Source organism: Crocodylus siamensis, chromosome 3 (assembly GCF_052110815.1).
Source record: "Crocodylus siamensis isolate JL-2025a chromosome 3, ASM5211081v1, whole genome shotgun sequence".
Taxonomy (NCBI): Eukaryota; Metazoa; Chordata; order Crocodylia; family Crocodylidae; genus Crocodylus; species Crocodylus siamensis.
Genome location: NC_143397.1, coordinates 216,637,328 through 216,781,506, shown reverse-complemented (window position 1 = coordinate 216,781,506; position 144,179 = coordinate 216,637,328). Strand labels below are relative to the sequence as shown.

Sequence of the window (144,179 nt, the reverse complement as noted above, 5' to 3'; positions counted from 1 at the left end):
TGCCATTTTTTGATACTTGTAGATACAGATACTAGAAATCAGTGCATTAAAGTAATCTGCCAAAACGCACATGTAGATTCTGACCAGGAGCAAATTGCTTCCAGGCAGCCTGGGGAGCAGGGGAACACAGGAGGAGGGAAAGCTGTCTCTGGCTGCCAGGCAGCTGCCTCCCAGCATAGGGAGATCAGGACTGTCCCAATCTCCACATGGCTGGGAGGCAGCTGCCTGGTGAACCCTGTGTCACGCTCCTGCCTAGGCTGACTGGAAGCAATTCGCTTCTGGTCAGAGTCTACATTTGTGCTTTGGCAGATTAGCTTAATGCACTGATTTCTAGTATCTGTATCTATAGGTACTAGAAAACAGTGCATTAAATTAACCTACTGCACAGTAATTGTTGCACACATCTAGACAGTGACACTTTACTGTGGTGACCTATCCTGATCTCCACATGGCTGTGAAGCAGCTGCCCAGCAGCTGGGACAGCTCTCCCTCCTCCTGTGTTTCCCTGGGATAGCTCTCCTTGCCCTGCAGAGATTGGGATGGGTTCTGATCTGTGTGGAGCTGGCAGGCAGTTGCCTGCTGAGCCAGGAGAGGTCCCTCTGCCCCCCCCAGGGTTCAAGGATGCTCCAAACCCCCTCACCTGGCAGGGACCTGTCCACAACAGCTCCTCCCCACTTGCAGTTCCTAGAGCTGGGACAGCTGGGGGCTGACACCCTGGGAAGCCTGGAGATCCCCCAGGCTGCTGCACTGGGACAGAGCAGGGCAGGGGCAACCCTGAATTTGCCTGCTCCTGTTGTGCTCAATTTGCTCCTGATGCAGGTGTATGTATGGACATGTGCCCAAGTGCACTTTAATAAGCCTGAATTTTCTGTGTAGAAAATTCAGGTGCATTAATTACATGTGTAGACACTCCTACTAAGTGCAATAAAATCCGTGAAGTAAACTCAAAAATACAGAAGTCCTATAGGCAAGTGACGTAAGTATTGGTGTAACTTGCGTCAGTGGTAAGAAGGAAAAATGACAAGAACCCTGTAAAATGGGAGTAGTTTTACTCATCTTTAAAAAAGTATGAGCATTTGTAGGGTTGAAACCAGAAGTGAATTTTAAATTGATCTCTTTTTAAGAAGCTCCTATAATTGAGCCATAAAAACTTTTTAATATCTCTAAAATGTGCTTCCAAATATGGTAGTATCATAAACATAGATGAATGCTTATTCATGCTGGACCTTTAGTAGTAGACTTACAAGTTACTGTCAAGTGATTTGTTTTCATAAAATGTCTCATTTTTCATACATAATTTAGACAGTTCCAGCCACAAGCATTATCATGACCTTAAAAAAATATTTTTTGCCATATATGGAATTTTGTCTTATTCTGGCAAAACTCCCCCGCAAAAGAACTGAAGTGCCTCAAACACCCCACTAATGGTACAGTAAATTACATTTTCTCATTTGGAACATTGTAATAGATTTCTCCACAGAGTGATTTATCATGCAACAATTAGGAACCCTAGGGAATTAGATGACCATTTTAAATTTTATCAGCTTGTTTCAATAAACTGTTAATGTGACCCTAATGTTTGGGAAGCACTTTAATATAATCAGATTTCAGTTGTTCAATCTACTGACATTAATGGCTACCTCATTAATCATAGGATTCTCACTGAGACCTCAGAGGCTGTGCTAAGTTCAGTGGACCAATTCTTACAATAATAAAAACAACAGGCAATTTTCAACAGGGAAAAATTCTCACTTTAACTGCAAAATGTTGTTTTTCTTATCCTCCAGGATTTGACAAGGTCATTTAATAATTCCCTAAAGCTTGGAAAATCAGCATTTGTATTTAATTCAGCTTTATTCTTAAATTGGACAACTAAATAAGGTACAGTGAGAAGAATTCTCCTTTTTTGCAATAAATAAATGTAGGATTGTCTGATAAATTTCAAAATATGAGGAACATCATGCAATGGCATGTGTAGGAATGCATATCCTTAGCATTAAGGCTCATGACAGCCACCTTGTGAATCCAGAGACAGTGATATTTCTTTAAAAAAGAGCCATAGTGTTCTACAATGATGGTTCTAAGCAGTATCACTTACAACATGGATGTCCCAGTGGTAGGCCATGGGGTTAGCACATGACCCATAGGCTCCCTTCTGGCCTTTGCTCCTTCCATTGCACCTGCTACTACGGTAGTCAGAGCCTCTGGGCTCTCCCTCTCTTCCACATTCTTCTTCTGGCCCTGCTGCCTGCATAGTCGGGGGAGTATGTGTGTAGGTGTGTGTGTCAGGGGGGTGTACCCAGGTGGGTTGCTCCCACAATGTGTGCAGCCCTTGCAACAGATAGGCCAGGGTGGGCAGTCTTTCATTGCCCAGAAGCTGGACAGCTTTTCCTTACAGTAATAATTCTGTGCTGTTTAAGCTTTCCCTACAGAATACTTCACTAGTTTTTGTCTCAAGACTGGAAATAAGGTTCCAATTACATCCATTTCAATATAGCTTGTTGTCTTTTATTCTTAAATGCTGAATTAATTTAACAGAAAGTAATATGATTAACACTATAGTCTACATAACAAATATTCTTAGACGGATTGATAGAATATTGCTGTCATGTACTTGAAAGAGCAAGCAGATTCATATTTATTAACTTCTCTTTCAAGGCCCAGTGAAATGTCGTATTTATTTCTTTATAAAAACCTTAGTCCCACAAATCCATTCATGATATATAGCTGGAAACACAAATTTATTTCATTCCAATACAAATTTGAACAGAGGATAAGTATGCCTTGAAGTATTAGGTATATCCCTTTGCTGTGAAAAAGTATCAGCTACTCGAGTGTTTCCTTACTCTTAAGAAAGCAGTTAAAGAGTATGGGTAGAGAATGCTCAGTATTATTATAGTGTCTCTTAAGAAAACAAAGCACTAGCAAACACCACTAAAATCTTATTAGCAATAAAAATAGGTATACTAGAAGGAAAATGTTCCACCATATCTTCACTTCCTATTGCACAGATTACTGCAGTCAGTGGAAGACCCTTCTGTTACTGAATCATTCTTTGAACCATGATGGATAGAACAATGGACTGAACTGCTGTTGTCCTTGATTGATAACAGTTTTGCCTAATAACTTTTCTTTAAGGAAATTGAACAACTGCTGGTTACCAATGGGAACTAATACATTATTTGGATATGCCCAACAACATTTAAGAAGTTCTTTTTAAAAGTTGGTTTTTAGTAGGTTTTGGTTTCTGTATCAACACTACAATGTAAATTATGTACTCACAATTTATAAATTATTCATATTACTGTCAGTCTTGGTTAATTCCTACTTAGTTTATTTGTACAGTTAGTATATCATTCCAAAATATTACAATGGCAAATAATCTAAGAGAATGCATATAATACTGCTGTATTAAATGGAATGTGGGATTTCAGTAGATTAGTTTGAAAAAGGTAGTTAAAAAGCACATTAACAAGAACAGTATACATTTTTCTTTTGTTCAGTAATGTAGATAACAATGAACAATAAATGAAAGCTCAGCTTCTACTTTATAGATTCATAGATGCTAGGGTCGGAAGGGACCTCAATAGATCATCGAGTCCGACCCCCCTGCATAATAATGTGACAATACCAAATGAAGGATCTAATCTTGGCATTAGTTAAGGCAGGGGTTGTCAACTAGGGGTATGCATACCCCTAGGGGTACTTGGAAGGGTCCTAGGTGGTACATGCGAGTAGGCAGGGATGGAGTACTAGCATGCACTACCCTGTGAGTAGGGTGGCAGGGAGGGTGAGTGCAGTGGTGCCCTTCTGTGGGCTGCACAGGTGCTGCCTGGCCAGCCAGATGTGGGGGAGGGGGGTCAGAGCTTGCATGCGGCAGCTGCTGCCACCATCTACCACCCCACACTGCCGCCCACTGCTCCGTGCCACTTTCCCAAGGCCAGTTGCAAATGCCACTCCTCGGGCTGCTGACTGGTGGTGTTTGATTGGCCAGCTGTGAGGCCCGTCAGCAGCCCATGGAACCACATGTGGGAAAGCAGGGTGTGGCAATGTGGGCATGGGGAGGGGCAGTGGGTGGCAGTGTGGGCTACCATGTGCAAGCCCCCCCTGCCCGCTCTGCATCTGACCACTGCCACCAGAAGGGGTACATTTCTTATAAAAGTTTGAAAACCCTGAGTTAATGTATGAAAAATAGAATTTAATCATGTGGTTGGGGTGGCAAGAAGGGAATATTTTAGCAATATTTTGGTTGGACTTGAAGGCAGCAAAATGAGGCCCCATATAGAATGGTCATTCCTTGTACCAAGTTTGAGAAAAGAATAAAGTCGTATAAAGTTTGCCTTTTAGAACAGCAAAAATTGTCATACAACTCTTTCTGGGGTACCATGAATAGAAGACTGTTTACAATATTGTCCAACATAGAATATATATGAGACAGGTCCTTTTTTTGAGCAACTTACAATCTAGACCAGAGGTCAGCGACCCGTGGCACGCATGGCAAGTATGGCATGCAAGGCCATTTTGCTCGGCACGTCACCGCCAGTCCAGGCTCTAAGCAGCTGCTGCCAGCCACGGAGCCCAGGCTGCTCCCAGCAGGTGGCTGGGAGGCTGCAAGCCCTGCTGCAAGCGTACCGGGCTCTGTGGGCTGGCTGCAGCTGGAAGACTGCAAACAGCTGCTCCGGGCTCCGGCAAGTCAGCACACCAGCACCTTCCAAGGTAGACACTGGGATTGTTTCGGCACTCCAGCCAAAAAACATTGCCTACCCCGACCTAGACTAAAGACCAGGTTGGCAAACTGTGTGCCTGTGTATGCCTACCTGAGGATGTAGAAATTCACAGTATTTAAAATTCAGAATTAAAGAAATGTACATATTAAGTGCATTTTAGAAGGGTAGCATTTAAATTTAACATAGGTAAAGATGAATCAGGCATCTGAAAGATGGATGCAAAGGTGGTTTTTACATGCCACATAGAAATAGAGGCACACAGAATAGGTATGAAGTTCTGTGTGAGAGAAGGAAAAGAAGAGTTAGAAAAGGATAAAGCGATTTGAGAACTAGGAGAGGCTAAGGACAGCTGTAAAAGCTTTGGTGAGACTGTAGCATTTTAATTTTGGCTACAATGCTTAGTGTTTTTTTAAAAGCCTCAGTTTCTTTAGCAACTTTAAGTATGACTTTACTGTGGGTCCAACACAGAAACAGTGTGATATATGGCTTTAGCATAATACGTGACATTTTTAGTACTGTGTTATCTTCAGTGATCCATCACAGAATAATATGTCAGATTATCCATTGGAGTCCTGGTCTTTTTGCTTCAGGTGATTTTATTTATAGTTTGTGCAGGTGCAGATGAAGCAGTGAATCCAGGCTGGCGTATGAAGAGCAGAACAAACAAAGCACATTCTTTATGGGAAAGTGCTCTCAGTTAGAGAGGGAACTGTCAGCAATGGCTCTAAGATTTAAAATATCATCACTTAGTCCAAAATTGATCCAAATCCATGTAACCTCAGAACATATTGCATGGCCTGTGTTTTTCCTCTGATGTTGTTTGGTGTTTATGTATTTTAGTTGTTTATTTTTGGTTTCAGGTAAGATGTAGATTGTGGTTTTTATTTGTGATCTTATTATATAATTTTAGCAAACAGTAGTATTTCTCATGTCCTCATCTTCATTGTTATGACTGTCTTTATCTTTGTCATTCTTTCCTTCCTTCATCCTTCCAATGTACTATAGGCTAAAATAATTGGACTAGAATCCAGAGAGCAGAGACAAAATCCAGAATTGAACATTTCTGACCTCTGACAAATTTAGAAACAGGATCTAGATTTAAATTTTGTGGTGTGGTCCCTCAGCAAGCAGGCATGAAGATTGGGGAAGGGGGCAAGTGGCCCAGGTGTAAAGTAGAGAACTGCCCCACAATGAGTAATAGGATACCATGCTAGTAGTCTCTTTGTGCTGAAGAAGGAAGAATAAGATAGAAAAGAAAGGAAAGAAAAGGAAACTGGAAAAAGTGAGATTTACATTGAAAGGGCAATGAAGACCCTAAGGGTTAAGGATCTAGTCACCTTTGTTGCACCAGGTATTTATGTAGTTTAATGTGAATAATGTGCAAAAATCCCCTGTGCATTGAGAGAAGAATGGATTCCTTAATGTTTCCATGAGGAATACTTTGAAACCTTCATAAAACATTCATATTCGATAGAGAGGAAAGCCTGCTTTAATAAAACATGTTTACCACTATTATACTGTGCAGCAGTTGGTATTTTATCTATTCAAGTACCATGTACTGCATACTTGCATTGCTGCTGCATTTTATAAGACTGAGATCACCTTGCACTGGATGACTAGTTTGTTTATTTAACAGCAAAAATCCATCTTTCAGCATACTCAAAGTGAAGTATTTTCTCTACATAACTATGGATTTAAAATTATGTTAAAAGACCAGATTCTATTTTCTTCCTCCTGGATAATTCATCTGAACAGACTTGAGAGAGCAGATGTTTGTACCAATGTTTCCAGCTTCAAAACAAGTATTATTTAACATTTATACTGCAGTAGGGAATAGAGGCTACAAGTAGATTGAACTCCATTGTACAAGGCAGTGTACAAACATACAAGAAATGATATTCCCTGTTCCAAAGGAGTTCAAAACTATGATGGAAGACATTTGGCTTGTATTTATTCCCTTCAGCTTCAAGGTGACAGAGGAAATGCATGGTGCCACCTCAATAGATGCTACTATTCAGAAAGATTTGGTGCCATGCATATAACTTACCTGTGTACCAAAAGAGGAATTGGTAGGGACAGTCACTCAAGGAAGCGCAAGAACTTCTGCTCTACCTAAACCTTACTATGTCCTGGTGTGAATTTTACCTTGTTTGTATCAGCATACCCATTTCTAAATGTATGTGTATTTACTGTAAATTCAATATTACTTATCCAAAATTACCTTATTAATATACACACTGATTTTCAAGTGCTATTTTCAATTAAGTTGTGTAGGTATAAGACTGCTATCTCCAGTATGCTGTATACCTTTTGATAGCTTTTGGCATTTTAACATCCTTGAAAGTAAAAGTAGCATGCACTTAATGCTCACATATCATGAGTAAAATCTGCCACACTTCTTGAGGAAATGTTAAAATGTTCAACATCCGTGTTCTCAACAAGTAAATAACACATTATATGGCTACATTATGACCAGATTATATCTATTAGTTACTGCTGTGCACCATGTAAATCTCCAGATTCCCCTGGGAAATGAGAAAATCATTTCAGACTTCAATAACTAACAATCAGTTATTGCTCTGGGCAATAATAAAGCTGAATGCAATTACCTAAAGTGAAGTTAGCAGTGTAACAAATGAAATACAGATTTCTTCCTCTCCTAAAATAAATGTAGCATCTCCTCATCACACACTACTGCATAGCATAATAGGGTCTTCTAAACAGTGTATTGTCTGAACAGCCTATTTGAGATTTGAAATATATGTGATTAAAACTTATAAAAGTTACTTTTTATGACATCACTTGCATGATTAGTGCTGGGAAAGGACTAACGGCTATGAAACTGCAAAAGTAAAACACTCATTCTGAGAAAATAGATTTTAAAATACCATACTCTGCACTCAGTAGCATTTCTATTTAGTTAGCAAAGGCAATTACATGAAAAGGGACTACAGAAGATTTCTGTTCATACAAGACAGTTTGATCAGGAGTTCCTCAAAACAGGTGCAATTTTGCTGATGAAATGCTTAAACTACCATATTTATTCCATCCACCTTTGGTTTATTAAAACTATTTGTTCTACTTCCATTACAATGTACATTTGTTAGGAGCAAAAAAAAAAAATAGAATTTAATTGTTTTTAAAAGTAATTGCCTCTTATGGTATATATCTTCAAATGCATTTGCACTTATTTACATTTAGAAGTAAAATAAAATGCTTATACATGTTGTAGGATCAGAACTTTAATACATCACCCTGGAATGGGTGATTTCTATAATGGGTATGAAGAAAATCGATAATATAGAAAGGAATTTCCTTAAAAAACATCCATGACTCAGAATCATGCTCCTTTACCTATATGATTTTGTACCTTGGTACTTAGTATCAAGTATTAATTTTCTATCCTGAATTTGTTTCTAATTAATTATCTGCATGCATTTTCTCTTTGTCACAACAGAATTCAATTATCTTGAAATAGATTTCCCAGTAGAAAGTTAATCCTAACTCCTCATGTTTTAAGAAACCAATTTTTATTTATAATACAGTTTGGGTTTGAGCAGAGAATGATCCAGAAAATGAGGATTGTTCTAGTTTTCACATTTGGTATTGAAAAATAGCTTTCCCTTAGGGATTCATGTGGGGTTTTTTTTGTTTGTTTTTTTTGGGGGGGGAGGGGGGGCTGTAATTCTTAAGATAATTTATGTTGTTAGTTCCTCTACAGCTCTTTGGAAATTGATTACTCTTTCCATAGTATGTGTTAAGTGTTATTGTTTTGTTGCTTACTAATATTGAATTGTACAGAACTCATTTTTACAGTCCTTTAAGCAGGGAACATCTTTTTCCTTGTGTGTCTATATGTTGCCAAATCTAATGGGCCCTGTAGCATTAATACCAATACTAATTTTAAGAGTATCATGCTGTTTATGACCAAATCCTTATGATCTTCATTTCAGTGGAGATTTTAGTTGAATAAAGGCAAAGAAGCTTTCAGAAGCTGCCCCTCATTGAGTCACTGGATTTTACAAATAAATGAAAATGAAAAGATGTGCCATTGTTTGTGCTTACTAACCCTTGGAATTGCCCCGTAAGGTAATTCTATCAGCTATTCAGAATATTTTGATATAGGTTTCCTTTTCATGTTGTTAGTCAATGTTGCTATTCAGAAATAAAATCCATGCAGCCATTAAAACAATACAATAGCATGAAAACCCACAATGTGCAGCAGTTGGGTAAAAGCATTATGCTGAAAAACTACATAATTACAGTGCAGTATTTTTGCAGTTAAATGGAGCAGCGCGTGAAAATTGTTTGTGAGGTTTGCAAAGCTTCTGCCAGTTGTCAGTGTATTTTTATTCCAGTTTTGCAAAACAAGAATGAAAATAGGAATTCTATCTACTGCTCCTGGCCTGAGATTAAGGCCCAATCCTGAAAACATTTGCACTTAATTTTCAGATGAGGTAAATGAAGTTCATAGAGGCTCAGGCTTAAATCTTCAAAAGTACTGGGGCAAGTCATTTCAACTGAAACTGACGACCAGGACTTGGCTTGGAAACACCATGCTCTAGTAAATGGCTGTTAAACAAAAGGACCTACTTTTTACTTGTGAATCTGATACTCAGTTAACTGATTTTTTAGCACTTTTGCCAGCATTGGAATTGAGGGAATTTAATCTAGTAATACTCAGTAACTAATTACCACCATACTATACCAATAGAGCATACTTCAAACAAATTTAGGCACGAATAGCTAAGTCACATTACTGTACATCCAGATATACTAATGTGCATTAGCATGGCATGTGTTAATGGATACTGTGACAAAGGCACTTTCCAGGCCCAGTATTAGTATGGCCCCACCCTTGTCTCTGGGCAAACTGCCTGCCTTGTTCTCCTGCCAAACCTTGTTGATAAATGACTGTGATGTTAAATAGGCAGGAGGCTGCCCTTTGTGTGCCCAGATGACTGTGGGTGATAAGTACACATTTCTACCATCCCTACACACGTCCCATGCCTTGCTGATGTCTCATAGTGTGTTCTCAAAGCTGGGTCAAACTGGACACATAATTGTGTCTCTCTCACACTGCCTTGTCAGGCCACACACAAACCACCCCACTCTCACTGGGGCCTCTTGCACTCTGCTGGCTCTCACCCAGTCTCTTGCATACTGCCTATCCAGGCCACACTTACTCCACCCTACTTGAAGAGATCCTCAGGCTTTTTTATCCACCCCTCGGTCAGGCTTGGCGTGGTCTTTTGGGCCTTTCCCACGACCCTCACCCGAATGGGACTGAGTGATCACTCAACTACAGGCCTACTTCACCCCTGGCCCCTCACCAGACAACTACGCTCCTTTCACGGGCCACAACTCCTCCCCTTACACTAGCCCCCTGGCAGCTCCCTGCTCCAGCCCTTAAAGTGACAGACACCCAAAAGGGTGTTCTGTCACAAATACACACTGTGTTAATACACATTAGTGCATTGGCATGTGCGCTAGTGTAGCTTTGCTATTCGTGCCTAAATTTAATGTGCCTTAATGTGCATTAGCATGTCCACATGTAGATGCATGCCTAAATCACCTTCATGATTTAGGATGGCATCCAAGCCTGCCTTACATCCCTATGAGAGCTAGATGACCACTCTGAGTATAGACCCAAAGATATTACTGACCTTATACACTTCATTCTCACACATAACAACTTGACTTTCAATAACTAACACTTCCTTTAGGCCATGGGCACAGCTGTTGGCACCAAAATGGCCTCAGAGTATGCCAAACTTTTTATGAGCTACCTCAAGTACTGCACTATCAAACCCTTGCTATACTTAGGTTTATATCAATGACATCTTCATCATTTGGACTGAAGACCTGCAATCCCTGATTGAGTTCCATCAGAAATTCAACAATTATCACCTCTCCATCCGAATATCTCTTAAATACTCCAACATCAACATCTTCTTTTTAGACACAATGATCAGTATCTAGAATGGTAAAATACAGGCCAGGTTATACAAGAAACCCACAGACCAACATACATATCTGTACAGAACCAGCAATCACCCTAAACACACCAAGAAAGCTGTGATATACAGCTAAGCCCTCAGATACCACTGAATTTGCACTAAGGAGAACACCCAGGATCACAAATCTTAAGAAGGCTTTCACTCAACAAAGACACTCCTCCAGAGAGATAGATCACACATTTGAAAGAGCCACCTGGATACCATGTGAAGAATTGCTGCAGTACAGAAGGAAAACCCCCACGAATTGCACACCACTGGTTATGACATATTACCCTCTCCTTGAACCTAAATGGAAAATCCTCAAAGAATTGCAACCCATACTAGAAGACAAAATTCTTAAAGAGATCTTCCCAGAACCACCCATCCTAACCTTTAAACAAGCACTGAACCTTGCTAACCTCATCACCAGAAGCAAACTTCCTACAGCCCAAAACACACCAAAAGGATCCAGACCATGCCATGACAAGAAATATAAAACCTGCCCACATATCTCCACCACCCCCACAATAATTACAACCCACAGCAGAACCATCAGCATTCCTGGATCTTACAACTGCAGCTCCAGAAATGTCATATATCTCATCCAATGCAACAGATGCTCTGATGGAAAATATGTAGGAGAGACCAAACAAAAACTTCACACAAGAATGAATGCACACTGGAAATCTATTAAAGACAAAAATACCCAATTTACTGGTGGGGGCACATTTCTCATAAGAAAAATGCTCTCTCTCCAATCTCTCAGTTCTAATCCTTTTCTAATAGAAAAGTGGGCAGTACACAATAGGATGCAGTACAAAAAGGATAAGTGCAGAGTGCTGCACCTAGGGCACAAAAATATCCAGCACACCTACTGGCTGGGAAGTGACCCTCTCAGCAACACAGAAGTAGAAAGGGATCACAGAGTCATAGGAGACTCCAAGATGAACATGAGTTGTCGGTGTGAAGAAATCTAACCGCACTTTACCAGGAGATGCATGACAAACAGAGCCAAGGAGGTGCTACTTCCTCTCTATGCAGCATTGGTCAGACCACAGTTGGAATACTGTGTCCCGTTTGGGGCACTGTACTTCAAGAAGGATGTTGATAGACTCAAAAGGGTCCAGAGGATGGCCACTCATATGGTTAGAGGGTTACAGGACAAGCCCTATGAGGAGAGACTGAGAGACCTGGACCTCTTCAGCCTCCACAAGAGAAGGCTGAGAGATGATCTTGTGGTCATCTACAAATTTATTACGGGGATGCAGCAAGGGATGCTCTGTTCACCAGGGTGCCTCTTGGGGTAAGAAGAAACAATGGTCACAAACTGACGGGGAGGGGGCCGCAGGAAGACGAGGAGACACCACCCGAGCAAGACAGGTGACAAATGCTAGGAGTGTCCAAGTAAGAAACGGGTCTAGACAGACTCCCAAATCATGGGGTGGCACATGCAGCTAGGCAAGGCCTTAAATGCCTATATACCAATGCTCGTAGTATGGGGAACAAATAGGAGGAACTCGCCCTCAGAATAGCCAGTTCAGACCCAGACATAATAGGGCTTACAGAAACGTGGTGGGATTCATCCCATGACTGGGCAGTTAGCATTAGGGGCTATAGGCTTTACAGGCAGGATAGAGAAGGAAGGAAAGGCAGGGGTGTGGCGCTCTGTGACAACGAGCAATACACATTCTCTGCCAGCAGAATGGGGTCAGAGGAGGGGCAAGCTGAGGTTCTCTGGATCAAGATACAAGGGGGCTGTGGGGAGAGGGATCTAATGGTGGGGGTCTACTACAGACCCCCCAACCAAGGGGAGGAGCTGGACTGGGAATTTTCGGGCCAGCTTGCAGAGGCACTTAAGGCAAGGGATGTAGTTGTCATGGATGATTTAACTTACCCGGACATCTGCTGGGAGGAACAGTCAGCCAGGTCGGACCGTTCCAGGAGGTTCCTGGCTGAGATACAGGACCTCCACTTAATTCAGGAGGTGCACAGTCCCACCAGAGGAAATGCCCTGTTGGACCTGGTCCTGGACACAGGCAATGACCTGGTAAGGGGACTCCAGGTTCTTGACCACCTGGGCGATAGCGATCATCGCTTGCTGGAATTCACCATCCAGCGCAGGGTGTCAAGGACCTGCAGCAAGGTGGTAGCCCTAGACTTCAAGAGGGCCAACTTCAATGAGTTGAGAAGGCGCTGGGGTTCTTAAGAGCAGGGGAACTCAGTGCTCTTCCTTTAAGGAGACAATACGCAGGGCCCAAGGGGTGACCATCCCAACAAAAAGCAAGAGGGGCAGGAGTGCCCAAAAGCCCCCCTGGCTCACCAAGGGTGTCCGGGAATGCCTGATTGCCAAAAAGGTGGCGTACACCCGGTGGAAGGGGGTGCTATTTCCGAAGAGGAGTATACCTCCTCTGCTCGGGCCTGTAGGGGGGCTGTCAGGAAAGCTAAGGCGGACATAAGAGCTAAGACTAGCGTCCAAGATCAAAGATAATAAAAAATCCTTTTGCAAATATATAGGGAGGATGAAGAAAGCACTGTGAAATGTGGGGCCCCTGCAAGATTCTCTGGGCAATCTGGTGGTTGCGCCAGAGGAGAAAGCAGACTACTTTAACCAATTCTTCACCTCTGTTTTCTTGGGCATGGACTGGGACATGTGATGCAAGACAGACTTGAGGGGAATGCCTCCAGGCCTCAGGTTGGGGAGGACTGGGTTAGAGAGCTTCTGGAGGGGCTGGATGTGTTCAAATCAGCGGGTCCAGATGCTCTCTACCCCAGGGTGTTGTGGGATCTAGCAGGGGTTATTGCAGGACCTTTGGCATGGCTTTACGAGCACTCATGGTGCTCGGGCCAGGTGCCAGATGATTGGAAGATAGCCAACGTGGTCCCCATCTTTAAAAAAGGGAGGAGGGAGGACCTGGGCAACTATAGGCCCATCAGTCTTACCTGAATCCTAGGGAAACTCTTTGAGAAGATCATCGAGGAGCACATCTGTGATGGGCCGGCTTCAGGGATGATGCTCAAGGGCAACCAGCACGATTTCATTAGGGGCAGGTCATGTCAGACCAACCTGATTGCCTTTGATGATCAGGTCACAAAAGCATTGGATGCAGGTGTCGCCGTGGATGTAGTCTTTCTGGACTTCAGCAAGGCCTTTGACACCATCTCCAACCCCATCCTCATTAAAAAACTAGGTGACTGTGGTATTGATGCCTACACAGTCAGATGGATTGTAGATTGGCTGAGGGGTTGTACTCGGAGGGTGGTGATCGATGGGTCATATTCAACCTGGGGAGAAGTGGGCAGCGGAGTCCCCCAGGGCTTGGTCCTTGGGCCCGCGCTGTTCAATCTCTTTATCAGCGATTTGGACGACAGGATGAAAAATGACCTGTTTAAATTCACTGATGATACCAAAATTTGGGGTGAGGTGAGCATGCTAGTAGGGAGGGAAAGACTGCAGCAAGACCTGGACAGGTTACAGGGGTGGGCTAACAAAAACAGGATGCGTTTCAATACTGACAAGTGCAGGGTGCTGCACTTGGGCAGTAGTAACCAGCAGCACCCTTATAAGATGGGAAACTCCCTTCTTAAGAGCACGGAGGCAGAATGGGATCTTGGAGTCATTATTGACTCCAAGATGAACATGGGCCGACAATGCAAGGTCACGGTTGGCAGGGCTAACCGCACCTTGTCGTGCATCCACAGGTGTATCTCAAGTAGGGCCAAGGAGGTGATCCTCCCCCTCTATTCAACACTGGTCAGGCCACAGCTGGAGTACTGCGTCCAGTTCTGTGTGCCTCACTTCAGGAGAGATGTGGACAACTTCGAGAGGGTCCAGAGGAGGATCACCCACATGATCCGGGGACAACAGGTCAGACCCTACAATCAGAGCCTGCAGGACCTGGACCTGTTCATCCTTCAGAAGCGAAGGCTGAGGGGGGACCTGAAGGGTTTGGGAGAGACCTTATTTCCCCTAGCACCCCCTGGCATAACAAGGAATGATGGCCATAAGTTGTTGGAGAGTAGGTTTAGATTAGAAATCCGTAAGAACTACTTTACAGTCAGGGCGGCTAGGATCTGGAACCAACTTCCAAGGGAAGTGGTGCTGGCTCCTACCCTGGGGGTCTTTAAAAGGAGGCTTGATGCCTACCTGGTTGGAGTCATTTGAGCCCAGTTTTTCTTCTGCCCAGGCAGGGGGTCAGACTTTAAGATCTACAATGTCCCTTCAGACCCTACTTCTATGATTCTATGATTCTCCCCTATCTTGGGGGTCTTTAAGAGAAGGCTGGATAGGCATCTGTTTGAGGTCATCTGAAACCCAGTACTCTTTCCTGCCTAGGCAGGCGGTTGGACTCAATAATCTGTTGAGGTCCCTTCTGACCCTAGCATCTATGAATCGATGAATCCTAAAAGGGAATTTACAGAACATTTTTCATAGGCGAGCCAATGAACCTCATACCATCAACCTCCTGTATACAAAAAATCATAGACTAAATATAGACATTGGATTTATGACACATTATAACCTGCCTGACATCTGAGTCCTCAGGTACCTCTAGACTATTTACCTGCTACATTCATTGCCCTTCTTTCCTTCTCCACCTCGGCCTGTCTCTCACCACCTGACTCCTCAATTTACATCTTCACTGACTGCCTTTCTTGCATGCTTACCAGCATAGGTGATGCATAGTATGGGCACAGGGGGACACGTGCCCCAGGAGATTGGCCACCGACAAAGCTGCTGCTGGCTTCTGTGGGCAGTTGCCACCCCCCACTTCACCGCTGACATCGTTGCCAGCAGCTGTGTGTAGTCACTGACAGCACGGACAGTGGCTACGGGCGGACCTTGCTCACCACCCGCCACCCCTTCCCCCCCACTGCTGAGACCACTGTGGCCACCTGTGGGCAGTCCCCAACTGTGTTGGCCCTTCCTCAGTCCAATGATGGGTACTTAAATCTAAAAATCTTGCTAAGAAGATTTTTTCCAACTATTTGAGTTGGTCTAATAAAAGATATCAGATTTACCCAAGAACCTTGTCTTCCTAAATCACCTTATTGCACCTTAATGTAAACACACACAGTGATTCTAATTGTTGGGTAAGGTGGGGCCATTTAAGCAAAATTAAAATTTTATTTTCAGGTAGTTGAATGCAAACTTATACAGCTAGGAAGAAGGAATGTAGGCTATACAGAGGCTATACAGAGCAGGAAGCTATATTCTGGAAAGTGGTGAAACTTTGTCTCTTAAAAGGATTTAAAGATCATAATGGACAGTTTTTAACTATGTATTTGGCACTGATTAGATCAATACTGGAATATTTCATTTAGGATCTTGAAAAGAATTAGGAAGACAAGGATTTTGAAAAATTGGAGACTGAAAAAAAGAGCCGCAGTAATGATTTGCTGGCTGAAGAGAATGTCTTATCATGAGAGACTTGAAAAAGAGCTCAGTATGTTTATTAAAAAAGGAAGATTGAATGGTGTATACATCTCAAAGTAAAAATACTTTCACTAAGAGAAAATCCTTAGAAATAAAAGCCTCCTTAACCTGGCAGGAAACAGCATAACAAGAAACAATGGCTAGAAGCTGAAACCAGACAGATTCAAAAAAAAAACTGTGGGTGATTAACTGCTGGAACAACCTACCCAGAACAGCAATGAACTCTACATCTCTTGGTGTCGTCAGATCAAGACTGGATGATTTTCTGGAACATATGCTTCAATCAAACTCATGTTATTATACTATATAGGGGTATCTGAGTAAAATTGAATAATGGTTGGTATCCATATAGTCAGAGTAGATGATCTAATCATCCCTTCTAACTTTAAACTCTTTGGATCTGTGAAAGGTAGGCTGTGATGTACACATGTCTGTGACTAACTTCACTTTCTATGGAATCATTTGTCATGATCAATGAGGAAAAACTCTATATCATTAATTTGCCCAGCACCATCTTACCCTTTAATTGAATAAAGTTGTGATCTGTACATCATGTATGTGAAATATATATATAAAGCGCCTAAAATGCTCACATAAAACAAACTCTTTAAGTGGAAGATTTGCAGACTTAATCATAACATATCCACCTTAGCTCTTAACACCTTAGCACCTTAAAATAAATACTACTACTTTACTAGCATCTTGAACATAAATATAAAAACAAAAGCTTTTTGCAAAAACACAATAATGGCATACCTTGATTCACTTCAAAAGCAAATCTTTTTGCATATATAATTTCATCATAAAACAAGCTATATACTTTCCCGTTAAACATACAAATGGATTATAATATTTTAAATTGAGTCATCTTTTTTTCAAAAAAGTACCACTGTCAGTTGATTGGTTGAAGTCCCAGTCTTCTCATTATTATTAGGGCTGTGCGAAACACCATTGTTTCGTTTTGATGTCTGTTTTGCTGTTTCAAAGGGACAATGTTTTGTTTCATCATTTTGTTTCATTTTGAAACACTGTCCCATTTTGTTTTGTTGAAACTGTTTTGCCGTTTCGATGAGTTTCGACGTTTCGCCCACAGGCTGTAATGGGGAATCATGAAAATGCCTAACACTTTGTCATGTCTTACCTGGTTTAGATGAAAATTGCTGGGATGGTAGCCCCTTCTGAAGGCATGAAGCCTGCCAAGTTTCAAGAAGATTGGTGCAGAGGTTTCTGGGAAACTGTACCTCAAATTGTTCAAACCAAAAATCCTGACACTTGCTGGCAGCGGAGGCCTCCTCCCATTTGGTGTGCAGATCTGGGGGCTCACACTCCCAGGGGTTGTGAGCCCCCGGATCTGCACCCTGGATAAGAGGAGGCTCAGGCTGCTACTCCCATCTGGAACCAGCGCTGAGCGCAGGCTGTGCCCAGCATCAGACAAGACTGCTGCTGCCGCAGCCTGAGCCTCCTCTTATCCGGTGCAGATCCTGGGGCTTGCACTTCTGCAAAGAGTCTGGCATAGCCCAGCAGCCTTCCCTGGCATGCGAGCCACCAGATCTGTGCCCTGGATGAGAGGACACTCAGGCTGCTTCTCCCACCAGGGACTGGCACCGCTCGCTCACCTTCCTGCTCAGCTACCACCCCCTGCTTAGCCTGCAGCTGGCATCAACATCCCTGCTCAGCTTGTGGTTGGCTCCATCCCCCTGCGTGCTCCCACACTGGCTGCAGCCCCCCCGTGTGTCCCTCACTTGGCTGCAACCCTCCCATGCACCCCCTGCCCAGCTCCAGCCCCCCACATGCCCCTGCCCTGCCCCAGCCCCCCTGCAGCTTACCAGCAGCAGCAACCATGCTCCTGGCCCTGTGGCACAGCCCCTCTGCACAGCGGGGGGCAGCGTAGCTCAGCCCCAGCCACCAAGTATCCACCGTCTAGCTATGCCGCTTCTTTGCATGCGGGACCCAGGCCAGTGTGGCTGGCAGTCCCCAAGAGTGGTGATAGCCCAGAGCTACCTGAAAGTACACGGCCCCCGTAATGTGCTGTGCTGGGCCAAAGCAGCACACTGTGGTAGGAACTGTGCAGATACCTGGTGGCTGGGGCCGAGCCATGCTGTCCCCAACAAAGCCAAGAATGTGGCTGTTGTTGGTAAGCTGTGGGGGGGGGCTAGAGCTGGGTGGGGGGTGCATGGGGGGGCGGAGCTGCGTGGGGAACACATGGGGGGGCTGGAGTCAGGCGGGAGTGCATGTGAGGGCTGCAGTCGGGCAGGTAGCACATGGATGGAGGGGCTGGAGCTGGCCACAGACCAAAAGCAGGGGCTGGAGCCAGGCATAGGCTGAGCTGGGGGGCTGTAGCTGAGTGGGGAAGCAAGTGGTGGGCACTGATCCCTGATGGGAGAGGCAGCCTGAACCTCATCTCATCCAGGGCACAGCCAGGAAGGCTGCTGGGCTGTGCTGGACTCCTCCCAGGGGTGCAGGCCCCTGATCTGTGTGCTGGATGACAGGAGTCTGCTGCTGCTGGCTGGGACCAGCACTGGTTGCAGCCCATGCCAAGCATTGGGAAGATTGGTGCTGCTGTTGGCCCCAGCCAGAAGCGACAGCATGCTGTTATACCATGTGCAGATCCGGGGTCCCTCACCCCTGGGAGGGTTGTGGGGCTGTGCCAGACTCCTCCCAGGGGCAGATCTGCATGCTGGATGACAGGAGGCTGCTGCTGCTGCCTTGGGCCAGTGGCAGCACCAATCTTCCTGGCGTTGGGCACAGGCTGTGCCCAGCGCTGGTCCCAGATGGCAACTGCAGCCTCCTATCATCTGGTATGCAGGTCAGGGTCCCATATCCCCAGAAGGAGTCTGGCCCACCACTGCAGTCCTCCTGGAAGGTGTGGGTGGGCCACTGATCTGTGCACCAGATGACAGGATGCTGTTGCTGCCAGCTGGGACCGGCGCTTGTTGCATCCTGTGCGGAGTGCTGGGAGAATTCATATATTATAGAGTTGGAAGGGACCCAATGGATCATTGTGTCCGATCCCCTGCCCCTGGCAGGAAAGAGGACCAAGGTCAGACGACCCCAGCCAGGTGATTGTCAAACCTCCTCTTGAAGATCTCCAAGTTAGGTGACAGCACCACCTCTCTTGGAAGCCCACTCCAGACTCTGTCCACCCTTATTGTAAAAAATGTCTTCCTAATGTCTAACCTAAATCTACTCTCTACTAGTTTGCACCCATTGTTCCTAGTTACTCCCTGAGGTGCTCTGGTAAACAGTGCATCCCCAATTCCCTGCTGTCCTCCCCTGATAAATTTATAGGCAGCCACAAGGTCACCCCCCAGCCATCTTTTGTATAGGCTGAAGAGATCCAGATCTCTCAACCTCTCCTTATAGGGTCTTTCACAGACACCATGAGTGACCCTCCTCTGAACCCTCTCCAGATTCTCCATGTCCCTCTTGAAGTGCGGCGCCCAAAACTGGACACAGTATTCCAACTGCAGCCTGACCAGCGCTGCATAGAGGGGGAGCATCACCTCCCTCAATCTGTTGGTCACGCATCTGCTAATACACAAGGTGTGATTGGCTTTGTTGATGGCCTCATTGCACTGCCAGCTCATGTTAATCTCTCTCAGCCGCTGAGCTGCTGAGGAGGACATCCCTCAACCTGTAGGTGCCCTGGGGCTAGGGCGAGCAGCTGGACTTTGGTCCCAAGCCTGTGTTCTGAATGTGTGTAGCTGTTCTGACTGAGCTAATGTATACCTGATCTAACTTAGTGCTGTGCATTAAGGTGAATTAAATTAGACTGGGCTGGCCAGGTTTGACCTGACCTTCTCAAACACATGTACAGATTAACACTTAGATCAACCTAACCCTAGTTAGGTTAATCTAAGTGTAATGTCTGCACATACCCTTTGTCTGCTAGATCAAATTCCTTACAGGCTATGATCAAACCTCCTTGAACGTCTCTTTGTTAAGATAAAGAGACTGGAGATCTGCTGAAAAACTAAATCTACAAAGGAAGTGAATTTAAGTCCCTAACTGCCACTTTAGGTACTAAAGTCCATCATTTAAGGACCAGACTTACAGCAGGGCATACAGGACAGTTTCTCCAGGCCCTGCCATACTTGATGCCCTGCATGTTGAAATAAATCCTTGTAAAAATATTTTTTTAAACTATGAAATAGGTGTCTTCTCCTGATCTCTTGTTCTGGGCTAGATCTGGGAGGGGTTTTTAGAATACCTATTGGCTATAATAAGAGATGGGGGAAGGTTCTCTTTCCTAATTTCTCTGTCTCTCTCTCAATTTGTGAGAAATGGCTGCTTACCTACAAGAGAGAGTTCATAACTGAAAATCCTGTCCTGTACCAAGGAGCTGAATTAAGTTTATGCAGACAATATCTACTGTGGCATTTTCATACTTTTCAGTTTGAATCTGCAACCTCAAAAATGTTCTTTTAACTTGCTTGTACTATTTGTGTGCAATATGGAGAGGTGTAGGTGTATGTGTCTATATATATCTAAAACAGGTACTTTATTTTTAACAATACCTTTTGAGTAAATATTTTGATTCATAAATCAAGTTAAAATAATGAATAATGACCCAGAACTATCCATGGGTCTCATTTAAAATTATGTTGTGATTAAATACTTCTCTACATTTGATGGAAATGTATTAGATGGCATGTTGATAGACATGACAGAAAACCTAGTGTTAGAGAGTGTGGGTGTAATGTCCTTAAGTATTCATTTTCTTGCTTTAAATAGGTGGGATAAAATCCTGGCCTTGAAGAAAATAGCGAAACTCAGAATGATTTCACTTCTGTTTTCCTTAAACGCAGTAGTAATGTGTTATTACTATGTTACTAGAAGCAAGGCAGTATACACTAATGCATTGAGAGAGGCATGAGCTTTCATAGGCTACTGCCCACTTCATCCATTATTATTCATAGCATCTGATGAAGTTAGCTATAGCATGAGAAAGTTCATGCTCCTCTGAATAAGTTAGTCTACAAAGTGTCACACTGGCTGGCTTCTACTGTGTGGCTAAATAGCAATCTTAACTGGCTTTTGAAACAATAAACCAAATTGATCTTGCACTAAATTACAGTTCATGGTTTTTTTCTTATATTGTACTGCTTTTCAAATAGTAATGCTGTACAAGTTACAACATACAAAATAAGTTCACTTTCTCCAAGTAAGTCATACATCACAGGCTCCATTTTTAAAGCCATCAGATATAAAAACCTTTTCATAAAGACTATACAATAACATTGTCTAGGCATCAGAATGATGTAAATTTATTCTTAATACAGCCTCATAATTCCAAAGATTATAATGGAGAAAAATCTTCCCAGTGTTTTTATTTTAAACCTCAAGGGGAAGCAGGAAATTGCATAATCTCAATCTAAGAACTGACTGCAGGTTTAGAGTCCAAACTCACTAGATAGAAACAAAACTTTCCTACCACATGCAAAGTTTGTTAATATATTATGACACCGAAAGGTTATGTAAATTCTATCACAAAATTACCACACATGCAACCACAGCATATGTCTACCTTTATATGGGCCAATATATGTTAAAGTCAATGGGAGCATTTCTGTTGACTCCAGTGAGCTTTGAAGAGGGTGATAAGACTGTAAAACCTTTGTTGAATACTTATAGATAAGTATTTAGTCAGTGTTGGCTTAAGAAGAAAAAAGGGAGATAAATGAAATGCATCTTCCAATGACATAAGCCTCATGAAGAATTAACTAGGATAAGCACTTATTCTAGTCGGTGCACTGAAGATCTGAACAATGCAGACAAAAATAATAATTAAAACATAGCTTCATGCTGATATGAAACTTTCAAGAGACTCAACTGTGTTAAGCTTATGATTTTTCTGTTTTGGAATTTGCGAGCATAATTATGTCCCAGAGGCAACAGGAGCTAGCGCTTGTCATTCCCGATTTCCCCCTCTGAAAGGAGATTAATTTCTTTACACAGAAATCCAAAAGTTGATGCCAGAGTAATAATAATAATAATGTAAACAAGTCTTTTATTCTTTTAATCTGGAATGCATAATTTAATGGCATAGTTGTATAAATAATGAAAATACAAATATACTTTAGACAATTAAGAGTAAACTGGGAAGTAACATCTAATGTGGAACTGACTGACTCTATGAACAAAATGAGACAGACAGCTGTGTGTATGCTAGCATTTAGAAAAAAATATACAAAGTATACCTATACAGATAAAGCGTGTGTGGGGGAGATGGATGCTGAGAGCCCTGGTAATGGAATATGGGGCCTTTCACCCCTAGATCACTGATTCGAATTGGCCCAGGTCAATAGCGACTGAAAGTCATTAACATCTGATGGCTCTTCAGTAGCCTGTGTGAAATGAGTTTTGTCCTAGTATGGCTCCTAACGGACAAGTGTTCATGTCATAGAAACACTGTCTATCATGACTGACACCCTGTTGGGACTCTTAGAAAGAAAGACTAAGAAATGAAAGAATGTGAAGTCCAAATGACTGTTATCCTCTGTATCACATTTTAAGGACTGTTCCAGGACTAGTGTAGAATAGAGAAGTTTGCTTTGTTATTGTAAATGCCACAGCTGTCCATCTTCCAGGCAGCCAGGGGCAATAGGTAGTGCTGGCTGCAGTCCTGGGGATTTCATGAGGTGTGGGGTGGGGTCTACTCTGCCACAAAGACAGCTTAGCATGCTGTGCCCCACTGCACACGTAGCATGGGCAGCGGTGGCTCCTGCCCTTCCAGCCATGTAGGCAACCCAGCTTCCCTCTGCTGCACGTGCAACACTCTGCTTCCCCTCCCCTCCTGCCATATGTGCTGCCCACTTGCAGTGTGGGCAGCTTAATTCCTGCCTGCCATGCACAGTAGTGTCAGCACAGGCACCTTGCCCTGCCATGTGTGTGCAAATTGGTCATCCTGGCCCCCTCCCACTATGCACCACCCTCCAGGAACGGAGATAGGAGGTAGAAGCTGGAGGAGGGCAGGGGAGCCCAAAGAACCTGGCTACTGCAGTAGGAGGAAGGGCAAGGAGGGGAGCAGTGGCAGCTGCCCAAGAACCCATGAGCTGCATGCTTGAGGGGCCCCCTTCAGGGCCTGCATGCGGCCCATAGGCTGCCAACTGTACCGCCCTCATTTGTGCTGTAGACATTCCAGGGATATAAGCTTCTGCCCCAAAAAACTTACTATCCAAGTGTGAGAAAAGGGATGGTTTTGGATGGATAGACAGACACAGGAGAGAGTACCGGAAAACAATCAAGTAGTATTTGTCAGTATGATAGGTTTCAGAATGGTTTCCAATGGGCCAACCATTATTAATGGTTTTGCAGGCATTATAAAAAAGAAAGTATCATGAAGTAGGTTGAATGAGGGCAATGAGGTAGTAAAGGAGAAAAAAAGTGTTTAAAAATGTAACAACTGAGAGACAGAGACTGGCATCATAGGTCAACTAGAAGGAAAAGCTGACATCTTGATACTTCATGACAGAAAGTAGGGAGGGTGGGAATAGGCATGGGCAATTATTTTGGCTGGAGGGGCACTCAGTGAATTTTGGTGTGCTCGTAACAGCCACAGCCATCTTTCTCCTGCACAACAGGAGCTGTAGCATGCCCATCCCCAACCTGGAACCGCATCCTGGCCCCGCCTTTAGCATTGATGACATAGATTCATAGATTCATAGATGCTAGGGTCGGAAGGGACCTCAATAGATCATCGAGTCCGACCCCCTGCATAAGCAGGAAAGAGTGCTGGGCCTACATTACCCCAGCTAGATACACATCCAACCTTCTCTTGAATACCCCCAGGGTAGGGGAGAGCACCACCTCCCTTGGGAGCCCGTTCCAGACCTTGGCCACTCGAACTGTGAAGAAGTTCCTCCTAATATCTAATCTAAATCTGCTCTCCTCCAGCTTGTGGCCATTATTTCTTGTAACCCCCGGGGGCGCCTTGGTGAATAAATACTCACCAATTCCCTTCTGTGCCCCCCTGACGAACTTATAGGCAGCCACCAGGTCGCCTCTCAACCTTCTCTTGCGGAGGCTGAAAAGGTCCAGTTTCTCTAATCTCTCCTCGTAGGGCCTGGCCTGCAGGCCCTCAACCATACGAGTGGCCCTTCTCTGGACCCTCTCCAGGTTATCCGCATCTTTCTTGAAGTGCGGCGCCCAGAATTGCACGCAGTACTCCAGCTGCGGTCTGACCAGCGCCCGATAGAGGGGAAGTATCACCTCCTTGGACTTATTTGTCATGCATCTGCTGATGCACGATAAAGTGCCATTGGCTTTTCTGATGGTTTCATCACACTGCCGACTCATGTTCATCTTGGAGTCTACTAGGACTCCAAGATCCCTTTCCACTTCTGTGCCACCCAGCAGGTCATTTCCTAGGCTGTAGGTGTGCTGGACATTTTTCCTCCCTAGATGCAGCACTTTGCATTTCTCCTTGTTGAACTGCATTCTGTTGTTTTCTGCCCACTTGTCTAACCTGTCCAGGTCTGCTTGCAGCTGTTCCCTGCCCTCCGGCGTGTCCACTTCGCTCCATAGCTTAGTGTCATCTGCAAACTTGGACAGAGTACATTTCACCCCCTCGTCCAAGTCGCTGATGAAGACATTAAAGAGTATTGGTCCAAGCACCGAGCCCTGCGGGACCCCACTGCCCACACTCGTCCAGGTCGAAACCGACCCATCCACCACAACTCTCTGGGTGCGACCCTCCAGCCAATTCTCCACCCACCGGACTGTGCAGTCATCCAAGTCACAGCCCCTTAACTTGTTCACCAGTATGGGGTGGGATACCGTGTCAAAGGCCTTCCTGAAGTCCAAGTATACGACATCCACCCCTCCTCCTGTGTCGAGGCGTTTTGTGACCTGGTCATAAAAAGAGACTAGATTGGTCAGGCACGATCTACCTGCCACGAACCCGTGCTGGTTTCCCCTCAGCATAATTTGTCCTGCCAGGCTCTCACAAATGTGAGCCTTGATGATTTTCTCAAAGATTTTGCCAAGGATGGAGGTGAGACTGACTGGCCTATAGTTACCCGGGTCCTCCTTCCTCCCCTTCTTGAAAATGGGAACCACATTGGCCCTTTTCCAGTCCTCCGGGACTTGACCCGTGCGCCACGAGCGTTCAAATATTCCCGCCAGTGGCTCTGCAATGATGTCGGCCAGTGCCTTCAGTACCCTCGGATGGAGCTCATCCGGGCCTGCCGACTTAAAGGCATCCAGTTCCTCCAAGTGACCCTGCACCACCTCAGGGTCCACGCATGGAAGTCTGGTGCCTTGCTGCTGCCTCCCTACACTCCCAGTGAGAGACTTGTCATGCCTCTCACTTAGGAACACTGAGGCGAAGAACTCGTTGAGGAGTTCAGCCTTGTCCCCTCTGTCCGTCACCAATTGTTTCTGCCCATTTAGCAGGGGTCCTATTCCTCCCTGGGCCTTCCTTTTACTCCCTATATATCTAAAAAACAATTTCTTATTGTCTTTTACTTGGGTTGCCATCCTCAGCTCCATGGTAGCTTTGGCCTGTCTAACTGCCTCCCTACAAGCACGAGCAGAAGAGGTATATTCCTCTTTGGTGATCTCTCCCTGTTTCCACTTTTTATGTGCTCCCCTTTTGGCCCTTAGTCTCCCCAGGATTTCTCTGGTCAGCCAGGGAAGCCTCCTGGCCCCTTTCCCTCTTTTACCTCGCACGGGGATCGTCTCGCTTTGTGCGAGAAGGATAGCTTCCTTAAGGCACAGCCACCCTTCTTGGGCTCCCATCGTTTCAAAACTACTACTCTGCAGTGCATCCTTCACTAATCGCCTGAGTTTGCTGAAATCAGCTTTCCTAAAGTCCAGCACGTTCACCCTACTGGTTACCTTACCCACTCGACGCCTTATGTTGAATTGTACTTTTAGGTGATCACTGTCCCCCAGATGGCTACCGATCTGTAGGTCCCCTACTATGTCATCCCCCGTTGCCAATACCAGATCCAGTAAGGCATTCCCCCTAGTGGGACCATGTACCTCCTGCGTCAGGTGGAGGTCCTGTACACAGGTTAGAAACCTGCGTGAGCGGTGGGACTTTGCTGTCTGTGTCTCCCAGCAGATGTCCGGGTAGTTTAGGTCCCCCATGACCACCGCCTCTTTAGCTTTTATGGTCTCTGAGAGTTGCCTCAGGAGCCCCAAATCTATTTCTTCCCCTTGATGTGGGGGTCTGTAGCAGACCCCTACCACCAAATCCTTTTCTCCTTGCCCCCCATGTAGCCTAACCCACAGTCCTTCTACTTCCTCATCCTTTGATTCTGTCTTGATGAGGGTTGATGTATATTGCTCCTTAACATAGAGCGCAACCCCTCCCCCCCTTTTCCCCACTCTGTCCTTTCTGTACAATCTATAGCCCTCAATATGTACCGCCCAGTCGTGGGATGGATCCCACCAGGTTTCCGTCAGCCCCACTAAGTCGTAGTCGTTTAGTGCAACCAGGAGCGCTAGTTCATCCTGCTTGTTCCCCATGCTCCTAGCATTAGTATATAGGCACTTGAGCCCTGTGACTGGTGCTTTTGCTACCCCCTCGCTCCAAGTCCTAAAGGGCTTTTTGTCCCTAACCTTCCCGTTCCTTACCTGTGCCGTATTGCTGTCCACCCCCTGCCTTTCACGTTCCCAAAGCTCTCTTTCTTCAGGCTGGGCTGTCCTTGTGGGTGCCACCTGGTTTGGTGGTCCACAGCCTCCCCCACCCTCATCTTCCCCTCCCCCCGACGAGCCTAGTTTAAAGCCCGCCGGAGAAGAAAACACACGCTTACCTTTGGGGGACAGGTGAAGCCCATCCCAGCTGAGCATGTCCCTCGTTGTAATGTGTGGGTCATTGTCCAGGAAGCCGAAGCCTGCCTCGAGACACCACTGCCGAAGCCGCCAGTTGGTCTCTCGGATGCAGTTCTCATGCCGTCTTCCACGTCCGTTCACTGGTAGGATGGAAGAGAATACCATCTGTGCACCAAATTCCCTCAGCACGCTGCCGAGAGCCTGGTAGTCCGCCATCAGGTGATCGGGGGTTCTCCTGGCCGCATCATTAGTACCCACATGGACAAGGACCATGGGGTAGTAATCGGTGGGCTTGATCCTGGCCTGGATTACCTCCGTCACATCCTGAATCTTAGCTCCAGGCAGGCAGTAGACCTCTCGTGCTGAAGGGTCCTGGCGACAAATGGGCCCTTCCATACCTCTCAGGATGGAATCGCCTATGACGAGCACGCGTCTCCTCCTCTTCTGGGTCCTCTCAGATCTCTTGATCTGTTTGGAATGTGAAGAATGTGGCGTTTCTTCCTGCCCAAGGGTTTCCTCCTCCCTTTCCATCTCCTGCAGAATCGCCAAGGCCTCGTACCTGTTCTCCAGTCGGACTGGAGAAGCTTGTACCTGCTCGCTGCGAGCCGCTCCGGTCCTGGCTGTGACCGTCTGCCACTCTGCCGTGGAGGTCCTTCCCTGGGCTGCTTCTTCCTTGGGTGCCTGGTCCTGCAGGGAAAGGAAATAACTGTCAATTTCCTCCTCCGCCTCCCTGATCCCCCTCAGCCTGCTAACCTCCTCCCGGAGCTCCCTCACCTGTGCCTCCAGAGCCCTAAGCCGGGCACCTGCCGGACAGGTGTGGGGGCTCCCAATCTCTGCCCCCCCCGGCCCTGCTGGGGATCCCCCGCAAGCCGGGAGGTAGGGGGACATCAGCTTCCCCATGGGCTCAGTCTGGGTGGAGGCCTCAGACCAGCCCCGGTTAGCCTTGTCCCCCTGGGCAGAGGCCCTAGCAGCACTCCTCGTAGACACCATTCTAAGCTGCTGTTTGTAGACCTGTGTGGTGTCTACGTCCTACCCGTACAGGAGTCCCACTCCTGGCCCTCCCGCCGGCGCGAACGCCTGCGCAAACGCCGGCGCGCTCTTACAGAGCGCGCCTGTTTGCGCGCTCTGTTCGCGCTGCGCGGCTCGGGAGCGCGGCTCCCTACCGGCTCAGCTATATGGGACCCGGAGGGCTTCCCCTCCGGATCCGGCTCAGCTGTGCCGAGGCCCTCCGCCCCACTTACCTTCGGGGGATCAGCTGCTGCTGCCCCCGCTGCCGATTCCTCTGCTGCTGCTGCTGCCGCCGCCGCCGCTGCCTCGGGTCAAAAGTTAGTTATGGGGCACACGTGCATGCGGGACACACGTGTGCCTAACTCCTCTCCTTCCCGCTGCTGCTTCCCGAGGCATATAGGTGCTGAAAGTAAGGGGCACAACTCCATTCTGCTCCTGGGTGCCATGTCCAGCCAGGCTGCAGCTGTGCACCCCACTGTAACCACTGCCTCCCCCTCTGCTGCCAGGTCTTGGCTCCAGCCAGACTGCAGCCTCACGCCCCACTGTTGGTACAGAAATCTGGGGGGCATGCATTGCCAATGGCCCACAGCTTATGTCACCAGCCACCTAGTGTGGTGGAAATAGCCCTGGGCAGGTGCCAGCGTCAGCTGTGGAAGTGCCTAGCAGTTTCCAGGTGGGTATAAGGGTGCCGCATCAATGCTAGGTGGAAATAGTCCTGTCCATCCACTCAGCACACTGGAAACAGCTTCATCCACCCATCTGACACCATGCAGAAGCTGGAGCCGCCAGTCACCCATGGGCCAGATCCTATGAGCTGGTGGCTGCTTGCCTGCAGGCTGAATACAATCAGTTGGTGGGCCATATCTGGCCCACAGGCTGTATTTTGCCCACCCCTGGAATAGGCCCTGAAAGACTTTAAAAGTGGAGACAAGTAGCTTATGTTTGATGTGATAAAGAAGCAGGAGCCAGTGGAGGACATGGTCAAAGTGATGGGCGGGGAAAATGATCTTTGCAAAAACATTTTGAATGGATACAAATGGAACAATGTTGCATCTGCCAAGACAAGAGAAAAAGGTGATGTAGTAAGTTAGATGTGGTAAGACAAGAATGTGGACAATAGTTCTAGCTGTGTGGATGGAGAGCATGACATATTATGCAGATTATCTGTGAGATTTAGACACAGAAAGTTGGTGGGGAGATGAGGAAAGTTGGAAAGGTAAGAGGAAAACCAGAAGAGGGCACAATCAGGAAAACCAAGAAAGGACAAGATTTTATCTGAGACATTATTTTAAGTACAAAAAGTATAGCATCAAACTGATGTGAGGGGTGTGGAGCTCAAAAAAAAGTATTCTTTGCCTTTCTATAGATCGGTGTAGGTATCAGCGGGGGCCACATTCTTCAGAACTGTTTGCATTTATAAGTGTATGTATGACAGCATTCATTGTGCAGTTGGCTCAGGATATACCTGCTCCAGCCAGTCGACTTGATATTTTACAAAATCCATAAGACCTGCCAACACCACCTTTCCCATGAGAAAAAAATTAAACCACATTTAGATATGTTTTACCATGACATTTGCCTGCTCTACAGATGGAGAAACCTGGACAAGATAAACAAGTAAGTGCTCCTTGAGAGAAGGACTCAGAGCTGCATAAGGAAAAAAACCAATGTTGACAGTGAAAAAAATCTCAATGGATAATGAAGGGTTCCTTCTGTCAGAGACATAACTCAGGTACAGTAAATTACAATAGGTTCTGAGGCTGCTGGGCATACAAATATAGATATACACACACACATAGTACGGAAATAAAAATGGGTGTCTCCAGCTGAAACAGGTCTGAAAGCAACTTAGGTACAAGTTCAGACAAGGACAAACTGCTCAGCATCTTTCTGGACAATTTAAATGCATGTAATGCACCCCCATACTTCAGACTGTCATACACGTTTATTTCTGCAGTATTTGTTTTGGTGCTTATACAATCAAATAAGCACGTGTAATGTATTTATTTGAATAATCTTTAAACCACACATACATACCGTATTTAAATGGCATGGCCATCCATTGGATGTAACTGATTCTCATTCAGTCCATCCGTTGTTCAAACAAAATATTTTTAGTTTAACTGCGCACGCAGAGTTCTTTCTTTCCAAGTCAAGGATATTAAAATATTAGTGGCACTTTGGAGCTGAAATTTTAAACATACAGAAATGAAGATTGTCAGAATAGTGTCTGCAGCAGACATAACTCAGCCACTCTGAACATGGAGTAAAAGGTAAAAGCTGTGTTCCAAGAAGTTGATTATTGTTGGTGTGAGGACTACAAACAGTAAGTTATATAAATGCTAGCTATTGCCACAGTGATAAATAAATAAAAGAACCAACATTTGAAATCGAGATTGGAAGTCTTTCTAAAAGATGTGTTGAAATACAACCGCCAGATATTCAATTTTCCCTAGAAATTACTAGGGAAAATGCAATGCTTTATATTATACAGGTCAGATTAGGTAATCACAATGCCTTTAAAAGCTATGAGAGATCCAGACAACACTGATCAATCAACTTTTATTACAGCCCATTTCCCACCTTGTTTTTATATGCTCTCCACCTGCAATGAAAGCTCTTTTGCCTGGAGGCTTTGCCTCCCTTCTCTGCAAAGGTAAAGAATGAAGCATAGGTTGGGTTGAGTGTTTGGGTTTTGGTTATGACCTGACGTTTAGTAGATGTGATCCAACTACAAAACAGTAGCTACTTGGGTTTTGGGGGCATGAACTCCTGTGGGTGCTATCTTTTATTAGATCAAGTGCTAGGTTGGGTTGAGCATCCCCGGTTTGTGCCACTGATATCTGGGTTTGTGGGGCAAGAATTTCTGTGGGTGATAAGATATTATTGCATCAACTGTTGGCAAGCCTACGTCCGGCCCAGCTAGTTTGGCAGGTGCGATCTAACCGCAGCGGGGACTCGGGGCAACAATTCCTCCGGGCATCTTTGTCATTGGGTCGCCCGCAGGGCGGGTTTAGAATCAGGTGAGCTTTTGGCCACGGTGCTAGTCTTCCTCATGTCTCATCCTCTCCCCAGCCCCGCTGGGGTCCCGCAGAAGACACCACTCACAAACGCTCCGCTCTGGACGCCCAGCGGCGGGGGCGGCTCCCCCTCTTAACCCTCTTGAGTGCGGCGGGTCCGGCCGAGCGTACAGTCGAACAGGCTGGCGGGAGGGAGGGGGCGGAACGAGGACAGGGCGGGGCGCGCACAGGAAGTCCGCCCCGCCCCGCCCCGCCGCGCGAGCCGGGAGGAGGCGGAGCTCGGCCGCTCAGCCCACAGGTACCGACGCGCTGGGTGGGGGGGGAGGGGCAGGCCCAGGCGTCCCGGCCGTTGCCGTGGTAACCGCGCGTTCCTAGCGGCCGCGCGCGCGCGCCCGCTCAGCTCTGGCCCCGCGCCGCCGGCCCCTGCGTGCGGAGCCGGGGCGCCGTGGGTCAGCCTTTTTCCCGCCTTTGCCTTCTGCTCATTGGCTGGCGGGCAGCGCCTGGCTTCGCGATTGGCCGGAGAGCGCTGCCAATCGAAGGGAAGTTAAAGCTCGCCCGAGTGCCCCCTCAAGAACCGGGCGGCTGGGGTGCTCGGGGTAGCGTCGTGGCGGCCATTTTAGTTGAGGGCAGAACCACCTCAGTTGTGCCCATTCGCTTCTCTCCCGGGTCCGGCTTGGTGAGACTCGGGGCGGGGGGGCAGAGCGGGCCGAGCCCGCCGTATTCGTGCAGCACAGCACGTGGTGTATCAGCTCCCGCTGGATTGGCTGGGGCTGCTTGGCCACGTCCACTCCAGGGCTTGCGTCCATACATGGGTGGGATGCGGACCTGCTGGTGTGGCAGCGCCCCCACTGCCATCCCCAGACACACTGCTCTCAAGTGCCCGCCCTCAGGCTGGCACCCTGTGCGGCCCTGCTTGCCGATGGCCATGCCATGGGCCTGGGCTCTGTGTGGGCACACGTGGCTCGGGTCCACCGTCCATGGACCCATCTTTCAGGGCCCTTGGCCTCTGGTTCAGGCTTTGCTGTGGATGCGAGTTGGCGAGTGACTACCATCTTTACAAGGCCCTTGCTTCACGTTACGTGTATTATCCAATTAACTGGTGAACCACCCAATACATTTAGACCGCTCACATGTGCAAAGTAATCATCACATGATAAAAATGACTGCAACCATAAAAAGCGCTAGCCAGCTATAAAGTTAATGCTTGAAAGTATGCTGGTTGTGTGTAATAGGGCCCTTAATACGGTTGTTCAAGGAGTGCAGAAGTGACTACTGTGGGGAGAAAACTGTCTTTCTTAAATAGGATGGTTTGACACGTTTTCTTTAGCTGAATGGCTTTGCCCCTCAGTCAAAGACACATGGAAGGCTCACTTGGTGGTTTGAGAAGCAAACTTTTCTTGGAGCAGTTAGTTCTGATCTTCAGTCAGAATTCACCCCTCTAGGACATGTCTTCTGCCTACAGAGACAGAACATCCCCCAGGTCAGTACTTTAAAATCTGATCACAGCAGAATTGGATAAAAAAGGCTGATAGTGGTGACTTATACTGGTGCAAATTATTTTACATTTGGAGGAAATGAACATTCACTGGTTTTATTTCGTTACTTGCAAAATAGCAAGTCCTTTTCTTTTTCATTTGAATTTATTGGCCTGAGTGTGTTCAACGGAAATAGAACAACACGAAATTAAATGTCAAAGTACTGGCACACAGTTAATTTTTTTCCTGCTACAAACAAAAAACTTCAAAAACATAATTCTTTTTAAAGGATACTGCAATTACATTTAAAAGGCTTACATTTTGAAAGTCAAGTGGATTCAGAGAGATTGTTTTTAGCTTAAAATTGAGAATGCCACTAGAAGTTGCATTACCTCCTGTGTTGGAAGTAAATTTTTAACTGGATATATACATTGTTATCCTTGTCTGCCTAAAACTAGATATATATTTTTCAACATTTTCATGATTCATAGCACTACTATTTATGACCTTTTGATTTCATGGTAGCATCTCAAGTGCCAGTTTGTGAATTTGGCCACCAGAATGCCTTTCTAAACTATTCTTAAAGTTAAGCTGGTAAATATTTTGGAAAGAAGTTAAAAGGATGATTATGATGGTGACTGTGGTGGACAACACGTATATCCCATTATGCCTCAAATAAAATATTATCATTATGGGCCATATAAAAAAAGGGAACGTTAATGGTTTCTGGATATGAAGTAGGAAGTGGAGGGTAATTGTTGGCAGGAAAGTTGTAGATCCCACTCACCCTGGCATAACTCCCCATATTAATGTAGTTATTTTATGGTTGCACCTGGTTTCTACAGTGAAACTCTAGAAATGTTTATCTTCTGGCACAACCATGGTCTGAAATGTTAATGGTCTGAAATTTTTGGGTATTCTTCTGTAAATACTTTTTCATTTACCTAAAGGTTCACTCTTTACTGAAGTGGGGGGAAAGCAATTACAGAGTATATGCAAGCTGATCGTTTTTTAAAATTAAAAATGATATGCTTTTCAAAGCTATGGCTATCCTCATTTCAAATTAAGTCTGCAATGATTAAATATTAAAATGATTTATGGTTTAAATTAATATAAAAACTTTTCAGGAGATTATTGCAACGATTAACATTTTTAATGTTTTAATACTTCTATAGTTTATCAATCACAGGCACAGTGAAACTGTTTTCAGTCCCCATGCTGATGATCTCGTATGTCATTGCAATATTATGCACAAACTATGTAAACATCATTGTGTTATTGGTAGAGGAGATAAAAAACCACAGTTCATGTTATTGCTCTTTAATAAGCAATTTTGGTATTGGAATATTTTTTTACACGTGAATGAGTGCTTCCTTCATCCCCTCCCCACCCCCAAATGCTGACAATGAGGCAGGAGCATTCCAGGAAAGAAATTAAGTGTAATTTGCCATTTAGAAAGGAACTTTGTTTCATGTGATGACAAACGTAGGTGGTCTGTGGCACAAGCTGAAAGAAGAAAAAGCCCTAGCGTGTGTTTTCCTAGGAAGGACTTACATGAATGCAGCCTAAAATTATCTGCAAACTGCCTATGATTATAAATACGTTTTTACTCTTTTTATTTGAATTATATTTGGGGTCATGAGAAAATGTCATGGCATCCCAGGTGCTTTTGTTTCACTAGCTGCACGTATTCCTACACTAGAATTCAGGGGATTGCCTAAACATTTACTCCAGGCACTCTTAAAATGGAGGATGTTAATTTCTTTGTTTTTCATTTCTACCACATTTCCTTAAGCTTTGGACTAGCAATTGGCATTAGTTTTATTTTATGTTTGAGTTCACTTATCTACCCATGTACTGAAGGCGGTTAAATACTATAGCTTTATATTGTATAGTGTATTGTATCCCAGAACTTTGCAGAGCTACATTCAAAACAATGTATGAAAATATAAAATGCATGAATAAATTATTGTTTGCTTGAGTGTCAAAACCGTGATTCGAAATGTACAACACAATGATCCCTTCTCCGGTGTGCTTGCAATCTAAAGCAGAAGGCAGCTATGGAATGAATTAATGAATGAATTAATATAAGTCCAATAACAGAGATAAAGAGGAATAAGAAGGCATAGTCAGAAGAGAGAAGATGTGATAAAATGAGATTAGAAAATAGATGAAGGACCACTGAATTGAATAGATAGGAAAAGACATTTCCAGATGGCAGAAGTTACAGTAGAGAAGGCACTTGCACAAAATGACAAGTTTAAGAAAAGAGTCGAGACAGATATTAGTGCTAGATGAATATAGAGAATAGTAGTGGGTGGGGGAGATCCTTGAGGTAAACTTCCTTGCTTCAGAGAGGAGTACATGGACCAGTGGCTTGAATCTGAAGCAAAGTAAGTTTAGATTACATGTCAGGAAAAACATCTTCACTGTTAGACTCCTGAGGCAGTGGAATAGACTGTCTAAGGAAGTTACGGGCTTGAGGTATTCCAGAAGAAGTTGGATGGCCACTGAGCAGGAGTGATCTAGGTGTAACTATGCCTGTGTTCTACCATGGGTATTTCCATTGTAGAAACTTTTGTGCTTTGCTGATTGCCCCTGCCCCTACTTTCTGCTATGTGTCAGGCTATTTTTAAGCCTCCCTCAGAAGCATTAGGTGTTGGCTTTAGTCCAGGCTGGGGACTTTGACTGGAGTGTGCCAGTGATCCTGCTGAGACCAAAGCCGGAGGTTCCTGGCTAAAGGGTCGTGCCCCTCCATTCAGGGTCAGACTAATTGGTGTATCTGGAGTCAGGAAGTAATTTTATCCCATGGTCAATTTGATATAGATTAGGGGGGAGGTTGCCTTGTTGTGTAGCAGGGGGTGTTGCCCTCTACCCAAGATCTCTTGAGCATATATTGACAACGTTTCATAGAAGGAGGACATTGGCCTCCATGGTTCCCCTTCTTTACCTGTGGCAGATTAGGGTGTTGGGTCTGTGTTGTGTTAGGGTTGATGGTGGTCTTAGGTGGAGTTTACATTATGAATTGTATAGGATGGTTTGGATAGGGGAGAACCTGCCCCAGGTTGGACTAATTGACCTCTGGAAATCTGTTCCAGCCCTGCTTCTCTATGATTGCACACCAGAAAGCCATTGTCATGCATATAGATTAGTTTGTTGTCACCTGTAAAGGGTGCTGTTTTTAGACTTAATGAATACCAGGCAAAAAGATTAAATGAAATTGCCACTGATTTTTTTTTACTTTTGGTCAATAAGTCAAATTCATCCTGGTAAAGGACCATTGAAGTCAATATAGCACTTTGCTCCCAAAAGAATAAAGCACTTTTTTTTACAGGTTAAACAATTCAATATGGAGTTATTTCAGTCTGTTTTGTTATAATGGAAAAGCTGGTCAGATCTGAGGAGGCAGAAAATTTCAGAGTTTTGTCCTCAGGATGTGCTATTTGCTATAAATGGCACCTGACATAGGATGGGATCTGATCCTAACAATTGCACTTCCTACCATGGCACTCCCATGTATGGCAGGATGTGTGATTTTGGGATCAGGGATTAGATCCCAGTGTAGCCATAACTACTTGTCCAGTGCAGGGGGAGCCTGGAATCCTGAGCTCCGCCTATACCAGCAGGTTGAAAGCTGGGTGCTCAAAACTTGCTTGAACCTGAACCAGTCCCAGGGCTGGGACTTTATTGGGGTCGTTCAAGTTCTGGCACCATCTCTGGGAACACTCCAGAGCTGGTTCCAGACTCTAACATGGTCCTGGGGTTTGTACTGACAACTAGCACCAACCCTGGGACTGTGCTGGGGATGATGGTTCACAGAAGTAGGGTCGGAAGGGACCTTGTAGATCTTCCAGTTCGACCCCCAGCCTGGGTGGGAGAAAAAACTGGACTCAAATGAGTCCATCCAGGTAGGCATCAAACCTCTTCTTAAAGACCCCCAGGGTAGGAGCTAGCACCACTTCCCTTGGAAGTTGGTTCCAGCTCCTAGCCGCCCTAACTGTTAAGTCGTTCTTGCGGATGTCTAATCTAAACCTACTCTCCAATAATTTGTGTCCATTATTCCTTGTTATGCCAGGGGGCGCTAGGGAAAACAGTGTCTCTCCCAAACCCTTCTGGTCCCCCCTAGTGAGTTTATAGGCAGTCACCAGGTCCCCCCTCAGCCTTCTCTTGTGAAAGCTGAACAGGTTTAGATCCCGCAGTCTTTCATTGTAGGGTCTGCCCTGTTGTCCCCGGATCATGCGGGTGGCCCACCTCTGGACCCTTTCAGTGTTGTCCACATCCCTCCTGAAGTGGGGCGCACAGAACTGGATGCAGACTGGTTCAAGACACTGGTCCAGTCTTGGGGCTGAGACAATCAGTGGTTGTCAATGCCAGTCCCAGGACCACACCAAAGCCTGTTCCAGGCCTGGTGTGATCCTTGGGCTGGGACTAACAAACACCTGGTTGTGAGTCCCAACCCTGGTACTACACTAGAGCCAGTTGCAGATTCCTGCAGTCCCAGGCTGGGACCGACAATCAGTTAATTTGGGATCCTAGCCCTGGTCCTAGATGCTTCAAGACATCCATGTGGTCCCAGGGCTAATAACAACAGTAAGGTGATTGTGTGTTCTAGCTATAGGATCGCACCAGAGCCGATCCCAGAATCCTACACAATCCTGAGACAGAGACCACCCCGCAGCCAGTTCCAGACTCCCATGTGGTCCTGGTGCTGGGACTGAGAATTATCAGATTGTTGGTCCCAACTCCAGGACTGTACCAGAGTCTTGAGTCAGCTCTGGTTAAACTGCTGCACGTTCAATTCAAGGTGTAATAGAAATGGGCTACAAAAATGTTACTTTTGTAACTGGTTTTCTATTTTATTGTGCCATTAATTCCTTGAATGTGTGGCACAGTTACTATTTTATGATATGAATAACAGGGTAATCATGTCTTAATTGTAATGTCTGCCAGGAAGGCCTGGTTGTGCTACCAGAAGTTAAGTTGGTCAACGTTTCCCAGGATAATATCTGTTTTCATTTGCTTATGCCTTTATTGAAAAGAAGAAGATGGACGAGATCCTTTTTTTTTTGGCTTAGCCACTGAAAAATAGAGCAAATTGGTAAAGTTTGTCTATTCAGTCATAATCTGCTATAATATATCCAAATGCCAAATGATACATATAGAATAAAGAATACATGGAATATTTACAAACTAGGAAACTATCCCAGAGTCTGGTGTATTCGCATGTCTCTAATATGTAAACTTTTGTTAGGCACTTGACTTTGTGCCACATGACATTCTGATTAAATAATTAACACTATTCAAAATCAACAGAGAATGCATGAAGTGGATTAAGGGAATTGACAGATTAAAAAAGTAGTTGATTCAATGGTGAATCACAACAAATGAGAGTATTCTTGGATTGGTTCTGCAGGGTTTGGTACAAGGTATGACTTTTTTGTCTTACTATTTTCATCAGATATAATATAAAATGCATGAAATTTGTGAATGATACAAAAACTGGTGGAATGGTATATCATACTGAAGACAGGAGAGTCACATGGAGCAGTCTGGAATGCTTGGTAAAGTGTTCCTGTTCATTAAAAATGTGCTTTAATACATCCAAATGCCAAAATATATATCTAAAACAAGGAATGCAGGAAACATCTACAAAGTGTGGGACTATATCCTGAAGAACTGTGACTGAAAGTACATTATGGGTCATAATCAGGGATCCTGGGTTTTTTTGTTTAAAAATCACAAACCCTCTGATAAAAACCACAATTTCTCTGATTTTTAAACCCAATCAAATCCATGTTTTTCTGTAATTAAAATGAAACACCTCTCTGTCTATCTGTATAGATAGATAGCTAGGTAGGTAGGTATGTATCAGCCCTGCTGGTGCCCCTCACTCTCCACCCACAGCTCCCTGCTTCCCCCAGCTCTGCTAGAAGGGGCTTCCAGCTGCCAGGACTATGAGGCCAGGGGCCGGGTCCACAGCCTCCTGTTCCCTGTGGCAGTACCCAAGCCCTGGCTGCCACCCATGGGAGGTGGAGGCTGCTGAGGCAGAGCGGATCACTGGTTGTAATACACAAGCAACGCACTGTGAGCTCCCAGTGTGATGCTGTGACAAAGCCCTAATGCAATAGTAAAGAGGCCAGGATGTGATTTTGCCTCTATATGTAGCATTAGTGAGAGTAATGTTTTTGGAATATTGCATACAGTTCTTGTGCCTACATTTTATATAGGGAGTTTAAAAATTGGGAAGGTGCAGAAAAGAGCCACAAGAATTATTCAAGGACTGGAGAAAATGCCTAACAGACAATTAAAGAGCTCCACCTGTAAAAAATCAGCAATTCTTAACTACAACAATATAGTGACGCAGCTAGGCACCTGGGGCACGGGGCAGTGACAGCTTCTGGTTGCTGCCATGCTACTGGCATATGCTATTTTTTTCTCCTTGCCTCAAGTCAACTGGGGAAGTTGTCTCGATTATCCCACCCTAGTTATGCCACTGTTCAACCAGGATGTCATGTGCCCTGAGGTGCCCTGGACTCTTTTAAGGGACTTGTGGGTTCCATACAATGTTAGCACTGTTAGGAATTCATAGTATGAAAAGTTTTCTGTCCTGTTATGTTCTTTGTGAGTTCTTTGCAGCAGAAGAATTGTTCTATTATTTTCATTAAAAAAAAAAGTCAAAGTTAAGAACTGGCATTTTCCAAGGGATGTCTTGAGCTTAATGAGGTTAAGAACCACTGATTTAGATTATGAGAAAGAAGATTGAATTGTACTATCTCACAAAAGAAAATACTGGATACTAGGTGCTCTTTTAGTGTAGCAGAGAAAGGCATAACAAGAATCAATGGCTGAAAGCTGAAACCAGATAAATGGAAACTGAAAATTTACAGAATTTCTCAGCAACAAGGGTAACTATCCACTGGAACGAACTGGTGTTGGAAATGGTGAATCTTTTAAATCAAAACTGGATGCTTTGGGAGGACATATGCTTTAGCCCAACCCAAATTATTGGGTTTTGGGTTTTTTGTAAACTTTTGTTAATATGTTTGTTTATTTTTGTTACAAGAAACTGTAGGCCAGATCATCAACTGGTATTAACTGGCTGATATCCATTGAAGCTAACAGAATAATGTGCATATTGACTGAGTATTCAGCTATGCTGATTTATGCCTACTAAGGATCTGCGTTGTAGAGGGGGGTGTTTTTGGCTAGGGATTGCACTTGGAATGATGTGGAGAATAGGAAGAGTTTGCTGGATAGGGAAATAGAATGAGATAGGAAGTAGGTGAAAGGGTGGAGAAGACCTTTCCAGAAGAGCATCGAAAGTAAGGAGTGGTTAGGAGGTGGTCAGCTGAAATCTTGCATGGGTTGGAGTGGATGGGATGAAAGGAGAACCAAGAATCTGTAGCACTTATGCAAATAGTGGGGGAAAGTCCTCTCAGAATTTAGGGTGAATATCAGAGAATAACAGCAGCAGGCGGTGGTCCCTTGGGGTGCTTGTGGCCTGCACAGATGCTACCGCCTGGCAGTGTGCAGTTCCGGCCAGAGATGCACGTGACAGCAAGGAGTGGAGCCAGGCTAGCCCGCCTCTATCACACAGGGCTCCTTGCAGCACTTTTTCTGGCACTTGCATGCCTCTGGAGGAAGCCCCACACAATGGGGCTGCCTTCTGGCTCCCTGCATAATGGAGCCGGCTTCCCCTTATCTCCTTGCTCCTTGCTGCAGCACCTGCGCCGGGCAGCAGGTCTCTGCGCCATGGCAGGGCATATGTGGGGGGCCCCCACATGCCTTTACCTTCTCTGGCACCCACACCCTGCTCACCTGAGCAACATGTTCTTATTGCTTCCCTGGGCACAGGCCCCATGCCTCCTGTCCTGCCCAGCTGCAGCTTCCTCCCTGTCCCTGCCAGTTCACCTACCTACTGCCCAGAGCAAGCGTTGCAGCAAGGAGATCATAGATTTCATAGACATTAGGGCTGGAAGGGACCTCAGAAGATCATCGAGTCCAGCCCTCTGCCCCATGGATAGGAAGTCAGCGGGGGTCATAGGAGCCCAGCAAGATAAACATCCAGATGTCTTTTGAAGGTGTTCAGAGCAGGTGCTTGAACCACCTCTGACGGCAATCTATTCCAAACCTTGGGGGCTCGGACACTAAAGAAGTTCTTCCTTATGTCCAGCCTGAAACAGTCATGGAGGAGTTTGTGACCATTCGACCTTGTCATCCCTTGAAGCACTCTGGTGAACAGACTTTCTCCCAGATCCTGGTAAGCAGCTCTGATAAACTTGTAGGTGGCCACCAGGGCAACCCTGAGCCTGCGCTTTTCCAGGCTGAAGAGTCCCATGGCTCTCAGCCTCTTTTCATAAGGTCTGCTCTCCTGACCGCCAATCATGTGTGTGGCTCTACTCTGTACCTTCTCAAACTTCTCCAGTTCCGTTTTGAATTGTGGAGCCCAAAACTGGATGCAGTACTCTAGCTGCGGCCTCACCAAGGCTGAGAACAATGGGAAAATGATGTCTTGGGATTTACTTGAGAAGCATCTGTGGATGCAAGCCAGTGTTTTGCTTGCTTTACTAGCAGCAGTATCACATTGCAGGCTTATGTTTATCTTGTGGTCAGTCATGACCCCCAAATACCTTTCATCTGTAGTGCTAGCCAGCGTACCACTGCCAAGCCTATAAGGATGCTGCAGGTGTTTCCTCCCAAGGTGGAGAACCTTGCATTTTTCAGTGTTTAAACACCATCAGGTTCTCGTTCGCCCATTTCCTGAGCCTGTCAAGGTCAGCCTGGATCACCCTCCTGTCCGTAGGTGTGGACGCTTTACCCCAGAGTTTGGTGATATTGGCAAACTTGGCCAGTCCACTTCTGATACCAATGTCCGCATCATTAATGATATAGTTAAATAGTATAGGTCCAAGGACAGAGCCTTGGGGGACCTCACTGGTTACAGGGCACCATGACGATTGACTTCCATCAACCACCACCCTCTGGGTCTGAGAACGGAGCCAATTCCCCAGCCAGTGGATCGTGGTGTGGCTGAAGCTGCAGTTAGCCAGTTTTACTAAGAGGTGATCATGGGATACCATATCAAAGGCTTTTTTTAAAGTCAAGGTATACAACATCAATCTCTTCTGCCTTGTCCAGGTGATAGGTCACCTGGCCGTAGAAGGAAAGGAGATTGGTCAAGCAAGACCTACCCACAACAAACCTGTGCTGGCTATCTCTCAGGATGTTGCCATTGGCCAGCCTGTTAAGAATGGCCTCTTTGATAATCTTTTCTAAGACCTTCCCTGGGATAGAGCTCAGGCTGATGGGCCTATAGTTTGCCAGATCCACCTTCCTCCCTTTCTTCAAGATATACACCACATTGGCCTTCTTCCAATCATCGGACACTTCACCAGAGCACCAGTTCTCAAAGATCTGTGCCAGGGGCTGAGCTATGATGCTCGCCCCTTGAGCACCCTGGGGTGTAAACTGTCAGGGCCGGCTGATTTGAAGGTGTCCAGCCTCTCAAGGTGATCCTTCATGCATTGATGGAGGATAAGGCTCTCCTTCACCCAGGCCTCCCTGTCTCATAATGGGCAGGGGCATCCCACAGGACTGGTGAAAGACTGATACAAAGTACCCGTTTAGCAAGTTGGCTTTTTCCTGGGCGTCATTGTCAGTTGTTCCATCTGGTTTAGCAGGGGTCCAGTGTTGCCTTTGCTTTTTCTCTGGCTCCCCACATGTCTAAAAAGGACTTTTTATTGTCCTTGATACTTGTAGCTAGTAGTCACAGCCTTGACTTCCCTGGTTCGCTCCCTACAGGTCTGGACCAGTGCAGTGTATTCCTCCTTGGAGGTGAATCCAGTCCTCCATCCTTTGTAGGTCTGTCTTTTTAGATGCAGGAGGTCCAGTAGTTCCCTGGAGAGCCAAGGGGCTGCTGTGCCCTTTTGCTGCCTTTCCTTCAAGATGGGATAGACTTTGCTTGCGCATCCAGGATTGCTTCCTTGAGGAGCACCACTTGTCCTGAACTCCCCTCCCCTTTGGGTTGTGGCCCTCTAGGGCCTCCCTGACAAGCCTCCTGAGCTTTCCTGAAGTCGAGGACTTCTGTATTGCTGACTGATTTGCCAGCTTTACAGCGGATGGTGAAGGTGATCAGCTCATGGTCACCGTCACCCAGCTTCCCTTTGATCATTAGGTCGCTGATTAAATCATCCCCGGTTGCCAGAACCAGGTCGAGCAGCGCTTTACCTCTTGTCAGCCCCTCAACTTCTTGTGTCAGATAGAGCTCATCCACGCACGAGAGAAAGCTTTTCGACTGCTTGGATTGGTCGAGCACTCTTCCTGCGAGATGTCTGGTAGTTGAAGTCTCCCATGACAGCCATGCACCAGGAGCATGTGGCCTTAGCCAATTCCCTGGCGAGGTGAGGGGGAGCTGCTAGATACCAGAAAAGCTGAGCAGGTCCCCTGGCAGCTGCAGCAGTGGCAGCAGAAGCAGCCCTGCTTGGAAGCTGCATAATGGCTGGGCCCTTCTGGCCAGGAGGGTGGGAGCAAAGCATGTGAGCTGGGTGTGGTACGGTTAATTGGTGGGTGCTCACAGGCCAAATGAAATTGCCTGGTCGGCCATATTTTGCCTACCCGTGATATAAGGAGTTTGGTTATTGTTTTGCATAGGCTGTTCAGCTGCAACATTATAACATTATAAATTATTCATTATAAATGAATCTTTCTGTAATTTGGAAGAGAAAAAATACAAAGTACACTCTCAGGCTATTGTACTTAATGTATTTTATCACCTTTACTGAGAAAGATAAGGCAGTGTCTAAAAGCTCTGTCTGATTGAGTAAACAATACATCAAACCAACTGGTCAGGAAAGAAGAGGCATACCTAGAACTGTTATAAAGACAAAACTTTATTTTATGTTGGGAGTATTTTTTAAAGTTTCCCATTAGGGTTACATAATATTAGTAACCTCTGTTAAAGTAATGGAGTGCAATACCTTAAAACAAAAGGGCCCAGTGCACTTGCTAATATCTCTTATGGCTTTAATAGGTCTGGAATGATTTACAAAGCAAATCTTCTGGACAGATTTTTCCAGTTCTGCATGTAAAGGGAGCCTGCTTGTCTTTATGTGTGTTTATATATGCCCATGTAAATTATGATCTAAATATGGGTACAATACTAAAACATAGCCATATATGCAGAGCAGAATAATGGAGTGAAGAATGCAAAGCACTTGCATTCTGCCATTTACTGTACACAGAAAATGTATATTGTATAGGCTGTGTTAAATTCTGTCTTGACCATAGAAGGACTGTATAGAAATTGCCCCATTTTCCCAAGGCATTTTCATGGATAAGGAACAGTATGAGAAAAGAGTTCATTGAATCCAGAGTTTTCAGCAAACCTACCAGTCTTGTTGAAAGCTCTGGCGCTTCGCTTCCACTATAATAAAATAGAGGGAGCTTATAAAAGATTCTGTGAATTGACCTGCTTGTACCAGTAAGCTCATTGCTTTACTTCAGGATTCTTCCAGAGCCTTGCAGATGGTGACTTTTGTCCTAGCACTTCAACCATATTCTTAGTATCTCATCAGTGACTTTTCCTCCCACTTGTTTTTTCCATTCTTCGTTGATTTGTCACAGTGCTTTGCCCTGGGTTCTTTGTCTCTGCTTCCCCTTACACCATTGCATATATTTGGCAGCCACTGCTACATGGTTGTGATTCACCAGTCTACTTCTTCATTCCTAACTTTTCCTATTCCAATGCTATTTATATCTCTGAGTGTCTCATTGACACCTGGATTTTTCCTTCTGAATTTTTACTCCACATCGCAAAACAGAACTCCTCTATGCTCCTCTATTACTCTCGTATGCCAGGATTCTCCCTGGCAAACTGTCACTGTTTGACTCTAACCTGACTTATTTTGCATCCTGTTGAAATGGCAGAATATAAAGCAGTCTTTGCAATACAAGGGGCTCAGCCCATGTAGCACGCTGGAAGTCAGGACCAAGACCTGGAAGTTAATATAATACTTCCTGGGAAGACAGTTGCTGGCATGTTCCCTTTTCTGTTTTATTTGTGATGAAGTATTGTCCGTGGCTTTTCCTTTTTTAGCTATAGCACTTTTACTGTTTTCCTATGCTGACATAAGTTTGTGTTAGAGATGCCTATCATTGCATGTTAATCCATATTTTCATTAACTTGGCCTATACAAAAGACCATCAATAGGGTACAAGCAAAGCAAAAGTCTGTGTGTAGAGTGGGGGAGAATATTACACACACACAAAATGAAAGCAGTTGTAATTAAACTCCCATGTAAAATTGATCCTGCTTTCGTTATACTTTTCAAGTTTGCTTAAAGGTAATAGGAATAGGGCACAATGGTGGTTGAAGAGAATAATATTACTAGAGAGACAGTAGCCCTGGAGAGATTTCTGATGTCAGTCCCATATTTCATATGCTTGTTTATTTGCTCTTATGCAGCCTGGCCTTAACTTCTTTTAGTGAATGCCCTAGTGTTCTTTGTTTTATGCAGAGACTACAAGGCTCTATTTCAGGCAGTATATTTTCCCCCTCTCATAAAACCTTATGGCAATGTTGAAGCACATGTTCTCTTTTGACTTCAGCCAAAGGCATGTGCTAACTCGTAATGCTTAGAGACAGGCACTCAGGAAATTAGAGTGAATGGAGTGGATTTTCACCCACCATTTTATTTCAGGCTATGACTTCTGTATAGATCCTCACATCCCTATAGCTACTGATTTAATGTGCTCTTTATAGAAAATCATGAACAAACATGATATTTTCATCTCTCACATTGCTCACTGTGGTTCTTTGCCTTTCCCCCACCCTGTGTCTGATTTCCTAGTTAAATGGTAAGCTCTCTGAAGCAGGGAATGTTCCTTTCTTCTACTTCTTACTTCTACTGAGCCATAAACTACATGGCCACCTCTGCTTTTTGACATATTGGAAACCAGGAGAGTTATCAGTGGTGCAATGTGTCCACAGTTCAAGGTAGCAATGCAAACTGAATTTACAGTTTTAACAATATCTAGACCGGGGTAGGCAACATTTTTTGGCCCAAAAAACCCACAATGCCTACCTTGGAAGGTGCCAGAGTGTCAGCATGCCAGAAAACAAAACAAGGGCAGGGGCTACATGGCAGGATGTCCTGCTTGTGCCCCTTGCCCCCCACCCAAAGCCCCTGTTCCCCAGCTTTGCTCATGCCCCCCACCCAAAACCCCTGCCCCCCAACTTGGGCTCAGTGGCTATCAGCAGCTACGCAGAACCTGGGCCAGTTGCAAACATGTGCTGCCTCTCTGCCCTGGCCCCGGCCTCAGCCCCGGCCTTGGCCCTGGCCCCAGCTGCCTCTGGGCTCTGGGGAGGCAGCAGATACCAGCAATGCTCCCTGCTGTGCTGCCCTCGCCACTGCTTCTGCAGAGCAGCGTTGGAACCCAGTGCGGCAGGGCATAGCAGGGAGCACAGAAAGCTGCCTGCTCCAAGCTCCCTGCTGCCCTGGCCACACTTCCGCTGCAGGCAGGGGCAGCAGCGAGGGGCACAACCCTGCGTTCTGCCCATGCTGCTCCAATGTGCACAGGGAAGTGTGACCTGGGCAGCGCGGAGCTTGCAGCAGCAGGTAGCTTCCCTGCATGGTCCCTCTGTACGCTGCTGCTCCAGGTCTCACATGCTGCACTCCTGGCCTTGCTGTCCTTTCATGGGCCCTCCGGACCACAGTGTGTGTGATCTGGAGTGGCAGTGCACAGGGGGGCCATGCAGGGAAGCTGCCTGCTGCTGCTAGATCTACACTGCCCAGGAAAATGGCCTCGTGTGCACGCAGAATTGGAACAGGATATAAGCAAAAGGCCTCCAAAAAACCACCTTTCTGCTGTTTGGGCAAATGCAGTTTAGATTGTAAAGCAGGGCTATCCAACTTCTGGATGGCAGGGGGCTGCACACCACATGGGTCACAGACCATGAGGTCCTCCCCACTGCCTGGCCCTCCCCTTGCATCCTTTAGCTGTGCGAGCAGTGCAAACAGCCTGACTGTCCTCCCATGATCTGCTGCTTGTGCAGTATAAGTTTCCCATCTCCTCCAGCCAATGTGTAGGTTCACCTCTTTTCTGGCCATGGATGCAGCACAGGCAACCTGACACCTCTATGGTTCTGTGGGCAGCCTGCTTCTCCCATGTGCACAGTGCCCTTCCACTATCCCCAGGAGTGGGGGCAAGAACCAGAAGCTGGAGAAAGGAAGTAGTGACTGGATGGGAGCCTGGGTTGCATGGTAGCCCCTCATGTGCCACCAGTTGTACAGCCCTGTTATACAGCACAAAATGGTAAAACTGCAGCACTAAACTGAGTCCAAGGAACTTTGATTATTATAAAAGAAACATATTGGCATTATTTTTTTGCTGGTTAGCAGAGCTTGTGTTTTAGTGGACCATTACCTAATGCAAAGGGTTCAGTGTAATTCTGTTTCAATTCAGTTATTCTGGAACTGTGACACTTGATTAGAGTATTCTCACTTTTTTGTTCCTGTGCTACCAAGGAGGCTTTCATGTGGTTCTCTACTTTTCTTTTTTGAAAGCTATTTCATTTCATAGGTTTTCTAGACCATTTCCGACAAGAGTAAGACTCAAGTCAATATATATGTAATCTACAAGACGTCCCACCCCCCTGGTTAGTTGGCTGTTTCAAGGTGTTTCTGAAATTTTTTATCTGGAGAATCAGAGTTATTGAAGGTAACTTAACTAGTCAGGGGTGTGTTCTTTGAACCCACAGATTAGGCTTTACTTCAGTGAAGTAAAGCCTATGATCCATGGGGCTACTTAAAAAACATAAGCATTCAGCTTCTTAAAATTGTTACAGGGCTGAACCTTAAAAGTACAGCCAGTCAAAAAGCCCAAGGCTGAATTGATTAAATCTTTACAGGTTAGTCTAAGCTGCGTAGATTGAATGATGAGTAGGTGAACAGACATTCACTTTTGATTCTGGAAATGCAGCCACATGCCTGTAATGGCCCAGGCCAGAAGCTGGGGGGTACTAGACTATGCTTCCCTGTTTGGCTGGGACAGACAGCTTGGGACAAGTCTAGCCTGCCCACCCTGTGAGGGTGAGGGCAAGGGCAAAGCATCTTGGAATGCTGGGGGCTGTGAGTTAACTTGAATCTGGAGGAGAACTGGAACAGAAGTTCAATAAACTGATTTATCCTAAATTAGGTAAATCTGATACTACATTCATCCATGTTTATATTAAACTAGTTCTGGCCATTTGGAAAGTGGTTTATGTGCCCTGAACTTCTGTTGTGTTTTAGATTTGAACCGATTTCCAATCACTTATATAGGTTTATGTGTAATTTCTGGCCCTAGCCCCTGTTATTTCATCTAGGAACTTAATCCAGGAAATTTGCAACTTTATTTCTCAAGATTGAGATATGCGTACCTGTTGCAGTTTTTCATCTATTAGGAAGGACTAACAAAAATTACCAAAACTGTATTCATTGAGAGCTACTTTTATCCTTTAACTAATATTTTTTAAGTTGATTCACTTTTCTCAGTGCCTAATTCATCATAGGGTAAAATAAAGCTATATAAAACTCCAATTTTTCATTCATAAATCAGTTTGTTTATTACTTATGGAGTTAGTTGCTTCAGAGACAGGGAAAAAAACCTCATTCATTCTGAATCCTGGATGGAATTGTGATCTTTTAGAACTTAAATCTGGACATGATAAAAATATAGTTAAGGCATACACAAAACTCTAGTTTTGGCCTATAATAGTCACATTATGGGGGAAAGTAGGAGAAAATCGGTATGTGTCACCTTTGTAAGCTATGAAGAGGGAAGGGTTAACGGTCGAAGTGAAACTTGTGCTTCTTAGGAACAAAGTAAAGTTGTTGATGCTATAAAATGAGATAGCATTGAAACGTGTGGTGTTCTATTTAATTCATGAACTGTAACATGATAAAGTACTTAGATAGATTGCCTGATTTTGAAATTTGAGGTCTATGACTTATAGCACCGTTATTCACATTTAAATTATTTTCTCATTCATCAAAGAAAATGAATGCTGAAGCTGAGCATGTTAAGGATCAGAGGGGGAATGAAAGTGCCTATATTCAGCTATACTGTAGACTGTTGTTGATCTCTTCAGTCAGTGAGACAGAACAATAATTGATTCTAGTCATTCCTCCTGACTCAATAAGCTTTTAACTTGCATGGTGAAAAGTGCATGCTTTATTTTCACGTTGTGCAAGAACGACAGTGGTTTTTCTCTTATCTAGTCTCAAATTGGCATGGTACACCTTTTATATTTGCTGTTAATTCTGCTCATGTGCATCAAATAAAGTACAGGAAATATGTTGCCTTCTAAAAATTACTAGAGTTAAATATTACATATAGCATCATTTATCATAATTTTCCTGTAGGGGACATAAAGATCAACCACATGGTTTTTGTGTTGTATAAGGAAGAAAACCATATTTCATAGATTTTAATGGAGAATTATAGAAGTTAAGGAAAATTTAAAATAAAGATCTTGAAAATAGCTGCTTACTTACATGATGGCTGCTTCCCTCCATTTGTAGGCATTCGTTCTTTATTTCAGCTCTGAGTGATGCTTTTCATCATTATGCAGATAGTTAATTGCCTCTCTAACCCAGGTGTTGATAAAGTTTTGTTTGTACTTTTTATATTGACCAAGCTGTCTGGTCATTAATGGGAGGCACTAAACTTTTGGCAGTATTTTGTCACTTTTTCTAGCAATGGAGAATAGAGATATCTCATTTTTTTCAATGCAGGCATGTAATATTTACAGTAAATTATTTCACTGAACAAAAATCCTGTAATCTAAAAATGCAGGCATTATATATGGGACAAGACAGCTGAGAACCCAGTAAGAGAGAGAACACTTTTGTTATTTTCTCTCTCAGACCAAACTTAGCCCTTGATCCAGTGAAATACTTAAATATGACTTTGTACAGATATTACAACTTGAAGTTTGGAAGGTTAGGTTGGGTTAAAAATTATCACTGATCTATGGTAAGTTGGGGTTGGGGGAGAGATGGATGGGATGGGGTTTGTGAAGGATCTTGAGGGGATTGGGGGGTTATTGGGGTGTGTGCCCATCTGGCCTCGAACATCTGGTCACATGCTGCTCTGGCCTGGATGTTTGGTGGTGTTTGCCTGTCCGTCCGAGGTCTTTCTGTCGAGTAGGGTTTTACCTCCGGTGTAGTCTTCCCCAATCTTGCCTGCCACGACTTTGAATCTTACTTCAGTGGAGGGTCTGACCACTGGGAGTCTCTTGACTGTGGCACATCTGTCTGGCAGTCTTCTGCGAGGCTCTACCTCCCCTCTACCTTGCCCTTACACCCAGCCGTGACGAGTCACAGATGTCCTTCTGGCCAGATCCCCGACTATTGAGCCTCTGAGTACGTTCTTGGCCTATGTGAAAACAGCCCGTAATATCCTACCTGTGCCCCAAAGCCGTCTTCTTTTACCTGAGGCCACCAACCACTTTGAGGCTCCAACAACGATCAGGCTCCACGAGCCTTATCTCTTCAACCCCTCCAACTGTGGGAAACATAAAATACAAATGAAAAATCGCTGGTACACTCTGAGGGGCCCAGATGCCTCTTTTCCCCGGCTTCCCCCCCGGCCTAGTCACCAATACCTACCCCAGATACTAGGGGTCTATGTTTGGCCCTACATGTGGCTGTGGTGGCCTGCGGGCTGCTTCCCCCTTCTTCTCACTTGTCACCCAGGCTTTGGTTTCGTTGGACCCGCTGTGGTCCACTGGCAGATGATTGCCCCCACGTCAGCTGCTGGGTTGTATCTGTGCCATCGAGGGCCGTGTTTCGCAGCTCCTCACGCTGCTCTTGCCTCCCCTCTCCCATGTGGTATGCCTCTTTGGCTCTCCCGGTGCCCTCAACGGTCCCACCCGTTCTGGTGTCTTGAAATGCAGTGGCCTCTCCAGCTCCCTTGCTGTGGCCACTGGCGTTGGGATCCTCCTGCTCCCCTCTGCGCTTTCATCCGGGTTCCCGGTCTTGGGGCGCCGCCTCTGGCTCTCGGCTTCTTTTGCCGCAGCCAGCCGCATCTGTCCCGCAGCATGCTCTGCCACGCCCTGCCCCGCTGGGAGAAGCAGCTTCGAGCTTTTTGTCCCTGCAGGGGCTTTTTGTCTTGCCAGTGCTCCCGCTGGTGTCAGTCTGCCCCCTTCTACCTTGCCGGTGGCCTGTTTTATTTCTGCCAGCTGGTGGTTGTGGCTGATGTCATTGGCCAGCTGCAACTGTATAAAGGCGCAGCTGATGAGCCACGCGGGTCCCTCCTCAGTCTCTGGCTTTGCCGCGGGTCCTGCTGTAGGTAAATATTTCCCTTTTTCTTTTCTTTTACTTTCACTTCCCTCCAAGGGTTCCTGACCCCGGGGTCCTTCCTTCTGTTTCTCTCTGTGACAGGGTCCACAAGGGGTGTGTCCAGGAAGGTTTGGCAGGATTGGGGATGCTAATGGGATCTGCAGCGGACAGCGGGGTTGATAGGATCGAAGTTCTTCAATCTCTTGGACCCCCTGCCCTGAGTTGAATATATTGCCCTGATCCCACCCACCCCTTCACCCACCACCCCTTATTTCATTGGCTCTTGGCACCAGTAAACACTGGCAAAATTGGCACCAGGAGCAAGTTGCAGGATCAAGAGGTCTAGTGGGCTCTGGGGAGACTGGCTGGGCTGTGTGGGGAGGTTCTCCATCTGGGAGTTGGGAAGGAGGCGGGAGGGCTAAAAATAGTCTGGTGCTGGGTGGGGGGTGGTGTAGGAGGAGTGCAGCCCCAGGGCTGAGGTCAGTGGCTGGCTTTCCCAGTCCTTCGGCTATGCTGGGAATATGTATGGAAGTTCAGTTAGTTTGGTCCTGCTGTAATTATTTAAGTCAGTTCACTTTCAAGGTACAGTTAATTTAGATTTGGTTGGCTGTTTTTTGACCAATCTGATCTTCCTGAAACTTCTGTATATTTCTCACTTAGATAGACCTCATTAGGTCGATCTCAGGTCTGCATATGGGTGAACTAAGTTAAATTGGTTGGCCATTTTTAACATGATCTAACCTCCCTCTAACCTCCCTGAACATCTGTATGTACCCTGTGTGTTTAATTTTAAGTACAAGGGCAATGACTGGTACTTACATTAAGTACATGTTTTTCTGGATCTAGGACTTAGTAGAAAATCTGTGGCATATGTCTAAGGGTTTAAGCAGACATTCATAGATTGTAAGGCCAGAAGGGACCTTGGAAAATCATTGGGTCCAGCCCCCTGCACCAAGCAGGAAGTAGAACTGGGGGTCAGGTGACCCCAGCAAGGTGACTATCTCGTCTCCTCTTGAAGATTTCCAGGGTAGGTGATTGTACCACCTCTGGAGGGAGCTTATTTCACAGTCTGGACACCATGACTGTGAAGAAGTTTTTACTAATGTTGAGCCTGAATCGATCTTCCAGGAGTTTGTGGCTATTACGCCTGGTTTTCCCCTCAGATGCCCTGGTGAACAGTTGGCCCTATCCTCCCAATTGTTTTCCTCCTGTTCCCTATGTACCAAAAGAAGGACTTTTTGTTGTCCTTGATTGCCATTGCTAATCTAAGTTCGGTCACTGCTTTAGCCTGGCTTATCTGTTCCCTGCAAATGTGCGCCGTCGTGGAATAGTCCTCCTTGGGGCCTGTTCCAAGCTTTCATTGTTTATAAGCCTCTTTCTTCTTTCTTAAGAGGACCACGGTTTCCCTGTTTAGCCAAGAGGACTTCCCAGCCCTTCTGTTACCTTTTCTCTGCATGGGAATGGACTTCCTTTGTGCTTCAAGGATTGTATCCTTAGGGAACAACCACTCTTTGTGCATACCTTTTGCCTTCGGTTCCTGGTCCCACAGCAGTTGCCCTACTAGTGACCTAAGCTTGTTGAAATTTGCATTTTTGAAGACCAAGACTTCAATTTGGCTATCCGACTTGTCTTCCTTATGTTGGACAGTGAACATTATGGTTTAATGGTCGCTGTCACCCAGACTTCCCTCTGTATTTAAGTCGGTCACCAGGTTGTCTCCTTTGGCCAGGACCAAGTCTAGCAGAGTGTCACCTCTGTTTGGCCCATGCATCTCCTGAATCAGGAAGGGCTCCTCAACACAGGTCAGGAAGGATCATGACCTTTCCAACTTGGCCCAGTGTTCCTCCTAAGAGATGTCTAGATAATTAAAATCACCCATGATGACCATGTCATGTGCACATACAACTTCAGTCAATTCTCAGGTGAACTCAAGATCAAGTTCCTCCCCCGATGTGGTGGTCTGTAGTATATAACTACATTTAGGTCTCTCTTGCTGTGCCTCCCCCCCCCCCCCCCCCCACAAACTTGAGCCAGAGGGTTTCAAGCTGTCCATTTTTGTTAATTTTGTATCATACAAAGTTTGTATCATTACAAAAAATAGAGCACTATGGGTAGGCACATGCACGGAGGTCCGTGGCTGGAGTGCAGCAAATTTGCCAAGAAGGCCATAGGGGGCTGCGGTTACCCTGTCTCCCCATTCCCCCTATCCAGGTCTCTGCTCCCTTTCCTGGCCCCCCTACAAGCAAACTAGGGCTTCTGTAGGGTGGTGAGCAGCTCTCATAGCTGATCCCAATTAATCTGATTGGCAAGACTGGAAAGGGTCTGGCCGTAGGGCACCCTTTCCACCCTTTGTTTGCTTCTGCCAATCGGTTGACTGGTGTGACTGGACAAGGTGCTTGTCACGGTGCGGGGCCCTAAGAGTGGCCGTGATCTTTTTAACGCTCCCTGCCGTGCCAAGTAGGTGATCCAGCACCCTAGTCTTGCCTGCCATGTCTTTGATGTTATATAATTTTATAATGGAGGCTGCCTTTTGTCCCCTTGGACACGGTGTGCTTGTTTATCCTGGGCTGTGTTCTATATGGACTGACTTGGTGCACCCCAGCCTTATGTGCTATGCGTGGCTCCAACCTCCCCTGTATCACGCCCCAAGCCTCGCAGATGTCCCGGACGTTATCTGATCGGTTTTCCTTTCCACGCCCTCACTGGCGCCCCCCTGGGCTTGTCACGCAGCAAGCACCCACTCGCTGGCGCCCCCGGGCTTGTCACGCAGCCAGCGCCTCCGGGCTGGGGTCAATGGCCCCTAAATGTTGTGCCCTCTCTGGGCTTCTTGCCTGTGCGCCCCCCCCCCGAGGCTCCTCACAATTGGGGCTCAGGTGGCCTTGGCCGTACCTGGCCCCCAGACCCCTTCTTAGGTCTATAATCCTCATCCTGCTCAGGCGGCCTCAGCCTTACCTGGCCCTTAATCCAAACTGTTGTGCCTTCTCTGGCACCTGACTGCTGTGCCCTCTCTGGCACCAGGAACCCCCACGCTGCTGGGGCGCTCCTGTGAGGCCTCCTCCAACCCCTTATATTCTCACCCGGTCCTCCGGTAGTATAAAACTACAAACAGAAAATTCAAGCCCCTGGGCTACAATATAAACTCTAAGCAACCTGGCTAACTAACTCTCATTCAACTCCCTAACAGGGCTTCCTCCACCTGGTATCCTTAACCCGAAGCTGCTCATGCCATCAGGCCTCCCTACTCTGCTCGCTCCCACAGAGCTCCTTCTTCCTCGGCTGCCAGAGGGGAACTGCCCAGTAGGCTTCAGCCTGGGCTGTTTATATACTCCAGGCCCTGCCCCCTCCTGGTCAGCTGACCCCTGTGGTTGCTCCAGCAACCAACACCTGTCCTTCTATAGGAGCAGGCACTTCAGTGCCCCTGCGACAGTGCTGTACACTGGGAGCCCAGACCACTTTCTGCTAGGCAGGCCTATCTCCTTCCACTCTCCTTCCACCTTGGAAGGGAGGGGGAGGGGGAGCAGGGGACCATGGGCTATTGGTGGTCAGGAATACCCATACATTAAATGCCTTGCTGTTTTAAACAGCAACTTTTTTTATCTAGATTTTGTCCACCATTTTTGGGCCAGATTGGCCATTATTTTAGTAGGACAAAAAGCCTGACTGTGTGTTCATAGGCTTTACGTCACATTAAAACAGTGGATAAAGCAAAACAAAAGTAGTATCTGTCTAAGCCCTGATGATGCTGAGCAGTAAAACCTTATTCAAATAAGGTAAAATTCTAAGCCATATGTATAAAAAAAGAGAGGTGTAAAGAATAAAAAGGAAAAAGAAGTGTGTTTGTAGGTTGCTTATGTTGTGTGGCTTCTGTGGAATTTTAATACATAAATCTACGCAGACTTTTCCCCTTTATACATGGAATAAAATATTACTGTTCATATGCAAATACCATGTAAACAGCATACGTTTTAGATACTAGATTTATTACATGAATTGATATGTGAAAGGAACTTTTCACAAAGCCTAACTCACCTATATGATACCGTTTAGACATGTAGGCTGCTTACAGACATTAAAACAAAACAAAACATGCTTTACTGGAAGAAGCAGCATGTTAGTTCAACCTGGTTCCACAGCATTTATATAGATTGGGCGCTTCAGCAGGCCTTTTTGATGCTTTTATCTAAATCTGATTCATCCTATCTTTATATAAAAAAATATGTAAATTTCACAAATCCTTGATCTGGGTTGGTGCTTGTAGATGCTGTTAAAATAGATAATAAATCATAATAATAATGAATAGCAATTTTTCTGTGTTGCATAAAGACCCCGAATTAGAAAACAATTTTCAGTTAAGCAGTGGTGCCCAACCTCTAGCCCATAGGGTTGTCATCTGGCCCCTAGGGCTCCCCAGGGATTCGACAGTTTGGTGGCCGGGGACTGGTGGCAGCATTAATTAATGCAACTTCCAGAGCTGTAGCAATTAACGCTGCCACTGCTGCCCTCCCACCAAATTTCTGGAACTTTTGGGAACTATATAGGTTGGATGACACAGCGTATGTTCTGGTGTCTGTTAGCGGTCTGTGGCCAGATCTAGCATGCAGAGTTTGGCTGGCATGTGGGAGACCAGAACTGGCATGTGGGGCTGGGCTGATGTGTAGGGTTGCTCGGAGGCCAGGTTGGAGAGCTGGATTGCACTCTGAGCACTGACCCCGTGTTAGATCTGGTCTACAGATAAGTCCTGTGCTACTCAGCTGGCCCATAGGGCTCTACAGTAATTAAGGGTCCCAATATTTAATTTTTTTTCATAACTTCATTTTAGAAATCTTTTCTTCAAACACAAATATCCGGTGTTGAAGAAAAGTTTATACAAATTCGTACAATTATATTTTGAACCTGCTTCTTCTTTCACACAGGTTTATGACAAGCTACACTTGATGTTGTAGGGAATGGGAAAGACCTGTTTGGTTTTGTATGTGTCATTGTTGTCTTTTTTTTTCCAGCAAATTTACATCATTTTGAACATTTTTACTTAAATCCTGTTAAAATTCTTCGCATTTTTCTCTATGAAGTAATCATTGCCCAAACAGATTTAGCACCTTATGAAAATGAATAAATGGTACTTATTGAAGAGTTGCAATCTTGGTTACTGAGATTGTTTCATGATATTTGAAGTGTGCTGAATTTTGAAGTCACTTGAGAGAATATATTGAATGGAATACTATGTAACGGGTGTCATATCTAATAAATACAATCAGAGCTTCTGTAGTGTGTGTCATTGGCACAATACTTCTGACAATTAATGGAATCTCTGCTTTGCCTAAAGCAGTGGTTCTCAGTCTTGGGGGAGACTTACAGTACCTCTCATCAGACTTAGGCACCTCTTGTAAAATGCGAGCTCAGAACTTTCGCTCACGTTTTGACTACCAAAAAATAATAGAGAAATACTTCTGTTGCATAGAACTCACAAAGATCACAGCAGGTCAGAATTCCTATTTGATATCTCTGGGTTTATCTTATGAATCACATATAGGTGCTTGCACACACCTAGCAGTGCTAATATTGTGCAGTATCCTGTGGCACTCTTAAAAGTATCTCATAACCTCCTGGTTGAGAATCACTGCCCTCAAGTGAAAAGGACTTATTATTTGAAAAGAGCTGGATATGAGTATTATTAGCCTTGCTGTTGTCATTGAATTCTTTCTTATTACTTCATACAGCTAATGGTACAAGAATTTGGTTTCCCAGTATAGGTGTATACATGTAGAGATGCATGTCTAAATTTTGAAGTTACAAGGTAGATAAAAGTGTCTTAATATTTACTTTGTTATATTGACTAGCTGCAGGAATTATTTTGGTCACAAATCATTAATTTCTTTTCTATGAAAGAATTGACTGCATTTAAATATTTAGTTATCTTTATAATTCAAAAATACTGTTTTAATATTTAAGCAACTTTTATCATTGAATCAAAACATACAATTTCAAATCTCATTTTCATGAAATTTTGTATGCTTGTATCTTGCAGTATAGTGACTTTATTATTGATATTAATCATTTACATAGCACCATAAATGTACAAGCACAGTTCTGTATGCTTTATAGTCCGTATGCTTCTTTTTTATTAATTTTTTTTAGTCATTTGCAGTATGTTTTTGTTGCATTCATGGAAGAAACTGTGTGATCTTCTAGATGGCCAAAATAATATTTTAAAATTCCCATGAATGATAAAAAGAATGTATGTTTCAAGAGTAGCAAGTCATGAGTTAAATCATCTCATGGTCAGATCTTGAGTTCAGTGTTTTCTATTTCAAAATAAAAAATATCTTATTGACAATAGTGATATGACAACTTACTTTATGTGTTGTTATTACTGATGGATAAAACAGAAGCAAAAAAGAGAGAATGTATCTTTTTATGGTGCAAGCCCTCATACAACATGACTGTGGTAAGAGAAAGATCAGAAAAAAACGAAAAGAAATTGAAAAAAACAATTAAGAAGCTTTTTCCTTTGAAAAACCAGATGTAAGCTAACAAACAAACAAAAAAACCCATTCTCTCCCATGATTTACTTTTGAAGCATTTTTTTTAGAAACTTGAGAGTTGACCATTGATTTCAAATGGTCTGAAAATAATTCTTAAATGTTAGGGTCATTTTTTCAACAGGGCATAAAAGAACAATAGTAGTGTTACACGTTCAAATTCCAGGGACCTGTAAAGTTTTCAGAGTATACACAATATGTTATGCAGAATTCAGGTTAAATGAAGAAACACAGAAAAAGGGTTCAATGCTATATCAGCTGACATAAGTGGGAGATGGAACTGATTCCTACTTTGTTCAATAAGGTTAAACTATGTGAATTATTTTAGGATGACCATTTCAGTTTTAAATGGAAATGAGAATATTTTCTTTTTAAAGTGTTTTGAGTCATAAAGGCTTCAAGCTTCTTTGTAGAAATCTGATGGTAACATTTGAAACCATTCCTACAGCAAGATTCATAAATAATAAATATTATCTCTTATTAATCCATATTTTAGTTTAACTCTGGCTCATAGCAAGTTACTTCCTCAGGGAATGAAGAATTCTTTACAAGGGAAGGTGATGAGCCACAGTCCCTTAGGAATTAAATTGTGAAAACAATCTTGGTTTTGTACATGCTAATATAGATCTGTTATTCCCTTTCCACATCTATCACAACACATTTTAAATTGTGGCTGATCTTTTATGCAAATAGCTGTCTTATTAGACATTGCGGCTGTATGTGCTAATGTCTCCATGGGTTTCTTGGGAGTTTGCTATCTAACCATCAAAGCGGTAGAAATGAATGATGATTACTGCATAGCTTTGAAGAACAAAGAAAAGTCGCATTATTTTAGAGGTTCTAGATGCCTGAGTCAGTGACAGTTTGAGCCATGCAGATGAACAGGAGTGTCTTGGTAGCTCATATTAAGTAGGCCAAAATGTGGTTTTAACTAAAGGGAAATAATTTTGTCTGCATACTCTGGTTGTGTTTTATTGCCAGTACTAAAACTGCAAGCATTTTTCACAGCTGATATTTTGTTACAAAACACAATTAGACGATTGAAATAGCAAAAAAATTAAAACTTGCTTTTTACAATAGAAGAAAGTAGGCCAAGAACTAGTTTTGCTACATAAAGTGTATATTTTCCATTTGGAAAGTTGTAACATTATTTTCATGTATAATTGCCATGGTATGAACATTAGTGGCAATCAGTTACCTTTCCTCCTACTTGGGCTAGGATTTTATAAACCATAGTAGTGTGAGACGGGGAAAAAAACCAAAACACAGCAAATAGATTCTTTTTTTCCTTAATATAATTCAGTTCAGTATAAGCCATGGATATCTAATGTAGCCATTCACGGACTTAAACAAGCAAAATGATTAAAAAGCTGCACTGATATTTATTTTAATCTAAACTAAGAGTTCAGCAACATTCACTTGTACAGTTCTGTTTTTCCTGAATACTTTTACATTTAATTTATCGTGAACACCTAGTCACTGATTTGTAAACACTGTAGTTCATTTTGCACCCCATGCTTCATGCCTTAAAACAGAGATGCCCAACTTCTGAGCATCTGGGGGCCTCAGGGCCCCAGCCCATGTTCTGTGCTGTATGATCTCTCTGGGTTCCCTTGAGCCCCCGGTGCTGTGGGCTACCTCAGCTAGAGGAGGGAGGGGCAGCCTGGAGAGTAGTGGGCTGAGTGGCACATGGTTCAGCAGTTTTCTCTGGATTTGTGTAGCTGTCTGCACATTGGAAGACAAGAAAGTCAGAACCACAACCCTGATGATTCCCAAACATGCACATGGATTTTAAGAATCCTCCTAGGATGCAAGGCCACCTGTGTGGTGTTCATTCATCTCATTACCAGCCCTGAGGTCCTGCAGCAGTGGGATGGCTGCAATAAGATGCAGTCAATTCCTGTTCCTGAAACCCCACAACTTTTCAGAGCCAGGCAAGTTAACATGGAATCCAGGAATTCCCCTCTCTTCTGCACTGGTGAGGTCACATCTGGACTACTGTATCCACTTTTGCCCCTCCCCCACCCAAAAAAAAGATACGGAAAAGTTGGAAAGAGTCCAGTGGAGGGCAGTGAAGATGGGTAGGGGATGGGGACACATGACTTCTGAGGAGAGGCTGAGGTAACTGGGTGTATTTAATTTGCAGAAGAGAAGACCAAGGAGGGATTTGATAATTGCTTTTAACTACCTGAAGGGGGGTTTCAAAGAGGATGGAGCTAGAAAGTTTCAGTGGTGACAGATGTGGCAGTGTTCTCAAGTTGCAGCAAGAGAGGTTTAAGTTAGATAGATTTAGTTGGGGATGGTCCTGCTTAGAATCATAGAATCATAGAATCAATGAGTCGAAGGGACCTAGACAGATCGTCCAGTCCTACCCCCTGCCATGGGCAGGAAGAAGCACTGGGGGTGTCAGGGGTCATAAGACCCCAGCCAGGTGCCTATCCAGTCTCCTCTTGAAGACTTCCAGGGAAGGTGAGAGCACCACCTCTCTGGGAAGCCCATTCCAGGCTCTGGCCACCCTTACAGTGAAGTAGTTCTTCCTAATATCTAACCTAAACCTATCCTCCCTCAGCTTGTGGCCATTGTTCCTGGTGACTCCAAGGGGGGCCCTGGTGAACAGACTGTCCTCGAGTCCCTGCTGGTGGCCCCTGATAAGGTTGTAGGCAGCCACAAGATCCCCCCTCAGTCTCCTCTTGCGGAGACTGAAGAGATTCAGGTCCCTCAGCCTCTCCTCACAGGGCTAGCCACGGAGGTCCCCAACCACACGAGTGGCCCTCCTCCAGACCCTCTCCAGGTTCTCCATGTCCCTCTTGAAGTGCAGCGCCCAGGACTGGACACAGTTCTCCAGCTGTGGCCTGACCAGCACTGGATAGAGAGGGAGCAAGACCTCTCTGGACCTGTTAGTGTCCCTTGTCCTGGGATGCAAAGGTACTTACCGGCAACTCCTGAGCCGGGGAATGGAGGACGGGAGGCGAAACCTGCGCGGCTCATCAGCCGCTTGTTTATTCAGCTGCAGCCAGCCGATGACACAAGTGCAGAGTGCCGGCCGGCACAAACAAAAATGGCGGCACGCCGTGGGAGCGAGAGAGAAGGAGGAGACGCTGCACCCGATGTCCTTGCCCCTCAGACAGGCAGGTGCACCCAAAGACTATTCATCTCTGGGCTACTAGATATAGGTGGGGGGAAGCCACCTCGTCTTCCTCCTTGCTCTCTAGAAAAATGATTTGGATCAGGGCACGAGGGAAGAAACACCCAGGACGGGTGTGAGAAGAGGCAGGGATGCCGCTTGAGCAATGTTGCCGGCGCGTCTGTCAGGAAGATCTGGGATCGCCCCTGTGATACCACAAAGGATATCCCAGGTGAAGTCAGCCCGAGGAGGAGAGACTACAGGGAAGCCCAGAGAGAGGTGCCTCCAGAGGGTATGCCACCGCTGGACTGTGCGGTGCCAGGGAATAGGCAAAGACTGAGTGCCTAAGCACGAAGCAGTTGGGGCTACAGTATGGCATGGGGGGGACAATTAAAAGGACGGTACACCCCAGTTTGTGTTGAGGTTTTTTTTTTGGTGTTTTATGTTAAGTTTGTCTTTTCCCTGGGTTTTAGGGGAGACCGGAGGGCATTAGCCCCGTAGTAGGCATAGCTTCGGTTAAAGGCGGGGAAGCTGGCATTCCATTCGAGTAATAGTCCGAAGAGTGAGACAACAAACAGCTTGGCAACACTGTAAGGAGGCGTGAGGCCGGGGTGTAGGGGTGGTGGAGCCCCGAGAGTGACCGGTGGGAGAACCCTGGGCCACGGGCACACACGATACCATCAAGTTGTGGCAGGCGGGAACGGGGTCAAGGAGTCGAGCAGAGAACATCCACTTGGGCAAATGCGGGAACACCAGCAAGGTACAACACCAATCACCCTGGGAAGACTGGCCCGAGAACAGCTAGTTGCGTCCCAGCGGCGACACCCCTGTTGATGCATGACAGGGTGCGGTTGGCTCTGCCTATTGCTTTGTCGCATTGGCGACTCATATTCATCCTGGAGTCAGTCATGACTCCAAGATCCCTCTCTGCCTCTGTGCTGCTGAAAGGGTCAGCCCCTAATCTATAACCATAATGCTGGTTCCCTCTCCCCAGGTGCAGCACTCTGCACTTGTCCTTGTTGAACCGCATCCTGTTCAAATCCGCCCACTTCTCTAACCTATCCAGGTCTGCCTGGATGCAGTCCCTGCCTGCCGGTGTATTCACTTTACCCCACTACTTGGTATCATCAGGAAACTTGAACAGGGTGCTCTCCACACCGTCGTCCAGGTTGCTAATGAAGATATTGAACAGCACCAGCCCAAGGACCGAGCCCTCGGGGACTCTGCTGCCCACACCCTCCCAGGTTGACATTGACCCATCCACCACCACCCTCTGGGTGCACCCCTGGAGCCATTTTGCCACCCATGTGACTGTGCTTTTGTTAATGCCGCAGTCCCTCAGCTTGCCCACCAGAATTGGGTGGGACACTGTGTCGAAGGCCTTCTGGAAGTCCAAGAAGATAACATCAACTTCCTCCTTCCCATCTAAGCTTTTTGTTACCTCATCATAGAAAGAGACCAGGTTAGCCAGGCAGGATCAGCCTGGCACAAACTGGTTACCGCTCAACATCACTTCCCCTGCAGGGCTCTCACAAATGTGGCCCTTGATCATTTTTTCAAAGACCTTCCCCAGGATAGAAGTGAGGCTGACTGGCCTGTAGTTGCCAGGCTCTTCCTTCCTCCCCTTCTTGAAAATAGGCACATGGCCCTTTTCCAGTCCTCAGGCACATCGGCCCTTTTCCAGTCCTCAGGGACTTGGCCCGAGCACTAGGAGTCCTCAAACAGCTGTGCCAATGCTTCGCAATAACACCAGCCAATTCCCTCAGCACCTGTGCCAATGCTTCGCAATAACACCAGCCAATTCCCTCAGCACCTGCTTAGATACATCTAAGCGCTCCAGGTAATCCTTAACTAGGTCTGGACTAACAGTCTGAACTAACACCCTGCTTTGAGCAGGGTGTTGGACTTAATGACTTACTGAGGTCCTTTCCAGCCTTAATTTTCTATGATTCTATGACACAAGTACTATCCCATGGTGGAGTTATATAGTGGGCTGCAGTGTACATATATATACTGACCAGGACTGGTTGGGGCACAAAGGTGCTACAGTGCAGGGGCTGTTTGCTTGCAAATCCCCGCACTGTAGAAACCATGTGCCTGAGCCAGTCCTTCTGCAGCACACTGAACCGAGGCGGAGCAGCCTCAAGCTGGCAGGCTGTCCCCCTAGCCCCCTAGCAGCCAGAGCTGTGCTGCCCTAGCTCAACGTGCTGTGGTTCCAGGCGCATGTGTATGCACTGTGCCTGGGAGCAATAAACTCCCCCATGAACTATGCCAGATTTTTTCAATTATGCTAATTGCACATGTAGGTGCACCCAAAGACTATTCATCTCTGGGCTACTAGATATAGGTGGGGGGAAGCCACCTCGTCTTCCTCCTTGCTCTCTAGAAAAATAATTTGGACTCTGAGGGACACAGGAAAATGAGAGAGAGCTTGTGGGGAGGCAGTGAACTCCCTCTTCTGTGTTAGTAGAGGGGCATTGGTGGATGGAAGGGCCATCTTGCAATTGTGGCTTCACTGGTAAAATCAAGCCCTGTACATTATGTGAACCTTTACATTGTCAGTGCTGTTGCTAACTTATGTGCGTGAATGTCCTGATAGCTCATGTAGCTTATATTCTTGGGCATGGTATAAAATGTTCTAACCAGCAATAATACCAGGCATGCACAAATGCACAGTTCTCTTAATGGCTTATTAAAGAAAAAGTGATATATTAAACGAATATTCAGCTGTATGAAATGTCATACTGGATTTCAGTGGGCTAGTTATAAATGATTATGCTGCATTTATTTTAGTTTGTGATTTAGAGTACTATACATTTTCTGATATTAGTACACCGAAGAGTAAAAAAAGGGTTATTTTGGAATTCATCCAATAGTATTTATAATATTGATGATTAATTTCAGTATCTTATTCTACTATTTATACCATTTGTTTGAAATTGTGTAACTGTTGCTTGTTAAAGAGTCTCTCTGATGTGCATAGAATGTATTGACTTGTTTAGCTAATTCATTTTTAAGATTAATCATTTTTTCCTTCCCTATTCACAGTGGTTTAGGACTCAAAAAGATGGGTAGAAAAGATGCCTCTGCTGCAAGAATTCCTGTTGAGCAATACCGGAAACAAATAGGTAAGTAATGCTGGAAGTGTTACCTTTTGGGTTTCACACTGTGTTTGAGTCCCAGCCCAATCAGCAAAGCTGTCCTTCATAGAAAAAAGCAGGCATGACCTTAAAAATAAGATCTATTTTATGTTTATAAGTGTCAGTAAAGTCTTAAAAAGAAATGGTTCTTTGATATTTTTTTAAAGGACAGACTTTCATTATTTTCCTATTTTTGCTTTAATCTGTATATGAATTTGTTTTTCTGACAGTTTTAAACAGTGATGTTGCACAGGCCCATTTGTTCTTTTATTAACTGAACATTTTTTAATAAAAGCAGTAACTATAACAATGTGTTTTTTCTCACATTTTTTTCTGTAACCACTCTTTTTGTGGAGAAATACAGAATGTTATGGAGCACACACAAAACTGTATATAATACAGATAGAGATACTTATTTGTGACAGGGGGCAGCTCCGTGGCCAGATCCCAAAGCGGCCTGCCCATCTGCCTAGGGCACTCTGCCCTGACTCACCTGCCACGACTTGGTTATTAATTTGATCTATTAAGTAGGAGGCTCCCCATTCCTTGCCCTGATGCCAGGGGGTGCTGTCTGCAGCTCTGAACCTCCCTTATACTGTGGTCCATGCCTCACAGATGGATATGATTACTTCCCCCAGCCTCAGGCTAGGACAAACTCAGTCCATAACTGGGCTCCATTCACTCTCACGCTCACTTTGCTTTCCACTCTCACGCTCACTTTGCTTTCCTCCTATGCAAGGGCGTCTCTTGCATACTGCCCATCCTGGGCCACACTCTACTGCCTTAGCTACTCTTGAGCAACTCCTCATGGGCTTTCAGGCCTAGCTACTCTCTCCCTGGTACCACCATGCAGCAGCTTCGGTTCCCGTGAGTTCCTGTGAGAGATGGTGCTCTCCCTTACCTTGGGGGGTCTTCAAGAAGAGAATGGACAAGCACCTGGCTGAGGTCACATGACCCCAGCACTTTTTCCTACCATGGGCAGGGGGTCAGAGTCGATGATCCATTGACATCCCTTCCAAGCACCTATGAATCTATGAATCTTCCCCTACTCTACGTGGCATAGCCTTAGACCAACACTGGGTTGCATTTGCCCCAAGCTCCACACCGGGCAACTGTACACCATGGCCCACCCTGGGGTCTCCTCATCATACTTACAACTAGCTACTCACAGGGCAGGTCCTTGTGCTGGTATTCAGGCTTACTCCCAGTTCAGCCCTACTCAGTGCGCTCCTGGGACTGTCCTTCAGGCCTACTCCCAGTTCAGTCCTACTCTGTGTGGGGCCTCACACCATGTCAATCAACTACCCCCTCTGGGGCCTTGGGGAGCTCATATCTCTGCTGGGCTTAGAGCATACCTGACCCCACTACTCCAGCAAATGAGCATACCTGGCCCCGCTACTCCCACAACTATCACAATTATCCACCAGATAGTGGGGGCCGGGGTTAAGGCGACCCTACCCACCTTTCACCAGGGAAGTTAATGGTCCTGGCATTTAGTTGAGACTGCCATTCCACAGACAGTCCCACCAGGCCTCCCTACCCTGGCAGGGTGTGCTGCCACACTATCCTTTGCGGCCTAAATTTAAATGCTTAACTTTTAACCAGTTTTTGAAAATTCTCTGGCTTAAGTCCATTTTATTATTTTCAAGCAAAAGTGCTTAAAATGGAATACATTAATCCATACTTAGTCACCTAGTTTTCCTACAGTTGCTAAGCACCAGAAACCTCTTTAAAAACAGTTTTATAATGTACATACTCATAGGAAAGAGTAAAGGTTATGTAGATGTTAACTTTGTCAGATCCTAATTTTTTAAATCCTTTAGTTAGCAACCTAAGTATTTTGAATTTATTTTTTTAAACACAGCAAACTCCATTCATAATTACTTTAGTTGACCATGGTGGAATGCTTTTATTTCTTTTGGGCAGATAATAGTGGAATTCTCTGTACTACGCAGTACTGAGAAGTCAATGAGGTAGGATTCCTAGCCTCATTTCACAAAAGCAGTGAAACTGTTTGGACTCACCTTTTCCAATAAATCTGCTTTTCCTTTATGAGGCACCTCCAGATTTCAGTGAAAGGCTTTGTCTGTCACTTAGGTTGTACAACAGTGCACTGATAATATAAAATTCTAGCTAGATACACTAACTGATAGAATTAAGTCCAACCCCTTTATCCAAATGGGAAAGAGGACTTCAGCTTCTCCAGATAAAAATTCCTTCTATACAGCTAAGTGAAGAGATATTGTAGCTCAGCATTTTGTCCTTCCCTCAGAATTCTGTCTCCGACTAACTGTCATAGGGCCCAGCATGTTTCCCCATTCTTTATGACTAATTCAAGGATCTGGCATTTTATAGATCCTCCACAGATAAAGGTAGGTTCAGAGATATTTAAGGACTGCTCAGGAAGAAGAGTCCTCATTTGTACAGGGCTTCTGCATGTTATTTTACCTGTTTAGGCATCTTCCAGCAGCCTCCAGTATCATGTGTAACAGTGTCCCTGCACTGAAAAATGGTGGCAGGCAGGGTGCTTTAAACCAAAGCTTGGTTTATGAGCTTTAGTTCAAAGCCCCCTGCCATCATTTTTCAGTGTGGGGATGCTGATACATGTGAGGCTTATGTGCTTTTAATTAGCATGGCTCACTAATTAAAGCACCTCCCCCATCACCCTGTCTCCTGAAGCATATCTATAAGTGCCGTATATTTTAGAAAATAATTCTTTGTTGGCAGGGGAACCAACTGTACAATAAAATGTATGTTAACTTACCCAAGTGGAACGTGGTGCTAATGTGGATGTACTGCTTCTGGTACCCAGGCTAGCTTGTTTAGAACTATATCAGGTATCCACCTGGCATTGCATGTAACAAAGAATTTGTTGTTACCAGCTGGAATGAACACAGAAATCTTTCTTCTTCTTTCTACTACATACTCATATTTCCATTACATTTCTTGATTTTTCAGTAGTGTTGAGAGTGGTGGTGTGGCCATTATGGTCTAGGAATTATGTGAATGGCAGGGATTTTTGTGGGTGATATCTTCTATCAGGCCAGCTGTATGGTTGGGATAAAGTTAGACAAGCTTTCAAAAAAAGCGTTAGACCTGGTGAAGAATGGCTTGCATTTAAAATCTTGTCTACCTTTATCCCAACCATGCAGTTGGTCCAATAAAAGTTATCACCAGAAAATCCAGATTTTTCAGATAATTTTGCTATATGGATGACTTAGCTGCCTAATTCTCCATGACTTAGCTTTAATTGGTACAAAATTAAGTTTCTATTGTAGAGCTTTTGAATTAGACCATTCAGCAAAGAAATTAAATTTTGTGTTTAAGTTGCCTTTGCAGCAGTGTTGCATTGTGAGAGGCATGGGCTCAGGTCCTCAGGTGTACTATGTTTTCTAGAACTATGATGCTTGGAGATTTTATGAATTGATTATCCTTATTTTCAAGAACCTCCCCTCCAATTAAATATAGGTAAACAAAGTTACATGTCTTTATACTACCTGCAGAGGGGACCAAATATATGAAAATCCTTTCAGCTGTGTCTTCCTCCTCTCCTGCTCCAGTCTTGGTGGCAGGGTCTTCCAGTAGGCTGCTGAGGGTTTCCTTTGTCCTTAGTATATGGTCCTTGGGAAGCAAGTAATGGGACCAGTACAGCAACAATGGCTAGAGGCTCTGTTTCTATAGTGTCTCCAACCATTTGCAGCCTATGCGAACAAACAAACCAAGGGTGGGACAAAGTAGGTATTACTGTTTTCATAATGGGATACTCACGCAGAGGGAGATTAATTGATATATCTAGTAGAGCCAGTAATCTTCGCAGTGTTATAACTCTGGACCACTCTCCCTTTCCAAGTATTTGATATGCATAGGTTCTCAAATGAAAGCATGATGGATACTTTGCTGTACAAGTGCCATTTACTGTCTTGCCTATTGAGTAGCACTGATAGTAATTCTCAGTTCATTACTTATGAGCCTTTCTGGTTGGCAGATATCCAGGTCAAAATTTTTTGGTGGATCTTTTCTCTTTTTTCTGAAAAGTGTGATTTTGTAGGGCCTGAGGATGTTGTTAAGTCAGGTCAGTTTCAACAATGTTTTGACAAAAACTTTCATATCAACTTGAAATAAAATTAGGTACTTGATTTCATTTTATTTTATTTTATTTTATTCCAAGTTTTCCATTTTCTTATCCTGTTGTGTCACATGTTGCCCTGAGTTGTCTTTGAATGTTTCTGATTGGCCAGTTGCTTCTCCTCCTTTGTGATTGAGGTTTTGTTTGCATTTGCTTGACACTATGCCTGCAAGCGGAGAGAACAGACGGCTTCTTCTTGCATCAGCAGCTTTCTGAGAGGATTCCCCCAGCATGGTAGATTACAGGTATTCTCTTTCTGTTTCAGCTGGCTGTCACCCATCTCTGCTGCCCACCATCAACCGTCTGTTTGCAGCATTTTTTTAGTGCAGCCGGCGCTGTAATATACAACAGACGGGCAAACTTTTCCACAGGGAATATGGAGAGGCATTTGCTTCTTAGAATGAATAACTGGCTTCCCCCGAATCCCACCTCAAGTGAGACAGAAACCTGTTGGAAAAACCTGCAACCATTGCTGGAGTGGGGGAGGGAAAAAGAGGACATTTCTGACAGGAATTTCTTATATTTGGTTCCCTTTGCAGTGGATGAATGGGTTGGAAGGAGATGTGTAAAGAAGTATCTTTATCTACATTTACTGAATTTTATTTTTTTCCTGCAAATGTAATGGCCTCTTTTGCATAGCATTTGCTGATTATTTCTGCTGCCATCTATGCTGCTTTGCTTATTTTGCTGCAGTTGAAATGAGGAAATATTAGTCCTTCCCTCTCTTCTCCCACACTTAATGTTGTACATCGTGGGTTTCCTCTCCTTCCCCCTCTACTTTCTTTGGTGGTAGGGTTACTCACTGAGGGCCTGTATTACCTCCTGTTAATTGATTGCGTAAACCTGGCAAACCTGCAGCGTCCAATTTTAATGATCCCTGAGTCACAACGTACAAATGTTACGAAAACAGTAACAGGTTTTTCTCCACATTTGATTCATTTACCGTTGTTTTTCATGTTCACAAAATAATTCCATACATAAGTTTCTTTATCCTTCTTCTCTTGTCTAGTTTGGCTTAAGTATTAGAAGTTGCAGTATAGGTTGGTAGTGTATATGCATGGGCTGTTTCTATGTATGCTAGGGAGGTATACTGCAAAGATTTTTGTACCATTTGGAACTGTCCCACAAACCATAGCAAAAGTCATGTCACTTTTTGAAACGGTTAGTTTGCTGCGTTTCTTTAATTTAATTCTTTCTTGAGACCAGCTTATTAGGTTACGACTCAACCCCCAACCTGCAGGGCAAATCCCCTTTTTGTCTGCTTTCACCTTCTGACTTCTCTGGCTTGGATAACCCTAGAGGAAGCTGAAACTCGCACTGGCAAACCTGATGGTCCTTGAAACACACAGATGTTCTCACTGTCCTCAGTGAAGAAATAGAAGTTATGGTTAAAAATAAATCTCATTTGCTATATTGGAAGACAGTGGTCTAAGTAATGCAGAAGTTGAAAATAAGTCATGACCAACTCCAGAACCATATCTGTTATGTTTCTAAGTGTGATGCCCTTTGCTGGTGCTGTGAGTATTTCCCTGCCCCCTGGGCTAGGCCCTTGACTTGCGTGGTACAACTTGATGCATCTGTAATTGAAAGGAGGGGTTCAGTGGTGTTCCTACCCTGGTCCGGAGATGGTAATACTCATGCAGTCAGTGTGGGTGGTCTTGGGGCTCCTCTCCTTCTGCACTCCAGTCCACTTGCCAACCATGAGTGCAGTTGTGTCACTGGTCCAACTCCTGGCTCGGTCTTTCTATAGCCTTCTGGTGGGCCTCAGCTCCATCGGTCACCATATGTGCTGCAGCCTTACAGGGGCTGCCTGCCACTTGCCCCAGATCTTTGGCCCTTTGCTGGACCTAGGTCTGCTGTGCTCACTGCAGGCAGTGCCCAACCCACAAATCCCTTACCAGGGAGCTTGGCATTGGGGAGTCCTGTCTAGCCCCCTTACGATGTCCCTGCTTGCTTCTGGCAGGACTGTGGCGTGGGGGAGGGGAGAAATCTGCGCTGCCAAGTCACATCCCAGCAAGCTTGGTGCCTTGCCTTTTAGCTCCCCCACTGCACATGGCTTCTACCAGGGTTTTTAAACCTCTCATGACAGCTGTCACAGCTGATTTCATTAGCCAGCTGCTGCCCAGTCTGATTGACAGCTGCTTGAAAAGCTGGTGCAGTGCCAGCTCGCGTGGCCTTCGTCCCTGCCTCTGTCTCCCTCCCAGGTAAGTTCCCTGTAGTGCTGGGGTCCTTGGGTCCCCCTTTAGGAGTGTCAGGGCCAGTTCCTGGCACTTCTGGTCCCTGAGAATGACCCCAGCCACCACACTAAGAAATTCAGAAGATGGGAGGTGGCCATGTATTTTTCCTAAAACAAAAGAAAGTGTTAAGCAATCTAGATTTGCCATAGTGGGTACCTGTTGTAACATATTTAGGTGCATGCAACACACAGACAGCATGGGCCTGCCCTGGTGTTATTAGATTTGGCTCCCAAGTTCCAATAGAGATAGAGAGCAGTAACAAATTGAACTGATAACAGCTAACAGCTGAAATAAAGTGGAAGATTAAGGAGAGACCCCTTTGTCCTTCCTTTGCCTCCTCAGTGAATGGGACCAGGTAGTAGCTCATATCTGTGGCCTCAAGTTGCCATCACAGGAACTCCTTTCTTTCTTTCTCCAGCCAGATGTGGAAACACTCCAGTGTTACAGTGACCTGCAGCACAGCTGAACCTGCACTCAGCTGACATCTGTGCTGCTACGGAAAGAAGGTCGGTCATCTATTTCAATGGTTTTCAACCCGTGGTCCGCAGACCCCTGGGGGTCTGCAGATATGTCTAAGGGGCCTGCAAAAGATGACTATGATCAATCAGAAATATGTGAATACCCACCATTACAATTCAAATGGGTCCACCCCTCCATTTGAAATTTCCAAAGGGGCTACATCTCCATTAAAAAATTTTCAGGGGTCTGCAAATGAAAAAAGGTTGAAAACCACTGATCTATTCCATTTCTGATCAGAGGTGCCACTCTTCCTCATAAAGCTCCTCTAAAATAAGAGGCATCTGTAGTGGGTTGTCCCTCCTTTAGCTCTACCCAGGAGCCAGCTTCCTCATAAAGTCCAGTCAGCTCTTAGTTCCAGTCCATTTATTTTACAGGGGGAACACTTGTCCCCACAACAAACAATGTAAGCAACAACATGTGCCACAGACACAGACAAATAACTGACGCAAATAAAACCTCTGATCTTTCCTCAGACCTCAGGAGAGAAGCCACCCAGGCTCAGTGCTTTCTTTCAGCATCCCAGCCTCCTTTCTCCCCCAGCTACACCCTCCCCCCCCCCCGAGACTTTTAACTTTCCCTAGGGCCAGTCAGTCATCCCTGTTAGCTGACCCAGGGCTCCTAGGCAGGCAGGTTCCTTTTTCTAACCCCCTGTAGCTCGTCTTCAGCCCCTGAGTCATGCCCCTTGTTACAGCATGGTTGTGTGAGTACATAGAATGGGGGCATCTGGAAAGAAAGACCATGTCTGCACTCCTCAACTGTGGTGCCAGACAGCACCAGGCATACTCTATACCTACCACCTCCAGATCAGGAAGTTGTGCATCTGCGTGGGGGAAAATAGTAGCACCTGGTGAGAGGCAGAATTTACTGATGTTTGCTAAAATTCTTCTGTGTGAGGTAGTGCACATAGAATGAGTGCACTATGTCTCTGTCTGGCACTGCCTGTCACCACTGCTGTTGATGTGATCACTGTTACAATGGTGGCATCTTGTTGCCTTGCCACCACAATGGTCTTAGATGATAGGTTTCCAGCAACACTTTAAGGAGTGTCAAGTGGTTCTGTCTTTTCCTCCACCTTGTTTTTATTCTTCTTTATCTTTCACAGTTGGATTTATTTATTTTTTCCAGGAATAGAGTCTGTCTAACTTCTCTGTCCTTCCTTCCCTGAATACTGAAATGAAAATTCAAATCAAAATGGCCATAGGGTATTTCCAAGTCAAGTAAAAAAAATAAGTGATTGATACATTTCTTCATGAAATTGTCAAAGATGTTGAAATGACAGATAATGGTTCTGTTCTGACACAAGCTTTTCTGGAATCTCAGTTTGACAGCAAATTGAAATGCCAGGATTTGTCTCAATTTGGGCTGAAGCAAAATTTCAAAAACACAATTTTTTTTACAAACTAACATTCCACTTTTCAGCCAGTTCTTGAGTACTACATTTCTAGCCGTCTAGGAAGGATAGATTTTAGGCATTCAGAGTAAAAGATGGTAGACTTCACAGTATTGAAAATCCTCCTGACTGACTTTCTGAAATCTTGACCTTTTTATTCCATGTTCAGTAGAAGCAGACATTGTATTCAGTGGGAAAAGGAGAAGGAGGTGGGGGAAAATAGACAGACTCAGACAAATGACAGCTACTGGCTTAATACTTGTATCTTCTGTATAGGTTGCTCTCTCTGAGAGGCTGCTTCTATGATTCTTCTGAGAGAAGTAGAGCCTTGTGGGTCAGAAGTCAATTTAGGCACTGTGTTACACTGTTTTCTTATGTGAAAAACTCACTCTTTAATTATCTAATAAGAGAGTGAATCTCATAGAAAACCCCCAATAAAAACACCTTTTCTTCTCCTGTTATGTGTAAGTGTTGGTAAATTGCAGAGGCCTTTCACCTCTGCTAAGATTCAGGCTTTAGAACTACATCTGATGGGTGCCACTGCCTTGCCCTTGTTCCTTTGTTTGGGAAGAATAATGGACAGTAAGTGATTTCTTTACAAAATGAAACTAAACACTGTGGTTTGTGATTGCTACTTTCATTTCAACTTTGTGCCAGTAGATATCATTTCTTCTTTCTCCTCGGAACCCTGAGTGAGAACTCCTGAGGAAAACACTACTATGAAGTGAAAGATAGAGTGGCCATAGTAATGTGATCCAAATTTTGTGGTGGTTAGTATTTTGTTAAATGTGACTTGGGGTCTGAAAATACAAGTTTCCTGAATAGTGATGATGGATATTAAGAATATTCAGAATGTGATTACTGCTTTTAAAAGATCAGAGCAATGAAAATAAGGTTTTTTATGCCTTTACTGAGCATAAAATGTTCTTCTGTGATGTCCAGTATGGACACGTACTGGTGGTAGCACAGACTTTATTTTTCATTTGCCTGGAAATACTACACTATTTTACTCTTCAAAACTTATACATTTATAAACTCAGATTCCAACGTCATTTAATCTAGTGCTAATTAAGAATAACTCCACTTACAGTCAAACAGGTTAATATAGAACAGGTGTAACTCAGAACAGAATTCGACCCACTGTCTCTGTTTCTTGACCAAAGTAGCAAATTTTAACATTTCAAGAACTTGTCAGATTGAACATACTTTGTATCTGCAAAGAATTTGCAATCTGCACAACTGCAGTTACATTTATTGTGAGCAGGGCATACTACCATTGCATCTAGCATTAGATAACTGCAGCAGCATCATATCAAAAGCACCATTTCACTAGTACTAATACAGATTAGGAGATTGTATTCTCAGCGCAATCTCGTGGTGTCTTTGACATACCCTCCATGCTTTCAGTGGTCAAGATACTACACTCTAGAACACATAGAGTAATTCACTTTAAAAATGTAGTGCTTACATCTTACTTTCAAAAGCAGGCACAATTTAACACTCTATGGGGGTTCTTATATGGTGTTTTAAAAACCAGACCATTAAGTCCATATTTAGTTATAATCAAAAGGCCTGATTGTTCAAAAAATCCAAGCACCCAGCTGCTCCCAGTGAGGTTAGTGGCAATTTTTGAAGCACAGCACTTCTGAAAATTAAGTTACCTACTTAACCTGTCTAAATAAGAACTTGGAAGTCTGTTTGTAAGCATTCAAGTTTTTTTAGGTCTTGTCCTTATTTTTCGTATGTGTAACATGTTTGAACAAACAGGTGGCATACATGCAGCTCATGTGCTTAAATTTTACAAGTAGTAAACTAGAAACATCAGTAGAAGCAGAAGTGAAACATTAGGAGAGACTCCCCATTCTTCAGTCATAAGACATCAGTGAAGAAGGTGTGTGTAGATGCAGTGCCCTGTGTGTACCCAAACCGGATGCCTAGTGTGGACATTGATGATGCCTGTACACAAGTGTGGAGGCTGTTCTGGCATACTGTAATTACAGCACATTGCAGCAGACTCGATTAATTGAGTTGGCTGGTGCATGGTAATTAGCACTTTCCAGCTAAAGTCTGTCTCGTCTGTTGGTGTCCCTGCACTTCTAATGGTGGCAGAGGCCTTGAACTAAAGCTGATGCAATTAAAGTGCCGTTCCTTCCCCTGCTCTCCCTCCCAAACACGTGTAAAAATTCTCTGTTTTTGCAACTTGCACTGGTTAAGTGACATTCATGTAAGTTGCAGTAGTGCAGTTTTCTACTGCAGATATAGCTTGTCTAGTTTGAGAAAATACTGTCATATGCTGGTCATAGTTCAGTAGAAAGTGGTGGTTTTTTGCAGGTCCCTGATCTTCAGCTTCTAAATCAGGGGCAGGCAGTTATTTTGAGCACAGGGATGCTTACCAAGTTTAGGAGTGCTGCGATAGGCAATGTATAGTAATAAGGTGTCAGTAGAATCATCTTAATGAGCGCACCCTGCTGGAAAGAAAATATACCAATTAAACAAGTACCTCACTGCCAGAGTTGCAGAAATTGCAGATTTTGTGCAGGTAACTGTTTTTTACTTTATGGTGAAGTATGCTTCAGAATTGGCACTGCAGAACGCATTAACAATTTTAAGGCATATTAACATATGTTTGATTGGTTCAGCAGCCGCAGCAGTTTAGCAAAGCAGCTTAAGGTGAGCAAAGGGCTGTACAATCAGAAATTTATGCAAGAAAACGCTATTCACATGCCTTAACTGCTGTGGATAGATTTAGAGACAACACTGGGCATGTCCATGACCCATTGTTTAAAGTCTCCGAAATATTTTACTTCAAATACGGTCTTTTAAACTGCCTCTTTTAGGCAGGTGTGATGCTTATGAGGTTGCTGATTTACTGGGTTTTCTATTATTAAGTAATAAGAGGAGTTTTCTAACAAAGTGATATTAAAAATAATGTGTTAGTATTTTGCATGTCAAACAGGAAAACTGAGACCTCCCCCCTTCTGCTTAGTTGTGTGTGCTGTAAATAATATGCCTGTTACATTCACTGTGTCTGCATTACTCTGGTAATGTTTGTATTGATACTAATATTCTAAACTTTAATTTCACAACGCATTATAGTTTTTAGCAATTAAGGAGCAGTGGTTTTAAATTGTAATTCATGTTTTGTTCCTGAGAATTAATCTTCCCATGCAATCTTTGGGTTTTTACTGATAAGAATAGAGGACTAGATAGTTTAGAGAATGATGGGTAAATGGAATATGACATCTTTCAACACTAAATCACTAGTTTAAGTATAGTCCAGGTGATAATCAAAAGACAGTGATAGCTCTCTGACAGCTGTTGAGTAGCATTTATGATGCAATGTTTGTACATTCAGTTCCTATGGAGAAGCATTGAAAATCATCATTATTTGTTGGCACTTAGAGAGGGGCCAGAAAATGAACAGGTTTATGGAGTGAAAATATGTCTCACCATTAGGCATGATCTCTTCAGTTCAGGTGTATGACAGCCTAGTCTGACAGTGGACCAGTTTCACAGTGGATTTCTGAGAGGAAACAAATTTCAGATATGAACTGTCTCCTTATAATAGGGTGGAAATTGGTAAAAAATTATATATTAAGGTCCCTATCTTTAAAAAAGGGAGGAGGGAGGACCCGGGCAACCATAGGCCTATCAGTCTTACCTCAGTCCTAGGGAAACTCTTTGAGAAGATCATCATGGAGCACATCTGCGATGGGCCGGCCTCAGGGATGATGATCAAGCGCAACCAGCACGGTTTCATTAGGGGCAGATCATGTCAGACCAACCTGATTGCCTTTGATGATCAGGTCACAAAAGCATTGGATGTAGGTGTTGCCATGGATGTAGTCTTTCTGGACTTCAGCAAGGCCTTTGATACCATCTCCAACCCCATCCTCATTAAAAAACTAGGCAACTGTGGCATTGATGCCTACACAGTCAGATGGATTGTAGATTGGCTATGGGGTCGTACTCAGAGGGTGGTGGTGGACAGGTCATATTCGACCTGGGGGGAAGTGGGCAGCGGAGTCCCCAGGACTTGGTCCTTGGGCCCGAGCTGTTCAATCTCTTTATCAGCGATTTGGACGACAGGGTGAAAAGCAACCTGTTTAAATTCGCCGATGATACCAAAATTTGGGGTGAGGTGAGCACGCTAGTAGGGAGGGAAAGTCTGCGGCGAGACCTGGATAGGTTACAGGGGTGAGCTAAAAAAACAGGATGCGTTTCAATATTGACAAGTGCAGGGTGCTGCACTTGGGCAGTAGTAACCAGCAGCAAACTTATAAGATGGGAAACTCCCTTCTTGAGAGCACAGAGACAGAAAGGGATCATGGAGTCATTATTGACTCCAAGATGAATATGGGCCAACAATGTGAGGTCACGGTTGGCAGGGCTAACCGGACCTTGTCGTGCATCCACAGGTGCATCTCTAGCAGGGCCAAGGAGGTGATCCTCCCCCTCTACGTGACAGTGGTCAGACCACAGCTGGAGTACTGTGTCCAGTTCTGGGCGCCCCACTTCAGGAGGGATGTGGACAACATTGAGAGGGTCCAGAGGAGGGCCACCCGCATGATCCGGGAACAACAGGGCAGACCCTACAGTGAGAGACTGCGGGAGCTGAACCTGTTCAGCCTTCACAAGCAAAGGCTGAGGGGCACCTGGTGACCGTCTATAAACTCACTAGGGGGGGACCAGAAGGGTTTGGGAGAGACCTTGTTTCCCTTAGTGCCCCCTGGCATAACAAGGAATAACGGCCACAAGTTGTTGGAGAGTAGGTTTAGATTAGACATCCATAAGAACTACTTCACAGTCAGGGCGGCTAGGAGCTGGAACCAACTTCCAAGGGAAATGGTGCTGGCTCCTACCCTGGGGGTCTTTAAGAGGGGGCTTGATGCCTACTTGGCTGGACTCATTTGAGCCCAGTTTTTTCTCCTGCCCAGGTAGGGGGTCAGACTTGAAGATCTACAAGGTCCCTTCCGACCCTACTTCTATGATTCTATGCTTCTTTGAAATCCTATTCTGCCTAATAGACACCAAGTGTAATCCACTCCACCTAGTTTCAGTGCCTAAAAATTATTGCATCTGTTTTTATAAGTATTCTGTCATCTTAGCCTTAAAACTAAGTCACAAAAGGCAGAGAGGAAGAAGCCTCATCACCTTATATATTAACAATTTTTCAGGGACTTGGGAAGGTAGATATGTAGGTGCCTAATAGGTGGAATAGGATCTGGCCACAAGGAGTGGAACAAAGATGCAAATTTAAAAGCAGAGTTTGGCTAGTGTGATTTACCTCTTCCTTGATTTCTCCACTTAGGAGTTACACCCTAATGGATGCATTCTAACATAGAATTAAGGCTTATTAATCAAAGTGTGCCTAAAGTCTAAGCAGAGTTTTAATTTGTCATGAGATTCAGATTGAAGAAACTAGGGGAAAGTGGAAGCTATACGTGACTTGGATTTTTGCCATGAATTTCTGTAGATCACATCAGCCCCACTTGCTGGATTGCAGTATAAATAACCATTAAGATGACATAAATCCTCATGTTTTAGGGGTAATTTGTGGTATCTCCAGGCAGTATTTTTGTCTTCCATATGTCCAACAAGCACAACTAGACCAGAGTGAGGGTCTTTTAGATATTATCATTTTTCATCATGTTCAGGCATGGTGCAATGTGGTGTATGTTCATGTATGTGCTTGCCGCTCATGCTGGTTGAAAGAGAGAGTGAACTGACCAGCAGGATTTTGTGAAAAGAAATCCTTTTTTCCAGCAAAGGTAAACTGCAGTCGTCTTTGTGCTTCCTGGAATAGTTAGAAACAATAAAGGCTAGAATGAACTTAATGGGGAGAAAATCAGCAATGTTGAATACATAGCAAATTAAATAGAACAGCAGGTCCAAGTACAAAATCATACTATGTAGTGTTAGGTACCTTAGCAAACTAACCTATTTCTAAAAAAAGTACCAGCTGGAAATAATTGGCAGGGTTGCAGGGAAATCATTCAATGTCTGTATCATAAGAGGTTAGTATATCATGTAGACAGATTGCAAAACTTTAGAATCCATAACTTAAACTATTCAAAAAGGTTACTGCCCAAATAGCTTTATGGCATTACCAAATATGACATGTTGTATGTGTAGGGAGAAACTATTAAGTCTCTGTGAGGAATTGATGAAAGGAAGAAATAGGGAGGTGCTATTTTAATACACTTCATGCAGAGGAGTGGAGAGTTTTGGCTGTGGTGAAACCCCACAAAAAGTTTGCATAATAAAGAAGGACTTTATCTTTCCCACCTTAGTCCTGCCATGAAGGAAAAAAAGAAGTATCAGGAAAATAAGAAGCATTTCATGGAGTACAGGGTTAACATATCTGCTAACCTCCAGGTAAATCTTAGTAAGAGGCCGTGTGCTTCTAGAGTGTGAAAGTAGGAGATGGCTAATGAAGGAATCTAGCCAGAAGGCCTGATTCTGCTCTCCCACAAGTTTGATGCTGCTGTAACTGACTAGTTCTACCCTACTAAAGTCAATAGTCGTATTCCAGATGCACCCTTGAGGGTACAGCTAGGCCCAAGTATAAGAATGAAGACACTGAATTACACAGACTTTAAAAAACCTAATTCTGTTGCTTTAGGTTTCATCTATTGGTCTGTGCCAAGATAATATTAGAAAGCTGTGTTCACTGAGGACTTTTTGTACTTGGATCAGAGAAGTAATTTCAGAAATGCCATGAGTATTCACAAAGTTGTAACAGTGTAAAGTAACTATAAATAGGCAAGACATAAATAGACTTAGATATTGTGGGTCAAATCCTTAAGCCACTTTTACAGCCCCAGAGGCTCTGAAATTATGGGGGGCCCCAGACATGTGGGGAGGATGCTCCAACACATTGTAATTACAGCACACTGGAGCAGACTCAGTTGAGTCTGCTGGCGTGTGCTAAATAGCACGCTCCAGCCAGCCTCCATATCTCCTGTATCAGCATTCCCACACTTCAAAATGGCTGCAGGGGTGCTTTAACTAAAGCTTGTTTGAGGAGCTGTAGTTCAAGCATCCCCGCTGTCATTTTGAAGTGTGGGGACACTGATAGATGAGATGCTGCAGGCGCTTTAATTAGAGCAGTTCTTAGAGCCACTGTAATTAAAGTGCCCCCAGGGCCCCCCTCCCCCCCCACGATCCCCAGAGCATGTGTAAAAATGCCGAGGGTGACCATACGTTTTGGTTTAGCTGGGACAGTCACAAATTTTGGAGGCTGGTTCTGGCTGGCTGGTAAGAATTAAAATTAGTGTCCTAGAAATGCAGGGGCACAGGACACAGGACACAGTCCAGTGGGGAGGCAGAGCAGTGTGGAGTGTTACGGAGTGGCTGGCAGTTAGGTGTGTGGGGAGGCACTGCTGCTGCCTGCCTGCCTGGTGTGCCATACCACTGCACCCATGCCTGTTCCTGCAGCAGTGCTGCTGACTTGTCAGGGTATAGGAGGGCAGAGTGTCTTGTATTTCCCATTTTCCCATATGCTCACTCTATCTAAAATAACACACACAACGGCTCTGCAAAGCTGCAGTGTACCAGCAATGTAATATTACTGACACAGCTCCACATATGTATGCAGAAGTGGAGGAGTCAATACCTTGCCCACAAGAAAGTGTCTCTACTCTGAGCATTCATATGCTGTAAACTGGGAGTTTACCATTTTGAAGCAACAAAGAAGCAAAACTCTGAAAGTATTAGTCTATCACTGTATAATTGTGGGTCATCGGTATGGTGTGGCCATAAAAAAGGCAAAAATGAATTTCAGGTGTATCAGGTGAGATGAGATATTCACAGCAGAGATAAGGAAATAGTGATATTATTGTATGAGCCAGCACTGAAACCTCACCTGGAGTATTTTGTACCTGTCTAGTCTTCTGTGTTCAAGAAAGATTAATTCGAACTGCCACAGGCATAGAGAAGCACTGCTAGAATGAATGGAGACTATCTATGCGAGGGGATTGGAAGTGGTTGGCTTCATTAGTCTAGCAGAAAAACTGAGATTGGCAATGCTGACTGCTGTCAGTATATACCTAAGAAGTTAAAAACTGGGGAGGTAACATTGGCAGGAGAACAAGTGGGCATACACTGGCTTTGCATCAATTTTAGCCTGGAAATTAGAAGATGTTTTCTAACCTGTCAAAGCAATGAGTTTTTGCCCAACAGAAGTAGCATGGCCAAAACAATTAATGACTTTTAAGATTGAGTGTGATCAGTTCATGAATGGGTTTATGTGATATAGCTGCCTGTGATAGCATGGGACTATACTTGGTCAACCGTGAGGTCCCTTCCAGTCCTGTGTTCCACATGACAAAATTCTACCTAAGAGAGAGCTTCTTTTTGAGATAAAAATATCTGTACAATATATTAGAGGGATTTAGATTTATTTAGAAAGAACTCGCTAGCTGTCATTTTACTTGAGACAAATTTTAATAGTTTTATTATTTTGATATTTTTACCAAAGTCATGTATATTTTAAGAGAATTGAACAACATAATCATATATTCAACAGGCTATTTCCTTTTGCTGAAGTGAGTAGGAAATTCATGCTGAGAGAGTGAGGAGAAAAAAGACAAATTCAGGTGCTAACTACTAATCTTTGTCATTCACCCCTTGTGCCCTCAGCATGAAATGGTAAAACTATCAGAGTAACAAATTTTAATGAATCAGAAATGTGCTTGTTTCTAAAGCATCACTTTTCATACTGGTACCATATATACTCAAATACAAGATGAGATTTGTCCCCCCCAGTCAGTTTAGAGAATCAAATCTTTGGGTACCTGTGATTATTTGCCTGTATGCAGATTACCATAGGCAAGGTTTATTTCAAAGTCAATATGTTGAAATTTGCTCCTTACTTCCCTGTGTTCAGGGAGCACAGGGTCTGACAGTATGAGGCAGGGAGGGGCTGCAGGGGGAAAAAATTAGGGGAGCAGGGCAGAGGTCAAGGGGGCTACCTGACTGCAGATTTTTTTGTCCTGTTAAGTGGTGGAGCGGAACATATTCAAGGCAAACCTCCTATAATTGAATTCTATACTTGGAATATTATAGTAAATTTATAGATATTCCATATATAGAGTCTAATTATTGGGGGGGTCATCTTATATTTGGGTAAATATAGTACATTTATTTTGTTAATTGTTGGGTGACTTTGCAGTTGCTGCTCCTTTTATAGAACTGTAACATTTATAAACTGGTTAACAAGTACAGTATGTATTCTCTCTAGATATCCCTAGTTGTATATCTCTAGATTATAATTTATTATTTAACCCTTTGGACTCAGGTATCACAGCATTGCCTATTGCCAGCAATAAGATGGGACCCAAATATTTCTGAGTTCAAAGAGTCAGTGGCAGCAGGCTGGAATTTAGTGTGAATCAAGTCCTTTACAGTGGTTGGCCCATCTCAAAGAGGCCAGGAGAGAAAACAGTCTTAGTAACTGTATTAAGAGGACACCAATGCATATTTCAGTAACTTAATAGGAAGCAGTTTGCAAAAGACATTTTGAAGTTGGTGCTGAAGGTTTTACAACAGAGTCATGATACTTCCCGGAAAGCAAAATTATTGGAACGTTTTCAAGTAGGAGACAGTTATGCTCAATGAACTAAGCTCTCAAAGGAAACAGAAGTTTCCTTTCTATGGGGTACTTCTGTTATATCAATCACTAGGCAAAGTGGAAAAGTTAGAAAAACAAAACCAAACAAAGCGCACACACATATCGATGTTTGGTATAACGTAACATTTTTGGAGTGAAATCCATCTCAGTTCAGAAGGATAGCCCAAAGCTGTGGGTCTCACTTAAATCCTTAGAATGAAATTGGCCCAGGTTATTACGTTGTATCCTTGGTACTCTTTGGAATAAGTATGAGTATTGGCCTGGGTAAACAGTAGTATGGAAAAGGCCGAAGTGGAAGGATCTATATTTATCTACATTGACGTAGATTTTTTGTCTTATTGTAACCAGGTGTACACCCCTCCTGGGCCTACCAGTTGCTCATAGGCTGGGGAAGGGGGTAATGATGAATGGTATGACACTGAGTTGCAGTTCTGCACCTTGACTCCACACTTCACTGTCCTGAATTTTTGCACTTTGTTCACATGGGACTTAATTATTCTACCTTCAGTAGGACTCAAAATTTTAAAGGAACTTGCTGATCAATATATAAGCTGGGCCTGGGTAGGCCATTTTAGAGCACACTCTATTCACCTGTGACTTCATGCATACCCAAAATGTGGAAATATGAGAGTGAACATGCTTGGGGCCATCCCTCTGTGTCCACTTTCAAGACTTCTGTCTGCCCTGGGGACTGGTTTGGGCATACGTGTGGATGTGGGTACGCAGGACCTGCCCAGAATGGCCCAGGTAGGAGATGCTGCTGTAGTATAGGCAAGCCTTAAGCAACGTGTTCAGGATTATGCAGAAAGTCTGTGACTGAAAGAGAAATGTACCTCCCGTACATTTAAACACAAGTAGTTTTGTCATTTTCCATTATTCTGTTGCCTTACTAACTGCACATCAAATCATTTCTTCAGTGAATTACATCAGCCTTATTCATAATGCACCATGCAGCTAGTGCCCCGAAATAAGCAGTGGTGTTGTAGACTTACTACAAAACGATGTTGTCCATAGTACCTAAGAGATATAGATATATCTGTAAAATCAGGCAGGGGGTCCTGCCCTGTACATGATCTAGCATTATTCTTGACCCTTCAGTACTTGTCTTTGTATTTTTAACAGCCTTGGACAATATATACCGACTTGTAGTTTCCGATGACATTTGAAAATAAAAGACACAAATAAATTCTGTCCTGGGCTTGTATTTGCCATCAGTTGTAGAATGCCCTGTATAGTAGGGCTATGCAAAACGGCTAGGTTTTATTTCGGTTTCAGATTTGGCTGTTTTGCAGGACAGGGATTTGTTTTGGGGTTTTGGATCACTGTTCCTTTTGATTCAGCTGAATCTGTTTCGGAGTTTCGACACTGTCTTGGTGCTGATTCGGAGATTTAGATTGAGCGGGGAGAGGCAGGCGCAGCTGGGTGGCTGCAGGTTCTCCTGCGGCTCCTCCGGCTGTGTCTGCCTTTCCCCTGGCAGGGGGAGACATGGGAGAAGCCCCCATGGCTGGCCTGCCTGGCCCCATCCCTTGCCCGGCGCCAGCCTCCTGATACTTAAAAAAAAAAAAAAACCTAAAAAAAGCCCCACACTCACCAGCTGCAGCAGTAGTGATCAGGGCCTCTGAGGGCTTGTGGAAAAGCCCCTCCTGCACAGTAAGGGGCAGTGGGTATGGCCCCCTGCCGCCTGGCACCCATACAGCAGCTGCCCCATGGCGTGGGTGCAGTGCTGCACGCTATATGGGAGCATGGGCTGAATGGTGCTGGGCTCCAGCTGACAGGTGGATCCACCCTAGCTGCCAGACAGTGCACAGCGCCCTGCTGAGCCCTGCTACACCCACACAATGCAACAGCTGCTGTGCAGGTGCCAAGCAGGAGAGAGCGATTCTTGCTGCCCTGCATTGTGTGTGGGGGCTCTGCCATGAGCCCTTAGAGACCCTGATCAGCACTGCTGCAGCCGGTGAGTGTGGGGCTTTTTTTTTTTTTAAAGTGCCAGGAAACTGGTGCCAGGCAGAGCAGCCATGGGGGCTTCTCCCACAGCTCCCTCAACCCGGGGAGAGGCAGGCACAGCTGGAGGAGCCACAGGAGAACCCCTCATGGCTGCCCTGTCTGGCCTGGCCCCATTCCCCGCCTGGCCCCAGCCTTCTGGGACTTTAAAAGGAGGACTGTGGGGCTGTGCCAGATTCTTCCTGGGGGTGCCTCCGAAACATTCCGAAATATCCAAAACATTTCCAAAATGTTTTGGATGGTTTTGTTTCAGAGATGTTTCGAAGCCTTCCGTTTCATTTCAGATTTGGTGTTTTGGGTGCTGAAACACCCCCGAAATGAAACGTCTGCCAAAATTTCACACAGCCCTACTGTATAGCATGTTGTGTACAAACAGCACTTGCCTTATTTCTCATTGTATTAGATTTCATGTGAAACTTGCCTCCTTCTACAGGGTGGAGCAAGTTATCATTTTTGCTATATTCTGTGGGCCTTCTACTTCTTAAACCCCAAATTGTGCTGTTTTATCAACCATGTGTTCTTCCAATAGAAACTTGAAAAAAATCTGTTCAGTGGAAATTTTCATTCAATTAAATAAATATTTAACATACACTTTGTGTAAATACATGCAGAGTTCTTTTTACACATCCAAATAATCTAGTCCAGTGAGATTCAATATCAGTTGGACCTGTGAACATTCCTTCCATATTCTTTTATGCTTCTCTTTTTGCTGAAGTGCTATAGAACTGTTCAAAATGTGGTTGTAATGATTTTTTTCATAGGGAGAAATACACCATTTTTGTATCCGCTTCTGTATATTAAATGAAACCTTCATGAAAAAAGAGTTCAACCAAAATTTCAGTCAAAAGTAAAACTCTGAGAAAGTTTCAAATTATTTTGAAATTATTTGACAAAGACATGCTTAGACAATCTTGACTATGGGTATTGGCAGGCATAGTGCAAAGAATAGTTATTCTCTTTGGCATTTATAAAAGAGAGAATGAGTCTGAATAGCAGACGTTGAAAGAGAATTTAGAAAGTTTTGCATCCATTTTTACCAGTTAGTGTGATTAACCAACAGAACAAACTGCTAAGGGGAGGGGAGGATTTGCTAAGAGAAGTGGACAATTCTCTGTTTCGGTTTTTTTCAGCTTGTGATTCTTTACCTTCCTGGCAAATGTTCTTTATTCAGTCACAAGTTACTAGGCTTATATAAAGGTAACTGGGTAATATTCTGTCCTTAAACCAACATGGCTACAACCAAAAAATTCTGCGTCCTTCGACCAACACGGCTACAACCAAAAACTCAGTGTCAGCCTAAATAATTTATGAATATCAGAAAGTGGAAGGAAAGGAAACAGCAATAGAGGTCACTTAGCACCTGACAAAAACAAGCCTATCTAATTGTAGAATGCCTCACTGATGGAACAAGCTTGGCTAAAAGTTGGCCTTCTGGGTTTTTTTTATGGTATTTGTTGTGGGTTCCATATTGGGAAGTGTGCTTAATTCCAGAAAATGAAATGGTCATGGACGTATTTATAAATATTTAATATACAGTTTCAATACACAAAAAATTTTTAAAAATCCACTAATAATGTGGATCAGTTTGAAAGAAATAGCTTTAAATTGTTTTTAATTATAAATGCCCTTGTTTTAAATGCCATTTACAAACCTTTTAAATAAATATTCTATTAGAACTGTTTTTTTAAATAACAACAGTTAAGAATAAAACGTACTTATACAGAATCTACTATACAAGGATCTCAAAGTGTTTTACAGTAGTTTGACTGAGTGACCCCATATCTTGGAAAGTAGCTCAGAAGGTAATATTGCCCCATTTTGCAGATCAATAAATGGAGGCAAAGAGAGATTATATTATTTGTGCAGGGTTATGCAGCCTTTTGGTGAAAGAGCTCAGAAAAGACACCAGGCCCATTCTCTAATATCTATATTAGAATTTCCAGTAGTAAAATTACTTCCCTGAACTACAAATACATACTGATTACACTTATAGGAAGTAAAAGGCAACATTTATAGCAGGTTATAATGCAGAATGGCATTTCAGGAATAATAAGATGATGATGATGAAGACAAAGAAAAAAATACTGTCTCACACATTGAATTGTTAAAGCTGGTATGTTCAAAATAAGATTATTTTCTGGAATCTCTAAATAAGGTTGCAAAAAATATGTGATGTATCTAGGGCTAGCAGTAATTAAAGTGAAAACAGAAGTTATGAAAAAAAATCTCAAATATATTTGTTGCCAGTGTTCTGTTGGATAATTTTATGATAGAAAGTTAATCAAATGCATTTTACATGCTGTTGAGTCATCATTGTTAGATGTATAAAGGGAGATATGTGTAGGAGCCAAACGTTTGCATAACATATACTTTAAAAAGGAATGATAAAACTACATCTCACAGAGCACAGATTCAGGTTTGATAGAAGTAGTTCAAAATTGATTTTAGCAAATATGCTTGCGCGCGCGCGCGCGCACACACACACACACACACACACGCACGCACCCCCCCCCCGCTCTTCTGGCACGAGGCTTCTAAAGGAGGAAAAAAGATGGAATAATATATCCAAAAACTAAACATAAGTAAAAAGTCAGCCAGTGTCTTTTATCCTTTCTTTATGTAGTAGCTGGCTTTAATATCTTAACACAGACATGGATTTCATCATTGGCTTTAGCCCAGTTTTGCTCTTTGAAGGCAAAATTGTCTCTCCTAATTTGCCTTCAAGACATTATTTCACCTCCAGTTCTGAGGCCCATAAGCCAATACTCTGGGTGCTCATAAATATGCATTTCCTTTACTCTTTTAAGTAAGCTGCTATTGCTGTCATTCACTTTTAGTTAAGACCTGTCAGGTGGTGTTTATGTTGAAGGAAAGGAGTTTAAATTACAAGTGAACTGAAGAACCATAGATCTTTCTGGTGCTAAAATTATAAATTGGAAGATTATTCTTCACAAATAATTTTAGGATCCCAAGGGATAATGGTGATGTGTACAAGAGATGCCCTTTCCCCTTTAATTCCATTAAAAGCCTCTGATTTCTACAGTGGTGTGAATGGGGCTCCAATCCAAGAACTTGAATTGATGTGAATGTTCCATCTTGCATAATCACTTTTACAGTATCATTTAACATCCACCTCTGCTAAGAGTGTCAGTGCATTGACTTCTGCAGTGACAGTGATATATAGGTCTGACAAAGCATCCTTTGCAATATGCTTCATTGAAGTGAGAATTCCATATGCTGACAGTATTACTGGAAACCTCTTACTTGGACAGAATTAACAAATTACAAATTACATTGGGCTGGCCTTGTAATGTGCAGCTGGTACAGACTAGTTCAACTATTCTTACTGAGGAATCATTCTATATAGTGAGAGAGTATCTAAGAACTTAGAGTCTTATTTTAAATGGAGAGAAAAGCCTGATACACTGACTAGTTTACTGGATTAGAAGCTCCCATTTAGGCCTTGTTTGCAGCCTGCTCTGTGACCTTGAGCAAGTTATTTTACCGTTTCATCTCCAACTTTGTGTCTGTTTAGATTGTAAGAGTTGTAGATCAAGGTTGTGTGCATCTGTGACCCATTTTGCTCTCTCAAAGGGCACCACCCTCAGGTGACAGGACTTGTACCTTCCCATTTCTAAGGCAGAATCTTGTGATTCATCCACTTCCAGATTAGGTCCTGAGGTTCTCTTGTGTACTCTTGTGCATCAGCTGTGGTTTTTGAGCAGACCCAACTGGGTTCAGGAACTACGAGTGTGTTTTAATTGCAACAATAAAAATGCATATAACAAGAATAAATATAGTGGAACCAAGCTATCCAGAGGTATATCTGTTTTAGACCCCTGCCAAATGTTGTTTCCATCAAACAACAGGTAATCTTGCTTGATTCAGACTACCACACTATGTGACCTGCTTCACATTCACAGGGTAAGCAATCCAGAGGTGAAAAAATGCCCTGGGAACTTGCTTTGCCAGCACTTGCCAAAAGGGGAGCTGGAGAGCTGCTGGAGGGGGTTGTGAGCTCTCATACCTTCAGCTGTGCAGTTAATGAGAAGTTAGCTCTGTGCTCCCCAGGGTGAAGAAGATGCTTTCCTAACCTTTGAGCAGAGCAGAGAAGACTTGTGTAGGTTTACCATATTTCCAGTATCAAAAAAAACACATCAGTGGGGAGAGGCAAGGATGGGGCAGGGGGTCAGGTGGTAGGGGGAGGAGAGGGTGAAGGGGGTATATGATTTGGGGGTGGGGGGGGCAGTGATATTCCTGTGCCCTGCCTTTTCCCCTCACTCCTAAGCCACAGCCCCACCAGCCTTGCTGTACCTCTCACTCCTGATCTACTGTATCCTGCTCCCCAGCCTTGCTGGTGCCCCTCACTTCCAAACTGCAGCTCTGCTGGTTCCCCTCACTCCTACCTCTCAGCCCTCTACCCTTCCCAGCCCTGCTGGTGCCCTTCACTCCCGACCTGCAGCCTCCTGCCCACCCCCCAGCCCTGCTGCCCATGGAGCTCACTTGCACACACACATTCTGTCTCTGTTTTTCTGTGTGTCTCTCTCTCTCACTTGCCAGGGCCGTGTGAACATGTGATCCCCCAACAGCCAATCATATTGACCTCCTGCCCCCAACCCCAAGCAGCCAAGCTGAAGGTGCCTGGGAAAAGCCAGAGGCAGAGCAAAAACCTGAACGTTTGCTTGCATTTTAAAAACCTGCCTGGAGATGGGGACAGGGGGTCAAAAAAGAGGTCATGTCTGGGAAAACTTGGATATATGGTAAAGCTAGACTTGCACAAAGGGCCAGGGTGAAGAGGGACAGAGGAGGCAAGACTCTACCTCTCCCAGAACAGCTTTTATGTGTGTGCTTTTTCTTTTTCCCCATCTTGTCCCAACCAGCAGTTTTATAAACAAATTCCCTCCCCTTTTCTCAGATTATTATTGTTTGTAAGCAAAGCATGTCTTGTTGAGTGTCTGCTTACACTGCTTCTCACATGGAAGAGGTGCTAATGGCTCCTTAAAGTAGCAGCCTTGAAGGCTGGTTGGGGAAAAGGAGGAGGAGTGGTGAGTCATGACATCTACTGCTGAGGCCCTTTGGGGAAGCAGCATTCAACATGAGTCTCAGAGGGCCCCTTGCAGGAAGTGTGGGGGGAGGAGGAAAGGGAGCAGTCTACCCTGGGATGCTGGAGGATCTGGCCAAACCCTATTAGCCTATGTGTGACATGCCGCATATTCAGATTAAAGCTTGATAGAAACCAGGTACAGACATGTTCTGCATTTTTCATGCAACATTTGTGGCTGGTTGGCCACTGTTATTGCACAGTAATTATTTTGCCCATGGAGCATGTCTAAATTTATTGTTCAGTTGACCAGTTAATTGTACAAGAAATGTAGCATATGTCAGGGACTTTTATAAGACCTGCTTCTGCAGGCATCTCTTCCTTGCTCCCTGCGTATCTCTCTCTTCTATTTTTTTCAGCAGCTGATTTTTTGTTAGTCCCACAGTTTTTTTGTGCACCCCGGATCCCTCGAACCTAGTGAAACTGGTATATGTGCTCCATCAGGGTGCTTTGAGGTGGACTTTAAATCAGTTAGGTTTTAGTTATCTTTATTTAAAGTCCACAGTTAATAAAACTGGTGTAAACAATGAGACAGGCTCATTCTGTCTCACAAAGGCAGAATGCCTTCAAGTATGCTGGCAAGGTTCTTTGGGTAGATGTGACATCTTTTATTAGACCAACTACATAGTTGGAAAAAATGTTCTTTTCATGCTTTTGGGTACAGACACCCTTCTTCAGGCATAGGGAGAGTGTGTTGGTGCTTTGCGTCTCTCTATGCACCCCTGAAGAACACTGTATGTGCCTAAAAGCTTGTAAATAATATATCTACTTAGCTGGTCTAATAAAAGATATCATATCTATCCAAAGAACCTTGTTTGTCTGTGTCCTTAGACCAGGGGTGAGCAAAATGTGGCCTGGGGGCCGGATGCAGCCCACCAGACCATTCTATCCAGCCCGCAGGGCCTCTGAAAAATTCAGAAAATTAATTTTTATCTGCCCTGGACTGCCTGTCATGTGGCCCTTGATGGCTTTGCAAAACTCAGTATGCAGCCCTTTGCCCGAAATAATTGCCCACCCTTGCCTTAGACCAACACAACTACAACCAACAACTCTCCAGGTGTGCTGTTAAGTGAGCCTGTCCCTTCTATGCAGCATTGCAGTGCCTCTGCCGTCACATGAGCCCTTGATATTTAACATTAAGAAAACAGTTATTTTAATTTCTTTTGTACCCCAAATAATCAGACTAGTTATTTAGTATGTCTATAGTTTTTAAATTATTCAAATTATTAGGGTGTTATACAGCTTCCTATTTGGCATCAGTTTTGTTCAAAACCTGTCTTCTCTGTGGTGGGTGAATTGCTTGTTGTTTTCTCATTAGAAAGTATTAGAAATGTACAAAAACTGAGTTCATGTGTGTTTGTTCTGGCCTTGAATAGAAAAATAAGTATTCACCATATGATCTGGTTCAAATTAATCTGTTTTCAGGAAAGAGCCTGAACATTGTCATAGCTATTTGTTTTAATATAAAATGTTAAAGAGATCATTGGAAAGGTTAATTGAGAAATTACAGTTATGCATGTGCAGAAAACTCCTCCCAATTGCCATCTTGCCTTAAATACACACAGCTATCAGGCTTGTAATGAAGAAAGAAACATCGAAGTACAAAATAATATGAAATATCAGGTCTTTTTCATTGCGTCTAGCAAAGATCAGCATTTCTGATCATTGTTTTTTACATTTTTTAAAAACTTTTTGTAGTTAATGTTCTATACATGTGTTGGAAATATAACATTTTATTATTTTTTACTTAATGTTAAACAGTGGTATAATTGTTTTCCTTGTTATATTTTTATATATATATATATATATATATATGTGCGCGCACACAAATGCACACACATTCCAAATACCTTTTTAAATTGCTTATATAGACTTTTAAAAATACGACCCAAGAATAAATTAGTACAAAAAAATTAAAACGTTTTAGTATGAATTGTATAAAGCACTTTCTTCACATAGAAAGTCTCTCTCTGTCTCTGTCTCTAAAATATTATTTTCTGTAGAGTGGAAGCTCTTTGCTAGTTGTACAAAGGTGAAGGTGTTCTGAGGTGCTTAATTTTCCAGCTTCATAACTGTATGTAAATCTATCATTTGACTTCTGAGGTGGAATTGGGGGAAGGATTAAAATAATTGGATGGGTAGATTTTGGTATACTTAGAGAAGCCTGATATTTAGACTAAAAAAATCTTGCAGCTAGCATAAAAGAAACTTATTCACTTTAATGCATCCTTCTTGTTGGCTTAAAGCTGCAATATACTTCCTTGAAAATTAATTTACCCCTCATGAATGACTGGTTGGATTATCTTTGTAGCATTAAATGTCAACCCTGAGCTCAGAGAACGTTGTGTCTACTGTAAAAAGTTGTCCCTGAGCACTTAATGTTGTGTTAAATGATGATGTGTCCTTTGCAAATGTATTATTAGTGTCAAGCTGTTCCGACTCTCAAGATTGAAAAATGGTCAGTGATTTGAGCTTCCATTAAATCTGAATAAAAAAGAGAGAGGCTATGGGGGGTTTTCACGCTTTTTCTCAGTACATACATACCATCTCAAATATGTATAATACGTATCAAAATGTTTCTGTTAGCCTTAGACTCCAAAAACATCTGTAATCACAGCAATTTTTTAAAATTGCATTAAAGCAAATCTCTCTCTGCTTTTCTGAAAAAAAATAACACCGAAGTTGTTAGTAAGGTGTTACAAATGCAAAGAGAACTGCTGAATACTTTAAGGCTTAAGAGTACAAAAACACTAAGAAGACTTGCTGAATATTTTAAGACTCTGCTTCCATTTATTTGAAGTCAGGAGTCTTAGTCCAAATCTTTATAGGTATTCAAGTACCTAACTCCCATCTGAGATGCCTAAGTAGCATCAATGGTATAGGACCTTGCCTTTAATTGCATTTGGGACTGGGATGTTCATTTTTCCTGGAATATTGAGTTTTTCAAATGTTATTGATATTCAAAATGAATTGTTTTTCCTAATTAGATTGTCAGTGTACATTTCTAATAATAAACATTATACGCTGGTATTTTATCTATCAATTGTTGCACGTTTACACATCGAACTGGATTTGAATTGCATTGTTTATTACATTGGAGTGCGAGTTGATTGGAGTTAGAATGGAATTCTGTTGCTAATGGAGAAAATGGCAAGTAGCTTAGTATCTACTGGCCTGAGAAACCATCTCTTTTCTCATACCAAACTATCAACAGTTGACATCAGCAAAAGCTGTACTATTATCTATTAAAAGGGGCTGCCTCAAGTTATTCTTTGTGAGGGCTCCATAAATTTGGAATTCTCTCCCCTCCTTGCTGTTAAATAATCCAGACATGAGGAATTTTAGGGCATGCTTCACAATCCCTATCCCAAGCATTCAAAAATGAATTATAATGTGGAAGTTGATTGGAAGCTTGGAGTGGAGGTTGACTGAAGGCTTGGAGTTGTCTGGTTTGCTATTTATAGGATCTGTTAAAGTGTTCTGCTGCAATGTAGTTATATTTGGATATTATTGTTCAAATTATGTTAAATTTCAGAGGAATTTGTACAGGGTTTTTGGTTGTAACTATGTTGGTCTAAGGACATAGGCAGGCAGGCTTCTTTGGGTAGATGTGGTATCTTTTATTCGACCAACTAAGAAGTTGGAAAAAAATTCTTTGCAAGAGCATTCTATACACTCTTTTTAAGACAGACACGCACACGCACATACACACGCACACACACGACTTCAAAGCATTGTACTGCAACTTTATGAAATCAACTTTAATTGAGGAAAGCAGCCAACCCTTCCCCGCCATCTGGAAAACATCATGCATGGTCTTTTGTCTGGGGAGGTGTTGAATGCAATGTCCCAAATAAATAATATTCAAGATCAGCTCCCTTCAGCTCAATTTTTCCCTTTTACCCTATTAGAGAGAAAGAAGATATGCTCAGGTAATTTAGGGTATGTCTTTAGTGTAGTGTAGTGTAGGCATACCTACGCTCAGGTACCGCAACAGATGGTAACACAAAGTCTAGTGCAGCTAACCTCCTGAGTGTTATTTACTCAGCTTCTCTGGAGAATCCGCAGCGTTTGCTGAGTTCGAGTTCCAAGCTGCCATGGCCACACAGTTACCATTAACTGGGCTAGCTTGTTAAAAGTTAGCTTGAATATATGTATGCCAGTTATAGCCACAGTAAAGGCTGTGATTTGTACATACCTCAGTTTGCAAAGGCTCCCTTTGTGCTAATAGGGTCCATTGGCCATGCCCAGGTCTCTTCCTCATATTTGTCTCTGAGGGCTGTACCTCTCAATCTCTCAACTGCACAGGATCTACAGCATCTTAGAAATACCATTCAAATACTGCCTTCATTTTATGGCAGGTGAGCAACCACAACAGGGTGGCTGCACATGCAGGTAGGCCTTACCTTAAAGAAGGTAGAAGTGGTACACAGGAGGTGTGTCTACATGAGCTGCTTTACTATGCATTAGATTAGTTTAATGTGCAGTAAAGCATCAGTGTCTTCATGTGCACTGGATTTACTGAACAGTAAATTAAGCTAATGAGCCATTTGCTAGTACCAGCAAATACAGGTACTAGATTAATGGTTCATTAGTTACTACGCAGTAACACACATGTAGACACTAACAGGAAGCGATTTGCTCCCAGTCAGCCTAGGCAGCAGCAGGTGGCGGGAGGGGGAGTTGTCTGCAGCTCTGACACTGCTTAGCTCCTGGGTCACCACAGGACCTGGAAGCTGAGCAGTACTGGGGCAGGGATGGGGTGAGGGACAGGGGAGCTCCCGGATCCCCCCAGGCACAGGCAGGGAGTGGAAGCTGACTAGGGTTTGCGCTGCGCAGGCAGCAGCAGGAATGAGGTGACAGAGAGCTGCCCTATCCCCTCAGCCCTGGTGCTGCCTCAGTCGGTTCCCACTCCTCACCCATGCCTGCGGGGAGCTGGGAGCTGAACAGCGACAGGACCAGGGATGGCGGGGAGCAGTGCCGGGATGGGTGGAGACGGCCAGGCAGGCGGAAGTGGGGGTAAGCCGCACCAGGGACCAGGGGAGAGACAAGAGGGGGAAGCAGCACTGGGACCAGGGGTAGAGATGCAAGGGGAAGCAGTGCTGGTCCCTGGTGCTGCTTCCCTTCTGTGTTTCCACCTCACTTCCAGAGCTGCTTACCCCCATGCTCAGGCACAAAGCATCACTCCAGGCTGGACTGCAGTTGTGAGCTCTGTGCCACTGGAAGCTGTCTCCTGCTTCCAGTCAGCTCCACCCCCCCCACACACTTCCCAGAGGCCAGGCCTGGCCCCCATGCCTCCTTCCAGCCCGGGGCTAGAACCTAGAGGAGCCTGGAGTCCCCCCCCCATCCCTTCCCCCAGCTGCTACAGGAGGCAGAGCCCTGGGGGTGTGGGGGGTAGGAGAAGCCCTGGACCAGACTGCTTCTATTAGAAACAAATTTGCTTCTGGCAGGGGCGTATGTGTAGATGTATGCCCAGGAGCGCTTTAATGAGCCTGAATTTTCTTCACAGGAAATTGGGGCATATTAATTGTGTGTAGAGATGTGCCCAGGTGGTTACCTCTTTTCTCCCTTTCCCCAGATTGACCAATGGTCAGTATGAGCTGATGAAGGAACCCACTTCTCTTCCTGCGCCCTTCTTCTAGCTATAACCTTCCTGTGTGGTCTCAGTTAGGGGAATCCTGGAGGGAAGAACTTCAGCATGACTGAGCCTTTTGACCTCTTTTTCAGGACCCTCATACCTTGTCAGATCAAACATTTCCCCTGCTTCTAGTGCTGAGGTAGAGAGGCAGGAGCAAAAGAAATAATATCACACACTTGAAAACAAATTGTTGAATCTCTGCTCAAATTGGTGACAGTTTTTTGAGGGAAGTTTATTCTGCTTGTACAGTGGAGTCCTGGTATCTGACTGGGGTTATAGGTACTTTAATAATACAAATAAATAATAATGCCATTGACGTCGAGCAAAGTCCTTGTGGGAATGTTTTTGTGTGAGGGTAAGGGTTATCACATTCTGCCCCTAAATTAGTTATGTTTTTAATTGCCCACCAAATACTTACTAATCCTGATGCACAGGATTAAGCATATATTGCAACAATTTAAAAGCTAAATAAGTAACCAGGTATAAGTTAATTATTATTTGAGGTTTGATTATATTTTAAATAACAAATTTAAAATGTATTAAATGAATTGCTATGATGTGGAAGAAATTTTATTGCTGTTTTGGTTATAATTGTAATACCAGCACAAAAAAAAGCAGAACAGCCGTTTCTTGGTTGTTACAAATTAGACTAAAAGTGTTGAAAGGAATTTTAAATCTGTAATGTTGATTAGCAACTTTTACTATCTGTCAGTGTTTTGGCATGCTGTAAATAACTCGTCTTCAAATAATTCATCTGAGTAATTAAATTTAGATTGCACATTTCTCATTTCAAATATTTTGACTCTTATCTATTTGCTTTTCCATCGTGACTTAATTGGGGTGGTCTGTATAAACGGACAATAAATTTATATACCTTTGTTATAAAGATCAGTCAGTGAATAGAACTTGGTATTCATCCCAGACAGAATTATGATTGAATGTATTTGCAAGATTAAAGCACTGAATTTACTTTTTTCTAATTAAAGGCAATTAAAGATTTGCAGACACAAATAAAAGACAATGAATTGAGGAATAAGTGTAGGAGCAAGTCCATTTGCAGGTGAAAAGAAGTGCCTTTGAAGCAGAACCAGCTGTATTTTCATTGAAAGAATAACATTTTAGGAAGCTTTTCTGCATGTGCTTGCTTGATAGCATAATGCACTCATAAGCAGCTTACGCAGTACAGTAGTCAGAAAATAGCAGTGCATTAATTTTTAAAGTAGCAAATGCAGGCGAAGAGCAGCACTGCCATATGATGATAATGAAGGTGGATATTGTAAAGTCTACCGAGAGAAAAGAAAGCAGGGAGCTTCTGAAATGTGAACATTTATAAAACAATAACCAGATATTCATATGATAATAAGCTTGGACAGCAATATCAACAAAGGGCAAAGATGCAGCCCTGTTTCTGGTTAAGCCTGATGAATTGAAAAGCAGCTAGGCACTCTTTCATCTGTTATTCAATCATGGTAATAAACTATAGTTAAAACATTGGCTTATTTGAAAGAGTAAATAATATTGATTTCCTTTTCCTTTCTTCACATCTATAAAGTTTGGCCAAGTTGTATTTTAAGTAGTAGCTTCCTCTAACAAATGAACTCTCTCTTATATGTAATTGACTTTCTCAGAATATTGTTCTCAGTGCAGTACATTCTGGATCATGCTATAATACAGTCCTTATGATCACTGGAAAAATATGTTGCCATTCATGTTAGTGAGATAGTATCTTGGGTGGCAAAAGAAGAGTGGCTTTCAAAACTTAATGAACTTCTTCAATTAATCCTTAATATTTAGGTTTTATATCAGTCATTGTCATGGCATGAAACCCTAGGATTAAATAATCAGAATAGTCAGTCTAATCTATTATTAAGTTTATTTAATAAAAAGACACATGAGGCCTTATGTTTTCTCATGAATAGTAAACATCTCAGTAGTTCCACTAAAATCAATAGGATCTTAATATTAGTAACAAGGGAAGGGACAATCTCTTGATACATATTATTAGAAAGCCTAGCATTTGTTTTGGTGGAGAATCTTTGGGATTTTTCACAATGTAACTATATTTTGTGACAGAAATTTAAGAATGTCACCTTTCTCATGTTCATTTTCTAATTGGCAAATACTGAAAGCAGCCTTTTGATCCACACACAAAAATTCATAAAGCAAAATTTATACTTGTGCACAGAGAGCAAATCAGAAGCTGGTAGCTGTTTCACTGACTTGAAACAAAAAAGATTGTGCACAGGCCAAAGGCAGCAAGGGAAGAGGAAGAAAGACATGTAAGCTAGGGTGAAGGTCTGGTGAGCTTTAGAAATACAAAAGAAATGCAAGAACGGACTTGGAAAGATAGATAATCTTAGTAAGTAACATTTAGGTGGATTGGAAAGATGTGAGATGTCAGCAGAAAGAGACTGCTGTAATCAAGAAAGAAAATGACTAATGTTTCAAGAAAGAACATCCCAGACCAATGCCTTAGTCTTAAAAATGGAAAGAAAACAATGGATTTTGGAAAGGTTGTAAATAAATAATTGTGACGTCTAACAAAGGCAAAAGCAAGGAGGAAAAGAGAAGTAAAAGTGGCTGCCTATACACATATTTGCAGGGTAGGGACATTTTAGGTATAGTGGTTCCAGGAGAGCCATTCTAATTAAAATGCCTCACTGCCATGTACATTAACTCTCTCAGTTGTGGCCTTGGTTCCACCATGATCCTCTGGCTGGGAAATTGGCTCCGTGGTCGGACCCAGAGGGTTGTAATTGATGGCAGTCACTCATCGTGGTGCCCTGTGACCAGTGGGGTCCCTCAAGGCTCTATCCTTGGACCCATACTGTTCAACATCTTCATTAACGATGTGGACATTGGAGTCAGGAGTGGACTGGCCAAGTTCGCCGATGACACCAAACTTTGGGGCAAAGCATCCATGCCAGAAGATAGGCGGGTGATCCAGGCTGACCTGGACAAGCTCAGCAAATGGGCAGACGAGAACCTGATGGTGTTTAACACCGAAAAATGCAAGGTTCTCCACCTTGGGAGGAAAAACCTGCAGCATCCTTATAGGCTCAGCAGTGCTACATTGGATAGCACTACAGAAGAAAGAGACTTGGGGGTCATCATTGACCACAAGATGAACATGAGCCTGCAATGTGATGCTGCGGCTAATAAAGCGACCAAAACGCTGGCTTGCATCCATAGATGCTTCTCGAGCAAATCCCGGGACGTCATTCTCCCCTCGTATTCGGCCTTGGTGAGGCCGCAGCTGAAGTACTGCGTCCAGTTTTGGGCTCCACAATTCAAAAAGGATGTGGAGAAGCTTGAGAGAGTCCAGAGAAGAGCCATGCGCATGATCAGAGGTCAGGAAAACAGATCTTACGATGACAGGCTGAGAGCCATGGGACTCTTTAGCCTGGAAAAGCGTAGGCTCAGGGGTGATCTGATGGCCACCTATAAGTTTATCAGGGGTGACCACCAGGATTTGGGGGAACGTCTGTTCACCAGAGCGCCCCAAGGGATGACTAGGTCGAACAGTCACAAACTCCTGTGCAAGACCATTTCAGGCTGGACGTAAGGAAGACTTTCTTTACTGTCCGAGCCCCCAAGGTCTGGAACAGTCTGCCAGCAGAGGTGGTTCAAGCACCTACATTGAACACCTTCAAGAGTAAATTGGATATTTATCTTGCTGGGATTCTGTGACCCCAGCTGACTTCCTGCCCTTTGGGCAGGGGGCTGGACTCGATGATCTCCCGAGGTCCCTTCCAGCCCTGATGTCTATGAAATCTACATGTTTAAAAATGGCTGTAGGACACTTTATCTGAACTTTGTTTAACAGGGTTTAGATAAAGTGCCCCTGTGGCTATTTTTAAACATGTGGAAACTTACACAGGTGACAGTGAGACAACATTGGAGCATTCTAATTAGAATGCAGCCTGCTCTGACACGACCAAATTAGAATGCGAACCAGCACATGTTTTGCTGGCAGCCAGTGTTTTGAGCATGGGAGAAGCGATGAAGTATGGTAATGATAGAAAAGTGGTGGAAGGAGGAGAGGGTTTAGTTTAAGCAATACAGGGCATGTCTGCTTATGTGCTTTTACTGCACAGTAACCAAAATTACTGTGCAGTATGGGCATATGTCTACATGTGGACACCTGTACTGCACACTAATATGGTGACTTATTCCTACTTGAGCATAAATTTGATACCTGCATGATGCAGGTATCAAATTTACACCTGATTAGTTACTGCTCAGTAATGCATGTATAGACACCATACTGCTTACTGCATAGTAACACTATGTGTGGACTGACTTTGGACTAACTTTCGCCCCAAGTCAGACCTCACACAGCATTAATGCTTTTTAACGTTTGCATGTGTAGACGCCGGCCTATTCCTGCTTACTGCTCAGTAATTTACTGCAGTTAATTTAAGGTGGTGTAAATGCACGTGTAGATATGCCTGCAGAAAGTCAAATTTGGTCTGGAAGTATTCCAATTCCATCCTCCCTGCTGCTTTTCCCTGCCTGCTTATATTCCCTCGGGAAAATTTGGTATCTGACTTGAATAGACATTGGATAAGACAGATGGATGGGGCTTTGTGTAATCAGTCTATCTTAATAGGGTTTGACGGTCACTTCCTGGGAACTAAAAACAGCTTCAGTTGATAACTCTGACAGCTATATATGTGGAAAGAAATTGCAGGAAGAGCAGAATGATATTGGAAGGAATTAGAAGTGTATAAACATGTATTCAACCTATTGGAAGTGTAGGCCCAAAAGAACTTACAGAAGTTATCTGTGTTTGGTGCTACAGATGGTAACTCAGCGTTTGTGTGTCAGGAACTTTGCATTTCATAGTTCTTTCTAGATGTTTAGCAATGATGTCTTTCCTAGGGCCTTCGAATGTTCTAATATGTAAAGTCTTTTACTACAGTTGCAGAATCTGGTTTTCAGTACAAAGGACTCAACAGATTCCCTTTTTTAACTTTTGCACTTGGTGCATACAGACTTCTTCAACATGGTTTGTTTGGGGTTTTTTTGGCTATTGCACTTAGGAAGAAGATAGTAAATTAATGACAGTCGCACATCTCTGGAGTATTACCAGCTACAGAATCTTTATTAAAATAGCCTATTTGTTATATATGTGTTTTTAGGTGTTCATATCAACTTTAAAATAAATCTGGAAGCATTGTCTGTGTAACTACAATACAGCCATAGCAATAACCTCATTATTGAAATAAATAGTACCAGCCTATTTGTATTTGGTGGAAAGAGTAACAAAAATATTCCTAGTAAGGATAGAGTCAGTCTTAGAACTTTATTTAGGGATTCTACCTTCTATATGAAATATTTACATCAATATTGATCACCCTCACAATTTACTCTTAGAGAAGAATGTCCAGGGATAGAGGGGTTCAGAAGCTAACGGGGTGTGAGTTGATTCTGATTCATTTTGCTCTTTCAAAACTATATACTGTTCATTACCTAATTCTATTGCATCACTGGAAGAGCAGTCTTTTTGAATTTAGGTCATTCTGTTGGTTGTCCTGTCTTGTTTACCACTGAAGACAAGGAATTTGAATCATCAGAGCTGAAACTTGCCAGTTTTCTATTTTTTTAAGAGATAGATATTTTTAGTGCTTAAAAAATCTCAAATGAGTAGATTTCTGTAGTTTTTTTCAGAAGTAAGTTAAAACAGCTGCATCACTTTATTGAAAATTGGCTCCAAACAACAAAAAAGCTGTTCCAAGCTGGGATACTTTTATGCCAGATTTCACTCCAGAGTGAATTTTTATGAGTTTTTAGCTCCTGCGATTTATAATGGAAATGTTGACCAATCCATAGCGATTGCAGAGCAAACAATATTATTATAATATTTCAAAGGGAGGAAGTCCATTTCGTTGCTGACATAATATTTTGGGTTGTTCCTTAGATTCTTTAATACAGTTATTTTACTCTGCTCAGGTAAAATTCTGTCACAAGCACCTTAAAGCCCAAAGTTTGAAGCGGGCCCTAAAATTCCTTAAAATTTGAATGTTGACTATAAACAAAATTCTGCATGTGAATGTTTGAAAATTTTAGATGCAGACAATTAGTAGGCATAATTTTTGAGACAGGATTAAAATGTTCAAATATGCAGTGATGGACCAGATTTTTCGCTTTAAACATTGGAGTTCAGAACTGTAGTACAGGAGCATTAACAGCATGCATGTGTGTACTAGAATGGAATGTAAAAAATACTATGAGCGTTTATCATTATTTCTCCCTGATCAGGCATTTACCTTATAGATTCTTTTTTCTCTCCCCCTCTCATATGTATGTCAGTGCATAGAGCATGATGTCAATGGAAAGTCTACTAACTTTAAAGGTTTTAGACTACTGGTTCTCAACCTTTTGAGATTCAAGGCACTTTTCTGTAACTTTTAGAATTTAGTACCACTGTATTTCAAAAATTAATATAAACATAGTATAAATTCCGTATTTACCCAAATCCAAGATTACTTTTGAATTTAAGATAACCCTCCAGTAATTGGATTCTGTATATAGAAAACTTATAAATGAGTTATAATTTTCTATGTATATAATCTAATTATTGGCGAGTTATTTTAAATTAATTGCCCCTACTACTGCAGTGGGAAAAGCAGCAGCAGGGGGCCATGCAGTAGAGGGGGAAGGCAGCTGTGGGGGAACAAGCATCGCCCTTGATTCCTGTCTCCCCACCACTCATGCCTGCTGTAGACTGACCCCCCTGCAGCTCCTGTGTCTCAGTCACCTGCACCTGCTCTCTGCCCCCCCCACAGCCTCTGCCCCTATGCCTACTTCCCACAGCCTCTGCTCTCCGTCAAATTCTGTCCTCTCAAGAGCCCATAGACATGCCTGGGAGTGTCCAAACAGAAGACATATCCCCAAGGGCTGCCTAGCTGGCAGGGACAAGGTTCTGGGCTGCACACTCAGCTTCCCAAATGGTGCAGGGGGGGTGCTGAAAGGCATCAGAAGGGCAAGGGATTGGGCAACAGGACACACAAGACCTGGAAGGAGGGACAGTCCAAGGACATCTGTTGGGGTTTTCATATTGGGGAGCAGAGATCAAGCCTGTGGGGGAGGATCTGGTTGGCAATCCCCAACTTATTTAGAGCCAGCCACTGAGTGGTAGCCCTGAGTGAGATAATACAGAACTGGTTAACTGTATCCTTTAGGATCTGTAGCAGACCAGGCAGGGCTGGATTGGGCAGCTGTGCTCATGGAGATCTAGGCAGTGGCAGCAGCCCATAGAACAAAGTGAGTGAGCCTGTGCAACCATCCTGTTACATACAGCCAGATACATAGACACCCACCATGATCCAATTTAACTGGGTCCATACTCAAAACAGAACAGGGAAGGATAAGCACCTTAAAAGGACAAATTGCAAAGCTGGAGATACGTACAGGGAGAAATATGAAATGCTAAGCACAGAGATGTGTCTGAACTTCTGCCACCTATCAGAGTGCTTAGGTACCTGACTCAAGCTGAACATTAGTCAGTCTTTCATTTGTAAGTCTCAATGCCTGATCCCTAACTGACCAGCAGCGTTGGCATATATCTTTTATCCAATGAACCAGTGGTTAGAGCACTAATTCTTTGTTAGAGCATTCATTTGAGAAGTAGAAGCTCTTTTCAAATCATTAGGGTTGAATGGGATACATTGTAGAGTACTCAAGAAATCGGCTGAAGTAATTTCAGAGCTAGTTATTACAACCTGTGAAAGAATGTGGAAGTCAGGTGAGGTCCTGCATAACTGGAAAAGGGCAAATATAATACCCATTTTTAAGAAAGAGAAGAAGAATCCAGAGAATTACACACCAGTCGGTCTGACTTCCAGAAAGATCATGGAGCAGGTCATCAAAAAATCTATTTCTAAGCACCCAAGTGGGATTTTCTCTTGACAGATGCATCAAGATCAAATCATGCCTGACTAACCTGATTTATTTCTGTGAGAAGGACAAGGGCTCTGTGAATGGGACAATACCTTAAATACCTTGATTTTAGCAAGACTATCTCTCATGACATTCTTATTAATAAGCTAAGGGAATACAGAATACATGAAAATACTCTAAGGTGGATATATAATTGGTTGGAGCATCATGCTCAAAAAGTAGTCACCATTGGCTCAATGTCAGATTGAGAGGAAGTATCAAATGGATTTCCCCAGGTGTCTATCCCAGGTCCTGTACTATTCAGCATCTTCAATGATGGTTTGGAGGGCTGTCCAATTGGTGACCTGAAAGCTGCTTGCAGCCTGCAAGGGGTTAAATTGTAGCTTCCCCCCCTCCCACCCCCGGCCATCGCTCCCCCTATTGCTCTGGTTACAGAAGCACCTGGGGTATCTGGGCTCCTTCTTCCTTTGGTTTATGCTTTCCCACCCCAGAGAGTGAGGCAGTTCAGCATGGCACAGCCTTCAGTGCTAGGGGAGCCTGTGTCAAGGAGCAATGCAGCAACTCCTGACCTAGAGTATATTTGATTTGATATGACATTTTTAAGTAGACAGTAGCTGTTGAGGTTGGGCCAGCAACTTTTATAAGCCATGGGCTAGAATAACCTAACACATGTTGCCAACCCTTTGTGCAAACCATTTTTCGAGATTTTTGTGCCCTCCTGTGAACCTGTTTCAGGGGAACTTAGTGGCTGAGGCACTTGGCTTTAGAGGCTGGTGGTTGCCAGAAGTAGTCACTATACCTTTTTTCAAATCTTTCTAAAATATACCTAGATTCATATTTTCTGCAACACGTGACATAGATGGTAGGAAGTAGTATTATGGTTTTATTAGCACTTATTTGGACTACCCTGCACAACTGTCTGGGTTTTGCAATTTGTGAATCATGTTCCGAATTCAGAATCCTAAAGCATTCCTGCCATGCTACACTGCTATGTGTTATATATAGTACACATGTATTAGAGCTGGTGAGCAAAAAGTGTCCATTGATTTGCTTTTTCAAGTCAAACTTCATTTAAGTCTTTAAAGTGTACAGTTTACACCTGTGGTTCGCAACCTTTTTAAACTTGAGGCAACCCTCTTTTGGCTCAAGGCACACCTTAATTAGACTTGAGGCACTCCTGAAAAAATGCCAGCTTGTACTCTTTTTTGACTACAGAAGAATAACAGAATAATCCTTCTGTTGCAAAGAACTCAGACCACAACAGGTCAGAATGTTTTTAATTCTGTGGATTCCTAATTGAAATCTCTGGGTTTATCTTGTGAATCATGTTTGGACACTTTACAGCATTAACAATGCATGGCACCTCATGGCACCTTTGAAAGGCTCTTAAGGCAGTGAGTATGCTATGGCACCCTGGTTGAGAATCACTGGTTTACACCCAGCTTTAATCTACAGACTTGCTACCTGTTGTTTACTGAACTGGTATTTACCAAGCTACTTAGCTTGGTAAATAACATTCCATCGGAAAGCTACTATAATTTATATTTTGGTACTTCCCTCATGTAACAGATTTAGGTTGCTTCCTTAACTGTTTGTTGCTGTTTGTTTTAAAGTTCTGTTATTGCTGCTATTGATCCACATTCTTGTAGGACAGCCCTTTTTCAAAATTGTACATCTGCCACTGAATTAAAATAACTATAGATATAGAATTGTATCTTCAGTGCATAATTTACAGTATCTTTTTTTGTACCCTAGGAAAACAAGATTATAAGAAAACCAAACCAATGTTACGAGCAACAAGATTAAAAGCAGAGGCCAAGAAAACCGCAATGGGCATAAAGGTAGATAGATGTCTTTTTTGAAAGCTTGCTGCAAGTTTCTGTAGAAGTTGAATTTCTTTTCCCCTTAGATGTTCTGCATGATTATTGATTTGCAAGAGAGGTTGTATACGACACTTCAAACCGGAGCGGAATGCCAGAAACTGAAATATTTATGAAGATTGTTTTTACTTAACTCTCTTATAACTAAAATAACTGAAACTGTAAATGACTGTAAATAGTCCATGCCCTTGTTAGGCATCATGCTTGCATTTAAAGGTGCTATTAAAATACTGTATATTTAGAAGTAGGATTTTTTAAAATAGTTATTTTATAGACAAAAGAAACAGTTTGAAGATGTTTACACTGTAAAAAAGGCCATAAGCTGCTTCTTTGCTCCTGCCACTGGGTCCAGGAGTTGTTTAAAGTCATGATTGTTAGGCTTGGTAAATTTCAGTGCATGAGTTCCTTCTATTCATGCTACTTCCTTCTGCTGCAGGGGTGGGCAAAATATAGGTCATAGGCCAGGTCTGACTCATCATTTCATTCTGTCCGGCCTGCAGGGCCTCTAAAATTTTAGAAAATGTATATTTATCTGTTCCTGGCTGCTTGTCAAAGATGACAGGAGCCAGGGCAGTAGGACCTAGGAGAAGCCAGCAGGACTCACCAGCAAGGCCAGCTCAGCCCTTTGCCACCCCAGTCCCCTCCCACTCCTGCCCCCTCAACCAGAAGTCTGCGTTTCACTGCTTCCCTGAACGCTAGCCGGCTACTCCAGTACCACATTGCTCCTCCCTGCATCACCAGACCGCAGGAGCATGGGGGCCACGCTGGTACCCAAGAGCTAGGAGCGGGAGGGTGTGTGTGTGTGTGTGCGCACACGCGCTATGAGGGAGGGAGAGAGTGTGTGCATGTGTCTGTGTGTGTGCAGTGAGGGAGGGAGAGAGGCAGTGTGTGTGTGTGTGTGTGTGTGTGTGTGTTCATAGGGCAAGTCCCACACACACACCCCACCATACACATGCACCCACATCCCCCTCTCACTGCCATACATGCAGACCCCCACACCTACACCCCCTCACACCTCAACCACCCTCCCCCCCCACACAGCCCCCTGCAAAACCCATACCCCACATATCCACATGCACATGCTCCCTCACCCTACACTCACACCCCCACATCCCACATACCCACACATTAACAGCTCCTCACAAACCTATACCCATGTCCCCCACGCTCTCACAATATACAAGAGTAAGACTTCATTTTAAGTTATTGTGCAATCACCTCTATGTACACTACACAAACACATGTAAATCAGGACAAAAATATTTTTTGAAATCAAATTAATGAATGTTGTAGATATTCAATTTTTAGAATATAATTTGGTATTTTTCTGGTTCTGAGATGGCAAAACCCCTTGCTGAAAGGAGTATTTCCAGGGGTAAGGGGAGGGACTTCTAGTGGCAAAGGTTGGGGATTAGCAGGTGGGACTTCTGGTCACAAGATGATGACCAGGGACAAGGTATGTGATAAGGGTAGGGGCTACCAATATGGCCCTCAACAGCTTGTCAAAACTTGATAAGAGGCCCTCCACCCAAAATAATTTCCTGTTCTACTGTGTCTCCAGCATGGGAAATGACTGACTCTAGTACCAACAAACCATCAAGGAAAGTTAAGCCATTAGACTTCAAATAATTTTGAAAACTTCCTACTTTGAAGTATGTGTAAAGTTTAATTTGATTGAATAGTCAGGACAGTAAATATTAATGCAAAGCGCAAATACAATGTACTATACTATTAACTACCCAGCATACTATTATGATGGAATTTGGCTAACCATATACTGTTTATTTAAATTATGTCCAGTATTATTTCTCCAAATTTATTTTTGAATCAAAATAAATTAATATAAAATTAACTTGGCAGCTAGACTGAGAAAGATGCACAATAAAAATGGCTCAAAAACCTAGTTCTACTTGTGAAAGAAATTTCAGAAATGTTAAAAAGAGAACATTTTCTTGTTTCTGGCAGATGAGAAATCAATTTTTCAAGTTATAGCTTATAGCAAATGCCAAGGTATTACTACCAAGCTGTAACAGCTGTTGAGCTGCCAGATGATGTATTTGGTTGTCTTCCAGAATTTGCTATTATAATCACGAAACAGTGCTTTCTTTTTGCTCCTGATTGCTGATCTCGATCAAGCATTACCGTGCGATGCAGTATGTTTTCACAACATAATCTCCTCAGTTAGTGCTGTGTGTCAGTTTTTAATGAGAAAAAGTAGATTGCCTTTTTTGTTTAAAAGATCAGCTATTAACCTTTTGAGTTCTATGTTTTTCCTTCTTGATAAATTTTACTCAATTTTTTTTACTTCAATGATACGACTTTTTAAAAGTGGTGCTCTATTTGGACATTTTATTATACATCCCATTTGGGAGATTTTTATCTTTGTTTTATTACATTTCTTTTAAAAGTAAATGTATTTTTACCTTCTTTTTTCTGTTTATTTCCTCATTCTTACCTGAAAAGGACACAGGAAAAATAAAGATACAGATATTCCAAAGAGCAGTAGTTGTGAAATGTTGATATCTATGGAAAACATATAATGTAGTATACATTGCTCCCTTCTGGGATTTACAAAAATATGAGCACAGTATTCTCAAGATATGTCTTGTTGCCACCTGCCTTCCCATCCCCTCCTGTCTAAAATCAAAGCTTTACCAAATCGTGTAGTAGTTCTGGCTTTTTGTATATGCCTTGGTCTTAAACTATGCTCTGAACCTCCATGCGCTGATTGTAATCTCTCACCCTGTTCACTGGCTGCTCAGAAATGCTGATAACAAGAACTGAGTGGGTAGGAAAGTTGGACATTTCCCTCTTCAGTGATATACTTGTGGAGGAAGGGATGTGGCACCATCTGTGCTCTTTAACTTATCATTCTCCTACAAATGTCCCATTTGCCACAGTTTTTCTTAACTGTGGCTCCTGAACTGGGATGAGAGAAGGGGTCAAGATTGAACAGAATCACACTGGTCCTTGCCTGAAGTGCAACATTCCCTCTTTGCTAAAGCAAATGCATTTATGTTCTGCACAGCAAATGGGAACAACCTGTGTCTAGCCTGTACTCAGACTGAGTCCACTCGATCAAACTGCCCCTAGCTTACTAAATGTTATAGTACTTTCATGAGATGGTTGACATTGCCATAAAATAAGACTCCTGTACACTGCTACTGACAAGTTTACAGAACTCAGCAATGAAATGAGGCATAGCTGAGGTCTTAAGGTACTATTGTACCTCTCATCTCACAGTGACAGCTCCTCCAAGGTGCTCCAGCTAATCCTTCATCCATTTATTTCAGCTATGCCTAGTGTAGTGAATGCAGCTGCAGCATATGCTTGTATCTGAATTTGAACCCCTCCTTTGCTATCAAATACTGCTTGGGTACAAGGAAGGCTTCTATATCCCTGTCTCTCCTGGGGTCCCCTGTGCACATCCTTCATGCTGTTAAATCTCGTAAGTTTTCCATCTCTTAATACTATTTAGAAAAGTATTCCTGTAGTCAGGCTCACATATACTAGCTGTGGCAGATATTCTTGCTTCATTCTTAACACATCTTTCAGATACTTCCATCTTTTCTGCATAACTTGGGATGTATATGGTTATTGAACTCTTTGAGTGCATCTACATGTGCACTTGACTGCGGAGCTGACCAAGTAGCTCTGCAGTGAAGCGTCACTGTCTACACATGCGCCACAGTAAATTAATTATCTGTACCCACTGGGTGCATCTACACATGCAGTTAATGCAACTGAATATACTCCGGCACAGTCTGCTCCAGAGTTTCTTGCTCCCAGGCACTACGTTTACACAAGCACCTGGACTGCAGCACGTTGAGCTGGGTCAGAGCAACCCTAGCTGGCAGGGTGGCTCTGGGGGTCAGCCTAGCAGTTTGTGGCTTTTACAACCCGGCTCAACATGATGTGGAGAGGGTAGCTGGAGCATGAAAGTGCTCAAGTGCAGGGCTAGCTTGCAGGCAGCTCTCACATTGAACCACCCTCATGGCAGAGCCAGCCCTGCCAGTGTCTGCATGTGTTTTGGTGCACTAAATAATGCCACCATAGCATAGCACTTGTGTTGACAAGTAGTATCCTGCGGCGGCATTTACTAGTTTATTGTGGCCTAATAGGGTTGCACCTGTAAATGATGAGACTTTACTGCAGAGCTAATTATTCAGCTCCTCAGTAAATGCCTAGTGTGGACATGCCCACTGGTGCTTATTGTGGAAGTGCCCCTACTGAACCTATCTATTGCCAGCTTCAGAGGCCAGAGTTAAGGTTACCTTCTGGGTAGGCATGTACTATAACTGTGCACTTCTAGGATTCATGATATCTGCGCTCTTCATTATCTTATTTTCAGGAGGCCTGAGAATAGAAATCATGGAACAAGAATTTGGAAGAGATTTCAGGAGGTCATCTATTCCAAACCCCTGCTCAAGGCAGGATTATTCATGTCTAAACCATCCCAGATGATGTTTGTCAACTGAACTCTGTAAAATTGCGGCCTGCATGCTAGAAGGCCTTGAGGCATCACCAGGCAACCTTACCTCTGCATTAATAAAGTGTTTTTATTAGCGAATTGTTATCAGTAACAGTTTGTCTGTCTTAATAATAGGGTTCTATTTGTTGAAAATATGGGCCTGGCTTGCCATTGACTTCAGTGAGGGTGGGATCAGTCCCATAGTTTGTATTAAAAATAACTAATATACTAAATTACAAGGTAATTGCCAATATAGCAGACAGTCAGCAGACAACATGGTAGATAGTCCTGGACATATGCAGGATTATTGCCATTCTTACATGTATTTTACTGTATTTTATTTACTTGATACTGCAAAATAACAGAAATACGATAGGGACTGTGGGTGGGTGTGTCCCCTTGCATCCCTGTGTCCAGTTATGATCACCAGTACCTCTGCCTCATCTTCCATCCCTTTTGTCTGCTGCACCTTTTTGTTATGATAATCTTTGGGAAGATAGATGGTATCATGTGAGTTGATCCGCCTGACAAGAAACCGGTCTTCCACAGGGCTCCACCACTGCTACACCCTTCCCCTTTCCTCTCAGGTGATGAGTCGTAAAGTTCTGTTGACAGTATGTGGAATCACTGAATCTCTATTCCTCCCTGACTCAATTTGGTTACTTGTCCCACAATTGCTTGCTGTCCCTGTCCTTGAGATAGGTCTCTTCCTTCAAGTTCAGATATTCTGTTCTAATCTGTGCTTGTCTTTCTTCTCCCCTTTCTTCCCCTCCCCTTGTTACAGCCTCTGACTTTTCTCTCGTGAGGGTCTGCGTTTGGTGTTTCTCCCTGGATTGATAGGTCTTGCATGGTGAAATCTCTATCCGCTGGTCCCCAGGATTCTTAACTAAACGGTTTATAGGGTCCAGGTGTATAGATTAGGACCAATAAGCTGTAACTCAAATGCACAGGGGATCTTCCTTCCCCCTGTGGTCTAGCCCTCACTCAGGAGTACTAAATAAAAACAAAAAAACGAGCTCTCACCCACCTTGCTTATGGTAAGTACTCCAGAAGGCTATAAAGAAAACCCTGAGCCTCCAGATTCGAAGGTTCAGCTCAGCTCCCTTCAGCTGGTTTGAACCTGGGGACTATTTACTCAGTCCTTCAGACAAATCCCTCCTTTGTCTGGGTTAATTCAGGGGTTCCTTGAACCTAACCCTGGTGGTCTGCTTTTGCCCTCTTCTCCACTGGGCTTGGTTGTCCCTCTCCTGGGGAACTCCCTCTGTGTATCCTCTGCACTCCAGCTTGTGGGGCCACCCACCACTACCCTGCTGTCTGGCACCAATTATCTCACTGGACGCATCAGGTGGGTCAGTCACTCATGGTTGCTGGATCCTGGCATCCCATAAGGACTTGGCTGGCTGCGTCTGTGATGCTTCAGGTCTTCCTCCCAGTCCTGCTGCACCACCTTTGCTCCTGAAGATGCCAGGTGCCAGATGCCATGCTTCTCTCAGCATCACCCTTTAAAAAGCCTGGGCTTTCTCCTGGGCCAGTCAGCGCCAGCTCCTGGGGGGCACATGTTCCCCCAGCCCTGGAGCCAGCATGCTGCTCCAGTGTCCTGAAGGGTCTCTTCACTGGCATGCCGGGGAAGCTCAGCACACCCAGACCCTGCTGGGCACTTTCCCTCACAGAGCTCTTCTCCAGCATGCTGGGGAAATGTGGCTTTCTTGGAACCCACCAGGCACTTTTCCCCTCAGAGCTCTTCTCTGTTTCTCTGGGGAAGCATGACTCACCCAGACCCTGCCGAGTGCATTTCCTGCCAGTGCCCCCAGTTTGTGTACCAGCCCCTGTATACCAGCCCCTGCTGCAGGGACAAATCTATCTGTGGTTTAACCCTCATTTAATTAGCATAGTAAGTTGTATTGCCATAGATGTAGAGGACCTGCTCTAAACACTTTTCAGTTATATAACAAAAAAAGTCCCTGCCCTAAGGACTTTACAGTCTACACATATGAGAAGAGAAAAGAGCAAATAAAGAAAGAAATGGAGCACAACATGGGAAGAAGGAAGTAGAGAGGACAATGTAACAGCAAAGCTGTCCATGAAGTTAATGGAGTTCCACCACAGGTGTATTTCATGCAGAAAGCTTTCAGTATTTGCTTGGTAAAAATAAAGCATAAAGCCCCTGTAAATTACACAAAATTTTTCAGAACATTCCCTGGAGGTGCCTTACATTTCATTGTTGGCATACTAATTAGCTTATCTTGTCAAAGTTTGATTGCTTTGTCATTTTAATATAAGATTTAAAGTAACAAAGTTTCTTTCAGTCATTGCCATTTAGTACTTTTAATTTCCCCAATGAGTGATTTTATCCACGTTGATAATGTCAGAGAAACAACCAAGGACTAATAAATATCAAAAGTTAGTTCAACTAGGGTGACCACGCTGTTTTCATTGTGCAATACTTGGTCTTTTAATTTCTTCTAAAATCAAACATTGTAAGAGAGTCACATTGTGTTAGCCAGGTTAATGTGTGCAACATGTAGAAAGCCCCTAAAGGACCACCTGAAAAGGAAGGACCTTTGCCTTATGAAATACTTCTGAGAGGAAGTTAAAGGTTGTGTATTTCTTCCTTCGGTAAGAGGAGGAATCTCTATGTGTTAGCAGCAGAAAGGGATCTACTAATGAACTGTTTCAGTAAGAAAAGGGATCTACTAATGAACTGTTTCAATAAGAAAGACATTAGGTAAGGACTTGCCATTGACTTTGTTTCTGGAATTTCGTCTCACTGTACTACTGGACCAGCACGTTCATGTAACGCTGGTGGCAGTGGCAAAAACGGTATGGAACCTGTGAAGGAAGGAAAATGGCAAATGACAGCAGCAAAGAGTGTCAGCATGAATGGGTTATAGTAGCAGTTAGTCTGGGCCAGAGTTCTCCACAGTTGAGTCCTATGAGCATTCACCAGATAAATAAGCTGTCTCTGCTGGGATGTGGTAATCATTGGATGTGGGAGCAGTAGCTCAGGTATTTAGCACAGAACCTGCAGTTGTCCTCTGCCTGGTCAGGACTGAAGTGTACAGTTGCAACTTCAAGGCTTGGACCTTAGGGCTTTGTTATATGGTAATTTTAGGTGGCTTCTGGAGCTCTTCTGGATCAGCTGCACATTAACACCTTTTAACTGTAAAAGCACTCATTATTTGGCCTAAACTTATGCTACTTCAGGGCAGGATTATCTCTGGTCCACCTAATTTTGCTCCTGTTCTGTTAAGGTGTGGCCACTCCACAGCTATTCTGCCCAAGTTGAAGTCCTCCAGCATCCCAAGATGATGTAGTCTAAATCTGGCAAGTTACCAGACCAGGACTAGGAGCCAGGGGCAGGACTGGCTCTGCTCCTGCCAGGCAGAACCAGCACCATGGCCATGAAGCAAGCTCACTCTGCTCAGGCCCAGCAGTCTGGGAACAGCTGGGGGGAGGGGGTGGTACAGGGATGAGTCTTTCCACCCCCACTGAGCTAGGGAGGTGGCTGTGAGCAGTGCAGCCTCCCACCTCCTCTGTGCAGCCCCAGTCCAGACAAGCTGGGCTGTGCCCCAGTTTCCATGCCCAGAGTCACCCACCTGCTACCCCTGCCCAGGACTTCTGGTGCCTACCAACCTCAGCTGTGCTGGATGAGCCAGGTGGGGGGAGCTGGAAACTGGTCCCTGCAAAGCCCAGCAGAGTGCAGGGTCAGTGGGAGCCAGCCTCAGTCTGCCACATTGCAGCCACTGAGCTCTGCCCTGAGTCAGCATGGCCCCACTGAAGCATGTGTCTAAGTCCTGGGAGCTCCAAGGGGTCTGAACCTTTTCAGAGCTCAGGTGGCACCCAGCAAACTGGCAGCCTGGGCACAGGTGGCTCAGTGGGTGAACTCAGGGGAAAAAAAGGATTGGGGCCCTCAGAGCTCAAGCAGAGGTCCAGGCAGCAGTGGGAGGCACCATGGTCACTGAGTGCTCCAGGACTGCAGTGCTCACTTTGCCCTACAAGAGCAGCAAACTGGTCCTCCCTCTAGCTCCTAATCCTGCCCCTGCTCACCAAGCCTCTAGTAACAAGTCACAGTTGTACAGGTGAAAGGTAACCAGAGGTGGTTTTTTACCTTAAAGTGTGATTGCTCCACTAAGCCAATTAACATTTGTCCAGCTCATAGCATAAGGTGTAACAAGGTTGTTAGTCTAATGTCTTGAGACTGTAGGCTAAAAATACCAAATGAATGGGATCATCTGTGCCATGACATGTCGCAGCACAGCTGTTCCACTTCATTGGGTGCAACATGTGTTGCCTCTTGTCCCATGCTTGATGGCATGAAACATGGGACGATGTGATCTCCCTGCTTTCCCTACTCAGCCAGACCTGTCCTCAGCGATCACCAGGGAGCTTGGTTTTCCATGCTAAAAAATTGTGAATTCTCTGATAAAACCCCCAAAATCCATGATTAAAATTAAAGGCCCCCCACACCTCTGCTGGTGCCCCTCACTTTCCCCCACAGCCTCCCCAGCCCTGCTTGTGCCCCTTTGCTCCCACCCACAGCCCCTGTGCCCTTGCCCTGCTGGAGAGGACCCCCAGTTGCCAGGACTATGGGGCCAGGGATCCAGGTCAATAGCTCCCTGCCCCCAACAAAAGGTAGCTGCTGCAGGAACACAGACCTGGCTCCTCCACTGTTGCCAGCTGCCAGCTTGGGCTCAGGCAAGGCTGGCTCCCGGCAGCCATGCACATTCCTGGGGGCAAGGGGGACCCATGCCCCCCGATGTGTGTGGGGAGCAGACTGTGGGCTCGAGCTCCCACCCTGCTTCTGTCCCACAGGACCACTGTAGCCCCACAGACACGACCTGGCATGGAGCGGGGCCACATAGGGCTCTCCTGGCCCCTGCTGCTGTCCTGGCAGTGTGCCTCCTGCACCTGCCACTGATTTGAGTGGTGGAGCCCTGCGCCACTTCCCTCAGTGCAGCCCCATGTGCAGGAGGCACATCACCAGGGCAGCGCAGTGAGCAAACGCTATGAGATCCCCATGTGACTCCTGTCTCCAGCCGTGCCGGTTCATGGGGAAGGGAGCAGGGTGGCAATCTGCTGCTGGCAAAGCTGTGGGGAGCCTTTAATGGCAATCTGCTGTCCTGCTCCCCTCCTTGCGACTCAGTGTGGCTGGGGACAGAGGAACCGCGCAGGGATCTCATAGCGGCTGCTCACCTCGGCCTTGGTGATGCGCCTCCTGCACATGGGGCTGCACTGAGGAAAGCAGCACAGGGCTCTGCCACTTTGTGGCAGGTGCAGGAGGCGTGATGCCAGGACAGCAGGGGTGCAAGGGGATCCTGGTGCAGCCCCACTGTTCCCAGCTGAGCTGGGTCATGTCTGCAGGGCTACAGTGGACCCATGGGAGGGAAGCAGGGTGGCAGCTTGAGCCCGTAACCTGCCCCTCACACAGATCTGGGGGTGTGAGTCCCCCCTGCCCCCTGAGAGTGAACAATATGGAGTGCCCAGACAGCTCCACATCTCTCCCCTCCCAGCCAGCACCTCCATGTGCGGCTTCCCTTAAGGGCTGCCCAAGCCACTTCGGTTTCACATGCCCCATACTGGGCGCACTGGCTGTGAGCAGGGAGACGTGGAGCCAGCTGGGCACTTCCCAGCTGGGTATTTCCCCAACACCTCCCCGCTTGCAGCCAGAGTGCCCAGCCAGGGGCACATGAAACGAAAGCAGCCCTAGGAGCCCTTAAGGGCAGCCGCACATGGAGGCACCAGGCAGGCACTTTATGTTTTTCCACAACGCTACCCCACTTCCTCGGCCCCCAGCCAGCTTCCACCTGAGACTACCCCACAACCCTCCAGCCCCCTGCAAGCTCCACTTACCAGTTCACAGGCTGCAGAAGGAAAGTGGGCCTAACCTAAGCCTTGCGACCGACTAAAAGCCACAGGCTCTGCTCTTCTCCCTCTTCCTCCGCCTTCCCCTGCCCCTCCAGGCAGGGCTGGGGCTTTCCTACCCTTTTTGCAAACAGCTCTTGCAGGCTGGAACTTTACCAGCCTGCAGAGCTCTTTACAAAAGGGAGAAATCTATGGGTTTCTCTGCTAAAAGAGAAAATCTGTGTTTTCTTTGATAAAACCAGGAAAACCATGGTTTTCTCCGTTTTTCCGTGGGAAACAGAAAACCCGGATCCCTGGTGATTACCAGGGACAGGTCTGACTAAGCAGGGAAAGCAGGGTTTTTCTCTGCCCAGCCAGATGCAGAGCGCAGACTCCTCAAGCCACCAGAGCCCCTGCTAGAGGTGGCGGGACAGTGCACTTTTCTACCACAGTGGCAATAGATGTCTGCCACAATAAAGCGGCAACCTATTACCACCCTTTGTTGTACCACTGATTTCCCTCTCATGTGGTGCAACAAAGGGTACCACCATCTATTTGCTGAGCATTACCACTGTAATAAAACAATTCATGGCAGCACAAATGAGATGTCAGACAACATCTGTTTCCACCCTTAGTTCCTTGTTCCTGCCCTTTAGCTTGGGTTATGACTTTTGCCCTTGATGCCTATATCTCAGCCTGTGTCTTGATTCCTTTCTTCACTCTTGACCCTTGTTTCTTGTCCCAGGTGCTGAATTTAGACCTTGATCCTGAGTATGGGGTTGGACTCCCCCAAATCCCTTACTGAGAAGGGGACAAGCAGGAAATCTCAGATAGAAAGTCATGGACCAAAATGCCTGGCTTTTATGCCTGAATCATTTGCAAGGCCTGAGAGTGGTGCTAGATGGAGTATTTTTAAACAAGACTGCAAGGATGACTCAGTGGTCCTAGTGCTACTCCAACTTGGTCAGTCTCCCATGTCCAGCTTTGGCCAATCTGCAGTGCTTCAAAGGAAGATAAAAAAGAAACAAATGAACCAACACAATAAAATCCAGAAACCATGTCATATGCTAGCGAAGGGATTTTTTTCTGACCATTACAGTTTTCTGAAACATGTTGTCTAAATACAATCATTGTCATATTCTGAGTGAAAGCATTATGAGTATACTGTGTGAAATGCACAGGGTCCATGAAAAAGGGGGAGGGAAGGAGAACTCTCATCCAAAGATATGAAGACCCAAAAGAACTACCACTACACATAATTACAGCTCCTCCAAACCACATGTACATGTATACCAGCCAAAGGCAAAGTATTCTCCCAAAAACCAGATCAAAGCACATCAGTTAGAAATACATTGCCTTAAAGCTTCCATAGATGACAAGTCTATCTGCAAACCCAACCTGCAGTGTTTAATCACCCTTGGAGCTAGGAACTTGCATCTTGTTTCAAGAGTAAGTTCACCTTCCATCCATTGGAAATTGTTATACCCTTGACAGCAAGGCTGAAAAGTCCTTACCTCTTTCTCCCACTACAAAATCTCTTCATAGTGTACTTGGGACATATATGCAATGATCAAGGATTGTTTTCCAATTCTGGTGGCATTTTTTAGGCTTTTCTTTTGAATTCATTCATGAAGTATGGACACGAGAGCTGAGCAAAGTATTCTAGTCATGTTCTAAGCAATGCTGTGTAGAGAAGCAAGACTGCTTCCTGACTTGACTCATGTCTTTTTATACTTCCCTGGAACGCATGGAGGTAAGTTCCTTTTCTGTGTCTCTGCTTTTCAGGTTTCCCATTCTGTAAGTATTATCTACATTTATTTTTCCTAAAAGTATTACCTAGCATTTAGATACAATAAAGTTCATCCTATTGAATGATGGCCTTTTAATAAAGCTATACAGATGCCTTTGAAACCTTACCTCACCTTTTGCTATTCTTCTGATCTTTAAGTCTGCAAACTTTACCAGTAAAAATATTGTATCATCTTGATCACCGGTAAAAAATATTAAATACTGTTGGCCTAAGAATCAGCCCCTATCATCTCCACTAGAAACTGCATCTCTGTTTGATATTTCCCTGTTAACTACTACATTTTGAGAACTGTCAGTGAGTCTGTTTTTAACCCATCTGACATAGGCCCTGTTAATTTTGAATAATGCAAACTTTTTAATTAAAATGTCATGTGCTACTAAGTCAAATGCCTTGAAGTGTTCAATATCAGCACAGTTGCCTTTATCTACCAGATCAGTAATCCTGTCAGCAATGATAACAGATTTGTTTGATGAGACCTACCTTCTGAGAAACCATGATAACTGGAAACCATGATAGCTGTGTGAAGCTTCGGTCTCTGTTTTGATTCGGTGGAGATTCGGCCCTATTCAGGGGCCAAATCTCCTAATTTGAATTGAATCAGGAGACCCATTAATCTCTCTGAATCAAATTGGAACCCTCCAAATCGATTTGGAGAGATTTGAAAAGATTTGGAGATTTGGACATAGACACAGCTTTAAATGTTTTTTCTATTATTTTTAGCCTTTTATTCTTTGTTGATAGAGTCCTAAATTAAATTAACTGTTTACCTGGATCAGCATCAATCTAGCTGGTCTCTTGTTTCCTGGGACATCCCTTTCATATTTTTTACATATTAGAAAAACATCTGCAGTTCTTCAATATTAACATTAGTTAATAGTAGTGACATTTGTTCGTGATGCAGAGTGGGCAGACATTTTTATTACAGTGAAGGTTCAAAATACCAGACAGGAAGACATTAAGACTGGCATAATGGAAGGGGGTTGAAATGTAATGGTATGAAGTACAAGTTCATGCAAGTGGGAACTAAGAACAAGAATTTCTAACATAAGCTGGGGGCTTATCGTTTGGCAACAACAAAGGAAGGGAAAGATCTGGGGATATTAATTGACCCTAAAATGACTGTGAGCTACTACTGTGAAAAAGGAAAAGTGAATAATTTTGAGTAAAGGTAGGGAAGTATTAATGCCATTCTGCAAAGTATACTCATCAACCCTTATCTGGGATGTTCTGGGCAATTCTGGTGACAAATATTCAAGGAAGATGAGTTCAAACAGGAGCAATGAAGAGAAGAGCTAGTAGGATGATCTGGACAGTAAACAGCCTGTTTTATGAGGGATTAAAAGAGATTTGCTTATTTAGCATAATAAAGGCTGAGAGGAAAGATGACTGCTTCCTATAACTACGGTAAGTGGTAAATAGAGAGGGAGAAGAGTTATTTAAGCCAAAGGACCATCTTGGCACAAAAACAAATGTGGATAAACTGTTCAAATTTGGGCTAGAAATTAGAAGGCTTAACTAATTAGTGGGGTTCTTGCACAGCATTCCAGCAAGTTCAGTGGGAACAAAACCTCTATCTAGTTGTAAGATAGAGCATGATGAATTAATGAATGAGATTTTATGATGTGATTGTCTGTAATAGTAGCAGACTGGATTTAATTGTGCATCAGGTCTCTTCCAGTTCTAGTTTTTAATATTTCTATTCAAGATTCAGAGAACTTGTTAGTTTTTTATTCAGGTGTAAGTTAGCTAGGGTTTTTGAATAAAAGTGTTTAATTTTAGTGGTTGCTGACTTACATCTTTCTTTGTTACCAATGGTAAACTTTCTATTCTAGCAACAACATCATAGGAAATGGAAATTTCTTGCTTCATTCTAAATACGGAACAAAAATAGCTGTTGAACCTTTCTGCCTTTTGTAGATCACTCTTTACAGTTTTACATCTAATCTATACGCAACCTATGGTTTTCTTGTTCCTAGTAGTTTTTAATTTTTTTTAAATGTCTTGTCCATTGATCATCCATTGGTTACTTTGGTTTCCTTTAACAATGTCTACCTCTCTTAACTTGCAGTTTTTGTTCATTGTTTACTTGACATTTTCTTCCTTGATCTATCATTTTCCTCTGTGTTATCAGATCTTGCACATCTTCTCTTAATCAGGATGGCTTCTTGCCCACTGGAACTTTTTTTTCCACGTCTATAAAATTGTGGATTTTTGAGCATCTAGTAGGATATCTTTGAACAATTCCAGCTTTTGTTAATACTCCCTGCAATACATTTATGTTCCTAGTCAGTTTTGCCAACAGTTTCCTTAAGCCTTTTAAATTCCAAGTATATGTATTAATTGTCAGTGCCATATTTTGTATGCTTAAGGTAGATGTAACCAGATCATCATCACTAGTATCTAGGCAACCAGTAATTTTGATAATTGATAACAGTAATAAGTCCAATATAGGGTAATGGAGAGCTTTGTGTTATCATTTATTCTTTGTTTTTATTATTATTTTATCTTTTACCTGTAAAATTGGCAAAAATGAGAGAAGTATAAAGTCTTGTGTATACAATAATCAATTAAGTTTGTTATCACTACAAAAAAGATCTAAGGAACTTAATAGAGGTGAATTCAGTAGTGTTCTATGAAAATTGTTCTAAAAACATAGAAATTCAGAAAATTATTCAAAACCTGATGATCATTTTCAGTTTATTTCTATAGGACTCTTTTTTCTATGAGAGTTAATTATTCATAGTGAAATCCTCTGAATAAAACAAATTTGGAGAGGGATGGATCATAAGAGCAGGAACTAGATTTGCCAAATAGTGTATTTTTACATTTTACTTTTATGCTTGGTCTAGAAGACAAATGGCAAAGGCAAATATATAGAGAGAGCAAAAGAGAGAGAGGGAGCTATCTGCTTAGATAGATAGATAGATAACAAATTATACAAACATAGTTTATTTTTGTTGCAAAAAAGTATAGCAGCTTCATAGGTTTTTGAGTCCTATATTTCATGGTAAAGCAGTTTTATTTGTGAAGTTCATAAGCTGTAAAGTTCATAAACCTGGTACAGTTCTGAGACAATAGGAGATTACATATGCCTAATTGCAAACCATGTGTCCTCAATTCATTGCTTAACAAAGGAAGCTATAATTTTCAGTAACTAAAAATTAAACTTGTAACATTCTCAAGCTTCAAGTCAATTCCTTCCTATGAGAGACTTGAACTGTAAGCACTCTTAATGCTTAAGAAACATTAGCCTTCCACCCATGTTTTAATACCCTCTTAGAAAAGAAATAATATTGTTCCTTCATATAAGATAAAAATAAGGCACAGGTAAGGTAGGTACATTAACCTAAAGTTGTGCAAGTCATTGGAGACCTAGAGGTATAATCTAGATCTTCTGATACAAAGTTCCCAGGCAATACAGTTTCAGCATAAACATTTTCAAAAAGTTGGTTTATGAAACTCAAAGAAGTTTTTAAGGGAGGTTGGGGGAAAATGGAGAAGAAGGGTCAACTGTAACAGTGTGGAAAGCATTGCATCCAAACGAGACAAAAACTTTAATACTAGAGTGCATTTTCTTTCTGTGTCACAGTGAACGGTTGACTGTATTGTATGGTTTTGTTGTCCACTTTCCCGAGCAGATGGAGCTTGCAGTTGTGTGTCACTTGTTTATTACATCCTCTTAAGATTAGTAGCTGTGTGGCCAGATGGGTCTGGGAGCACAGCTGTGGATACAAGGAAATAAATGAAACCTGTCTGATGCTGCCATGCCCTTTTGAGATACTGACGTGTTGCAACTTCAACAAAGCAAAAATCTCTTTCATCTTATATATTAATGAATTAGATGTAATTCTCTTTTTTATCAAATAATATAAAATCAAGATGATAAGGTTCAAGTAATGGTATAATTTAATGAAAAAATTATAGTCAGTCTATAGCAAAAAGCACAAGTGAATTAATAGAAGCAATGTGAACATTTGTTAAAAAATATAAAAATACTTCGAAATTTAAGTCATCCAAAAAGCCAAGGTTCCTATAGAACAGCAATTCATATAGAGCATACGCCAATAAGCAGTAATATTTCAAAGTTTATTAGATGGCATATGCTGAATTATTGATCCAACATTCTGATAAAATATAAAATGCATTCATGTAAATGCAAATGAAGTGCTGCTCTATAGAACAATGCCAGAATGCAGCTGTTCTATAGAAGTATGCCAGGTTATGGGCCAGACTTTAAAATGGAGCTAGCACAAGAGTTTTAACTCTTTCGGGTTTGTAAGCTCAGTTAGTGATTCACAAGGATAGGGTCAGCACCATGATCTGAGTCTAGTCCAGTGGCCTACCCATTGTGCTCCTGCCTAGTGTATCTCTTTCACTGACAGTATTTATCTAACACCCTGTTAGTTTTTCTTGTACAGATTAGCTTCAGTATATACCTGCTTCATTCTTCAGTTTGTCCTTCTGCCCTTTTAGGTGTTTGTGCAGATTGCAGATGGGCCTGTGGGAAAAGTTGTTTTTTAAATTTAGAGAGATGGAGTTGGGTTGGTCAATTTTTAGGAGCCCCAATATATGATTTTAATAATAAATTATAATAATAGGTAATGAAGTAATATGTATTATCAACAGTAGTAGTAACAATTTCCATTTATGTTGGGCACATGCAGCACAGTATTTAAAACAGTACTCCATATTTCACTGCCTGAGAAAATTATAGTCAACAGTGCATAATGTAGGAGATTATGGGCCTCTCTACATGTGCAGGTAAAGGTGTGATGGGATCTAATGCATGATCCACACAATCAGACCCCCTGCCATGCCACATGTGTATAGTAGGAGGCATGACTGTGAGATCCAGCATCAAATCCTATCATGCCTTATTGCCAGTACAGAGGGAGCCTGGGATCACTATGTAAATAGACATCTCCTGCACCTGAGAGTCCGGCAGCTGAGGGAACTCCTAGCCCCAGCAGCCACAGGCCATCCCCACACCTGGGAAATGGCAACAACTGTGGTCTCCCAGCCACAGAGGCACAGGCCGTGTGTACAAATTAAAGCTGGATAGAAACCATCTGTAAAGTTGTTATGTATTTTCTAGCAGTAACTTTAAAGCTAGTTGGACCTTTTTAAGGTGCCATAGTTAATTTGCACATATAGCCAGTCTAACCAGGTAATTGTGTAATAGATGTAACTTGTAGTGGGGGCCTTAGCTGTATTTTCCAGGAAACTGAAAAAATCCAACTCTTTATTACATAATATTTTCTTTGGAAGCCAAGCATTTTATATTTAAACAGGTAGTATTATAAAGTAGATGGCTGTGCTTTGATTTAACACATTTGAGATTCAAAGTCCAAGCCAAGAAAGAGATTCTGGCCCTAAAACAGAATAGGTGGCTGTAAATAGAGGTTGCATTTGACCCAGGATCTTACAAACATACAAGACCCCTATCCTGTTTCAGGTCTCCTGAAGTATGTGGGGTAAGATCTGCTAGTGTGTTGTTCCCCCCAAACATTGTGGTGTGCTTCTGCAAGGTCATTTCCTAACAAGCTGATCAGACTGTGTGCTGTCACTGGCCACCTACTGGCAGAGCAGCAGCAATGCAACTTTGAAAGGTTACTTGTGCATGTAACTGTACCCCTCTTGTTTTGAGCTGGGTCAAAACCCGGGACAGTCAAGACTACATCAAATATAATGTGTATTTACAGCCTAAGAGGCAATTGTATACTGGGGAAAGCATTTGCTACCAAAGCATTTGTTAAATTTTAAGCCTCCAAAAGACTTGTTTATGTTAAACAAGGAAGCTGCAGAAGGTTGGGATCTTCTGAAGTGTCTAGTGCAAACTCCTGCTTTCTGCCAGGATTACGTAAGGAATGTGGAAAAATTTTATGTTGTATTGAGGGATCTTGCAGATCAGACCTATGACGGATTAAGAATTGGGAATATCATTTCTCACAGATTTTTTTCTGTACAGTATGTGTCTTGTTAATAATTTAAAAGTATATTGCTAAAAAGCAATCTCATTGAAATAAAAGGTGCAAATAGCCAAGCACCATCTAAATTCATGGTTCAAATTTTCATTAAGACCTATTTTCATGAATTTTGCATTTATTGCCTAAAGGATGCATCTCACCCACCAAAATCTGACCATTCCATGGAAGTTACTAATACTTGATGACATGTCAGACTGGTGGCAGTAAAAGAGGGTTCTTTAAAATGCCATCTGGCTGTGCAAACAATATCATCTAATGAGACTTCTTTGAGATTTATTTAAAAGGAAAATAACATTTATTCCTGATATATCTGAAATGATGACGTCTCTAATATTATATCATTTTTACATTTTCTCATTTGTACAGGAAGTTGCCCTTGTCCTTGTAGCTGTATTGGTATTTCTGTTGGCTTTCTACGCTTTCTTTTATCTTAACCTTTCCAATGAAGTTGACCTTGATTTGGATCCAGATGAAAACTAGCAGATGCAGTGTTCTCTTTGGGGAAAAAACATCTACCTTGAACAATACTACGCGGAACCACACAGTGAGACAACACAGCTGTAGGAAATGGTATGGCTTACTACACAATGCTACTTTGCAATATCTCAGCCCCTGTGATGTTCTGAATCTGCAAAATAGGAAAAAAACTGGTGAAACCAAGCTTTTTTGGTTATCAGGAAGCACAAAAGCCCTACAGTATGATTACTGAATGGTATACTTGAATAAAGTGACCGATTTATATTATTTACTTTTTCTGAATGAAAACTTTCATGTCAAAAAACATTTTTTGTGTTATAATTACTGGTATCTAAAAGGGTAGATGCTAACCTCTGAAGAGTCATGCACCCATTCCATGAATCCAAATTTCCCAATAGCTGAACTAAATTTTTATTACATCTAAAAGAAAACACAGATCCCAAATAAAACATCTTTCATTGATTTATACTGAGAGCACATCTTCAATTTCTCATTCTCTCTCTCCCCAGCTCTTTCTGTCATAAACACAGAAAAGTCATAGGTCAAAGTCTTTTCAGGAGTGATCTCTCATTTCCTGTATGAGTCTATTTTATGTCATCCTAAATTCTGTATACTCGTATATCTACAATAATCTTTTTCATCCTTTTGCCAACTGTTCAGTGCACATGTGCTGTGTAAGAAAAGGACACCTGCATGACAGAAGCTTGAACAGTCACATATGCCTCTGAAACAGAGTTCCTTGCCTCCTGTGCTGTCTAAGCTGGTGTAAATAGAAAGTTCAGACAATGTTGATTTTAATTAGTGTATTGCTCTATTATTAAAATAAAGCAGAAATTATATTTTAATTATGCCATTCTGCCTCCCGCAATATCAGCCTGCCCCTCTTCTTAAGAGGATGTGGTAAAAATTGTTTTCCAATTATACAATCATTTTCATCAAACCAGTGCAAAGGGTGGTATCTGCTAACAAATGTTTTCTTGGATATTCCTAAGGAATAGTATCCTTTCATTCTTGCAAAGTACTATTCTGAATGTGTAGCATAGAGTTTATTTCTGATCACTCTACTAAATAAATGCAAACAACTTGAAAAAGGAGCTAGATCAAAGTACCTGTAGAGGGCTGTTCAATTTAGGATTTATACTGTGCTGTTTGGTTTGTGGTATGTCTTTGTTTATAGGTCCTGTGATGCAAAAGGCTGTCATATCTGTGTTCTTGAAAAACATGGTCAGCATTTCACTTGTTCTGATTTTTATTTTCTTGTAATCAACGCAGAGAAACAAAAAAACCCCACCCCTACAACCTTCAGTGGTGTAGGTCAAGGAGAGTTGGTAGATTTTCTTTTAGAGGGGTTAAAGAAATCCTGAATCTGTCATCAAATTAGCCCTGTTTTATCTTATATAAGAGTCTTGAGCTAAAGGTTAAACTTATTTCCCAGTAAGATGTTTACTGACCCATTGTGGAAGTGCTCAAGGTAGTTAGACTGATATTGTCATTTTAGAGACAAAAGGAAGCAAAATGATTAAAATTAATATTCTAGCATATAATATATTAATAGTCCCATTTTCACTAGTTAAAGCCCAGTTTGTAACTTAAATCAATATGACTTATTTTAAAGTGTATCTGTGCCAAGATACATTGATTGGGTAAGGACAGACTTTTTATCAGTCATGTTCCACATATTGAGTTTGTGTAACACCAGACAGCCCATCTAAAAAACGTAGAATATAACAGCACCTCTAATACATGTATGGAAATGAAATAGCATACATGTACCGTATTTTCTTACATACAATATGTATCTTGTTCCAAAAACCCAGCTGCTGGAAATTGGAGTATGCTTACTCTATATGTGAGAAATATGGTAAGAGTGGTTTTTGCTTCTTACCAGTAGAAAGTGATGGTAACATCTGCACACAATCCACAGGGAGCAAAACAATGAATAAGCTTGGCTTCCTCTGTCACAACTCAGTTACTTACTACAAGGTAAGATTTTTTTTCTTCATTTGCCTTTCAAAAACAAGGTGCTTATCTTATTCTGGGGTGCATAGGGTGCATTGTATGTGAGAAAATACAGCATTTTTCATTCCGTAATTATGACCAATTGCAGTCAGAAAATCCTACGACTCATATATTCACATTATGTATAGTCCAGTAATACTTATATACATTGCCAAATATATTGCAACACTGCATTTTTAGTGACTTGCTTTTGATGATGTATGGCATTTCTTTCAGTGTCAGGAAAGGCATATCACAAGCTGGCCTTTGGAGTATGACATAGAACTGTTGTCCTCTCTTCTGTTTTGCATGAGCAACATCCACTTTCTACAAAATCCTAGGGATTCTGTAGGGATTCTTTAGTTAATAGCTGCACTGCACTTTGTGTTACATGTACTGTAAGTGTGCAGTATTATCATTCCATTCATACATGTTCCCTTGTATATTGTGTTCTGAAACAGTAAACTTTTAAATAGGGTGTTTCAAACATAAAGAGTAACTTGAAATTATTAGAACATTCCCTGTATTATGAGAGTTACTAGAGAAATCAAATTATATATATCAACGATTTCATTAGTGAAATCAACTCATTGGTTTATGGAGCTGAAGTCCACAATGCCCTCATGGTCTGCTGTTTGTATTTGAGTCTTTTAGGTGAAATAAATAACTAAGTCACATGTAACCAGAGAGTCCCCTTTTGCTAGAATACCTGCAGAGGCCCAAACCAATGTACATGGAGATGCAAAGAAAATATCACAGCAAATACAGTGTGAAATATTACTCATGCTGTTAGTACACTCATTAAAGACAGGAGAATGCTAATTTTGTAACAAGTATGTAGAGCTAAAAGCTCCCATCTTCAGTCAAACCAGACACTTGTTTTTTTACTGCATAAGCCCAAGTGTATTGAATAGGACCTGATTCTGGTGTTGCCTCTCTTATGCTGGCTCCATTGATTTCAGTATTGATTTGTATTAATGGGAGGTCAAAATCTGACCTCTAGTTATCTCAGCCAATATCCTTTCTGGAGCATTTACAGCATCCACTTCTGATACCTTTAAATGGAGATCACTTTCAGTACCTTAGGTGAATATACTTTTTTTCTTTAATTATAGATATATGCATATCTGAGCTGAGGATCAGTCTCAGCTTTTTAAGCCATTTTTCTCTGTAACAGTAGCTCATTGGCTATTTTAATGATCATAAAATGAGTATGTATGAGTACCTTTTACTGGAAGTTCTTAGGAGCTTTTATTAGTGGGATCTGCAGTGCAGTGGTAGATACATTTGGAAGGATATACCATTGGCCCACACAGCATGGTATTCACATTTGAGCTGTGCTACCAATTAAAGGTCACTAATATTTGTGAAATATGGAACAGTTCATGTGATTCTAGGCACTAAGCTTGTATTAAAATGAACTTTAGGCCTTAAATATTGAAAATGTAACAAAAAGGGATTCATATGTCTCCTAGCCAGTCTTAATAGGGGTCATTTATTTTTACAACGAAAATTTCTCCATTTTGTTTGTCACCAAAATCACACTGATTGAATATATTCTGAGCATCATTTCATATGGCTTGTTTTATGGAAAGGGTGCTGGTCACTTCATTAACCAAACTCCATGAGGAAGTGACACCCCAGAGTATTCATCTCCCAACACTGAACAAGCTTTATTATTGGTCCTGCCTTCTCCTTAAACAGTAATTATATAAACTGCAACTGGGGTTCTAGCTTAATAGAAGCTGCTTGGGAAACTTGCTTGACTAACCAGACCCATTGTGGAAAAAATAGCAGATGGCTCCAGGTTCTCCATAGGAGTGAGACTGGCAAAGATTTTTCATCCCTAGCCAGGAAGATTCTTCTCTCTAGAGGGGTATAATGCTAACAATTATCTTGGTCAATAAAACTTTGTAAGTACCTTTTTTCTAATAATAGAAACAGCAGCAGACCAGGGAACAGTTTCATGAGTATTATAGAAGTGCAAAACCCCACTGTGGTTGTTATGATGGTATGAACAGCGAATATGATAGACTTTCCAAAGCAAACATTTTTAATATGTTCACAGAAGTCCATGAGTATATTTTATTATAATGAGAAGATATGCATTACATATTTTTAAGAGATTTATTTAAAGTTTTGTTGAAGGATGTTTTATTTAAAGATTATTGAGGCATGCCATATAGACACCCATGTAATCTAGTATATATCATAGCTACACCAATACATCCCAGCAACAACATATTTGTTGGAATATTGAAACGTTACAGCTACATGAGAATATATGAGCGATTCTGTACTTGCTTGAGTATTCAGAGTAATATTGACCTAACTAGTCAATGTAGCCACAGGCTAGATTTGACAATAAACAGTATTTAAACTGTCCTATTTAAAATGTGCAGGGGAAAACCCAATTAAAAGACCCACAGCCTATCAGTGAAATTTAGCACTAAGCACAGGGCTCATCTTATTTAAGGCTAGCAGATTGAGAATGTCCTTTTGCAAGTAAGCAGTGTGCCAGTACTCTGTACTGCTCCAGTGTAGTAGAACTGTGTCTCTTAGATGCAAGTGAACTCTTAATGGGCAAGGTCAAGTGCACTGATGCAAGTCCTCAGAAAGAGAATGTGCTTGAAATCAAGATAACCCAATTGGGAATGCCAACAAGCAGAATATTGTGGATTCAGATGGCATTTATAATTTTACTTAAGCTAGTACAATTATTATGATGATTGTGGTCAAGGAAATAACAATATGGCACATCAGTATGATAGCAGAAATGTACACTGAAACAGCTTTCTAAAAGATTTTGCTTGTACTTTGAGAAATGAATCTGAGATGAATAAACTGGCAAAGATCATGGGTATTCTTATGCTCATAACAACATTCAGTGTGTTGACACCCTCAATAAGGGGAAGAGAGAGAGAAACAACAGACTAGATCTTTTTTTTTGCAGTACAATGTTTTTCCCCTTCATCCTACTATATAGTTTGCTTTAAATTACTGTGCTATATATGGGGAACACATTTTCAAGAACACAAAATGAATTTTGATAGTTTGTCAATGGATTTAATTGACAGCATCCTCTACTCTCTTTTTTATTCCTAATGGCAACCAAATTGGTGGGGAGACAGCCAGAATGCTAGGTACCAGTGTCTCTCAAACAGATGTCACACCATTATTTTTTAACTCGTTTAGATGAATAAACATGTTAAACTGTGAAGTATTACATTTTAGATTTTTTCATTAAAAATGGGACAATCTGTTTACTGTCCCTAATTGAGACAACAATCTTGGTGGTTGCCAGTTTTGGCAGTTGTAATGGTGAACTATAAATATTGGGACCAATCAAATAACTGATAATTGTGAAAGCTAGTTCATGTCAAAGGTTCCCTTTGCATGGATAGTGATTCAGTGATATATTTTATAATTTCTGGAAATATAATTGTTACACTGGTTTTGCATGTAAAGCTTAAAATAAACAATAAAAAACATTCAAACAGTTACTTGGCGCCATGTCTTTTTCTTCCTAAATCCTTCAAAATGTGGAGTAAAGCCCAAGCAACAAAGTTCAAATCATACTCCAAACTCTTCTAAAAGATTGTGTGTTGAGAGCCATTATAGAGGTGGGCCAAATGTGGAGTCTGGATCTTGTGGAGATTGGAGAAAGTGAGGTGCAAAGTCAAGAACTAGAGCTTTAGCTAAATTTGGAGACAATGTGAGAATTTAAGAGCATAAATGGAGTTAGGTGGAGGGAGGCTAGTGAAAAGAACAACGACTGACATAAAAATCTTACATGGGTCATTGAAAAGTGTTCGACCAATGTTTTTAGTTCTGTTGGGGTGGCAGGATTAGGCATGGCCCCTTAGGAATGACTTTAGGAATGGGATAGTGTGAATGATTGACCAACCTGAGTGATTATTGATGGGAAACTAACTTACTACTGATGTAAATCAGAAGAAGATTATTTCCCTCTAGAGTAAGGGTCACTAGGAAATGCGTGGTGACTCTGAGCTACAATTTATGCCCTAGTCTACTCTGAGGGAAATAGAGCAGACATGCTGTCCCTTGCTCAGTCATAAATGACCCAGTATTTGTGAGAACTTGTTGCTGTCACAATCCCTCTGTGAAAGAGAAACAAGAGCTTGCAAGCAAGCTAAGAGGTTATGGGTTGGATGAATGGACTGTAAGGTGAATAGAAAGCTGGCTGACTGGTCAGGCTGGAAGGGTAGTAATCAATGGATGTTTGGCACCTGTTATCAACTGGAGTGCTCCACAAGCCGGTATGGGACCAGTTTTGTTCAATATCTTCATCAGTGACCAGGAAGATGGCATAGAGTGCACCCCCAGCAAGTGTGCAGATGACAGCCAGCTGGGGGGAGTAGTAGATATGCTGGAGGGTAGAGCTAGGATTCAGAGAGACCTTGACAGATTGGAGGATTGGACCAAAAGAAATCTCATGAGGTACAGTAAGGAAAAGTGCAAAGTCCTGCACTTAGAATGGAACAGTACCAGTACAGGCTAGGAACTGACCGGCTAAGCAGAAGCTCTGCAGAAAAGGATCTGGGAGTTACAGTGGACAGTATGCTGAATATGAGCCTACAGTGTGCCCTTGTTGTGAAGAAGGCAGACAGCTTACTGGCCTGCATTAGTAGGAGCATTGCCAGCGGATTGAGGGGAAAGATTATGCCCCTGTATTCAGCACTGTTGAGGCCACATTTGGTGTACTGTGCACAGTTTTGGGCCCCCAACTACACAAAGGATATAGACAAATTGAAGAGGACAAACAAAATAGGGTAGGAGAGGGCAGCAGAGGGGAATGAAAATAGGGGGCTGGGGAACATATGTGAGGGGAAGCTGAGGGAACCGGGCTTATTTAGTCTGGAAAAGAGAAGACTGAGGGGGGATTTAACAGCATCCTTCAACTACCTGAAGGGGGGTTCAAAAGAGGACACAGCTAAACTTTTCTCAGTGATGGCAGATGACAGAAAAAGGAGCAATGGTCTCAAGTTGCAGCAAGGGAAGTTTAAGTTACATATTAGGAAAAACTTTCCCATGAGGAAGGTAGTAAAACACTGGAACAGGTTACCTAAAGAGGTTGTGGAATCTCCATCATCAGAGATTTTTAAGACCCAGGTACATGTTCTACGTGGGAATAGTCCTGCTTTGAGGTCCTTGCTCATCAATGAGGTCCCTTCCAACCCTAATTTTCTATGATTCTATAATTCAAATAGTGATAATAATCACTTTACTTCTAGTTTCCAAAATCATTTAGGGACAATGTCATAATCCTACTGTTCAATATTCTGTTGAAAGAGAGGAGTTATTTCTGATACCATACCACAACGCCCTAACTCACCAATGAGCTTTTTATAGGCCAAAGCAAACTGGAGGAAAAGAAGGGAATGTAGCAACTTGTTAGATGCATTTGCCTAGGTACTGTATAATACACATTTAGATTGTGGATTTACGTGATTTACACATACCATAAATTAGGGTACATGTAGGTAAGGATAGCCATAATCTCTGCTTTCACCCTCTCCTCATTCTGGTGCTGCCTGTGGGGAAATCACGCTCCCCTCCCCCCAGTCTTCCTCACTGCTGTAAGGCAGCAGCCAAACCCCCATCCTGTGTTACCGTGGTGCCTGCAGGTACAAATTCTGAAGAGAGAGGGAACCTGCTCCTTTTTTCTCAGGTTCCCACCCTTGCAGGTCATGTGACTAGTCCTCTTACCTGGTGAGTCTGATGTCATTTGGAAGCATTGGTCTGCTTCTGGTGGGAATGTAATGATGAGGTCACAACAGGTGTATAAATTAACCCCTCCATGAGGAAGTAGCAGCAGACATGTTTGGGAACATGAAGCACGCACATGGCCTCTGGAGCTCTTCTAGACTCCAGGGGTGCATCCACCTGAGTGCACATGTGCCTCTTGCCCCATGTCAAACCCCTGCCCCCGCCAGCCCCCCTGAGACCCCCAACCCCTGCCGGGGCCAACCCCCCCGCTAACCCCCCCAAGGCTCCCAACCCCTGCCACGGCCAGCCCCTGCCTCCACCAGCCAGCCCCACGAGGCCCCTGACCCCTGCCATGGCCGGCCCCTCCCCCTGCCAGCCCCCCTGAGTCCCCTGACCCCTGCTGCAGTCGGCCCCTCCTCCCCACAAGCCCCCCGAGGCTCCCAACCCCTGCCACAGCCAGCCCCTCTCCCCACCAGCCCCCTGATGCCCCTGACCCCTTCTCTGGCCAGCCCCATTCCCCATCCCTGCCCCGGTATCCCATATTAAAAAAACAAAACAAACCCTTGCTCTTACCGACAGTTGGAGCTGCCGTGTGACTGCCTGGGGCCCCGCCCACGCAGTGCAGGGCAGGGTGACAGCCTCAGCAGCCCCAGCCTGGGCCCTGCTGCCCCCCTGCTGTCCTGTGCTGCCCAGGGGGCCTCTGCCAGGAGGCCCTGGAGCACCCCCATCCCTGCTTCTAAGGTAAGCAGAGGCTTTTTTCCCCCTTTTTTTTCTGTTTTTTTTCTGCATTTTTTTTTTTTTAAGTGCTGGTTTCTGGGGCTGGGGCCTTGGGGGCCTGGGGGTGCAAGGTGGGGGGTGGGGCTGGGCAGGGCACCCATAGTGGGTATGGGGGAGCAGAGGGTGGAGCTGGGTGGGGTAGCCATTGGGGGGCTGCAGCAGCTGATGGGGGATGGGGCCAGGTGGCGCAGCAGTCGGTCTGGGGTGGGGCATGTGGGCCTTGCAGGGGGGGACCCCGCTGGGGGGCTCTACCCCTTGTGTGGGGGGACAAATCCCCTATTGGGGGGCCAAACCCCTTGTGTGGGGGACAAACCTCTTTTTGTGGTGGCCGAACCCCTTTTTGGGGAGCCAGACCCTTTGTGTGTGGGACAAAGCCCCTGTTGGGGATCTGAACCCCTTGTGTGAGGGCTAAACATCCTTTTTGGGGGGACGAACACTTTGTGTGGGGGACAAACCCCCTTTTGGGAGGCCTTGTGTGGGGGATGAACCCCCTTGTATGGAAGCCATCGCCCTGTGGGAGGGCAGCAAAATATGTATTTATGAAACCTGTATTTAGAGTTCACTTTATTATTATGATAAGAGACTTGCTTTAACACTGTAGATATATTAATAAAACATTGTCCAACTGATCGCTGTCTTTCTCTCTCTCTCTCTCTCTTTTTATAGTGGTCTTTTGTTTTACTTGTGGAGGAACGTGGATTTTAGAGAGTGATTTGGGGATTTTTTTTATCAGGGATTTTTCAGTTTTCCAATAGGGAGCAACAGAATGGGAGGCCAGTGGCAGGACCCGACCTGCTCAGAGCTGACACCTTAGACCCATCTGGCTGTGGCTGACCTCCTTGCCAAATGCGGCCAGGAGGATATGCTTTGACAGTTCAAAGCAGGCCACCACACCCGGAACATCTTCTGGGTGATAGCTGCCCAGATGGCTGGGCAGGGGGCACAAATGGCAGTAGTGCCACACAAAAGCCAACCCTGCAACCGCAGTCCACTGGCAGCTAGCCCAGAGAGGCAGATGTGTCTACTGGCTCTTCAGTCCCCATCTGAGTCTGGCAGGTGCACAGCAGGTCACAGCCAGGCAGCAGCCTCCATTGCCAGACTGCTGCAGTTGGTAGATGGTGCAGGGAACTCTCAGGGCTGCTTCAGCAGTCCAGATGGCACAAGGGGTAGTGTCCCCAGGTACCAATTGGCTGGGCCCCAGAGGCTCCTGAGAGCTAGTAGCCCTGAGCTACTTGCCAGGGTGGCTTTTTATACTGCTGAGGCCAGGACAAGGCAGCTTTTTATACTGCTGCAGACAGCACAGGTGCTGGCCCTGGGCTCTACCTCCCCCCTGGCTGAAGATCTGGGAGGAGTCAGGCAGGGTTATTTTGCCCCAAGTGGCACAATTTGCTCCGCAACAAAGTGTATGTCCGAGCACATGTGCTGAAACAAAAAGCTTCGGCTCAAGTTTGCACCGCTTCTATTTGAGCTGTTGCAAGCGCACATACTTGCATGTGTGGACGTGCACCAGGTGAACATATGAGTAACTTACCTGAAAGTTAGCCAGCAACAGTGTTCTAGAAGCATATCCAAAGGCTACCAAGCCAATTCTGTTTGCTCAGGGTTATTCTCTTGATACTGTTCTGATATGTAGTCCTCCCCATGCCTGCCCTCCCTACCCAATAAAGCTATCCGTTATAGTAAGCCTTGTTGTACATACTTGAGAGGGATTGGGCAGGCCTTTTTGGTCCCTTTGCTTGGCTGGCTAAGGAAGACTATTTGTGAATGCCTCAGGTTACGAGACATACAAAAAACTAGAACTTTTGGTTCCAAAATGATACCTTTTATTAAACCAACTGGAAAATGGCAAGAAAATTGTCCTTTTCTGCAAGCTTTTGGGATCAAAGTCCTTTCATCAGGCTCTGGGAAAAGTGTAGATGATACAAGATGGTAAAAAGTCCCCATAAGTAGGAAATAAACTTTATTTTTGCACAGAGGGAGCTGAAGATGGAAGGCTGTCCCTTTAGGTCTTTGAGAATGTCTTTGTGAGCTGTGTTGAGTAGCTCTTTGATGTATTGATCGGGTAGAATTCCTCCCCTGGAGGTGTTAGAAGGCAGGCAGGGAGGTAAAAAAAACTTCCTTGTTGTTCTGCAATGAAGTTTAAAATCCAAAATCAGGTTAAGAGAAGCACCTCAAAGTACCACAGTGAGTTAAGCATCTCTCAAGGTCTACAAGGCTTGTGTACTCTGGAGTGCACAGAGCCCAGACAAAGACCAGACCCTGGGTGGTGGCAACAGTTACCCCAGGCTTGCGGATGTGCTCCAGGAAGAGGGTTGACTAGAAGTTGGTGCCCCTGGGGAAGCATCCGAAGCTTGGTTTTTGGTGAGCGCAATGAGGCGGGTATCTCAGCTCAGGAGCACCTCCTCCTGGTCCACCACATTGTCTTTATGCAGAAGAACCCTGCTGCTGAGTTTGAACAGCCTTGAGGTGGCTTTCATTTATGGTCCATGGTGACTGAAACAAGAATGAAGGATTGACACTGGCACCCTGCTATTAAAGAATGATTGAATGTGGTTCACATAGCTTCTTCTACCACAGTTGGTTTATGATTTGTTATTTAAAACAGATAGGCACTGGTAGATAAATGGGTGTGTATTGAGGAGGAGAGTGCTAGAAAGTTCAGTCTTATTGAACTCTAGTAACCATCATCATGGCTTGTTTCTGCTTTGTTTTACCTATTTAGTCCCTGTGTATGACATGGTGTAGAGGTACTCTGGCTTGTAAGGGTCACTAGGTTCATGCCTATGTAGCCATGGTTATAGAAGGAAGGGCTACTGTGAAGCAATGATGGCTATCCCAATAGGTGTGCTTTGACCCCCTCCCTTCCCAGGTGGACCTAGAAAGTTTTTACCCAAACACTGATTCGTCTTGGTTTGGGAAACCAAGCAAGTGCTGTACTAAGGGAGGCAAAGAAATCAAATAACTGAAAATATTTTTCCTTTCCTTGCTGGTGAGCCTTCAACTGGTCCACACTGTGAAGGATGCAGTTTCTAAAGATCTCCCTCAGGTTGTCATCTAATTTGAAATAAGATGCTACCATTTTTGACTCAAGACAAGGCTGTTTATAACAATTGTCTCAAGAGTTCTCACCAGCTTAATGAGCTGGTAGCATTCATTCTAAAAAGGCAGGCAATCATATGTGTCTTTATCTGTTCATTAATCACAGCCATTCTCAAGCTGCTCTTCTCAAGCAGTTCTTTACCTTTGTGCCACTGTATCTGTCCTTCAAATGCTAGCAGACAGTGATAAACAAAGAAGGCAGGAGGGCTGCTCCCAATCTTTACTGAAGCTGAATCTAAGAATTAATTTAAATGTGTGCAACATTCTTGGGACAGATATCCTAGTGTTTTATAACTGCTTTACTTCTATGTTTTACTTTACAACATAGCAGCTTACAAATTGATCTATGCTTGTTAATAGCTATCTGAATGTCTTTGCTTTTTCCATAAAGGCCTTCATACAACACTGAAATACATGCTAAGCTTTAATATATGAGATATCACACTGACTTAAAAATTAGTTGTATTATTTATGAAAATACTTCAAAGATTTCTCCTTACAAAATAACCATGAACCTGCCTGGAACAAGGTGGCCTGCCCCCACTAAAAGGAGGCAGGCAACTTGGTGAGGGGGTACAGCTGTGAAGGTTAGTGTGGGGTGCCCTGGGAATCAAAAATCCCAGAAAGCAGAACCAGAGGGAGGTACAGAGGAGAAGCCCCAGAGGTGGGAGACTTCTGGGCTATGAGAAGGGCAGAAAGTGGACCCTTTCCAGTATCCAGGCCAATAAGTTTTTTGTTGTTGTTTATTTGCTTTATATGTTAAAAGAATGTATTATATTAGGGCGTGCTGGGATATGCTCCAGGGAGCAAAAGCCAGCAAGTTTAAAAGACTGCATATTTTTTATGCTTGCTGAGAGACGCTCAAGAGCGGTAAAAACCTGGTTGAAGAGGCTCGGAGGCAGCAAGCTGCTATACTGCCTTAATTCACTGAAAAGTTGCTTTGTTCTCAGCTGATGTACAAAATTTGGTCAAATATACCAGAGTTTGTAGTGTTAAAATGAGAGAGTATCTTCACTCTGTAGATAAGCATACCTTTCTTCCACCTCACATTAAAAAAAAAAATCCTTTGCAACTGAAAATGCTATATAGGCTCTTTGTCCAAGGGAACCATATGCTCAAATTTGTTGTTGCTCTTACAAGAAACTTTAGAGATATGGCACAAAGCAAAGAGAGAAGTTAAAATGTCCAGATTCTTGATGAACAAGATTTACTTTATGCCTTCAGAGTTTTTCAGCCAGAGAGATGAAAACATTTCACTAGAATAATTTAAATGTTAAGAGAGAATCTGTATGTCAATTATATATCTAATCTACCCCATATGTGGCAATTTGGAATATGTGGTGCTGTGTGATAGGCCATATCAGCACATTTGAGAAAACTGGTGTTATTCATAGCTGTGGCTATCTCAGACACCTGCTGATAAACCCTTTATGCTACACCATGCCATTTGTATTTGTATTTATATTTCTGTACATACAAGACACATCTATCACTTTAGATAAATAAACATCAATCTAGAGCACAAGATAACTTCACTTTTGTATACCTTAAAGTGAAAAACAAAAATATATAAAATGATGCTATCTTGAGCAAGGGGGGGTTGCATAAAAGACCCTAACCCCCAAAGGAGTGCATGCATGAAGTTTGAACAAGTATGTAACATGCAACATTTAGGAAACAATCTAAATACTTAAGTTTTCCACTTTGCTGCATGTCCTCAAAGGGATGCAAGAAGATGTAGATGGAGTATATGCATCCTGTTGCCTACAGTGCTAAAAGGAAGAGGAGCTTTCACAAAGCTATGGTTTCCTCTGCCACATAGGTCATCAAGGCATGTGCAGCCAGAGGCATGAAGAAAGTAGGCAGGAACCTTGTGAGTGGACCAGTGCAGCTGAACTAGTATGGAAGTGAATTAACTTGCTGCTCATAGAGATAAGTCAATTACTCACTGCTGGGGTAAGCAGAGGAACCAATATATTAATTGGGACTCTGAGGGTCTGTCTGTACTACTTCTGAAGCAAGTCCAAGGCCACTGCTGAAAAATAAGCCTTGCCTACTTGTTCCTGCTCTGTACGTGCTGCATGCCAGAAAACAAAGTCAGCGTGGCTGCCTGTAAAATGGGGCTGTTCACACCCAGTGCTGCTGTCAGGAACACACCTGAAACTGTGATCTGAGAGTATCCCCTGGGTGCTCCACAAAGCAACCGTGCAACACTGTTTAGCAAGTGGCGTGTGAGGAACAGGAGGAAGTGGGCAAGGCTTGTTGGTTGGTGGCAGATTTGGCCTGTCCATAAGAGGCAGTACAGACCCACCCTCAAACTAACCACCCTGGTCTGCTCTGAGGGGGCTATACCCTTCACTAACCCTTCACTCAGGGCTGATGATTACATACATATTGATAAAGAGTACAATACTTGAAAAAAATTAAAAATAAAACTTCTAATGGTTTATGCATAAAATATAGTATTGCCCTTCTACTGATCAGTTGATCATGCAATGAAGCCATTAATACTCAGCTGAACTTTAGGCTACAGCTGTAAAGCCCCTTTATGTCTCTCTCTCTCTCCCCCTTTAAAAGCCCCAAAAACAAATATAGCTAATTCATCTACCATGTATATATAACTTAACACCCCAAGGTCAGCTGTATATCAGTCTATGGGGTGCACAAATGATTAAAAATGTCATAACATGTGCCTGGGTTGGTTGTTCACCATCCTGCTGGGCTCTACGGTTTTCCTACAAAGTGGAAGTATCTTCGGTATTTAACTCCTGCTACCAGATGGAGAGACCCAACCTACTTAAATACAAAATAGTGGTGAGGCTTAGAAAAGTGTCCCAAATGGAATTAACTTCTAAAGTACAATGCCTATACTTGGGCTATATCAGAGCAAGAGACAAAAGCACTTCTCAGATTCCTGGACAACACAGCTCCAACTGAATCAAGATAGATACAGGCAGAAATAAGAGGCCTTCAGCATTCGCCAACAATAAGATCAAGCTCATGAGAAAAGAGAAGTAAGACTAAAAGATTAGGCACAGGTGTACCACCAAACAGTACTTCCTATGCGCTCCTCCTGCAGTGATATGACCTCAAGAAAATGGTGAGAGGTTCCATGGGCTATAAACCAAGGATTTTATAAAGGGTGGAGTGCAGGAGCAGCATCCACTGCTACAGGGGCAGCTGCCCCTCTGCTCCCAGCCTCCCCCTTACATCAGTATGGGAAGACCATACCATGGGGACAGCAACTGTGGTCTTTTTTTTAAGCCCCTCAATCATTTAAGAATCTTCTCTCCCCACTCCCTGTCTGTACTCAGCAACATGTCCCTCCCCTCTCCTCCCATTCCCCTCTCCCCTGCCTGCCAGTGCTGCACATACAGCCAGGCTTGGCTAGAGGCAGTGGTGGCAGCAGTAGCGGCAGCAGATGGGTTCCCTTCCTGTGCCTGTTCCCAAGCTAGCAGGGAACACCAAGGGGGATCAGACAGGGAGAAGCAACCTGCCTGTAGCTGCTGCTGAGCCCAGCTCCCTACAGAGCCCTGCTAGAGTGGACAGGAGTGGCTTTAGAACCTCCCCCACCCTGCCCCCGGCGCAGCTAAGGACAGCAGCAGTGGTGAGCAAGGGAGAGGGGGTGGAGGGAAGGGGAGGGGTGAGCAGGTGGCACTGAGAATGGAGGCAAAGGGAAGGTGAAGAATTTTTTACCTGATTTGAGGACTATTTTGAAGTCCCTGGCTGTTTTTCTACAGTGTCATAGACTGAAAGGAGGATGCATCTAACCACTGTACCCTCTCAGGATCTATCCCTGAGGGGGTCCATGGGAAGTTTCCATTTCACTGCTGAACCTCAGAAGTTTTTCTGCTTGAAAAAGCCACCATTCTGTTCTAATGGGAACTGCATATGCTGACATGCCCTCCATAATACAATGCTGAGTATGCATTTATGAATGTAGCCACATCTTGGCCATATATCAGGTATTTCACAAAAAGGCTTAAAACTTGTAATAGGTTAACCACAGTAAGCTATACCTATAGATCTGGGGCAAAGCAGCTTTTTTACAGGAAACATTTTACTTCTTTTCTCAAAGAACGAGTGGAGACTCCAACTCTGAAGGAGGGGTGTGATATGCACTAATGATGTCTGCCTCCATTTCGTTGTCTGTCAGGGAGAGGGCAACATTCATCTTTCCACACAGTATTACACAACTCTAAGCTTGCTCCTGTTTAAAGGGCTTCAGAAATGAGGCTCTTTGTTCTTTCCGATGAGCCAAATATTAAAACTAGATTCTTAAGCAGCGTTTTTAAATGCCACCAAGATCTGCATATCTGATGTCTCAAGGAATACAAGAGAAATCATGTGAGTGGCACTCTTGTTTGATAGCTCTTCTCTCACAAAATTAAACTTCACTTTATGATAGATTGATGCTGAAACTGGCAGGATAATCACAATAGTTAAAGCAGGCAGGAGTTGACAACAATCAAGTTCAAATTAAACCAAAGGCAGGCACAGGGAGATGACCCCGAACAGCCACCTACCCAACTGAATTATCAAAATTTACACATTCATTGCATGTTTGCTACTTTTTAGTCTACTGTCTCATGGCATCAGACAAAGCTACTTCCATTTGTGTAGTGGCTTGGTTTCGAAACTGGTGCTTTCACTCCTATTTCCATCTTCCTTACTCTGTGGCAGATACCACATCTTTCCTTAAGCATGGAGAATGGGGTAAAGCATCATGACTTGTTCTGTAGGCAGTCTGAAAAAGATATTTGTGTACCTTCTTCTAACAGGAGTGGCCTGTTCTGACATTCGGGTTACTTGTCTGTGGGCCTGTCAGCTTTATCGTGAAGGAAAAATCACTTATATGTGGCTGGATATGAATTTGCTTCATTTACACAGTCCTGAAACAAAATGATCAAATAGAATGGCAGGCAATTCCTTCTTTCAGGAATATCAACTAAACAGCAGTGCTTTTTCCCAAGGAGCAAGTTGCCTCAAGAACTGACTCTAAGCAGAGCCCAAGGCAGAGGGCGTCTTTGGGCTGCCCACTTCAGTCCCTTTCCACTGAATGTACATCTTCAGAAAGGTTTGCATAACCCAAACCAAATAATGACCCAGTACCTCTCTCTGAGCACAAAAACTTGCTTGCAAGTGAAGAAGAAAGAACTTGGAAGATGATGCCTTTCAGTGCCATCGCATGACATCTGTGAATAATGCCACAGGCACCCATCCCTTTGAGAACAGAAAAGATCTGACTAATGCTGTAGCATTGTAATAACTCATTTGGAGATGAATTAGAGCTGCAGTATAGAAAGACAGATGGTGGGCTTGGGTCATTCCTGCTGGCACCAGGTTAGTACAAACTGTACTCAATTACATCTGAATGGCAGCAAGGAAAAAGATAGGCATTGTTTCCATCATCATTGACTCACTCTCAGGGGTGCCAAGTGTATGTAGTATGGTCTTCTTCTGGTGCCTTTAGAGCTCACAGGATTTATCTGAGAGTTAGCTGTCAATAACCAATACTCTGGAGGCAGAAATAAGACAAGCCTGCATTGGGAAGAGGAGGAGGAGTCCCAGGTGATTCACTGAACTAATGCATTAGGTGATTAAAAGGACTGAATTTATATCTGATTCAGGCTAGAAGTAAAGGAAATGTCTCAGCTGGAGTCAGATGATGGACTAGTGTGTAGGAGCTAGCTGCCCAGCTTATAAACAGCTACAAGAGTATAGAGCTCAGACTGACTCAAGGTAAACTGTAAAAGATTTAAGTTAGTTCTGAAACAACTTGAACTTCCCTTTGTGTTTGACAAAAGTAGAAAACAGTATATTAGCTATGAGAGAATTTTTGTATGATCCCTTCCATGCTCAGGATCTGTCCCAATATTTCTCCAGAGTGACCCTTGTCTGGGCTCTCAAGAGCCACTCTAATTAAAGCGCCTGGAGCATCTTGTGTATTCAGTGTCCTGCATTTCAAAATGGCAGCGGGGGCATTTTAACTAAAGCTCATTTAATGAACTTTAGTTAAAGTGCCCCTACTACCATTCTGCAGTGTAGGGATGCTCAATACACACAATGGGGAGAAAGGAGAGTCCCAGCAATTATAGGCCAGTCTTACCTCGGTCCTTGGGAACACCTTTGAGAAAATTATCAAGGAGCACATCTGCAAGGGCCCAGCAGGGGAGGTAATGCTCAGGGGCAACCAACATGGGTTCACTGAGGGAAGGTCCTGCCTGACTAACCTGGTTTCTTTTTATGATCAGGTCACAAAGTCTCTGGACGAGGATATCGGGTTGGATGTCATCTTCCTGGACTTTAAGAAGGCCTTTGACACAGTTTCCCACCACATTCTCTTTAAAAAACTTGGTGACTGTGGCATTGATGCCTACACAGTCAGATGGGTGGCAAATTGGCTAGGTGGTTGCACCCAGAGTGTGATGGTGGACGGGTCATTTTCAACCTGGAGGGATGTAGGCAGTGTCATCCCCCAGGGCTCGGTCCTGGGGCCTGTACTGTTCAATATCTTTATCAATGATATGGATGTGGGTGTGGAATGCACGCTGTCCAAATTTGCTGATGACGTCAAGATGTGGGGCGAGGTGGGCACGCTGGAGGGGAGGGACAGAATCCAGCTAGATCTAGACAAGTTACAGAGGTGAGCGGATGAGAATAGGATGGAATTCAACGCAGACAAGTGCAAGGTGCTGCATCTAGGGAGAAGGAACCAGCAACACACCTATAGGCGGGGGAACACCCTTCTTGTCAACACAGTGGCAGAAAGGAATCTTGGAGTCATGAGCCGCCAGTGCAAGGAAGCAGTCAGTAAGGCTAACTGCACCTTGTCATGCATCTACAGATGCATCACAAGCAGGTCCAGGGAGGTGATTCTTCTCCTCGATGCGGCATTGGTCAGGCCACAGTTGGAGTACTGCATCCAGTTCTGAGCACCGCACTTCAAGAGGGATGTGGCTAGCATTGAGAGGGTCCAAAGGAGGGCTACTCACATGGTCAAGAGGCAGTGGGGCAGGCCCTACGAAGAGAAGCTAAAGGGCCTGAACCTATTCAGCATCCACAGCAATTTGGGTTGAGTAGACTAATGTAATGAGCTGTTGGATAGTCCTGTCAGATACAAATACTATCCAGTGGTGCATTACATTACTGCATTTAAACACATGTGTAGATGGTAACGTGGGTGCAAATTGCCATGTGGCTTGACAGTTTCTGGAGTTGTGTGGTACAGGCAGCTCCTCAGTTACCTGTCACTGCCACCCAGACCCTGGTCCTGACCACATAGGGCCCTGTCAACCACAGCCTGCCCTCTGGGCACTGTGCTCCACCACAGTGAGCATGTGCCACCCAGACTCCAGGCCTGACCTCCCAGGGCCCCTGCCCCCTTGGCACCATGCCCCACTGCAGTAGGCACCTGAAACCCATCCTGCCACCTGGACCCTGTGACTGGCCCAGTGAAGACCCTGCCAGCCCAAGCCTGACCCCGAACATGTTGCCCCACTACCTCAGGTACCTGCGATCCACACTGCCACCTGGAACCCAGGCCTGACTCCCTGAGGCCCCTGCCAGTTGCCACCACGTCAGGCTCCCCACCTGCTGATACTCAGGGCCCAGGGGCCCAACTAAATCCATGAAGAGATGGCAGGCCTCATTACCATATGGGAGGATGTTGAGGTCCAGCAGCAATTTAGTGGGGTGACAAGCGCCAACACGCACATTTATGCAGCAATGGCCCAGTGGATGCGGAAGCATGGATACAAGCAGTCTGGCCAGCAGTGCTGGGTCATGGACAATGCCCCAAGGGTGCAGTGGGTCCATGTCTGCCTGCAGGTCCATGCCCTTCATGTGGGAGTTGGACCATATCCTGGTCTCTGTGGACCCTGGCAAGGCCTAGCATGTGTTCTGCAACACAGTTGGGCTACCAGAGCCTGATCAAGGGGCCACAGGCCAGGAGGACTCTCGGGATGGGCCCCTTGAGACTCCTATGCCAGGTCCCTGCATGGTCCCCACCCTCAGCCTAATGCAGCAGCTCAGGCAGCCTGGGCCACCGCCTGCCCAAGCTGCTCCAGCAGCAGCCCTCCAATGATTAAGACAGGGCAGGGATGGCCTTGCACATTCCAGCTTCACTGGAGGTGGCCACTGCCTGGGTGACCAGGCACTGCACCTCACTACCCTGGGACCCAGACCTCATCTCTGTAGTCAGGAACAGTCTCAGACCACTGGGAGAACCTGCCATATCTGCCCAGTAAGCCCCACACAGGGAGGAGTGTTGGGGAGAAGGGAGCACTGCGTCAACCCATGCCCATGCCAGCTCACCTGCACACCCCCGGGCTGCATGCCTGCAGCCAGGAGCCCTGCACAGGGTAGTGGGGAGGCTTATCTCCTCCCCTCCCCTCCCTTCAGTTCCCTGCCTGGCCAAGCTCCTCCCCATTCATTAGAGTCTCCCAGCATCACACAGGGAGGTGGGAGGCAGTTCAGGACTTTATTGAGCGCCCAGCAGGCTCCCAGCTAGGCAGCCAGGGGCCTGTCACATGTGGAGAAACTTATCAATGGCAGTGGCGGTCTCCTTCTTAGCCACTGGGGTCGGGCACTAATAGCATAGTCAGAAATACCCCTACAGGCAGCAGCACATGTTGCAGGGAAGCATGGGCTTGCCTGAGATGCCTTTGAACCTCAGGGCCCCGCACCAGATTCTCAGATGCACCATGGGAACCATCACAATCAGCAGTGGCAGGGCATAATGAGCTGGGCACCCTCAGACCACTCAAACAGCTCTTTGCAGCATGCCCAGGTGACTCTGACTAGGGGCTTGCTTGGGGTGCAGCCCATGTTTAGTGGGGCCCCCTGCCTCATCTGCTGCCCACCACTCACCATGGTAGATCCAGCTCCCCATGTGGGCCCTGTTGGCCCCGGCCCCATGAAGGATGAGGGGGACCAGCCTAAGTGGGCTTGACAGCACCCACCCTTGCACCTGGGCCAGCCACCAAGCTTGCCATAGCATCAGGACCCAAGATGGTGGGGACAGGGACTGGGGTGCCAGGCGCCTCCCTCTGGGCTTCGTGCTGTAGGTGTCTCCTCCCCACTGTCCTCCACCTGAAACTTTCAAAAAGGTGCTTATAAACAGTTTAATGGAGCAGAGAGTGCTTTATTGGTGGTATGCATTGGAGTTGGGACGGTCTGTTGGGAGGAAGGGAGGGAGGGAGTCTATTGTTGTGTTCTGAAGGGAAATAAAGGTTGGAATTTGTTGCAAACTGTCCGTATTGTGTGTGTTTTTGGGGATGCACTGTGGGCCAGGATTCGTGGGTGGCCAACCATGTGCCTTACTGTTGGGGGGGGCAGCAGGGAGGAGGAGGTGGTCCATGAGGACCTCACAGAAACAGTGCCCTGGCTACTGCTGCTCTGGGGAGGGCAAGGAGCATCGATGGTGCGCTAGCTACAGGCTCCCAGAACAGCATCCTGGAGAGCTGTGATAGCAGGCTGCAAATTACTCAGGCCCATAGAGGTGTGTGGCTGGCTAGGGACCAAGGCATGGGACATCCTTTTATGGATTGGGCTTGGCACCTGGTTGTCTAAACCAGACTCCCTTGAAACATATCAATTTTCATGCTGCTCTTCCTGTCCCTGGGAAGTTTAGAGCTCTGTTGCCCTTATACACTGCAGCCTTTCTCCCCTGCTAAAGGAGTGCCTGAAGACACACCAGCTTGTAGCCTGGATCAGCCTCATACATTGCTAGCTGCATAGCTAGACTAAAAGCACTTGACCCTCCTTGCACAGATGCAGCTAGTTCAACTACATGCTGCTTTGTGTCAGTGGAGCAAAATTAGTGCTACCAAGTATAATAAGCAACACTTGTACAAAGTGATACAGCTGGTATAACAGCATTTACTTGAGTAACTTCTGGCCAACATTGGTCATGACCTCACCTAACACATGCCTGACTAATGTAGCAGAGTGTATGATGTAAACAAAGCCTGAGCATCAGCCCAC

The 144,179-nt window shown here is 43.9% G+C and overlaps 1 protein-coding gene across 2 annotated transcripts; it reads left to right on the top strand.

Moving 5' to 3' along the window:
• Positions 1–31,195: 31,195 nt before the first annotated feature.
• On the top strand, positions 31,196–128,086 carry TRIQK (triple QxxK/R motif containing). 2 transcript variants are annotated; one of them, XM_090040326.1, is made up of 5 exons: positions 31,367–31,646; positions 32,298–32,450; positions 63,480–63,559; positions 103,878–103,963; positions 122,478–128,086. In XM_090040326.1, the coding sequence occupies exons 2-5, from the start codon at positions 32,416–32,418 to the stop codon at positions 122,589–122,591; spliced, it is 315 nt and encodes a 104-aa protein (XP_089896452.1). In that variant the 5' UTR covers positions 31,367–31,646; positions 32,298–32,415; the 3' UTR covers positions 122,592–128,086. The 2 variants fall into 2 exon arrangements, with proteins under 2 accessions (XP_089896453.1, XP_089896452.1); XM_090040327.1 differs by lacking the exons at positions 31,367–31,646; positions 32,298–32,450 and adding an exon at positions 31,196–31,268.
• The last annotated feature ends 16,093 nt before the right edge of the window (positions 128,087–144,179 follow it).

Bases quoted from the DNA above. Each gene is read 5' to 3' on its own strand.
- TRIQK (XM_090040326.1), top strand. From the start codon at position 32,416: ATGTCTTCTGCCTACAGAGACAGAACATCCCCCAG. The intron at 32,451-63,479 runs GTCAGTACTTTA...CCCTATTCACAG, and splicing joins AGAGACAGAACATCCCCCAG to TGGTTTAGGACTCAAAAAGA. The intron at 103,964-122,477 runs GTAGATAGATGT...TCATTTGTACAG, and splicing joins AAACCGCAATGGGCATAAAG to GAAGTTGCCCTTGTCCTTGT.